Here is a 144179-nt window from a genome sequence, read left to right as displayed (position 1 = left end):
CTCCTGTGTGTCTACTGTCAGCCAAAGTGGCAGTCACACTGGACGACGATTTTTGTTCAGTCCTATTTTTGCTAGCATTCACTAACAACATCAGAATCACGTTTAAGTATTTCAGTGCATTTATCCTTCAACCAAATTTTGCCTGGGTTTAATGTAGATGTCTTTTCACCTGCGAATCATCAAATTTACTTGAGAGCGGAATCTGTATTTTTTAAAGGCTTATTATGTTCAGCTTTCAGTAGTTTAGTAGGTGTGGATAGTAGGAGTTAAGCTGCATTCCTACAGTTCTGTTATGACCTTCATCTAATCTCACTGTTTTCTGATCCACTGTGCTTTGTCCAGTTGTCAGAGCTGCAGTCTTTTGCTGTGTTAAGCTAAAAGATTTCCTCTGGCAAATGACCGAAAGGCTTTCATTGTGAAGTAGCTACTGGAAATATCGTCTTTGTCGCAGAGGTTATCCACCAACCAACTGCTACGTCCTTGATCTTTAATGATTGGTCTACATGTAAATTTGGTTTAACGTAAGATTTTTTATCTCCAAAAACAAACAAAGATGGTGGTGAGCTGCAATCCCAAACTCCAGACTTCAAAAACACACCTTCAGCTCATGGTCATTGTCATTTTTATTTTTTTGCCTTTCAGGTTTACGAGCAGGACGACCTTTCTGAGCAGATGGCCAGTCTAGAAGGGCTGATGAAGCAGCTCAACGCCATTACTGGCTCCGCCTTCTAACCTCTGACCCCAACCCAGCCCAGCCCTCAGCCATGGTCCAGTCTGGAAACCTTCTTTAAGCCTTGATATCACCTGCTGTCCATTCACTAAGGGCGGCAACAGGTCAATCTGGGTTTGAAGATGCCTCTGTGCAGACATCCACCTGTGCTGGGTTGAGTTTGTTTGGTTTCTACTGGTCTCGGTCAGTGTCTACTGTTTGGGACCAGGACTGGATCGAAGGAAATTAAACAAAGGATAAACACTACAGCAGCACAGCATCAGCTCCAAGAACAGGACAAGGGTGGAGGGGCTTCAAACTGAAACCCCTGCAGACTCTCCAACCTCAAACACAAAACTAGAAAAACACAATGCCTAGCGCCTTGACTTAATGATACAGGATGATGGGATTATCACAAAAAAGAAGACAAAGTTATAAGATCCCTCCTGTTTCTCTTCTTTGTGGTATTTATTAGCGTCCTCCTCCGCTGAGTTATCCGCAACTCAGTTACTGTGACTGTACCTCACTTATTTTTCATGATCGCTGTTGGAAGTATCGCGTTTATATTTTGGTTTTTGTTTGGGTATTCCAACTTTGTCAGTCACAGGATGTGTATATGATTTGAAAATACATCCAGTACCTAGAGTAAGAAATAGATAACACATCCTCAGCCACCAAAGTATTGTTTTTTTTTTTGACACATGGATCCTGGATATCTCTCTTTCTTCTCTTCTTTCTCCCTCTGGAACAAAACCGTCTGGTTTCACTGAACCGACCATCAGACGTGACCCATGCAGCCCTTCCACCTCTGGACCCTGAGGTTCATTAAAAAATAAAGGGATTACAAAGTAGATTTTGGCTGAATAGAAACATGTGTGAGAACCTACTATACCAGTCTGAATCATCTGGATCTGGATCTGGCTGACTCTACTCTTACAGGACTGTATAGAAACCTCTATAGACTCCCACAGTCTGTTGCTGCTCTTTACCAAGCCTTTACTCTCTCTGACCCAGACAAACTCCAATCTTTAGCTACAAGGACTCATGTTGTTGCCAAATTCTCATCTTGGAAAGCTTATTGTAACCTTTTTTTGTTTTTGCTCCTTGTTCAAGTCTGTCTCAGTCCCAAACAAGGACTGGAAGTCATTGGAAAGCAGTAAGATGACGGAACAAATCTGACAAGAAATCTGGTTTTAGAGTGGTAGGACCTATCCCATCCTGGACAAATGAAGGTTGGCTTTGAATGGTACATGATCATTGGTGTTTTTTAGTAACGTGTTAAAATTCGATCTTAACACCTTGTTCACAGTGCGTCAGGTTGTACTGTGTAGATGTCACCTTCAGTGCATCGCGTTTTCCCCTGCTGGTTGGCACCTATTCATGTGTTCACAAAAGAGGCACAAAAAGGCACAGTCACCAAAGCAAGGTTACAGTAAATTAATTAGAAACACTGGCAAAACACAATTTAGCATCTTGGGAAAGAGGTAACAATGCCATAATCACAAGACAGCGGTTTATTAAATTATTACTTAATAAATGATTAAACTCTTATCTCTGGACCAAGGTTATCTTCAAGGACTCTATCTTGTTTATTTCAAGATAACAAACTGTTTAAGTTTGTTATCTTGAAATAACAAGATCATGAAATCGGGAGCTCAATAATAATCCGTCTAACACACATTGTATGTAACTAGCAACAAAGGCTTTAATCTATTTACATAAAATAGAACAACAACAAAATATCAAAAAGTCAGAATGAATGGAAATTTGGTGTTACTGTGGTGGAAGAGTAGATTGTGAAGTAGGTGTTACGGCAACAAGATCGAGGATCAAGTTAATATTTTTTATTGAGATTAGAGATGGTAGTGGGCCAGCCGATGATGTTGATGAGAATGAGAATAATCACTTCCATTGTTTTGTTGCACTTTGTGCAGTCTCAGTATGTGTTTGACTGAAGGTGAGTGTGTTGCTTTTAAAAAATCCATATACTGTTTGGGACACACATGTACCTCTGTCGACCTTGATTGCCCACATGGGAAAATTGCAAAACCGCCAGCTTCACTTTAAGTTTGCTTCAGGGTGTTTTTATACAAAAATAATACAAAGAAGTAACAGAAACAGAAATATGCATATTCCACAAAGTATATTTTTACATTCGCTGTCCTGTCAGAACTGTTTAATCAGGTTTCTTTTTACACATTTCCAGAGAGCTACTTTAAAGGTCATGAGCCCCCTTGAAAATTGATAATCTACCGCCTTTGAATGCGTCACAAATTGTAATAAAAATTCATTTATCAACTGGTATTTACTTACTTTAAAAATGTGGAATGAGGAAACAATTTGCAGTGAGGGAGCAAAACCTGCAGTGTTGTGGTTTCAGGATGACCTCTGTAACATGAGGTCAGTCAGGACCACAGTGCAGAGACCAGTTCTACTACATTTGTATTGACGGCAGGGGGGGAAAAATCTGATTTGGAGAATTAGTGTGAGAATTAATGGGTTGTTAAGGATGATGGGGTTCTTTTTGTTAGTCTTTGTGGAGGCATTTGCTGAGAGAAAATAAATTTGTGAAACCCCAGTAAAGCAGAGTGAGCAAGGTATGCACTGTAAAAAAAGAAAAAAAAGAAAAAAAAAAGAAGTCCTAAGAAGTTAATCTGTTCCTGAGTAATAAAATTGTAATTTTTAGACAATTTAAGTGTTCTGCCAGTTGGGTGAGGAACTCTTTTTTTCTTCTACTGCAGCAATCCATTTTTCAAAACACCAACCCTCATTTTTACAAATTTCCTCAATCAAGAGAGATGGGAATAAGTTGAATTACCTCCCCCGTTTAAAGCAAAAAATCAGATTTGGAGTCAGAATACGCCAGTGTGCAGAATGGCAGGAACTTAAAATGATAAATGATTCATTAATCAGCTGAGGGGGAAAAACAGGTCATCAGTATGCTCCATATTTGACTGTGTCACCCCAGTCACCATATTGTAATTTTCAGACCTTTATCTTTCTGCGATGAAAGGAAAAAGCCTGAGGGAGACAGAGAGCGGAGGCAGAGGAGGTGAATTGATATTCAGAGGTGGTTTGTATGTGCGAGCTAGGGCACGGAGGAATGAGGCCGGGAATTCATTATAACGCCGTTTCAAATATTATGATTCAAGCTCACGCTCACTGGGCCGTTACAGATGTGAGGAAAAGTCCTGGGGACGGAGGGGATGGAAAGGTAACGTCTCTGTAGAATGAGTTGGGGGATGAAAGGTGAAGGAACGCATGCAAGCAGGCGGCGTGGGGATCAAACTCATCACTGTGTTCGGGCAGATACACCCAGTCTGAGCCGAGTGCTTTCATTCTTGTCCAAGTAGCACTTCTTCTCCTCCTTCAGCAAGCACAGCAGAGCTGCAGACAGACAGGATCCAACGCCGTAGGGCAAGTCTGAAATTTGATTTATAGAAAGAAAATCTGATTTGAGCAGTAAATACTAAATTAAATAGCCTGTTGACACAAGATTTCATCTTTTCAGTTTCAAAAGGGAAGAAAGATGAAAGCAGAGGAAATTGTCAGGGTAAATGGTCATACTGGTGGTTTTACACATTTTAGCTTATTGATTATAAACTATATTTTTAAAAGACTTCTACTGATCAGTTTCTAAATCATCCATCAGTTCTTAGACTGATTCCTTCCCTCAGTTATAGACATCAAACTTCCAGACCTTTGAATCCGCGCCCACATTTCAGATTCAAATAGGTTTCGTTCTGTGCTCAGTGGAGCAAATCATAACCTTACAGATGGGATCAAGAATAGTGACCTCATCAGAGCCAGAAAAATAGCAACGTAAAAAACGTCACTATACAGGTTATTGTAAGTGGACTTACAGAAGACAACAACTCTTAAATCGACAATTCTTCCCGGCACAAAAAGATAACTGCTCCAAGGAACCGTTACAGGGATGGGACACTGCTGACTGGTTAGGCCAAACAACATAGAAAATGGCCAACTATTTTAAACTAAATACTGAAATGGAATTGAAATGACAATTGTGGCTCAATGTCAGGCTAGTTGACACTCCCTGCAGATATATAATCCTACACTGTCAACATTTAGGGAACTTCATTTTAATCAACGTTATGGGATCATGTTCTGCAACTGACAGCAGGAAAGCTTTCCCTGTTGGTGACTCAGAGATTCGCCTGCTTCTGTGCAGGAAATGGCCAAACATCCTTATCATCATGGCATCCATGTTTGCTTCTTTTAAGCTTTAAGAGCAAAGAGGAAAGTGTAACCCTAGACATGGTCTGAAGCAAATGGCTAAAAAAGGAAATGACTGTGAAACCTGATGGAGGATTTAGAAAAGATCAGCAGTAGGGAAAGTTCTAGTCTTATATTTAGTGAGTTAAAACATAGAATGGCACCAGTTTGGTTCAGTGTACAACGGACATTTGACGACCTCTATATTGACAAATCAGTCAGTCTGTGTAATTATTATTATTAGCATGTCTGTGTCAACACATTTTAAAGCAATTCTTTAAGGTGATTAAATCAGTTATTGGGTGCCATTTCCCTGCAGCTGTCAAAACTTACTTTGAACGATTGTGGTCATCTTAATTCCACATAATTTGAGGATGTCTGATTAAAATACAAAAGTTATTTCTGTTCTGGGTTGTCATAAACACCTACCACTCTAACAGTCTCTGGACACCACACTGTGTTAAACATTTTATTTACTATGATTCATCTGCCCTTGTTGTTGTTGCCGTCGACATAAAAAAGATATCCTACGTGCCTTTACTTTTCACTGAAGCGTTATTTTTCTTCCCCTGTATTTAGTCACTTTATTTGAAGTCTTTGTGAAATGTTAAAATGTGCTCTCTGTTATGTTAATTTGTTCCTCTTGCACAGCCGACACACAGGGAAAGAAAAAGAAAAAAATGGGCCGTGTCCCGTTTAAACAGAGACCTAAAAGAAAACTGGGTCTTTTCTTTCAGTGGCATTTCAGCAGCTGTCTGAAAGCAGACACATCAGATGTGCTTAATTTACTGGTGACAAGGATCGCCCTGTACCTGAACTATCGCAGATGCGATCCAAACAACTGCCAGTGTGTCCATCAAAATGTCTTTGGGCAAGATTCCCAACCAGCTTTCTCAGTGACTCTGCAAAAAAAAAAAAAAACAACCTCTTCATAAGTCACTTAGTCTGATCTTCTGTCAGCTGAGTGAGATTGCTTTACTCACTCTCAGTTCATTTTGCCTTGTTTCAGCATTTTATAGAAGTTTGTTTGACATGAGCACGAATAAGGCAGATCAGCAAACTGAAAATAGTTAATTAATGAAACAAGTTGTCTTGCTTGTTCAAAGAAAATGTGATTTTTATCAATAACCAAATATTAAAACTGTGATTTCTTGCAGGGGCAGGGTTAATAACATTAACATTAGGAATTAGTTTAACTTGCTCTGTGAAAGCTGGCAGAAACAACACAGCTGTGCCACTGATCAGACTTCAGAGCAGATCTTAAAGGGAACTCTTTTACATTTTTTTTCCCCAGACAGTTGCAGGGAAATGACATCTGTGTAATCTCTGTTTGTATTTAAACCAGTAAACACAAGTCAATCCTCTGGCACCAAAGAGCAGCCAATTGCAGAGGGCCAGTTCTTCACCTGCTTGTCAGACTCATTTACTCATTTGCAGATTGTATAAGGGACTTTACATATTTTAGTCCATTCATTCCACTCACATCTAAAGTGAAAATCAACTTTTCGAGACTTGTTTGTAGTCGATCAAAAGAAAATGAATCCGCTCTAATTGTGATGATCGATTAATCAAGCAACAATGGCCAACACTTGCTGCCTTTCTGCACAACTGTGGGTTTTGAAGTGTTGAAGTTGTCAGAAGAAGCAAGCAAAATAAAGACATCACCGGGCATTAGAAAACTGTGATGGTTTTTACAGACCAAACGATTACTCATAAGATAATCGACAAATGAAATAATGAAAATAATCTTACAAAGTTATGGTACTGCAGTAAAGATTCATTTGGAACTTACTACTGTACACAACAGTTACATAAAGTAATGGACTGAAACATAAAAAATAAGATAAAAAATCCCCCCAAAACATAACGTTAATAAACCGTCAACTACATCAGTCAGTGTAGGTAAAATACAGAATATCCACTTTCATTTTCTCAGCTGTAAGGGAAACTAAAAGGGAACTCACATGCCATGGGATTTGTTGTTAAAGTTTACAAACTGAATCTCAAACCAAACTTCTTGTCTCCGTCTCGAAGGCTTCCCCTCAACAGTCTGACCCCAGCCTCTAACAGCCAGATGTTGGGGGGGGGGGGGGGGGGGGGGGGGTTGTTTTTTCTTGTTGGTTCTACATGTGTATTTTACTGTGGAGAAAAGCGTCGCTGCAGCAGAACTACATTACAGAACGCTGCTTTTTTACAGTGTACAGTTCCACTAGAGTAGTAGTAACTTTTTATAATCAAATTTAATATATTATTATTATTATTGGTATTGGTATTATTATCACTTTATTTCGAGTGCTCTTTAAAACTATTATTTATAACCATGTGATATTTCTGCAAATGTAAATTTAGTTTAGCAAAGAACAAAATGAAAAGAGGACCGAAGCGTTTTTTTTTTTTCCTTTATTGCCTTAAAAGGTTTCTGTATTTTTTAAATAATATTGTAGAAAGGTTATTTACATTTCTTAAGGACACATTGAAATGGTTCGTCACTCTGAGGACACACAGTCACCACCACCTGTTTCTGTTTATTTTCAGTCTAGAATCTGTAGATTGATCGCATCTATGCAGTTATCCTTTATAACTATAACGTATATAATGTCCAACATATCCCTACGGTCTGTGTTGTTGGAACACCTCAACAACGGAGGGCAAAGAGGACAGAGCCTGGGTGGAGCTAAGGTGTAGTTGCTTTTTGTAGACTCTTGTTCGAGATAGAAATTCCATCACAGTCAATTTCTAGTCAGTATCGTTCGTCAGTGGTAATGCAGTTGAGAGCAGTGACTGTTTTGAAAACTCCTTTGGTGCATTCGAAGACGCGCTGACATCAGAGATTTGACAGGGAGGTCTGCTGGTAGAGGAACTTTTAAGAATTCCCATTGTCATTTGTCTTTGTTTCATTATTTGTCTTCTGTGTTTGATTATTAGTCTGTACTATTGATGACATAGTTTGTCAGATAAATGCTTTTGGCTACTAAAAAAACCCTGCAGACCGATGGGATATAGGTGTGATAATCTAAAATTGGTCAGGCTCAAACGTGGTTTGCAGACATGCACAAAAAATCATGAAAGAATCCACTTTCATAATTTTTTCCTTTTTAATAAGGAGCAGATGATGATGAGTTCTCCACTGGAGAGCACCACCATGGAGAGTTTTTAAAACAGTCCCTGCTCACAGATGCATTACCACAATATATTTTTGACCAAAAAACTGGCAGCCTGGAAGGTAGGAAATTAACGTAAAGAGTGATGCTCTGCAGGAAAGGACTATAACATGCAGAGACACACCAGGATGGTCCTTCACAAACACCTTGTCTTCTGTAAAGACTCACCCTGTGGTGACTGTGTGAAACTCAGAAACACCAACCTGATAAGGTGGAAACTGGGGGGGCTCTGCTCCCGCATTTCAAAGGGAAACTCAACTTCATTAACTTCTTTCTTTGGGCGCTTCACTCCTGTGTGGGAACCACTGAGGATCAAAAAAGGGACAAATTACACAGTCAAAAAAGACGAAGTGAGGTTGGTCAGGGATGCTCTGACTTTGAAAGTGGCCTGATGTCGGTGTGAAATCGACTCTGTCAGCTCCAGCACAGACAGTTTCAGGCCGACGGCTCACAAAAAGAAAATAATGGGGTAGAAAAAACTAAAATATGATTTGGACCTCATCTCATCGGGGTGAAAGGGGCCAAATTAAAACAGCCCTTATCTCCTCTCACACAGACAATTACTTCATTTCCAGAACATCATTGTTCAACAGAGGAGCCGACAGTCGGACGGCTCTGAGTAAATACAGATTGACTCTGTCCTTTAAATAAAATGTCCAATCCTGGAGTCATTATAACCAAATTAGCTTAGTGACTGCAATATTTAAGAGTGTACATTTTGTTCATTTGAGTGAAGGAGAGAAAAGAAGATGATGATGATAATGAAGAAGATTAAGACGATGACGATGATGTTGATGTATCTCAGATGAAGTAAAGCGAAGTTTCTATCCACAATGTTGTATACAATTGCTGGTTTTGTAATGCACTGTAGAACAGTCCCATGGTCCTTTTTTATAGAAATGTTATTTCAATGGTGCATTCTTTTTGTTTGATAAATAAAGTTTTGATACAAAAGCAAATACATTATTAGTATTTATTCATCAATTTCTTCATCAGATGTATGTGTTTGGTAAATAATGCGTGTGCAAGTGAAATGGTGAGGGAGGGAGACTTGAATAAACAGTGGAAAGCAGAGGAAAGTCCTGCTAGCATCCCCTACAGGGTGCAATGGTCATAACAGCTGCATTATGAAAGCGTTGGACAGACCAAACAATTTTGAGACCTCTTTGAGGCCAGTAAAAATGTAAACGTTTTGTCCTGAGGGAGATGTTGAGGAAAGGACATTAAAATCTATATTGTTGAAGAGAAGGAATATAGACAATTTAATGACACTACGGCGTAGTGTAGTCTAGTTTTTTCTAGTGAGTATACTATGATTTTTCCCTCCCAGCCTCATACTCCCCCGTCCCAGCGTGACGTCCCATAAGCGCCACTACACTCACTACTACATACAGTATGCATGTACATGTAATAGGGAGCATTCTGAAGGACTGCTTAGGCTATGTGTTATCAACAACGCAAAGACTTTAACAGCCAATGACAGTTACAGGTGGGAAAGGGCGTCACTTTGTGTTCAAATGTGGTGGGGACATTTTAGGGCTCAGGTTAGAGTTGTGACAAAACACTTAGCATATGAGATGTGACAATCCAGAATATTGGGGTCACGAGATCAAGACTACAAGATATTTTAATAGTATTTAAAGAAATATTCATTGATGAGTGGGGGGTGTGGGGGTTCTCCCCCAGAAGATTTTGAGCATTAAACATTTAATTTCCTGCATTCTGGAGACATTCTGCACCAATTTATAGTGGAAATGTCTAATGTTTAGTGTTAATCAGCATCTAACTCAGCCAGTTAAGAGCTACATTTAGCCTTAGATGTTATATGAATCTGCTTTTATCATCTGGCAATTTCCAATGCACATTTCACAGTGCAAGTTGCAACTATTATTAACAATAATGGAAAGCTGAGGCTTTTCAGTAGCAGTAATAACAATGAACATAGGCTTATGTGCAGTTCTATCACCAAAACTCATTCATTACAGAATATTAGCACTAAAAAATGGTCCACATCCTCTCAAGATAAAAAAAAAACATTGTCGATCGTAGGTTATGTATTGTATCAGCTTAAATGCATGAGCAAGCATCCAGGAACTGCTACTACTGTACACACACACACACACACACACACACACAGCATCCCACATTCATTGATCCACCACATTAACGTTAGTTAACTACTTCTAGATTCAATTCAATAGACCAACAATGCTGTTACAGTTCTGTTACTGATAGCGTAACTGTTTTTCTGCACATGCATTTATAAGAGCATTATTCAGTCTTTTTACAAAACATCAAACGTAGTAATCCTTTACACTACTAGTTACTGGGAAAAGTAATAACATTACAGTAACATCCAGGACTGCTCCTCTAGTTGACTTAAAATTGATCAGAGGTCGCACCTCTGGAGCAGCTAGGGGTTAAGTGTCTTGCTCAGGAACACATTTGTAAATTTGCTGCAGTGGGAATTGAACCCAGAGGCATGTGTCTTATCCACTGTCCACCTTACACTCACACAGATGCGACGGCAGAATAGCAGCAGAATGCTTTGCAAAATATTAGCTTAAGCTACAGCGGGAGATTCAGAACAGGTCGTATTGGCACCAAACGATAACAGCAAAGGTGAGAATTAGTGGTGGAGGAACTGCAGCGACAGGATAAGGTTGAGATAAGTCAAAGCAGTGTGTCAGTCATAACAGGGATAGTGGACTAATGGAAACATTCAGAAGAGGAAAATCAACTGGAAAGAGCTTTGGGAAAAGGAATAGGCATCCAAACCGTTCAGGGGTTAAAAAGGTAAGAAGGATACGCAAGCAGAGAAACACACAGAGACAGAGTAAGATGGGTCTGTTTTAAAGCTTACATGTTGTATAGATAGCGTGCATTTGTCAGCAACAAGAGAAAGATACTGACACGCAAGGATTTGTGTTGAAAAGTAGTCGGGACATAAGGGCTCAGATTAGGGGTGCGACGATACACTTAGCTCACGAGATGCAGCGATGCAACATAATGCTGTCATGAGTACGAGATGTGACAACAATTTAACAGTATTTAATAGAAATCATCAAGTGGCAAAATGAGTTGGGAGGGAGGTCTCAGGGTCCTCCCCCAGAAAATTTTGAGCATCAAACACTTAATTTCCTGCATTCTGGTGACATTTTCTGTTCTGCCTTTCCTACATCAATTTACGATGGAAATGTTTTTATGTATGTTAAAGGAAACACAAAATTCAGGTGGCAGGTGACAATTCAAAATCTATAAGTATTACAGATTCTAATGCAGTGCAGCTCTCTGGCTTTCTGTGTTACTTTCAGAAACGTTTCTCCTGTAGTTCAACTTTTCTCATGTAATATCATCCCTGCTGAGTCAGCACACATGCAGGCATGATTTAGTCTTCCCTCCTCTTTTGTCACGTTCACAGAGAGAGAGTTTGCATGCCTGCAGGAAGCAAAATTAGAGCCTTCCTTGTAAGAGCCATGACGTGCTCCCAACTCCCTAAAACCTGAACCAGCGGTTTGGTAAATCTCAAGCACAAACCTGCAAAACAAGCCTAAGTCAGCGAGGATACACATGAAAGCACAACCAAGTCCTGAGACGTTTGGTGTTCACTGTGGAGAAGGAAAAGCTAAAACACAACTCTCTTCCTCTCTCAGCTGGAAGAACTGTCCTTTCCTATGTACAGGACAGCAACACCTAACAACCTCAGCAACACGGTTGAGTTTCAGCCATAGACTGTATATAAAAAGGTTTCAGCTCAAGACTTGAAGATGGCCGTTGACCTTAACAACAAGTCTAATGTTTCCACCAGACACAGCCACCATGACTCTTAGATCAGATTCAGTCTTATACTCCAGCAGTCTGAAGAGCGCAATCATCGCTGAACTCACCGCCTGGGAAAATGTGGTCTGCAAAAATATACTCAGCTGGCCACAGATGCCAAACAACTTAGGTGGAAAGTGCAGGTATGGCCACTGGAGATGGCTGCCGATAAGTCATGCTATTGTCTTGCTACTCAGGTCCTTTTTTCCCTGTAGATTCTATTATTTTGGTGACTTGTACTTGAGAAGTTGTTTTTGCAGTTTTAGAGTCAGCATACCTCCGGTAATGGGTGTGGGGTTCTTTTTATATTGTGGAGATGTTGAAAATGTTTTGTCTCTTTGTGGGCGTACTGAACTTTAGGACAGCAGAGAGAGAGATGACTCTTTGAGGAATTCTACAGCAATCTGTTTGGTTCCACTGTCTCCTCTGTATGGAGACTGACGAGCTGCCAGCTGCTGCCTGCAGCCTGACGAGGCGGATGAATGAGGCCTGTGGTGAGCTGGTTGTTAGTGGAGGACAAGGCTGCAGGATAAACTATCTGACAGCTCGTCTCCTTCCTCCATACTGAGATGTCAGCCTCCATCTGCTGCCTGCCAGCCTGACGGACGCCACCAACCAGACAGTGATTAGATCATAAAAAAGGAAGTAAGAAAACACAAATTTGCAAAGTCTGGTTGAGGGCAGGAGGAAACAGTGACTAAACATTTTAGACCAAATGAAACTAACTGTTTAGTGGAAGTACCGGGAGGCTGAAATATCTAGTTCAAGAAAGTTTGGGTTTACTCTAACTATTCATTCTAAAAAATCATTTTATTCAAAATTTTCATTCTATTCTAACTTCAAAGTCAGAATTCTCAAAGTTCTGACAGTTTAGATTTTGAAAGGTTGAGAAGTTTTGTTTACATTTAGTAATACATTTAATTATTCAGTCTTTAATCTCTTAATAAATAGATTTAGGTTTAGTAATGTTTAGGAAAGTACCACTTGAGAATCTGACTCTGCAGACGTCACTCTATAACGTCAACACTACTCACAACGGACAGCTATGAGAAGCCGCCCAGGCCAAAATTGAATGCTTCGCTTACACATACTGTGGGGAGAAGTATTTGATACACTGCTGATTTTGCAGGTTTTCCTACTTCCAAACCATGTAGAGGTCTGTAATTTTTATCACAGGTACACTTCAACTGTGAGAGACGGAATCTAAAACAAAAATCCAGAAAATCACATTGTATGATTTTTAAATCATTCATTTGCATTTTATTGCATGACATAAGTATTTGATACATCAGAAAAGCAGAATTTAATATTTGGTCCAGAAACCTGTGTTTGCAATCACAGAGGTAAAACGTTTCCTGTAGTTCTTGACCAGGTCTGCACACACTGCAGCAGGGATTTTGGCCCACTCCTCCATACAGATCTTCTCCAGATCCTTCAGGTTTCGGGGCTGTCGCTGGGCAATACGGACTTTCAGCTCTCTCCAAAGACTTTCTATTGGGTTCAGGTCTGGAGACTGGCTAGGCCACTCCAGAAGAAGCATACTTGAGATGCTTCTTACGGAGCCACTTCTTAGTTGCCCTGGCTGCGTGTTTCGGGTCGTTGTCATGCTGGAAGACCCAGCCACGACCCCTCTTCAATTCTCTTACTGAGGGAAGAAGGTTGTTGGCCAAGATCTCGCGATACATGGCCCCAAGAGTGTGTAACATTGTCACTGTTTCTGCACCACAGCATTATAAACCACATAATAGATGAAACGCCCACCAGCAATAATATCTGGCCTGCGGTCAGATTATGGTGCTTTGAAAGCACCATACAGCAATTTGGCAGGCACTTTTATTCCCCCGCCAAAAATGTAAAGTAACTTGTCATGACTGGGATTTGAACTGGGATTGAATTTTATTAAACACAAGGTTGTGTAACGAAATAAAGGTTTGTAGTCACTTCATGCTACACATACAGAGAATGTAATAGAAGTCGCTTATAGAGAAAGACCCACAGCGAATTATCAACAATTCTGTTCAGTCAAAAATTCTGTTTAACTGCCTAGTGGCACCTGCTGTTACTGTACATATAACAGTATGCTTTAAACAAGCTTCACTGAACTCAGACAATGTAAACACACTACTGCAAACTTTATCTTGATGTATGGAAATGAACATCTATGTTTCAGATTAAATCATCTAAATCCAGATGCTGAACTTGTACATTAATCTGCTGTTAAAATAGTCCACAAAAAAGGCAAATATGCTTGTGGATTTACATCTTTAGCAGAAACAACATTAACAACATTAGTCTGGGACTCAATGAGTGCCACAGACATGATGAGAAAGTCAGAAAGTATTCAGAGACTAAAGGCCACATCATGACCTCAGTACAGAGATGGGGACACGAGTTTGAGACTCGGACTCGAGTCACACGTAATTCGCACACACAGAGACTTCAGACTTGACTCGGACTCGAGGGGCGGGACTCGTGAACAATGTTTATGTTTAGTAAAACGTCTGATGAGCTTGCTGTTATTCCCCTCCCTGTGTTACTTATAATCAGCCTACGTAACACGCACTACGTATCTGCTGCACTTGAGAGACGACAACAAACATGTTGAACGCACCTGCAGCTGCTGTGCTTTTCATCCTAAACTTTGTCTTCGAGTTTTGAGTTTATTCACAATACCACTTCAAACATTACAAAAATACAATTAAGGGTACAGAATCAATTTGTTATAGTGAATGGGTCTCCCAAAGAAGCTAAAGAAAGCTTATAGATGGGGGCCCATGATTTATAAAAAAGTAGTATACACAGTTATCACTTGATAAATGCACACAGAGCACACCAGAACATACATAACAAAACATACACATACAATCATACACATACACATACATCCCAGTAATCCATTAGAAAACATTACATTAGATGTAGGTTGATATGAGGTGATTTTTTAGTTGTCTTTTGAAGTTGGAGATAGAGGGCAACACCTTGAGGCCATCATCAAGGTGTTGTAACCTGAGTAAACAAGTTTAGCTAAGCATTGGCCATCTTACGTTAGCTTGCTTCTTGCTTTAGCTATGACCTACGAGAGGTTAACTCCAACTGTTGTTATGAAAAGATGAATGAGCGTTTGTTTGCTTGACAAACTTGTGGACTTGAATTCTAGCCCAGAGACTTGAGTCTTGACTTGGACTCCATCTCAAAGACTTGACCTGTGACTTGGATTCTGGCTCAGAAACTTGAGACTTGACGTGGACTCTAGCTCTGAGACTTGAGACTTGACTTGGAACTAGCTCAAAGACTTGAGAAGACTTGAACGTTGGGACTGTTGAACTAGCAACTCACTGGCAACAAAACAGTCACATTACAAACTCAACATCCTGCAGTTGTTTTGCAGCTCATGGCACGCACCGTTGTCCAATCCAGATTTGTAGTTACGTGACGAGTGGCTGTCAAATGTTATTTCTCTAATCTTAATCAAGCGGCAACCTCTGTCTGAAAGTGAAACCATGCAGACGGAATTTAAACCTGCATTCTCTCTAACAGACGGCAGGGGGCGAGTCCACTGGTTAAAAAAAGAAGTCCGGTTCCATTAATTAATTAATTAATAATAAAATTAATAATGGTAAAATAACCCTACTTCACATCTGAAATATTACCTTAGTACACACTTTGATAATGACTTTACGCTCTCAGTCGCTAGTTTGAAGTCTTCTTCAACACAACCTGATGTTCATTTAGTAAATTATGGTCCCATTTAGGAAGGAATAGTGTGCCTAGTATAACATCTTGCCAATGGACTACAGTTGAAAATTAGCCTGCTGGCTAACACTGGCACATTTACAGAAATGTTTATTAATGTGCACTGTCCTTAAATAAATAAATGAAATGAAATGAAATAAACCAGAAAGCAGCATATGCTTTAGGGCGGAACTACTTTGTGATTGACATGTCGCTACCATGGCAACTTGTCAATCAGGATAGAGGCGACTTGCATCTGCTGCTCTGTGTAAATTGTTTTATTGAATGGCTGTCAGCAGGAGAGAGAGCACGTCATGTTTGAGTGTGTTAGTATGTTTTGTTTTAAAGAGGTGGTATTCTGCTTTTTGGCTTTTCCCCTCTCCTTTATTGAGTTTTATATCTTTTTTGTGCATGTAACAGGTTTGCAAAGTGAAAAAGCCCAAAGTCCACCCGAAAAGGGAGTTCCCATCTCCCACAGAAAGCTCTGCTCTGACCTGCCTGAAAAAGAGCTCGTTTGTAGTCCAGCCTTTATTTCCCTTTCTTGTGACATCACAATGAAAATACGTGTCGTAATGCTCGCTGAGCGACTACTCCAACACGCCCCCAAAAACACCGGTGGAAAAACAGTGAGCTGCAGCACACCTCTCCTCTCCCTGCCAAACACTAGCTACCCTCCAGGCAGTCAGTGGACATAAAGTTGTTCCTGTGATGTAGAGACAGAGCTCAGTTAAAACTTTATGGATGAAAGATTCTTTTGTTACAGATTAATAACTCACCGCTCTGAAACTTGATGCAACATGTAGCCTACAGCTGAATAGAAGCTGTTTACCGCTTCTGATTGGCTATTACCTGCCTTTTGCTGACCTGCCGTTCTCTGCTTCTGATTGGCTAGTAGTCCTTAACTAGGAACTGCGCATGTGCAACTCCCAACAAAGATCATTTAGAGACAAGATGTATCACTCCATAGCTAAAATGAAGCCTTCAACACAGGATGAAAAGAGGAGCTGCAGCAATGTGCAGTATGACAAAAATACAACCCCTAAATAGGATTTTAAACCTGAAAATGAGCATAATACCACCTTTTTAAAAGTAAAACAAGTTATTATTAATTAAGTTATTATTAATTTTAATTACATTTTAGTTTAGTTTTTTTATATCCAGGATGTATTTAATAAACAATTAAATATGTTAACAGAGTAACATAACGTATAAGTCTTTGGTTTTGTTGTAACACTGATAAATAACTTTTGGAGTGAGATCTAAAATTGTTCACCTGCTCCACCTCAGCTTTACCGATGTAGACAGTTGTGTGTCTTTATCTCCTTTTCCCTAAAATCAATAATCAACCCTGCGCACCACTCTGTAAGTTGTGGATTTCCTCCCTATATGAAGTCTCAACACATTCTCATCCCATATGGACTCTTGGGCAAGACTTCTTGGCGGTGTTTTTTAATGTGCTTTGGCGTCGTTTTTGCTGGTGTAGGGCTCTGCTGTCAAGTTAGCAAGAATACACAACATCCGGTCAAGTTCAAAATAAAACTAGTGGTTAACATTGTGAAGGGTCACAATTTGGTTAGGTTTAGGTACCAAAACTACTTGGTTAGGTTTAGGAAAAGGTCACGGTTTGGGTTACAATAACTACTTTACTTATGTGGCTTAACTTAAGTGAATTAATCAGAATCAGAATCAGTTTCTGCTGTCAGCGTCTTGCCCGGTTGTGCAGAGTTCTGCATACCTGCGAGAATTTCCTGCACCTCGCGGCTGGTAACGCTTGTTTGTGCTGAGAAAAGAGGTGGATCCAAATCAGGACAGGTAGCCTTCATCATCTGTTCTGCCGAATTATGCATTCACCTCTTAAAGGTCCTTTTCAGATCCTTTGCTCTGCACACTGATCAAACGGGGTTATCACCACATATTTATGCTGAATCACAATGAATGCTGCTTCTACTGAGTGTAATAAAATATTAAAGACTCTAAACATTCTTAAAATATACACTTCGAATCATGTATCACCACTGATGAACCCCACAAAGGATATTATAGCTTTTTAAAGCATTATCTGGAGGTGCATGCAATTCTCGGTAGGCATACAAAACTCGGCATAACACCAGATATTCCCATAACGTGTGGAGACATGGCTGGTAGCAATTTGCCCGCTTGAAACACATTCCTGCTGACCTCTCTCCATTTTTCTAAGATCCATGGTCCTCAGGTCCATGTGACTGGTTTTGCTTCTGGTTTGAAAGCCATACGTCTTCTTTATTACAGCCAAATGTAACGTCTTAGCCTGGTTTATTCGCTCCAAACCAGATGATGGAAACGTACCTAATTCACATTTACTTTTTTTTTTTTTTTGCAACATTTCAAAAGTCTGGTAAAAATTTGCACTTCACAACAATTGATTGGAAACTGCAGCTGATCGAACTGATCGGATACATCGCAATATCTCTGGAGTTTCATAACAGAGTGAAAACAAATAAACTCAAGTGTATCACTCCCAAGTTTTATATTTTATTTTTTTTCTGATCCACCATCTAGTTAAAAATCTGTTAAGTTAAAATCTGCGTTCATTGTAGGTCAGAAAAACAAAACAACCACAAACTTTGCTCCCTTGAGAGATGGGTTAAATGCAGAGAATGAATTTTGCAACATGTTTGTGTATGTGACAATAAAGTATCTTCTTCTTCTCTTCTTAATTTATTAGAATGATTTTTCTTTTCATGATCTGTTTTGTCACCCATCAACTTTATTTATGGATCCAAGTAAAGTTAGTTAGTGTCAGAAAGTCTGTCTGTCAGCAAGAAATCTTTTTTACATCATTTCATTCGGGTTTAATATGAGTTACATCATTTTAATTTCCCCTGAAACATTTAGCCTTATAAATCATTTCCCATGCTCAAAAGACACCGTGATTATATTCTGGGTTATTCAATAATGATTCACAATCAGAATATTGATAAATACAGATGCAGATAATGAATACATAATAATTAGGCATTCTGCCAATAGAAGTGATGCTGTGCCTCTGAGCAGGACACAATACACAGTATAAATAGAGACTGCAGATTGTTATTATGTGCAGGTGTTAAAAAGGTAACTGTTGCAGAGAGAAAACATGCTCCTTTGCAGTAATAACTGTGTGCCTTTGTTAGAATTAGCACAGTGCAGACATAAACTCTATCAAAATTCTCCACAGCTGTTAGAGCTGACTGACAGCTGATCCAGCTATGATCAGCTGCCGCTGTCATCACAAACGGACACACTTGACAGGAAGAGATAAAGAATATGACAAGAAGAACGAATAAATTCAGGATGAGTTTGTATATCAAAAAACAAAAATCAATGAACTCCTCACACATATACAGAGTGACTGTTTACATGAGTCACAGTCTCCAGGCAACCAATGAGACCAGCTGCTGTTAACGAGCTGCAGGAAGCAGCTGCATGCAGCGAAGAGCCTCTTCAGAGCGACACAGAGTGTGTGTCAGTGGAGGGTGTGTAGGTGTTGGTGAATGTTTGGGGTGGAGGAGGAATTGAAAACATGCATGAGAATGTGTGTATTTCTACAGTTTTTTAAATCTTGAGTGAGGATATTTTTGAAAAGGGTGGAAATATTTGAGCCCTGCGATGGACTGGCGACCTGTCCAGGGTTTACCCCGCCTTTCGCCCGATGTCAGCTGGGATTGGCTCCAGCACCCCGCGACCCTGTACACAGGATAAGCAGTTGACAATGTATGAATGGATGGATGGGAAATATTTGAAATTTCTTAGAATATTATGTTTCTTGGAATATAACTGTATTATGCACAGTATGTCTGTGCAGCGTCTCCACTGGTTGCTTGGCAACCTTATTGTGGCAACACTTCTCTGTAAGTACAGCTAAGGACAGGGCAGGAAGTCACTTATAGAGGAACAGTTCCCGCACAAAACTCACCCTGAGGCTACAAACTGTAGTTTTTATATTTCTATTTGTGTGTTATTTGTTGATAAGGGTATTTTTAAGCTCTGGACAACAAACTGTTCCCCACTGCTTCCAGTCTACGCTAGTCTAAGCTAACCATGTGCTGAAGTTTTGTACATAATGAGATTTATATTGATCTTATTATCTCGCTCTCTGACAGACAGGAAATATTCCCCAAAATATTGAATTAGTCAACAACTGACGGTTTTCTGTCATCTGCATGAGTTGGTTACAAACATTCTACAATACTAAATGTACTATATTATCACACATTTATATGTGATGTCTAGATACACCTAATAGTGGAATATGAGTCTGCCTGCTGACTGGTGGAGACCAGAGGACTGTTTCTGTTGTTTCTCTTCTCTGTGCTTAAGAGGAGAGCTGAGGTGCATGCAACATGTCCTTTGACTTGATCTGAAGATAAGAAAGAAAACCTAAAAGCCTGAGTGTATGTGAGAGAAAGAGATTTGTTATTTGAAGTGTGTGCATGCGTGTCTGGGTCTGATGACACACACACACACACACACACACACAACCCTTTCCCATAATGCCCTGCAGGGTGCCTTCTGTGAACAGAAAATGAGCAGGCGGTCAGAGCAGTGGGCAGCAGACAGGAAGCACTCTGAGCTGAAAGTCGATACAGTTGCTTTTCGCCACCATGGACTGTATAAAAAAGGTTTAAATGGGAGAAATGTAACAGTTTAACCCTTTAATGAGATGAGCGCTTGAAGCCTACATTATTTAAATGCAACATTAAAAAATTAACCCTTTAGTTTTGCCAAATAGGTTTTGGATTAAGTGTAATTACATTTATTGTTAATTTTTTGTTCCTCTATTGAAATTAGATAGCCATTCATTTAATTGTAGTTGTGCTTGGGCGCAGAGTAGTATCATAGTCAGTATAGTACAGTGGACTGTACCACGAAGTGCAGTGGAATGGTAAGCTGGTCACTCCCAGTGGCAGGATAGCTAGGGCAATAGGTTTGTACCATTGTGGTAGTCTAGCATGATGGATCACACCTATCACAAGCCAAGAACATTGCATGATTCTGCAAAACCCTGCATTACATCCACTGCCAGCATTCTTCTACAATATCTCTGCATGGCAACTGGGTATAGTTAAAGCGGCTATAATCAATATTTTTTATAATAACAATGTATCAATTGATAACGTGAAAACAATGTCAACTTGTGAACATAGCAGAGTATTTAGCAACTAGATTTAAAAGAGAGTGAATATTAATAATGTTGCTCTCTAACTGCTGGATGTGTACATAAGCTACTAGTTGCAAACTAATTCACCATATCAACTTAAACGGTAGACTGCTCACCCCTCCCATTGCGAGCGCCCAGGAGAAGCTACAGCGGCCGACACACTCTGTCGGCTCTTGTGCTAAATAATACATGTGCTTCTCCATTTGTCAAATTCCCTTTTCTTCTCACTTTTAACAAACCTTCCTTCTTCTTCTTACGTATTCAACATTGTGACAAAACGTGCTCAATAATTTCTCCGTTTGAGCTACTGTAGAATCATGGTGGCGCAACATCACCTTACACCCGCGGTGTATGTAGATAGAAATGGCTCATTCTAAGTTAATAAAAACATGATGGTTCGTTACTTAAGGTCTTTATACACCACTGAAAACATGGTTATGGATCTTATATTCTTACATTTCTGTTAATAGATCCTCCTAAATATTACACACTGGACCTTGAAGGTTATGGTTAATGAAATATATAAAGTTAATTGTAGGTCTGTGACAGTACATAAACTCACACCTGCAAGTCGAACTTGCTACAAGCCCATCCACGACCTCCTCAACACCCCACACCTGTATGTATTGAGCAGAATGTAAAGGACGCACTAGTTGCTGCATTGGCACTGAATGTTGGCACTGTACATAAATCATGAGGAGCAGAAGATCTGAGTAATTTCTAGTGATACTGGGCTGGATGGTACAGTGTCACTAGGAATCAGAGATGCTCTCAAGTCTTTGAGCTAGAGTCCAAGTCGAGTCTTAAGTCACTCGTGGTTATTATGAATGTTGTATCACCTGCTGCGTTCAACCCAGGCTGCTTAGAACACTGCATAGGCATAAGGGATTCTGTAACTGTAACCTGGTTTTCACTTACAGAGCAGAACCATGTAATGTGCAATGCAACTAATGACAACTACTGTTGCAACTACTGTAAGTCAACACACACCCCAGCAAACACAGTGTAACTAAATAAAACTGTAACATTACATGATTAACAATAAACCTATAACCTGTTTTCAGCCAACGTCAATAATTAACATGATGGCAGCCAGCGGGACTACGATTGATGTCCTGTGCAAACCAGTGGTTTAACTAAAAAAAGCACTGTGGTTAAGCTTCAGGAAAGATGGTTAAATATTAAAAAGGTAAAACACAAGTTTGAGGTGCTGAAAAAGAACCATGAAAACACAAATTATACTTGAAAATAGATAATATTCATTGCCGGGTCATTACCTTGAAATACCTTGATGGTCAGTCAGCAGTCAACTCAAAACATCTCCCTTTTGACCTGATCAAATAGCGCAGCAGTTTGCCTTTCATGTTGAAATTCATTTTGAACCTTGACAGAAAAAGATACAAGCATCAAATCGGCGCAGCACTCACACACAAACACTCCTTGACCATGAATAATAATCTCAGATTAAAGTTGAAATGCTTTTCACACAAATTATTCCTGTTAAATGTGATGGGTGTAAACTGATCCACAGTTAAAGCCAATAAAGCTGTGAGCATCATACATGTTTCATGTGTAACTGTGCGGCTTTGATGCCATGAGCCAGGCCTGTAATGTAAAATTCTGATTACTGTTCTGTGTGTTTTATGAATGAGCAGCTCACAGCTCAACTGAGCAAAACTATAACATCCAGCCGGCAGATTTGTCCTGATTTGGGAAACATGATCCAACAGTTAATGATACTGGATTAAATGTAACATTTAAGGGAGAATGCAGCATAAAAAGTCACCACCTACCATCATGGCAAAACAATGCTATATATATACAGTATACATATCAGTATATATATATACATATATATAAAGTACTATTACAGGTACATTTGCATTTATATCAGGTGAAGAAGTGGAAAATGGTTGCAGGTTAAATGATTAAGGGGGGGTCCAGTATTGCAGTCATGTTCATTTTTACCGGTGTAATATTATCAATCCTTACAGTCACAAGAGAAAGGCTGCTATCTTACCACTTACCATCTTTAAATTTGGGTATTTGCTAAAAAACCCCAATGACTAATATTTTCATATTAACAATGGATCAAATCTCCACGTTTACTGCAAAAGATGTCACTCATAGTGCTGGGCCAGTGATAATTCTCAGTCGCTTTACAGAGCTTTTCAGACTCTTTTAGCTCATTTTTTTGGTTTTACTGCACAGTTACTGTTTGGTTCAGTCTCAGCACTCTCATTAACTCAGTGAAAAAGCCACAGTACACTAACTGCTCAGCAGCAAACAGCAGACACAGTTAGTGACTCGCTGGCAAACATAGTGGAGCATTAGGCAGTTAAAGAGCTATTATAGATAGATATTTCCGCCAGGAGCTAGTGGAGACCAAAAACAGAGCGAAGAGCCTGTGTCCACCAAAGAGTTTTTTACCAGCTGAAAACGCCAGCTGCTGTTCTGAAAATGCCTAGCGGGGAGTCCTAGGGTGCTATTTGGAGGCACAGTGTTTTTTGACGCTGTGGTTGCTATGATACATAATTTCCGTGGAGGTGATGTGCTGCATGTCCATCCATCCATCCATCCATCCATCCATCCATCCATCCATCCATCCATCGTCAACCGCTTATCCTGTGTACAGGGTCGCGGGGGTTGGAGCCAATCCCAGCTGACAATCCCAGCTTTGTTTTTCCCAAAGCTGAACATTTTTCTACTCTCGGCGACGGGAAAAAGCGCCCAGTGCCTTGTCACACTGCTGGCTTTTCTACCATGTTGTAAAAACACGGTGCTCCCATTGCAATCAATTGAAAAAAGATGCTGGCCTCATGAAAAACACTTTGGTGGCCAGGCCCCAAAAAGAGAGTGAATGTTGGACTTATATCAGGGGACACAAACATGACTACAAATTGATGATAATGTTGCTCTGTGTCTGCTAATAATATCAACTTTAAAAGGTGTCAGTGATGTGTCTATAGCTTGTTGCACAATGCACTATATACTTTCATTCATACATTCATTTAGCAGCCTGTTTTGCCTGGAACATGTTAGTTTTTAGCCTTTACTCTTTTCATCATAATTACATGTTGCTAACTTAGCATGGGGTCACGTAGCCACCTAATGTTTTTTTTATGAACCTTTTGCAGGTTTCTCAGTTTTTATTTGTTTCCACCAAAAACATTAGGGCCACACTGCCTGTGCTGCTGCTGATGGCAGCCCAGTCCTTCTACACTTTAGATAAATACATTAAAATGAAAAACCATGTTAACATACAACAGAACAAGTAGAGGGCTTTTAATCTGAAATGGATACAGGATTTGTTGATATTTTTATATTTTTTTCATTTCTGCAACATATTCTACAGATACAGACACTGAAATTAAAGTAATAATGTTACTGCTGCTATGATGTCCAACAAATAATTGTCACTGTTAATTTCTCTTCTTACTACTTCTGCTTGTTTTTTGTACGTATTCAACATAGTGATGAAACGCGTTATGTAGAGCAGTGTGTCCATTTGGGCTTCTGTAGATACATGGCGGCACAACATGGCAATGTCCATATGAGAGGATGTAGATAGTAAGTATGTAGGATGTATATAGATAGACTTGGCTTATTCTACAGTAATAAAAACAGAACGGTTTGTTGTTTGTAAGGTCTTTATACACCACTGAAAACATAGTTATGGATCTTATATTGCATTTCTGTCAACAGATTCTCCTAAATATTACACACTGAACCTTTACCATGCAAAGTCAAAAGCAAGATGTTCCATGACACACACGCTGCTCAGTTGGGCAGGGTGTTACACTCAGGACCTCTGGATCACTGCCTCTGCTGCTTCAGTATTAACCATTTTTTATTTAATGTTTCTCTACCCAACTGTATGGAAATGTTATAGGTTACCACTGGTGTACTTTTCAAATCAAAGCATTTTAAGGAGTAACTTAAACTACTACACTACTTTCAGCCGTAAACAAATCTACCAATCCTTTTATCACTACTGTTCTATGTACGTTTCTATACATGTCTTTGTGTGTGTGCAATTATGTGTCTCAAATGGAATCGATTCGTTACTTTCAGTGTCAGACTGACGGCTGCAGGCTGCAGTACCCTGATCAATAATCTATTTTTTACATCCCATATAGCTGAGTGTCAGTGTATGTGTGTGTGCGTGTGTGTGTTAAATCTCACGAGTATTTTTTCTCACACCGCTGGTCATGAAAGTGTATCTCAGGTCAGACAATGTAAGGTTACAAAAACTTTTTTAAAGTTTAAGAAAAACAAGAATCAAATATTGAAGGCCATATAAGTTTGTTTCTCAGGTTTTTCCTCCAGAGTGTGTGACACATCATTGCTTTCTGATCCTTAGTCCAACCTCCAAAGATTCCTTCCTTCCATCCATCTACAACCGCTTATCCTGTGTCCTAGGTCGCGGGGGGGCTGGAGCTAATCCCAGCTGACATTAGCTGAAAGGCGGGGTACACCCTGGACAGGTCGCCAGTCCCCCAGGAGAGATTATAGTGGGGAAACATTCTGAAATGCTGATAGTATTTCCTTGAGGCTGTGGTGTTCATTACAGCCACAGTATGAACATGTTGGACAGAACAAACAACATACTGATGATGTAGCCATTCTTATAGTATTACCAGCAGTGGGAGTGATACAAAAATCAAAAACTCACTGATAGGGATAGGATGATCAGTCCTTCCAACTGCGGGCTGCTACCCCTGCAGCCTCCATTGTTTTCAGTGTAAACCTATAGCAGCCTTACCTGCACCATTACTTGCCACCACTACTGGAGTGATAGATTGGTTTACGTTTTTAGCTGGCGAATGGGGTACCATGGCAACCACCGAACCAAACTGAGATGTTGCAGGAGCTTAGTTCTATGAATAAAGCTCCTCTTCACCAGCAGTAAATGATGGTTAAGGGGCAATCAGTCAAAGTTTGATTATCCAGTCTGGACCAATAAACAATGTTTATGATGTTAAGTAGCTATACTATCCATAATGATTCCATATTGCCAGCCATTCTGTGTCCTTACAGTCATCTGTCAGTGACACAGCAGGCCCCTAAACTGATCTCGGCTGTCATACACAAACATTGACAAACGTGAGAGAAATCTTTTGTCGTCAATCAAAAACAAGTGTTCCAGGCAACTCAGAACTAGAAACTAGAAAAATTCCAATGGAACGCCACTCAAAGAGTTCCTGCTTGTGAAATCCATCTACCCCAACTTCATGAACAGGCAGCTGTCTGACGTCACACAACAATGGCAGCACGCATAGAAGCGCATATTGTAAATGTTCATCGACTGAAAAACATAAATAAATATATTTGTCTGTATTTAATTAAAATACATACTAACATATTAAAACCTGTTCTGTATCTAAATTAATGTATGTCATCACCAATGTTATGTCAGGAAGCTGGTTACGGTAAACAGTCTCATGAAAGTTAAAATGCCAAAAATGTGAAAACATTACGAAATATAAAACATTTACTGAATTTTGCAGATCACCCACCGATGTGGCAAGAAGGGAACACAGTTAACGTATATTTATGTCACTCGTTTTCATTAAAACTGCTCTTTTTAATTAACACCTAGGGCACTGCTGAAAGTTCAATTGTGTGTACACAAAGAAACATTAGTTTGTCACGGTCAGCCATTTTTTTTGTTTACGTTTGGCATCATGCAACTGGAACGCTTTGAGCTTGGTAGTCGGAAATTTCCACTGGGAAATTCCATCCCCCAACTGTGACTGGAACTCTGCATTAGACTGCACCATGAAACACATAAAGTCATCTACAGTCAATTTTAGTACTTCAGTGACCAAAAACAGTGTGCGTCACAATCTGACAGGGACGCATATTTCAGACCCAAGTCTAACATTGTGACTGCTGCTATGAGCTATGTACACAAACCAACCAATTGATGAAAAGATGACGAAGAATACACTCTCAAGCTAGCATAATGCTACTGCTGAACTCGTCCGACTTCACAGCATCACCTTTACTGTCAAATTCAAATTTAAATTCAAATCAGCTTTATTGGCATGAACAACAATATTACCAAAGCTACATATAAATTACATAAGAACAAATAATTTGATACATTTCATTAAATAAGTAAATAAAACAGTAAAAGCTGTGTTTGTGTGTGTTAATAAAAAATAAAATAATAATAATAAATATAAAATTCCGTAAAAATAAATATTAGAAATTAAAGTAAATAACTGAAGTCTGTGCCAGGGCTAAGGCCAACTTGTACATTTTATTTTTCTACAATTTCAAAATATGACTGCCTCAAATGAATGACTCAAGCTATTAAGTTTTTTTATTTTCTATTTGCACCATGGCGCTACCATTATACCATTGTATATCCCATCACACCATCTGATGGGATATACAATGTATACAAGATTGCAATCAAGGATGTATTTTTCAATTCAAATTTATTTAAATAGCGCCAATTCACAACAACAGTTGACTCATTGCACTTAGAGCTATTAGATTCCACTCGCAGCGTGTGACATGAATGACAATAATGAATTTCATTATAGTTGTTGTTATTGCATAATTTAAAGGCGGCTTTGGGTGTGACAATACAAAAGTATTGGCATTCAAACACGACAGCCTACCTGAGTCTTGTTGCTGACCATGTCCATCCCTTTATGGACATGGTCATACCACAGTGTATCATCTTCTGATTGCTACTTCCAGCAGGATAATGCACCATGTGACAAACCTCAGATCATCTCAACGTGGTTTCTTGAACATGACAATGAGTTCACTGCACTCCAGCGGCCTCCACAGTCACCAGATCTCATTCCAATAGAGCCCTTTGGGATGTGGTGGGACGGGAGATTCTCATCATGGATGTGCAGCTGACAAATTTGCAGCAACTGCGTGATGCTATCATGTCAATATGGCCCAAAGTCTCAGGAATGTTTCCAAAACCTTGTTGTATTATTTGGTTGGAGGTGTGATGTACATGTAATCCAGGAAAATTCCTTTTTCCTTTCCTTTTCTGTGTCTGAACGGGCCACAGTGCAAAGACCATCAACTCCATCCATCCATCCATCGTCAACCGCTTATCCTGCGTACAGGGTCGCAGGGGGGCTGGAGCCAATCCCAGCTGACATCGGGCGAAAGGCGGGGTACACCCTGGACAGGTCGCCAGTAAGACCATCAACTCATTAAACCTAAATAGTTCATCCTCTAGGGGACAGGAATAGAGTCAGTAAATGTCATGACCATCTGACATGTAGTTGCTGAGATATGCTGTTTTAGTCCAAAGTACTAACCAGCAGATAAACACACCAACATCACCTTCACTGGGACATTTCATCATGTTTAAACTGAAAAATAAACCTTTTGTCTCTTTTCACTCAGGCTTGGACTCACAAAATGTTTTGTGTTCTCTCTGAACAACCATGGCTAAGATTAAGCTTTATGTCCCGAAACACAGAATTGCAACAGGAAGAACATTCACATTACTTTTTAGTCATTGAGCTGACACAGGCTGTTTGATGATTCATTCAGTTCATTATTCATGACAAATCCATTTTTATATTTGTCAGTGGAGATTCTTTCACAGCTGAAGAATGAGAGAGCCCCACTGTTTCCTTCTGACTCCTCACTGATGGAAGGTTTTTATATGGAAAATGTCTTTTGGGGATAAACAGTGATCGATGATTGATTCTGTGTGGCTGCAGGACTTTTATGCAGAAACACACAGGTGAATACAGTTAATACAGAGACGCAGTCAGCATGCTTATGTGTGTATTTAAGTATTTGGGGATAGCATTGCTAACAACTATGCAAGATACTACTATATATATATATATATATATATATATATATATATATATATATATATATATCACTCAGTCTTGGCCCTGTATTTGGTGGCACTCTCCCTACCAAATTTGTAATATTAGTTGTCTAGTTTCCTGCCTTCCTCCTGTCTGCCTTTTCTTCTTCTTCTAGTTTTTTTATTATTAAACCCTGCAAGGTTTCTTTGTGCCACCCACAATGTGTCATATGTTTTGTTTTCTTCTCTCTAACTTTTAGTTTCCTGTCTTATTTCTTCTTGTGTAAATAAAGTAACTATGACTTTCCACCACCAGGGAGCCAGTGCAGCATTTAAAAACTTTTATTGGGATTATAATGATATCTTACATGTTTGAATGTTATGTTATTTTAAATGTAAGTCACTTTAGCTTTATTCATGTTCACAATTCTCTATTTCTTCATGTTCTTCTTCTTAGGTTTACCAACACATTTACCAAGCAATGAAATAAACAATAATTCAAATAAATTTTTTTCTGGGTCTGAGCAGAAAATTATTATATTACTGTTGGAGGTCACAGGTATATAATGAGGCATGAAACCAGTTAGAATTCATTTTCATGGGGCGTTAGTGACGGCCACCATGGTAATGGATTGTGACTGGTCCTACAGATGCTCCCAGGCTAACGTGTGAAAGTCAAACTGTAACTGAGTGTTTAAAGAGACTGACAGGGAGGGAGACCACCATGGTATACACAGAAAACACCAGTGGAATTTAATAAATCAGACATTCAACTGACATGTCAGCCTGGGGCCAGTGCAGCTATGGAAGTATACAGTGCTCATAGTGGGCCAATACTCAATTCTGTCCTCTCCATATCAAGTACTCTGGGTGATTCTTAATGGCCCTAAATAAACTGCCTTACCCAGGAGGCACTACGTGAACCTCAAATGTTCCCATTCTGGCCTGCATGCTTTTCCCTTTTTTGGGCAGTGTAGGGCCCTGCAAATTATGCAAGGGTCCTGACTCCAGCTTGGGTGGTAGATCATCAGACTGATGCAGGAGACTGGGGTTTGTGTCCCATTGCAGACCTGTAGTTTACCTTTTGATTAACCCTGACCACAATCTTCCTTTAACCTTAACCAAGTGTTTATTTGCCATAACCTTAATCATATGGTAATTGCAGTAAAAAAAAAAAAAAAACATTGTAGAAAGCAATAAAAAAATGTTGCTATTAAATGTAAAAGACATTAGCATTGAACATCTAACATCAGTGTTCTTTTCTGAGGTTGGATAGACCAGGCAGCAGATTTTACCTCAGTCTTGAACCGTAGGGGGGATTACAGGACATGACAACTAGGACTAGACTAAACCACAGGTGCAATTTAAGCCCTGACTTACCGGTACAGTGGACGTAGATAGATTTTCGGGCAAAATGCAAACAAGAAATCCATGTCTGATCTTAGTATTTTCACCCTATGCATGCCACACACCTCCGTGAAGCTAGGAACCTCATCTAGAATCTCAAACCAACCATTTTTATCCACATCAAACACCAAGTATCTAAATGAGCTTATATCACAACATAAATTGCTCTGTAATCACTGTACGTAGCTGCAGTTATTGCCATCCAGACATCTCTCATCTCATCCTGCACTGTCGTCCGACCACTCTAAAGAAAGCTCAGCTCCAACTCTGATCAGCTGTGGAACTCATATCACTCACTAAACTCAGAGTTATTAGCCAGATAATAATAACAACAAACACACCAATATGCAGTTACAACTGCTGACTTACTTTAGCTGGTTTTGCTGACAAAAATAATTCCGGCCGCCGAGTCCCTCTAAGCCCTGAGTTTTGGCTCACCTAAAACTGCAGGAGAGGAAAGGTTTTGCTTTGGAACAGCCGGTCTTTATCGTCGTCTGCTGGTCGACTCATTGTAGTTACACAGATGTCCAACACACCAAACGATTCGTTTGCTCAAGATGAAGAGATAGAGTCCTGTGGGATGTTCTCAAGTTATGGGCCTGTATATTTTCCTTTATTGCATCTCCATTTACTTTTTAATAGCAAAATAAATATGTTCATTTACATTTAATTCATCATGCTTTGCTTCTAAAGGAGACCAGAATTATGCATCTAGGCCTTATGGTTGAGGAGTTCATTTTGGGTATTATTTTAAGTGTTTTTTCTGAAAATAGCTGGTAGTTACCAACAGGTTAAACTGTTTATAAAGACGCAGAAATAGCATCAAAAGGCCACGTCATTTTGTTCCAGACGACACAGGTTTAAACCTGTTGAACCTTAAGTTGAACCTTACAGAGCAACAGCTCCATAAATAGTTGTTTTTGTTGTTGTCTGTGTCACCAAAATGTGCAGCTGTTATTTTCAGTCGACTCCGGAGATCTATCTGCTTAGCTGAGTGTTTATACAGTCTATGAGTGTAACACACACACACGAACGCACACATACACAGAGTTTATGTCGCATTGTTTTGCTGATATAATTGTGTTGCTGTTGTGTTACATTTTCAATTTAAAACACAAACAAAAACAGGCAAGCTCAATGAATAATTCATTTACCATCTGTGTGTGTGTGCATGTGTGTGTGTGTGTGTGTTAATCCCTTCAGTTTTGCTGCTAATTTCCTTCGTCAAGCGTGAGAGAGTAATTAATCAGATCTGAAATGAGATTCTGGAATTAAAACCAGTGTGTGTGTGTGTGCGTGTGTGTGCGTGTGTGTGCGTGTGTGTGCGTGTGTGTGTGTGTGTCGCCAGTTTAGCCCTAATTAATTCTGACAGGCAAATTATATCAGCTTCCTCCTCATCATCATTTCTCTGCTGCATCTCCTGCCTGTCTTTCCTTCCAGCTCTATTCTGTTTCTTTCTTTCTTTTCATCTCATATCTCTTTCTTTCTCTCTCATTATTTTTCTCAGCTGACAAACAGATTGAATGAAGGTTTATAAACCGAAAACATTCAAATGATCTGGTTTGATTGCTGCTGATGTTAAGCTCAGGCTTTTTTTTGATGGCTACAGGAGGAGGAATTCATCTTCGCTGTGACTTGTTTTTTGTGGACCCTGTAATATTTTGCACTTTTCTGTGAAATACAGACAAACTGTACTTACATGTACTATGACAGAGAGTGATTATACTGTACACATTACATTGAAGATGTGTTGAACCCCAGATCTCATAACAGATCCCTTCAGTTTAAGGCATGTTCAGCTCAGACTTGCTGTTTACAGGAGACATTTCCGGAGGCATTTCCAGCAACACTGTGTGTATCTCTGTTATGAGCTGTATGAGATGAATGCACACAAAAACATTCTATGCATACCAGCAGCCTGGGTTTCATGTCATCCCCCGTCTCTCTCTGCAACCTTTCCTGTTCCTCTTCAGCTGTCCCTATCTAATAAAGGCAAAAAGCCTGCAAAAAAAATCTTAAAAAGAAACCACTCCGTTGCCTCAGTTAGATCAGTGTACTGAGCTGTGAAATGACTTTTTATTAGAGGACATTCATTTATCACACCAACATGCAAATAGCAGCTTCTTCACTGAAACAAAGATGAAATAAACAAACTTCTCTCCCACCTTACTACACCTCCATGGTTGGTTGATGCGTGGAAGAACTGAAATACAGTGTTTTAGTCACCCTGACTGACAGTACTGCCGGGCTTACACTGCATCATATTTGGGCTAAATTGCTCCTCCAGAGAATCATGGGAAAGTGCTGTTCAAGGTCCTTGCTCAGTCCTGCAGGGACTTGTTGGCCTTCAATATGTACTTGATTCAAACTTGTTGGTCTTGACTGGAGACTTGGGACTTGAATTGAGAATTGTCTGTCTTTACTTGGGACTTCACTTGCCAAGATAAATCTGTCTTAAGTCTTAATCATTAATCAGTTACTCCAACTGGATTGCCTGGATCAGCTTTCAATGTCTCACTGGTACCTGAAGCAATCTGTGCATTGTTTTAGGGCCCCTTGAGCCAGCCATAATCAACACTTGCCAGCCCAATAGAAATGTAGACTAACCTTGGTTCAGTGGCAGCTCCATTATCTTTTATCTTTTAGGTCAAAGGATTTAACTTGTGCAGAATTAGGCCTTTCGGGTTTCATCATCTGTTCAGGCTTTCCAGCACGGAGATCTGAGCTAGACGATTATCTCTCTATTGTGCTGGACATGACCTTACGTTTCGGCATGTTACAGGCATGTGAAATGTGCCTTTAAGCCACTAAGATGCTGTGTTGCCTAGATACGAGAGAAACGTCATCATACAGCTCTCAGTCTGTCTCAAATAAGTTGAGTGATAGCGCCTGCTTCTGTTTTTGTTGGCCTTCTCGACTCATTGATTAACATTTGGAAGACGTGTAGCCTCTGTTTTACTAATGTATGACAACACAGTAGCCGTACAGCCGGGCTTGATAAGAATGATGTGTTAGTAATAAACGACAAGCATTGTGGAAATCCCATCATCAGCGTGGTTGTGAGTTCTGTTATTCCGCTCTCTGCAAGCTAACATTAGCTCAACCGAGAAACACGGACCCAAACTATTACAGGCGTGATGGATTTTTATAGCTACCATGTTCATACCATTCATACCATGATACAGCAATTTAACCATGGGACATACTGGGGCTCTCTCAGACCGATGCATCAGACACCAGCTACTAGCCTTCCATGGCAATTTCAATTATGCCATTTGTACAATTCCACAAGCAAAATCCCTCCTGTCCAACCTTTTAACTAAAGCTGCAGCCGTCCCCGCTCTCCACAATAGTCGGTCTGGACGAGGCATGCAAAATGGAAATGCATCTATGAAACATTTCCTGTCTTCTTGGAATGGCATTTCCTCCTTCTATGCCAATTAATAAACCTGAGGATATTCAACTGTACACAACTTCCTTAGGTTTCAGTGACTGCTAGGGAGGGATGGTTCACTTCTGCTTGGCCCTCAGAGACTCTGAGTCCCCATCTCTTTCGTCAGCACCTCACAAACTGGACCCCATCATCATAGCTGCCATTCTCTGGGGGCATGAAGGGTTTGGGAAGTCCATACTCATCCACATTGATACCCATGACCACAATATTATTACTGATTCATTGTTTCTCATTTCAGAAATTCAGACAATTGGTATCTGAATTGGAATCAGAATTGGATTTTTATCCAATACCAGTCTGATCATTGTCAACCACAACAGTCAACAAGCTCCACAACTGAGAAACGTCACTAACGCTTCACAAGAAGCCATCCTTAACAGCTTCACCCCAAGCACTCTCTCAGCCCACCTACTAGCTGAAATTGTTTCAAGGCGTATCATGCCACATACCAGCTGCCATGTCTTTTTGCGATTATACTGCCCACCCTAATCACACAAATCTGGTCCTCCACCATCCTGACCTACTTAGAATGAATGAGCTTCTTCATCAACGTAGTCCCTCCATTGTCCTTTGACCTCCCATCCCATATTACAACGTTAATCAAAGACTTACGACAGCAGGAATCTGTTCTCACAGATAAACACTAGCCACTCACTTCAGACCTTCTCAGCCTTTGCATCAGTTTTCTAATCTCAGGTTACAAATTACATATTCCCTATGGCAGACTTAACTCTAGAATCCATGTTCTTTCTGTCTTTGTTGTGGCTTGCTGAGGTGCTCTGAATTTCATACTTCAGACTTCATCTGCCTATAATCCTTCTAGGGCTTTCCCCGACTAAGGATTTACATTGCCAAATCAGAATCATCAAGTCCTGCCAATAGTCGACTGATAGTCGAATCTCTCTCTCTCTCTTTCTCTCTCTTGCCTGCCATTCACCGGTCTTATGCAATATTTAGGGTGCATGCCGTGCTGCCGACAACTGCATGCACGTCGCAGTTTGTCGCGGGTTTATTTTAAGTAGCCGGCTGTTTAAAAACGATAAAATATTCTTTGTGTCATTCGTCAAAGGTGATAAATTATCCGAAAGTCCCGCAAGGTGTGGACAACTCGGCACAACACCAGTGAAGCTGGGGCTCCGTCTCTTCAGCAAGTGTTCCTCTTCTGCCACTGCACACACATACACACTGTGCTTACACATGCGCACTGACGACCCAGGGTTAGGGTTACAATTTTGGATTTATTTACGCACTTTAAAAACATTTATTGGAAGTTTTATTCTTTTTACATGTTTCTTTACAGCATTAAACGTTGAAATGTATATTGTAATAGGCTGTATATTAACTTAAAACTGGTAGTTCTATGTAAAATCAGACGTTGAGCACCCCCATATCGACAAAATGGCATGACTCTTGTTTCGCTGCAAAGCTTTGACTGTGAGATTGACAGTCGAATCAGGCTCCGCCCATCGAAGCATCGAATATTCGACTATTCGGGGTCAGCCCTAAATCTTTCTCATCATCCTAGTCTATCTCACATCACCTATCCAGACTCTCTCAAATTCACATTCTGAAGGAGTAACCATCTACATTTTTCACCTTAAATCCTATCTCATCCCATGCAATGCTGACCAAACCCGCTCCACCAAGGAATCACCTAAATACCCACCTTTTCAGGAAAAGAGGAAAATGGCCACTCGATTCTGGTTCCAGAAAGATTTACACAAAAACCTCTGCATTTCAGGCATATCCCCAGAACACTATTCAAGTCATTCCTTCTGCATCTCAGATCAAACATCCAGGTCCTTGTCATCTCAGGCATATCGCTCCTACATCCGCAACAATCTTTCCGTCAAGCCCACACTCAACTCTTCTGAGTGTAATCTGACTCTTTTGGGGGTCCGTAATCAGCTTGATTGAAAACACATCTGAGATGGATAACCCACTATCTTCCACCATCACCTCTCTCCTTTACATCCATCCAACCTTCTCAACATCCATACCCTCTAAATATCCATTTGTCCAATGTCCAACATTTACATTTTTTCATTTAGCTGACGGTTTTATCCAAAGCAACTTACAATTGTTATATATGACAGAGGTCTCGCGCCTCTGGAGCACACCTCTGGGTCTCTCACACAAAGGAAGTAATATGTCACGATGTCAGACGGCCCACAGGTGCAAAATAACCACATCACCCTCCATGCTACGCTCTTGAAAACTACATTTTGTTCACGTTAAGAAAGCTGAAACTCTCTCTCACACATAAACTCTAATTACAAATCTACTTCTTGTTGGAGTACAATCAAAATGAAACAGAGCTTTTCTAAGTAGTGGGACAGAGAAACATGTCGTGTCGATTCACAATCCAAGAATAGCGTATGTTTAATTTCCATGAGGAAACTGGGCTAATTGGCTGTCAGTTAGAGAACAGGGAGCTGTCAGATGCACTCCCTGCTCATTTTACAGAGATTAGCAAACAGCATGCTCATACTGCAGCAGGGCTGGAACAACATTCTCCTATCCAGAATGACCTGCAGTGATTTAGGGAAATGCTAAATAAAATTTTGTTTTAAAATTATTATAGGAACTTAAAATAGTTGAGAGACTTCATACCTGCCAGTTACGGGTCTCAGTGCAGAGAGATTTAAAGGGCCATACCTGAGGTTTTAATAAATGGTGATAGGGGGTGACACAGGAGTGTATTTTCTCTCCTGATTCAAAATATCAGAAAATAGTGTTTATTCATATTAGAACTGCATATTTATATACAAAAACTGATCTGGGATTCTTGTCCTGCAAATATGCAGCTGCTGCCTTTTCCTCCTGAAAAAATGTCAGTCTCTATATGGTAATACAAGGTCCTACGTTTGTTTTCAGAAGTAAGGAGGACATAATGAAGAATTAGACAATATAAAGCTATGTAAATGTTATTTTCTACATTTATATAAATTTACTGGATATAAATATAGTAAATAACATTAAGTGGATATCATGATGCTCCAACCAATAAAATAAAGTTTACATCTATCATTATCTACAAACACTTTGCAGTGTTATCATGGGTGAAACCTTCTCTGAGTGAGTCAGTGTGTGAGTGGGACAGGGTTGTGTCCTCACATCTGTCCTCCTCCTACCCACTATTGATTGGATCATGTCCCAAACCACAGCCGATAAATCCAGAGGCATTCAGTGGACCTTTATCAGGCAGCTCGGTGATTTGTAGTTTGTCAAAGACCACTAACTGCCATAACATACAAGAAAAGACAAAATAGACACATTTGCCAAAGAAGTCTCAACAACAACTCCTCCAAAACCCATGTCCATCAATATACCACCTCTAGAATCAGTTTAATAAATGGAAAATCGTGTGAGTTTGTTATCTTATCTAGCTTATTTTGGCAAAAATGTAAAGGTCCAACTAAATAACAGCAGTTCTATTATACTTTCTCAGTGTTGATGGGATATCAAAGCTGCTCAATAGAGAGAGAACCTTATTAATCACCAGAGGCGAAACTAGTTTGCAACTTACACAATGACAAATAACAAGAGATTCACAAGTTAGGGGCTCACAGCAGACAGCGAAAGTCAAACTTCCACAACAATACTAACACTAAAACACATTCCAAGAGAACATTAGTGGAGCTAATTCAGGCAGATCGCATCCTAAAGATTGTGATGGACTCCTCCAGCTAAAAGAAAACCTAAAATCATGATCACTGTTTCTGTGGCAGTTAAGGAATCTCCAATAAGTTCAAAAGCTATTGATTCAGTGTGATGACTCCAACAAGTCCTTCAAGCCTTCCAAAATAGTTCACGACTGATATGTGATTACTGATGTGGCATAGCTATGCTTTAAGGTTTGGTTAAGTTTAGGCAAAAAAACTACTTGGTTAGACATCATGGTTTGGGTTAAAGTCACTATTTCACTAAGGTTAGGGAGCTTTGTCATCATGATTACAATTATCTAGGTTATGGAACAATCGTGACCCTGAGTTAAACAACAACAACACTGACTGTTGGCTGGAAACAGGAAACAAACAGCAGTCTTCCATGTTACAGTCTGATGTTTTGTTGACCCATCCATCCACCTCAACCTCCTCTCTACGCAGACTTTATAACAACATCTCTGTCACAACTTCACCTGACTTCCTTTTTTGCTTCTGTCATAATTCAGTTTTCCCAGACATAGGCTTTACTTGGGCGGGCTGCCCAGGTAAATTAACAATTAACCGCCCAAGTATATTTGGCGGCCCATTTTAACATCGTTATTGATTGCAGCGCTGTGCAGCGCCTATTCTCTCTCTCTCTCGCAAACACGGACAACAGACCCGTCTGTGAATTGAATGGTTGGTATCATAAACACCGCTGCAACGCTGTCAGTGTCAGTGACCCATCTTCAAAACAGTTATTAGCAAGCATGTACGGAGCATAGCTAATAACGATAGATATGTTAACTTTGGAAAACAGCTGTCGAAGTTAGCACGCTGTATAACTGGTAGTCTACAGGTGCGTTCAAGATAACTGGCTGACTTTCGCTGACTTGATAGATAGGGGAATAAAAACAGCACCGTCAAGTCAGACACAATCTGCGTGAGCTTACTGTGAGTTTAGTCTAGTGACATTTTGCAGCGCAGGTGTTGTGCCGAATTCTGCATGCCTGCCGTGAATTACATGCCGTGAATTACATGCCCCTCGCAGGAGGTAACAGTCTTTTATACTGAAAAAAGAGGTGGATGCAAATTTCTGTTTTGCCGATTTATGCATTTTATTTAAAAGCAGAACTTAAGTGCATTGTCATGCACTGTTATTCCGCTCTCTGCAAGCTAACATTAGCTCAACCTAGAAACACAGACCCAAACTATTACAGGCAGGATGGGTTTTTATAGCTACCATGTTCATACCATTCATACCATGATACAGCAATTTAACCATGGGACATACTGGGGCTCTCTCAGACCGATGCATCAGACACCAGCTACTAGCCTTCCATGGCAATTTCAATTATGCCATTTGTACAATTCCACAAGCAAAATCCCTCCTGTCCAACCTTTTAACTAAAGCTGCAGCCGCCCCCCCCCCCTCCCGCCACAATTACGCTGTCAATCTGTGGGAAACACTGGCCGCTAGAGAGTTTTGTCACTGAAACAGATGGTGTTTTGGGGCACTTGCTGAAACGACTGATGCTGGTGTTCCTAGGATAACAGTCTTGATGACTCAGTATAGCCAGGTAACCTTGAAGCTCTACAGAACCTTTCTGAAGACAGATTTCTAAAATCAGCACATTAACCAACACAGCCTCATACCTAAATGACAGAATAGGTCGATTGTCAATTGTCCCAAAACAACATATACAGCTGTTGGAAAGTAGCACTCCAGCGACTGGCACCAGGGAACTTATATACCTTACATAAGTCAAGTATCCATCCACCTAAACCACCGACTTACACAGACTTTGTGTCTCTTTAAACGAGGTCATGGCCTAACAATAAACTTAATGCATATGAGTTGTTATAAGCTGCTGCACAATCAATATGGCCATTTTTCTGGTGAGGACCAGCTGTATTGACAGAAGACAGCATGAGAACATAATAATATGCAGTAAAAACAATATACAACATAGACTATGTCGAAATACTTTGAGTCTATGACAAATGTTTGTATGACCACAAACATTCACACTCAGTCCCCAGTCCCCAGTCCTGTCAGCTGTGAAAAAGGAAGTAAGCTTGGATTTTGAAAGTTAATTTGAAAGTTTGTTCATGACTTTTTTGAGTGTGTGAACAGAAAGTGAACAGCTGCCGTGTTTTGTTTCATTGCTCAGTGTTCATTAAAAGTGGGCCGAATGAAATCCACCAATGAAGTGTGTCAGTGATGATTTGATATCTGGACTGAACGTCATATTAATTTCCTGCTTGATAAAAGGAACATGCTAATTAGCTGCCAGACAGACAGCAGAGTCATCTCTGTTTATCACACAGCTGCAGAATATTAAAGAATGCCTTCAAATCATGTTTTTAATTTGTGAGGATTTCTGGAGTTGTCATGCCTCAGGTCTTTAAAGTCCAAAGGTGGATCTGTGAATGCTGCACATACGTTTAGGGACAGTCCTTTAATGTAGATAATGTCCATTGTTTTAGTCGGGCAGGTAACATGATGTGGTATCAGCCCTCAGTCAGACAGCAGGTGATGAAGGCAGGATCCTCTGACTGAAACAGGTCCAGCATACACTGCTAACAGATAACTCTGTTGTCAGGAGTTGAATGGATGAGTTTCCATTTGTGCCAGAAACTGGCCAACTGTCCATCTATCAGGTTCTACTGTCGTTATCTGTTCAGCCTGACAAACCGCGTGTTTCTGTGTGTTTGCTTTGTCACTGTCTTCTTGATCTGTGTCTGTGTCTTTCTGTTAATGTAACATGGCAACAGAAAATCATGGTTTCTGATTTGCTGGCACAACAGCTTGCATCAATGCCTTTCTTAACAGAACTGAATGACCCCACCTTCAAGTCTGGTCGTTCAGAACAGGTAGAAACACTTTTGACTATACATGTGGTTGGACAACATGGCTCACTTACTTGTTCGGGTTAGGGCTACCAAAGATGTCAATTTGATGAAAGTGAGAATTTCCTGTCATTGCAAAATTGTCCAATTGTCCATATTTGGTTAAGAAATAATCTAGAATGTCGTGATGGAAAGAAAGACAGGCGCTGGTATCACACTAAAGGTGTGTAAAAGATTTCACTTTCAGTGTTAACAACAACAACAGTGTTACTTTGCAGACTAACTCAGGTCTTTGTTATTCAATAAATAAGCAGTCCTCATTCTGGGCCGTGGAATGACTAGCAGAACCTTGGCTGAGGACCTCAGTTTATGACCAAGCATATGTGGTGTCAGAAGATCTGACATGTACTCGAGTCCAGAGCAGGTTCTCACCTCTAGCTGTGAAAACAGGACAACTTGTTAAAAACAAAGACACGTAAAAAAAAATCTATTTTTTCAGCTATTTTGTTTATATACAGTGCTGTAAAGTAATAGACAAGTAAAAATGTTATATTTATCAATTAACAAAATACAAAGTGAGTGAACAGAAGAGAAATTTAAATCAAATAAATTTAAATCAGTCCTTTTGTGGATTTGAGCAGCCTCAGCTGTTTCTCTCTCTTCATGTAATCCCAGACAGACTCAATGATGTCGAGATCAGGGCTCTGTGGGGGCCATACCATCACTTCCTTGTTCTTCTTGGGCTGAAGATAGTTCTTAATGACTTCCACTGTATGTTTGGGGTTGTTGTCAAGCTTCAGAATCCATTTGGGGTCAATCAGACGCCTCCCTGGTACTGCATGATGAATAAGTGTCTGCCTGTGCTTCTCAGCATTGAGTAGACCATTCATTCTTACCATGTCCCTAATGCCGTGTGCAGAAATCCAGCGCAATGCAAGGAACCTAAACCATGCTTCTCTGTTGCCTGCAGAAACTCATTCTTGTACTGCTCTCTAGCCCTTATGCAAAAGTTTGCTCCAGCCAAATATTTGAAATTTTGACTCATCAGTCCAGAGCACCTGCTGTAATTTTTCTATGCATAGTTGAGGTATGGCTTTTGGCCACAAGTCTTCCATGAAGGCCACTTCTGATCAGACTCCTCCGGACAGCAGATAGTTGTACCAGGGTCCAACTTTTTTCTGCCAGTGCTGAGCTGACTGCTGGACATCTTCCAAATAAGTAGTAGCCAGTGCAGACGGATCAGATGTAGCCGGAAAACCAGGGAGGCTGGGTGACTAAGAGGTTCTCCCCACTCTGTGACACACCCACTGCCAATTCTGATCATTGGCAGCTCCATTTTGAGAAAAGTGAAGTTAGCGACACCAGCACCTATATTAAAATGCATTCCTGGGGCCAAGGCAAGTGACTCGTGACTTGAGACTCGAGATGTTGGACTCGTGAACAATGTTTATTTTTAGGAAACGTCTGATGAGCGTGCTGTTATTCCCCTCCATGCTTTACCTATAACCTGCCTATGTAACACATACTACATATCTGCTGCGTGCGGTGAGAGAGGACAACAAACAGCGGCAGCTGCTGTGCCATTCATCATAAGCTTTGGCTTTAAAACTTCATACAACAACCTGAGGTTAGTAAACATGTTTTGATCAGCCATCTAATATTAGCTTGTTTCTTGCTTTAGCCACAACCTACCGGAGGTTATCTCCGACTGTCATTCTGAAAAGATGAATGAGCGTTTGTTTGATTGTGGTGGTGAATTAACGTAATCATTTACGTCCCGCTGGCTGCCATCAGGTTAGTTATTATTGTTGGCTGCAAACAGGTTACAGGTTTATATAGTTTTTATAGTTTTATTTAGTTAACGTTACACTGGGTTTGAGAGTCTGTGTTGATTTACAGTAGTTTATAAGCTGTCATTAGTTGTAGACGCATTGCACTTTAGCCTATATGGTTGTGCTCTGTAAGTGAAAAACAGGTTACAGTTACAGAATTCCTTATATATATGCAGTGTTCTAAGCTGCTTAGATGGAACACGGCAGGTAATGCAACACTATAACCACTAGAGACTTGAGACTTGAGACTTGACTCTAGCTCAGAGACTTGTGAGTATCTCTGTTATAGACTCCTGCAAACACCTTAGACACAAACAAAATGGCACATATCCACCAGCAGGTGGCCCTATACTACACAATACATGTCTATAAATTCCTTCCACAAAATCGTAAAACACGAAACCTACTTTTTTGCACTCCTCCTAGGCAGTGAGTCTGATCTGCACGGAACTTTTCATGTTGAATCTATGGAAACTCAAAATCAAAAGTTATTAAAAGAATTTATCCAAAAGTTGCACAAGTTATAAAGGAACAACTTTCTGTATATTTCAGACAAACAGGAAGTGATGTCATATCTACATATAGGTCTTATTACTATATCACTGTTAATTTGGTTCACACATGGTAACAAATTACACATGTACACCAGCAGGTGGATCTATAATCAAGTGTGTTTGGGCCAGTAACTCCCACATAGTGCATCTCACATTCAATCACCTTACATGCCCGCATTCCCTGGATTGAGCTGCATCTCTAGCCTTTCTTTCTACAATTTTTCTTAGCAAAATTGTGAAAATTGACCAGCTTTAACTTTATGAACCTGCCTAATATTGTGTAGGTCCACCTTTTGCTGCCAAAACAGCCCTGACCTGTCAAGGCATGGACTCCACTAGACCTCTGAAAGTGTGTTGTGGTGTCTGGCACCAAGATGTTGGCAGCTGTAGGTTGGTAGATCCTTGAAGTCCTGTAAGTTGCGAGGTGGGGCCTCCATGGTTCCATGGATCCATGGTTTGTTCAGCACATCCCACAGATGCTTGACTGGATTGAGATCTTTGGAGGCCAAGTCAACACCTTGAACTTGTTGTTGTGTTCCTCAAACCATTCCTGAACAATTTTCGTATACTGTTTCCATGAAACGGTGTCCATGGTCTGCAACAATGCTTAGATAAGTTGGTAAACCCATATGGATGGTAGAACCCAAGGTAGGCAGAACATTGCCCAAAACATCACATTGCCTCCACTGACTTGCCTTCTTCCCATTGTATGAGAACCAGCATTACCTTTTTCAGCAACTTGACCTTCAGTAGCTCATCTGTTGGAATCGGATTGCTAATCAGACTGTAAGCCGTGACCAGAAGAGGAAGTCTGGGCCTAGATGTCTGTTGTCTGGGAGGAATCGGAATCCCTGAAACACTGGTTGTTAACAATGGGTTCTGTAACAGGACATATAATCAGGGAGCTGATAACATAGAAGCTAAATTCCATATCATCCTGTTTGGTTCTGTCAAAGTTTTTGATGTTACATTTTTGTCTTTGTTTTTCTCTGTCTCTGTTGTTGTCTTTGTATTTGCTGTTGTTTTTGTCTTTGTATCTGTTGTCTTTCATCTGTGGCATTGTTCTCGCTGCTGCTGTTGTCATTGTATTGATTTTGTACAGAATAAAGATCCCAGAAACTGTCTGACTGTCGATGCTTTGTAGCTCAGTTGTGAACTGTGTTGAGTTTCTAAGTACCACCAGTGTGCTGGAGGGAAAATTTGGGGGATTTAGGGTCACTGCTGAGCACTTTAACCAAATGAGCTTTACTCTCTGAGAGCTTTAGTGTGTGAACAGGCTCCATAATGAGCTGCTGGGAGCTTCAGTCCCGAAAATCACAAAGCAAACAGAGCCATCATGGAGGGGAGTCTGCCTGTTAAACTCAGCACTAATACAAATTCTAGAAGATTATGTGGAAGAAGCAGCCGCTCATGTCTCAGTTGTTCTCTGAGTCTGAATACAGACAGCTCAGCCGGACAGAAGACTCACCGCTGCCCTCTGCTGACTCACTCTGTTGTTGCCACTGGTCCTCATGATGAGCAACTATGGGAGTAAATTCACTGTTGTCTTTCTATACTTCCAGACATAACTTTCAGGATGTAACTTGGAAGGAGTGAGGGAGGTTCATACTCAAGTCCTAGTGTGTTCACAAACACTGAAACAAGCTACTGAAAAACTCAAATTGTTTTTATGTAAATACATTTTTATCACTTTCTGTGCAATGGGAGAATTAGCAAAACATTAGTAAAGCAGGTAAATGCATCTCTCACTGAGCTATGACTGTGGGCCACAATGGAGAAGAGGATGTAGGAACAGAAAATAGCCTATTCTTTGTTGTTATGACCCCCACTAACCCCCAAATCCTTGAAGCTGGCTGGCAGATATGATCTCAGTCAACAACAGAAAATAGTCCAAGGGCTAATTAGTTTGCAGTGGTATTTTTCATATACTGTATGTTCATATAGTGAGTTTGGTCATTTATAAGATGTTTATTAAAGTTAGTAGCCTGGTATTTTGTGCTTCAAAAATTAAAGATAAGCACGCAACGAAACGTAAAGAGTAGTCGCTCAAGGTAGGTGTAATTGACTTTCTCCTGATGCTGGTGCTACTTCTACAGTTATATCAGTCGTACATGAGGTAGCTAACAGTTACAGAGGTATCAATGAGACATTAATATGATGGCTTACTGTTTTTTTGTTTGATTAGCTCAGAGCCTAACCCAAGTCAGATCTTTTTCTGGGTTAATGAAATAAAATCTACTAAAATGACAAATGTTTTTCAAGCTGCTGTAGCTACTGTCTAGTTGAAATTATTCTGTTACTGTGACTGCTGCCTATCTGCCTAATGGTAAATTTGGCCCCTGACTAGTACTGCTAGGACTAGTAGACTTATAAAGGTATGTTAACTAAGGTTGAGGATAATCCTGCTGTTGACAGAAAGAGCCAGGGCCAAGAAGTCAATGCCCCTTTAAATAATGGAAGGGAAAATGGGTTTTTTATCTACAATCCACATTTGACCACTTGGACTGCTTCTTCTTTTCCAATGTATTTATTTTTCTCTTTCAGGTGAGGTGATTACTTTACTCGAAGTGTTTCTAGTTTTGAAATTCTATTTTAATGACTCATTTTGTGATGTACTGTACTTGCATATAATTCTCAAGAATGCAGTAATGAAGGTCTCTAAAGACGCAGAGAATGTGCTGACCAGTGGCAAATTCCCGGGCCATTTTCGTGCCTCAGTCCGCCCCTGGCACTGGGTGTGAAGAACTGGAGGTGAATGGACCTCTTCTCCCTCCCTCCCTGTCTCTTTCTACTATTACTATCAAATCAAACAATGCAATGCTTTAAAATAAAAATAATCTTAAAATAAACATAGTCTGCATATGCACACATTAACATTTCTATATACATAAAACCACGTACGGAAGCATGACAACACACAAAAAAACACAACTAACAAACAAGGATTACTTTTTTCATTCACCACACACGTGCATAACTCAGAGGTAACATACTCAGAGTTGATTGAACCAAATCTAATCAGCCAACTCAGAGTTCATTGTTCGCTTCAGAGTTTTTTTTAACTTGTTTTCTGGAACATGCCCTGGGCCTCGCTGCCAGCAGGACAAAAACGTCATCACCACCGTCCCCAGTGTCATCACCATTATTTCTAACCACAGAACACGCCGCTCTGTGTGTTTTCAGCAGCAGCAGCTGTGACTCAGGTTGTTCTCTGCCTCCGTGTCGAGGTCAGTGTTTATATTTAGCATGTCATGTCCAGTCCCATGTATTCACCAAGTTCTTTAAAACCTGCAGGTTTCTCACAATGACATTCCCTGCCAGTGACACCGCACACAATGTTGTTTCCTCAGCAGCATGACGGACACAGAAAGCATCAGCTGATTCACTGAGGATTCTCTACGGAAACTCCAGGTTTTTCATTATCAGGAAATAGAATCATGTGAAAAATCCAACAACTAAAGTGTTGATTTCGTGTCTATAATTTAGTCATCTATTCAGTTAGATATGTGACTTTTATCTAATTGACTGGATCTTAAACACTGCACTGACGAATAGCAGAGTTAATGTGTGTCAGTAACAATTCTATTCAATTCGGTATCAAAACACTTAAAGGGTATTTACTGATAAAGAAAAATCACAATTTCTAAAAATGAACACTGCATTGCCAAACGTATGCGGACACCTGAACATATGTTATAACTGAACATATCATTCCAGGACCATGGCCATTAATCTGCTGCTAACCGCCTCCATTCTTCTGATTACAGGGTTTCCACCAGATGTTGAAACCTGGCTGCAGGGATTAACTCACATTCAGACAGCTTCCAACGTCTAGTGGAAAGCCTGAAAGCTTTAGCGTAACACCGATGTTGGGTGACAAGGCCTGGCTCACAGTCAGCGTTCCGGGTCATCCCAAAGGTATTGGATAGGGTTGCAGTCAGGGCTCTGTGCAGGCCACAATTCTTTAATGAGCTGTCATGCTTTCATGTTGAAACAGGAAAGGGTCTTGATCACACTATTGTCATATTGTCACTAAGTATCATTGTATGCTGTAGCAAGCAAGAAAAACTGTCTCAGACCAGTACCAGTACTGTAAAGTATGCAGAAAGGGCTGGCCACATGCTTTTGGCCATGTAACAATATTAAGAGGAATATTTCTCATGTCTCCTGTTGCAGGGCGGATGTTTCACTGCATGTTGCTGCATCCTGGTGGTCAAAAGAAGAACTGCAGCATCTGTTTTTCTAACTACACACACTCAGTTTAGCAAAATTTGCATCAGAGCCCATTTTTAGTTCATCACATTCATGCAACCCCCCTTGCAGTGGCACTGTGCCTCCCCCCCAGTTAGAGAACCACTGCTGTGGAGCAAGGGCAGATATTTCATGTCACTGTTGGTGGGAACAAGAAAAACATCTCCCAACTGGATCAAACCACTGTGAGGCATAGGAGAGGGAGGACATAACTTTTTTTAAATGTGTTGGACCGTTTGTGTACCAAATACATTGACTAGACGTGGACAACAGTGGTTCTATGTAATAGTTTGGATCAAAATTGTTGCTAGGGACAATTCTACTTAATTCTACACCCTATGTTGTGACAAAGACCACATAGGGAAGAGGCCAGGGTGGATGGACAAATGAACAACAAATGAATTCATTTTTATGTATTTTCCTAAATCATGTTTTTTTTGTGTACTCAAAGGAATATAAATGAAATTGATGTTAGTTTGTTCATTTAAAGAATGGCATTTTAACTGTTACAAATGGTGTTTTATTCTTACAACATGAAATCACAGTGGATTTAATTAGGCTTTTTTTTTTTATCTAGATCAACAGAAAAATCCAGTTTTACTTGATATTAAACTGTGCAGCCACTTGCTATTAAAAGTCACATAAATGGTTAAATGGGGACCACCTGAATGTCCACAAGGGTTTTCAACTTATTATAGAATAAATACACCATTATCTGGAAGGTCCAAGTGTTTTGGCAAAATCTACACCGTGAAACCTCAAGAACAGGAAATAGGGATTTCAAAGCCCAAGTCAGGGATGGATATATATTTCCAAGTTCCTATATCTCCCCTGGAGTACAGTGAAATCAAGAAATGGAAAATGTTTGGTACAATCTGCCTAGAGCATCCCCGCCACAGAAAGTGAGTCACAGTGCAAGAGCTAGTGAGAAGGCTTCAAGACCAATTACTACTGTGAGGGAGTTACAAGCTTCCACAGATGTATGGGAGAGAGGCAAGGAGAACAGCTTTTACTCTTGAAACAGCTATGAGAGTGGTGAGAGTGAACCAGAACAGTAAAGTTGTGTATCGGACAGATAAACAGTGAGCTTTTGAGTTCATGGACACAGTCAAGATGTCGGTCTTGGTTTAGGTTTTTAATAACTTTATAACTATGGACTTGTAGCTGTTTTTGGCAGAGTCGCTGTTTGGAGGAAGCTTGGATCCAGCAGATTTTGTTTGTGTATTTGGAGGAACATTGTGTGCTGCAGGGGTGTGACGGTCTGTTCCTTATAAGAACTGCCCACACACCAAAAAATCTGCTTGATGCAATCCAAAACTGGAAACACATCCTAGCAGCCAGCCAAGCTGTCACAAACAGTGACATTTTCAAACAAGCCTTTCAAATGTATTAAAGTGCATTACAAATGAAATGTGTTATTATTATTATTATTATTAGGTCTGAAGCAGGTACTGATTTACCTCTGAGACAGTCTACAGTGGATTTATTACATATCAGTCACACCAACTCAAAGAGTCACTGTCGGGAAGCTAGTCAGGTGTTGGATTGATGTTGCTTGTATTAATTAAAATTAATATTAGAATTAAAATTAAAATTAATTTCAATTCAATGGGGATTCATTGGCAGGGGAAACTAATGAATTGTGCTATTAAATATACAGTATATACATACTCACTTCCTTGTTTACAAGTCAAAGCAGACTTGTGTGATGCCAACATCTCACATTTGCCTACAAAAATAACAGCACAAGGATCCAGATCTTCTTTACCAAAGCGGGGGTAGACTGTTTTGCAAAACGTGCAGTATCATGGTCGAACATAAAGGAAATCTAGTGACAAACACTTTGCCGCCGCAAAACATACGTGGAGAATGGCAGTAATGTATGGAGGGCATAAGACAAGACACAAGCAAGCTCTGAAAGAATCCAGGTAAGCTGGTATAAATATGCTGGGTTAGGGTTAGGCCCACGAAATCCTGGAGGGACTGTTTAATGATTCAACTAGAATTCTAAAGTTAAACTTTTTCACTTAAAAACGAACATTGCAACTTTCATTGCAATTTTTTAGAAAAGCTGCTGCAAAATCAGGCATTTTAGCCCAGGAAGTCCTGGAGGGACTGGTTACTACTCTCGGGCAGGTTGGTGTAGGCATGCATCATAAGCATGTGTCGACAGTGTTTGTGAAGTTACTCTCAATGCCTCAAGGGGGTAAAGTTTCACACTGCAGCTTTAAGTAACTGCTGAAAAGATGAAATGTCCATGTTGTGTACGACTGTGATCTGCTACTGGTGATACTAGTGAACTAGTGATGGACGGACAAAGCGTTGTGAAGCTTTTGAGGCTTCTTCCTGAATGGGCTGAAATCTTTTTTTTTAGTTTTGAAGCATGGAAGACATGTAACAGTGACATCAAGTGGTCTGCAGAAATTATAGCGGCCCTGAACCTGTAACTGTGGAGAAACAATGGGCCTTTTGCTGCGTTCCATTTACCTCGGAAGTCGGAGGTCGGAGCTGGGAATGACGTCACACCCGAGTTGACGGCGTTCCCGTTAACAAGTCGGAAAAACTCGCTCGGCCAGCTGTTTACAACTAGCCAGGTTAGCTATTGATACGCCGGTTGATAAAAAAACGCATTGTGCGGTATTTACTCACACTCAACACTGTAGCAACACGTCCACAGACAGCTGCTGGACAGCACTTTGTGTACGAACATTTATATGAGTCACAAGTACACAGATGTGCTAATAAACAGTATAAACTACAGCTTTCACTACTTGTTGATACCTCGACAGCCATCTTGGATCACGAAGTCGGGGTAGTGCGGGTCTCCTGACTTCCCAAGTCGGGATTCTGACTTAAGGGGGCGTTCCCTTTGAAATTTTGACCATTGAACTAAAAAATTCCGACTTCCCATGTCAACTGGAACGCACCATTTCTCATTTCCCAAATTTCTGTCTCCTCGACTCCTCGATCCTCGAGCATGTGACCCGGAAATCGATCTCAGCACGCCATCTTGAAGGACATCTCTATTCTTAAAATGCACATCGAGGATCAAGGATTGAGGAGGTTTGCTGGAGGAGCTATAAGCAAGGATACATCGGTGTATCCTTTGTGGAAGTCTTTTCAGCCGCTCCGATGTTTACAAGAGGCGTGACAAGCAGCTGGGTCAATCCATAGCCAGAGCAGGATGCTGCAGTGTTCATGTTGTATTCATAAGTTTTATCAGTCAAGCCTATTAAAAATAATCAAATGCGCGATCAAACTTTCTGCCCTACATCGTTTGTGTAGCGCCTCATAAAGCGCTGTTCTAACCGCATTCCTTAATGTCATTTCACTTTGATATCACTGATGTTGTTGTTGTTGAATGTGATGTGTTGATGGGCAGCAGGATTGTAAAAATGAACATTAAATGGCGGCTGTGTCCCCAGTGACACTGTGTGCATTTACGCACGAGCCACAGCAACATAAATTAATAATAAAAAAATCTCCCGACATGCCGACAGGATCGGACAGGATCTGGTGTTAATTCATGTTCCAGTTTCATATAAAAGTAAAAGTGTTTGGAGTAAAACAACCATCCTGATCAGTCCTGAGCTCCATCAGAGTCTAAACATGGATTATAGAAACTGAAAGTTTAATTCTGTTTCCTCTCTCTGTCCTGTCAAGTTTATTACAGCAGGTTTTTTCTGTTTTGACCCACAATATTTGAATGACTGACAGCAGCCTCTCTAATCATCAAAGTTAATCGTTAAAGAAAACACTCATACATCAATATAACACACAAGAAAGAAATCACCTGGAAAGCTACAGGGACCGGTGGAGGTGGGGGTAAAACGTCCATGCAGATGCTGGTCTCTAAATCTGATAAAATAATTAGTTGGTGGGGGGCAGGTGGATGATTTATGCGTATAGGCCTATATAAGTTCCGTTAATGTCCGAGCCGATCCGCGCGTCACACCAATTCAGCTGCAATAATCGTGACAAAACAGCTGCTGAAGTCTAATTATTAGGCTGTATCAAGCAGAGCATTCAGCACGGATCTGTTTCATGTTTTAATAGCCTAATAGTGCCCATGTAGTCTGCACGTTATTCCCACAGAGTCCTGTGATGACAGCTGTAATTGGGGCTATATGAGATAAATGTTAGGCTACTGTGTCATTTTGTAAAGGGACTGATGATGAAACGCTCATCTCATCAAGCTGAGGGCTGTAATGATCTCCTGTTTACAGACAAAAGGAGCACCGCAAAAAAAGTGGTAGGCCTAGTCTGCAGTGTAGCCTAGTGAATGATCAGGCTGCTGTAATATGACTGTTTTCAACAGATGCTATAATTTTTATTGGAACCTCCAGATGTTTCTACGTGTTATAATGTTAACAGACATGTTTCTGGATTGTGAAGAAATGATCTGTAGCCTTTAGTGCCAAAAGCTGCTCTGCTGCTCTGACAGAGATCACAGCTCTAACAGTGGACAGATGATGCAGCTGTGCAACACGTCATATTTAACTGACGTCGCTTTAAAATGACGGCTCCCAGGAGGACATCTCATTTCGTTAAATGCCCATTTCCTCGACTCCTCTCTCCTTGCGTCTCGAGCTCGCATCTCGGGTGGGCGGGACTAAAATGTGCCTCGAGGAGTCGAAGAGGTGGAAATTTGGGAAATGAGAAAGGCCCAATGCATCAAACGGCTAATTTATTTCAGTTTCAATGGTTTTTTACAGGTCTAAATGCTGGGTTCAAGATGGCCGACTGTGATGGCCATGTCCTAAATGCCTATGCCTCCTTGAATATGATAAACTCATATTCAAGGAGGTCAGTCAAGATAACAAAAAATAGTAGTATGTACAGCAAAGTATTGTTAACAGGTTTATGTTTTATAAAGTAAAATGTCGTTTTTATGCAGCAAAAACCAACTGTCCACACACGTGGACGTCATGCAACCGTGGAGTCAGATTGCATCAAGTTTGATTTCTGTAACCTGCTAATTTATTTTTATTTAATTCTATTCAATTAAATTTTATTTATATAGAGCCAAATCACAACAACAGTTATCTCACAGGGCTTTTCATAAAAGAGCAGGTCTAGACCGTACTCTGTGATGCTATTTACAGAAGCCCAACAGTTCCCAAGCACTAGGCAAGGAAAAACTTCCTTTTAAGAGGCAGAAACCTCGAGCAGAACCATGGCTCAGGGTGGGCGGCCATCTGCCTCGACCGGTTGGGGTGAAGGAGAGAGAGAGAGAGAGAGAGAGAGAGAGAGAGAGAGAGAGAGGGAGGCAGCCTACACAATATACACACACAGAGGTACAGACAGTAAAGGTGATGTTGCTATAGCCTGAATGAAAAATGGTACAGATATATACAGTAATGTTAATGATTATAATAACAATAATAACAATAGGACTAGTAACAATAATTGTTGTAGCAGAGGGTGTCGAGCAGGAACACGGGGGCAGCAGGTGACCCGCAGCCACAGATCCAGACTCACCAGCTCCAGAGCCAGAAAACCTGCAGGAAGTGATAGGAGGAGAGAGGAGAGGGACGAGAAAGCACAAGACTACCAGAAAGGGGAGAAGTTGTGTTAGTAACATGCATTAATGGGATGAGGTTGCATACAGAGGGAGAGAAAGTAGAGGAGAGAGGAGCTCAGTGCATCATAGGAAATCCCCCGGCAGTCTAGGCCTATAGCAGCATAACTAAGGGACGGTTCAGGACTCGCCTGAGCCAGCCCTAACTATAAGCTTTATCAAAGAGGAAAGTCTTAAGCCTACTCTTAAATGTGGAGATGGTGTCTGCCTCCTGAACCCAAACTGGAACCTGGTTCCACAGGAGAGGAGCTTGATAGCTGAACGCTCTGGCTCCCATTCTACTTTTGGAGACTCTAGGAACCACAAGTAACCCTGTATTCTGGGAGCGCAGTGCTCTGGTGGGGTAGTAAGGTACTATGAGCTCTTTAAGATAAGATGGTGCCTGACCATTAAGAGCTTCGTAGGTAAGAAGAATGATTTTAAATTCTATTCTGGATTTTACTGGAAGCAAATGCAAAGAAGCTAAGACAGGAGAAATATGATCTCTTTTCCTGGTTCCTGTCAGAACACGTGCTGCAGCATTCTGGATCAGCTGAAGAGTCTTAATGGACTTTTTCGAGCAGCCTGATCATAAGGAATTGCAGTAATCCAGCCTAGAAGTAACAAATACATGGACTAGTTTTTCTGCATCATTTTTAGACGGGATGTTCCTGATTTTTGCAATATTACGTAGGTGAAAAAAGGCGGTCCTTGAAATTTGCTTAATGTGAGACTTAAACGACATGTCCTGATCAAAGATAACTCCAAGATTTCTCACAGTGGTGCTGGAGGCCAGGGCTATGCCATCAAGGGAAACTATATCTTTAGATAATGCGTCACGGAGGTGCTTAGGCCCCAGAACAATAACTTCAGTTTTATCTGAGTTTAACATTAGAAATTTACAGGTCATCCAGGTTTTAACATCCTGAAGGCACATTTGAAGTTTAGCTAACTGATGAGTTTCATCTGGTTTGATCGATAGATATAACTGAGTATCATCTGCATAACAATGAAAGCTTATGGAATATTTCCTGATAATATTGCCTAAAGGAAGCATATATAAAGTGAAGAGGATTGGTCCGAGGACCAATTAGTGATTTCCAACTTGGGTGTGAAAGACCAAGAACAAGGCTTTCAAATGAGTTATAATTTAGCTTAGGTTTAGAGCTGATTAGTAGGGTAGAGTCGAAGATAGCTGCAACTCCACCTCCTCGGCCTGTGCCTCGAGGAATGTGAGTATTAATATGACTGGGAGGGGTGGATTCATTTAGGCTAACATATTCTCCATCACCCAGCCAGGTTTCAGTAAGACAAAATAAATCAATATCATAATCTGATATTAGTTCATTTACTAGTACACCTTTAGAAGAGAGAGATCTGATGTTTAAGAGTCCACATTTAACTCTCCTATTCGTTTACACTATTGTAGTTTTTATTGTGGTTTTAATTTTTATGAGGTTTTTATGCACAGCTCCTCTTCTGTTTACCTTTTTAAATAATTTCAATGGTCGGGGGGCAGACACCGTCACTATAGGATTTTCACTAAGTAACTCCTGAAATGGAGGAGCCTCCTGGTCTCAACTCTGGGTTGTCATGGATTTGGTCCACTAATAAACTTGGCCAGATTTCTAGAAATGAGAGCTGCTCCTTCCCAAGTGGGATGGATGACGTCTCTCTGGATCAGACCAGGTCTTCCCCAGAAAGTCTGCCAATGATCTACAAAGCCCACATCATTTGCTGGACACCACCTCAACAACCAGCGGCGGAATGACGACATGCGGCTATACATGTCATCACTGGTCAGATTTGGCAGGGGTCCAGAGAAAACTACGGTATCCGACATTGTTTTTGCATATGTACACACCGACTCAACATTAATCTTAGTGACCTCCGATTGGCGTAACCGGGAGTCATTACCGCCGACGTGAATAACAATCTTACTGTATTTACGTTTATCCTTAGCCAGCAGTTTCAAATAAGACTCAATGTTGCCCACTCTGGCCCCAAGGATGCACTTAACTGTGGCCGCTGGCTTCGCTAACTTCACGTTTCTCAAAATGGAGCTGCCAATGATCAGAGTTGGTTTCTCAGCGGGTGTGTCGCTGAGTGGGGAAAATCTGTTAGAAACGTGAACAGGTTGATGGTGCCCCGTGGACTTCCTCCTTTGGACAGTCACCCAGCCCCCCCCCCCCCCCCCCCCCCCCCCCCCCCTTTCCTGGCTGCTCAGGAAATCCCGGGGGACAGCTACCAGAGGCTAACTCAGGCAGTTCTGCACCGACTACCGGGGACTGGCTAGCTACAGTAGCTAAAGACTGATCTACCAAGGTGCGGAGCCAGACTTCTAAATCACTGAGCCTCGCCTCCATGTCTAAAAATAAACTACACTTATTACACGTACCATTACCACTAAAAGAGGCAGAGGAGTAACTGAACATCTGACACACCGAGCAGGAGAAAGTAGGAGAGAGAGAGGGAGAAGGAGAAGCCATCGCTAGCTGCTAAGCTGAAGTCGCTAACGGCTAAGCTAAAGTACTGTAGCGTCAGCTACCAAAAGTAGCACAGTGTGAGTGCTCAGGCAAAATTACTGTAAAGAATAATTGTTTAGTGGACAGTTGGCTGCTGTAATCTAACAAATGTAACTGTTATTTAGCGAGAGCAGCACAACACGGTACCAACACACAAGCACCGGAAATGGAAATGAGTCGATCAGCCACCACAGTATGTCAGTCAGGTACACCAGTAGAACTCACGATAGTGGGACGGATAATTTATCTATTCTAATTTTTCACAGATGTGATAAATTGTATTATATTATAATAAAACAGACATGTAACAAATATATGCAGCCTTTACACAAAATAAGATACTCACATATTGCAGAGAACTACAACTATGTAATCTGTTACATGTTGGATGTTGATATGTTAAAAGTGAGATGATTCAACATGAAGTTAGATAAGGATATTAACATGCTGCTGGGTTTCCGCATACATGTAACTACAGTTATAAATACCCATGGGAGTGGGTTTTTTCTTCCTAAAATATGTGTTTTATTGTTAATTTTCAACTATTGAGCTTAAATACATAGCATAACATGACATAAAAACTTAATATTCCATATTGTCAGGTGTGGTATTTTACTCCTTGTCCACACGTTAAATAATTTAAAATCAAAACAGAATTTTGAATAAAATGTAAATAGATTTGTACATTAGCCAAATTTTGAGTGAAAAAAAGAATCTTTAAAAAAATTTAGATATTGTTTTTAATAATTCATGCATGAGAGTAAATGGAAGAAAAAATGTTCACCATTTGGTAAATATCCAAAAAACTCTGCTACTGTCTACAGCTGCTGTGTTTGACTGACCAAGCTGGTTGGCTGGGCTCCAGCAGTGGATCAACAGACCGTAACATTAGCTTACAAGCTATGGGTAGACACAGTGTTTCCTATTAATTAATGAGACTATGGCGGCCTTCTATGGCGGCCCGCCAGTCTAATTTGCCTGCCATAGTCTCAAAATGAACCGAAAATTGTTTTACACATCTCATAATAACGTTTCAGACCTCTAACATTGTGTTTTGTGGGCGCTGCTGTAAGCTTGCACGCTCTGGCATCCGACTCGAGACAACCACTTTTCTTTTGAGGTAATGTTAACGGCCTGTTTCTGTCACTCGTTTGTGAGACAGCGATTAAGATAGCTGCGCCTAAATTTGGAGTGCACACGTATTCAGTCGGTCCAGAGCAACGTTGAGATTGTCCGTACGTCACCGACAGCTTCAGAGCATTGTGTGGAGAGGGCCAGGCAGAGTGGGTGACTGAAAATCTGCAGGCCGTCGGAGAGCTGCTAAACTTGGGATAGAGGAGCAGGGAGCAGGGCTCCAGCTTTCGGACACCCGTGGTCGGACTGGACATTGCTCGCAACTACGCCGTTTTATCAAGGGAGGAGCTTGGAGTAAACTGCTTTTATTAAACTGGCTTTTTACTTTAGTTTTTAGGATTACAAAGTTGATTTATCTTCACTCGAGCTTCTCAGCAGCTAGGTTCCGTGCACATCCGGTTTCAGTGTTGTTAGCGTTGTTTGGCACTACTTCTTATTTATATAAAAACTGGACAAAACTGGACATTACTTGGAGAAAAGAAAGCGAGGAGGTTGAACTACTTGGTGAGTTCAGAAAACCTGTATGTAACTTTATTCCAGTTATCATTGTACATGCCTGATCGATCCCAACTCCATTCAGAAAACAAACATTTTAGAAGTTATTGTCCTGCTGTCTTGCTGACAGACCTGACAAAGCATGAATCCATATGTTTAACAAAACTGCATCATATTGTAGTTATTTCGGCATCCGTTTGATCTGTTTATTGCTATTTAATCACAGCAAAATGTTTACTTTGGGTACATACAGCTGTAGTAATGGCGAATTGTCTTTATTCACGTTATCGCGTTAAAATCGCTTTCACGCGTTGTGTATGAACCCTTGCAGTGAATGTACTCACGCGAGAAAAGCATCGCGAGGAGAAAATACACGTTTGGTCTGAATGCGGCATTAGAGTCCTACCTGAAGAGAGGCTGCGAAGTCTTCATGTTAAGCGATATGAGAACCACATTCAACATTATTCATCAAATTGGGTCGGACTTGATGACTTTAGTGCGAGGACACACGTGACAACGCTTGGTTTTCAAAATAAGGTGTCTATGCAGTATGGAAATAAGATTAATTGGATCATATTCACAGAAAGTATAAAACATATTACCCGTGTCCATTAAAAGTAAAACAACAACAATTTTTGGAAAAACATAATAAAATAAAAATAAATTTGTTGACTTGTTTGTTGCTGTTTCATCACTATTTATAGCTAAACAATGGGTTTATGGTTAAATAATTTATTAGAGCACAACATTGTTTACAAGTGTACATTTAATTTTGCACCAAATTAATGCACTTAACAATTAAAATTTTAAAAAGAAATTCTTCCGAGGGGGCATGCCCCCGGCCCCCCAACATTGTCCGAGGCCCACCCGCCATGTGTCTTAATATCCTGTGGGAAACATTGGGTGGACAGCTATGTTTCCATCTAAATGTAGCAAACATTTTAACCCCATTTCAATAAAATTTGCAAATGAATTAGTAGCATTAACAAATGAGAGACTAACTGCCACTGTAGACAGTTTTTCTTGCACAAAGATTTAATGAATGAAAACAGCCCACAAAAATGAAACTGCTGTTTTTACCATCTGAAATCAAAATTACACTGGTGGAAAGCTATACACTAAATATATACTAATCTAAAATTATAATGAATATGCTAACATTAGCAGTAATCAAACCGTAACCACAGTGGTGTAAAATCAGAAAATGGTTTTATTTGTGAATCGGTTCAATTGTTGAATTTCAACTAATAAGCTTTTTAAAAGTCACAAATACTATATAAACTATCTATAGGCAGACTATCCAAATAAAGTGTAACCTACAAATATATTTATAGTATACTAACATTATACTTTTGATTTAATGTTATAATATTTTACGAATACACTAATACACAAATATATACTAGTTACTCCTCCATGTCGAGTGTAAATGAGAGTGAAGTCCAGGGACCTTTTTTCTTCCACTTCAAGCACTGTACATCACTGACATGTCAAGTACAGTGCAACATGATTGCACGATTTGATGCCATAGCACACAGCAGACTTGTTATAAAAGTAGTTACAGCAGCTGAGATGTGTCGATCCAGGGAGGGAATGGGATATATTTGTGAGCGTTGATCTATGTCAGTGTGACACTGGTGCCTGATCTGCATCGAGACATTCTGTCATATTTCCATTATTGGTTAGAGCTTTACTGACATTTCTTTGTATTTTACAGCATATTGAAAACATATTGGCACCTTATTTATGATTGATGTCATAACAGATTGTTGCTGTAGTAGAATTATTACACAGAATGGACAGGAGTGTGCATTTGGTCCTCCATCTCTCACAGTGTAGTCGCGTTAAAAAGGAATCCCTTACACAGCCAGTGTGGACAGAAGGAGGAATGACTATAGCCACCAATAACTTAATAAACATATGTGATGTGAGCAGGGTATTAATAATAATTATAAAAGATGTAATAATCAATCAATTTTAAAAAATACATTATTTTCGAATGTAAAAGGGGAGAAATGTGATTTCAGTTCAGTTTTCAGACTGTCTCCACCGACAGAGACGGGAACAGGTCAGTGTCAAATAATGCTCAGAGAACCTGATATGGAGAGGGCAGAAAAGAGTTCCAGTGAGTAAGCAAGACAATTTCCCGGTATTCCAAAGAGTACCGCTGAGTACCAGCCCACCTCAAAGCACTGCTGTTGTATCTTTGAAATGTCATATTCAAAAAACTTTTGGATGAAAGCCCTTTTTTGACTTTTTGGGGGTTCTTTTAATGTTTTCATTTCATCTTTACAATCATAAAAATCACTAAAACTGAAGATACAAATTTGTCAGACGGTGAAGGAGTTTTTCTTTTTTTAGGACCAGCAATTCAATGGTATTGAGTAACAGAAACATAAAGAGTTTTTCCATTATGGCGGGGTAGTCACGCTGAGCCATGTCATGAAGAGCCACAAGCAGGCGAGTTGCCCTGGCACAACTGTGTGGTGGGGTTTATAGCTGCTGACATAATTGAAGCACATTTCTCCTTGGTGCTGGTGTAAACAACAGCATTGGAGATCTTGGTACTTTCATTTTATTGCTGCATTGATGCTGTGACTCTTTAAATGCAGCACTGTCTCATCATTGTATATGAAAATACATTTTTGAGACAATCCAGTGGCTGTGAAAAGATGGTTCTGTTGAGGGGGGAACGCTATTGCGCATGACTACAGCAGCACAGCTACCCTCTGCTGTGAGGCTGTAGTGGAAGTTCATGTGTTCACGGCTTGGCTTGGCACAGCATGGCTAAAGCGGAACGACCCAAGCCCATGGAAAAAACCCACAGTCTGATCAGCTGGTTTCAAGATGAATCAATCTTCCTGAGGCTCTGCTGAGCTTTCTGAGCTCGTCTGATTCTGTCCTCAAAAAAACTCTGCTGGTGCTGGTTCCTCTGATCCAACCTGACCAACCACTGCTCCCTCAGCCTGGAGAGAGAGAGAGAAACAGAGGGAGTGAGGGCAAAGGCGGAGAAAAAGGAATAAGCAGGTGTTCAAACTGAAAACAAAAAATTAGCATTGATGTGGGTGCATTCATTCAGGTACAAGTGAGATGATGTAATACTATCTGGAAACTCCAGTTTGAGTACTAGATTGATGAGTTTGAAGGTTTATCAGGAACCAAAACATTGCACAATGGTTTATCATACTATGAGACAAGGTCTTACAACAGACAATCACCAGCAAAATAGTGACTTATGTTGTTACCAAGTAATCTAGTAATCTACGGAAAATGATAGCACTTGCTGTCAATAGCAGAAAAGTGAGAAAATTTAATTTGCTTACAGTTTTTCTCAACTGGTTACACACATTTTCTGAAAGCATGGCTCAATGTGGCGCTTATGTTTAAAGTGAAATGATATGGAAGTCGTTCTACATTTGTACAATATACCACCTGATATTGATAGACCACACCTGTGAGTTAGTGACCAAAGCAAAAATATGTCACTGTCTACAACATCCATCCATCCATCCATCATCAACCGCTTGTCCTGCGTACAGGGTCGCGGGGGGGCTGGAGCCAATCCCAGCTGGCATCGGGCAAAAGGCGGGGTACACCCTGGACAGGTCACCAGTCCATCGCAGGGCCACACATAGACAAACAACCACTCACCCTCACACTCACACCTAAGGACAATTTAGGGTCACCAATCAACCTAGCCTGCATGTCTTTGGACGGTGGGAGGAAGCCAGAGCACCCGGAGAGAACCCACGCAGACACAGGGAGAACATGCAAACTCCACACAGAAAGGCCGGGGCAACCGGGGTTTGAACCCACCTTCTTGCTGTGAGGCGACAGTGCTAACCACTGCACCACCGTGCCGCCCACACTGTCTACAACATAATCTTTAAAAATCAGGTTTTTCTGATTTAATCTACAAGGAATGTGCGCTTGTATGTATTTGACTAATCAACACAGTGAACCGTTGCATGACGTCACATTGTTTTGCAGCCTGGTTTAACGTTTTTTGCAGCTGCAGGTGTGAAGAGGTTTCGGCGACTGATGAAGACTTAACATAGCATGGTTTATTGACAGTGGCGGTTCTAGACCAATTTTATTGAGGGGGCCAGGATGGGGCCAGTTGTTTTGTCAGAGGGGCACATTCAAACCAGAACAAAAGAGACAAAGGCAATGTTCGAGCTTCGATATATTATTTTAACGATGCAAAGAATTTGCGTCGATGCATTTTATTAATCGATTTAATCTAAGAATCATTTCAGCCCTAAGCTCGAGTGTACTAGACATTCTCTGGATCCCAGTTTGTTTTTGTATCTCACTATAACTTTTGCTAGGAAACAACAAACGTCTCCATATTCACCCCTGTTATTTGTGAAATATACCCAAAACAAAATACTTGATAGTAGGCCATCATCTTTACATTATAAGGGGGGGGATACATTGTAAAGCAGGTTGAAAACCATCACATACAGTCTGAAATAATATATATCCCACTTTTGCTATAGAAACTTCTCCATGTCCACCCCTGTTATTAGTCCTGATGTGAAGTATACACAAATTAAACACTTGATAGTATATCATCTGTGCATAATGGAGGGGATACATATTTTGGCAGACTGCATGTCGAGCCTGGTACTACTGTTATCGCTATTTGTGTATGAAAAGTGCTGTTTAAATGCAATGCACTATTAAATTGTTATGATAATAATTTGGAGGGGGACTGAGAACAATTTCCAGCAATATCCAAAGGCTATCCATGCAATGAAAATATTGTCTACAATGCTGCATTCAGTTTAATGTACATTTCGTCACAAGGAAGATATTTTACTATGATTACTGTAGACCAAGGCTATTCATTTACAGATTCAATTGGGCCGGATTTTAAAACCAGGATACAGAGATGGGCCGGACATTTTCTCACGAGTTGGGATCATTAGGATTTTATTCACACACTTGTAATCCTTATTGGTTCAGTTCTTTATTGATGCTCTTATCAGTTCTATGTATGTATGTATTACTAAATAATTGCATATATTATTTTAAAAAATAATTTAGCATCTAAATGCTGTTTCTAGAGCAGCAACAGGACCTACAACAGCAAAGTCACTAAACAAATCTAACATGTCAGTAAATAAATCATATTCCTGACATCAACATACTGAGTGAAGTTTAGAAAGAATGAACAGCTCAGTCCTTCCTGTCCTCCCTCTGCTGCTGCTGGTGAGAGGATGGCTGGTCTGTCTCAGCCACCAGCTCAGTTTATAATGTGCCATATTTTAATGTACTGGCAAACTAAGCTGAACAGTTAGGCCTACTAAAGACAGACAGCTTTCACTTAAGCTTGTTTGTGACAATAAGCTATTAACCGAACTAGCGCTGTGCTTGTGTAAAACCAAAACACAGCTGTGGTGGATTTATGCTTATTAAACAGGTGTGTTGGTAAAGTATCGGCTTTTTACTAAGTTTTTAGTGCGCTACTTACACTAAGGAACGTAGTTGTCGCCAGTGTGGGTAATGTCCGCTGACCAGCTGGCTGACTTTGCTCTGTGTGTGCGTTTGTGCGCTCCCACGCGTGTGTGGAGTGGAAGTGCTGTGCAGAGACACAGAGGAGCGAGAGGGGCTGCAGGTCAGACAGTTATGTAGAGCCTTGATTTGCGGTGATCGATACAGCACATGTGAAACTCAACAAAGATGAGAAGGAAACCATATAGCTCACTCTTTAGCTACTTTCATATAGTTTACTTTTGTTGATAGATTATGTGCTCGGCCACATGGAGATTGCTTCGGCCAGATGTGGCCTGCGGGCCCCCAATTCAATAGGGCTGTTGTAGACTTTTCGTTCAGAGGGGGGGCCAGCATACAACATGTGATCACATCGAACACCAACACCAAATCTAAAGGATAACATCTTTTGGTCCCCTTTATGTTTCTCTCTTCTCCCTAGTGCCTATTTCCCTATTAGGTCATCGTTAGCTGGCCTTATAACCTAGAACAACAAATCTATCTGATGTGGAGACTCCAATGCTATGTCATATTGGAATTTATTACAATACCTGAGTTGTATTCTAATCTGAGGAGCCAGCTCAGGCTTTGAGCTAAATGCTAATGTCAGAATGCTAACATACTTATGATGATGTTCAGCAGGCTAACATTTGATAATTAACACAAAAGACAAAAATACAGCTGAGGCTGATCTCACACAGGCTCCGCCCTCTGCTGGACTCTATGGGTACTACCTCCTCCAATCACATGCACGCACTTGCCCACTAAAATTTTATCGTGCACCTAGCCGACCAATAGGACGTCCCTACTGCCTCAGCATCCTTTTTTCTTCAGCAAACGGCGAACTGCTCACTGAATTCACCACCTCCACGGATGGAGTCGCCACTTCTAGAAAATTATCTTTGCACCCGGGCGAGGTGACCCATGTCCTGGCCGGACAAGTCCAGGCCCCCCCGCCAGCTGACCTGCGGCTGGGGAAAAAGGAAGCGACTGGCCAAGTGACCGTTATGGGGGGAGAGAGGCCTGCTGACGCTGCCACAATCCCCCGTCTGGTGTTCAAGACACCATTGTTTTACATGTGCTGCTTGTGTAAAACTATGGTAAGGCTTTTGAGAATGTGGAAACAGTTTTGAGTAAAACATGTTAATTAAATAAACTGGGCAATGCAGCAGTCTAACTGTAGCGCTGCATTCCCTGCGTGCCCACGAGGACTCGTACGGGCGCATTGCTAGCTCACAGGCGGTGAAAGCCTGTTACATAAACAGACACGCTGCCCTGCCGACATCTCTTTCGCCGAGCGGTCACAGCACAGCTAGGCTAGTCCGCTATAGCTGGAGAGAGACAGACAAAGTCAGGTCTCTCTCGATAGAGCGGGACGAAAGAGATGGCTCGCTGCTTCGGTTAGTTTTGTTTCCTGCATGAGCGGCTCGTAGCGCCTGTTGCAGCAGGCGAGGCTGTCTACCTGCCACTGCTTCACAGGGAAGCTGTGAGCTTGAGGCTGACGTCAACACTGGGTGATGTGTCAACCACAGTCACACCGGCTGTGGTGCATTCAAGGCCCGGTCGGCAGTGTCTTAGAACGCACCTTGAACGCGACCTTTCGAAAACGGCCCATGGTGCGTTCAAGGGCACCACGGCCTTTTTCGATTGCAGCCCTTAGAAAAAGTCTAAGCTTTATTATTTATTAAACAAAAATAAATAAATAAATAAAAAGAAGAAGGGTGACAGAGGGACAGAGGCTGATGCACACCACCAGACCTCCTCCCTCCGTTATGTGTCCAGCATGCATTTATTTGTGTTTCATGTGCTGCTGTGTACACACTGAAAATGCTGTGAATGTTCAACTGATTAAATACAGTACATTCCTAAAGAGCATTCTCCTACCCACCGAACCCCCTCCATCCTCGGCTCGGTGCGTAACACGCTTCAGTCTCCACAAAACTGCACTTTCACCGATGCTAAGCTAATTATCCGACCTACGACCCACACTGCTCTCCTTGCTAAGCTCGAGAGAGACAGTGGGAGGGCCCAGGTCTTTGATGCGCTATGCAAACCACTGGGACAAAAGTCCATGTCCCACGTCGCTCTCCTGGTGGCATCCGTGCGAGACGGTAGCAGGACCTGGGCTTTCTCCTTGCAAGCCGGCTGTCCGGCCCACGCAACGGGTCGCCTACATCACCTGGCAGCCGAATGAAGGGCTGCTGCCATGGCGGTGACACAATGCAGCAATGCGAGCTAACTCTGCGTTCCCCGTGCAGTACCCACGGGAACACTGCTAGCTCACTGATAGTGTGTGCGTGTTCCTAAACACACAACCACATTGTCGACATATGCTCAACCAAACCAGCGCAGCGTTTAGCTGACTAGCTGCGACGGCATAAGTCGAGTTAACACCAATCTAGGTCAGAGCAGCGAGCTGTGGTGCGTTCAAAGACACCATCTTCACGTGTACACATTGTCATGCAGAATGGCGACGCCACAGCATGCTGACAAGCTGGGTGGATAGCATTCTGAGACGAGGCTACTCTCTTCAGTTCTGCTGCATAATGGAGGCCATTCTATCCTCTCAAGAGGAAGTGGACTTTCCTGGCAGCATATCTGTACGGGAAAGCGGAGGTGGATCTGTTTGCCAACACTCACTGCCCGCTGTGGTTCTCAATTCAGCCACAGGACAGCCCACCCTTGGGGATGGACGCGTTACACACGCGCCATTGCCAGAAGGGCTGCTGTTTGCGTTTCCCCCCCTACCCCATCTCATCCCTCCAGTTAGGTGAGGCAGGAACAGTCGTTCGTCATACTGGTAGAAGTGACGCAGTCCACAGTGACAGAGCCCTGGCCTGTACCTATGGTCTCGGGGGCTCTGTGTCAAGGCTGTGTCTCAAGGGTGCTTCATATGCGCAAGGCTGGTGTTGGACCAGCCTCTCTAGGTTTTTCTCCTAAAATTGTGGAGAGGCAGACTCAAGCTGGTCTAGCCGCTGAGGTCGCACAGACCATCCAAGCGGTGAGCAGTCTCCACCACGTCTTGCTGTAAGTAGTTGGGCTTTCAGCGTTGATGCATTGAGAGGGAGACGGATCTGCCTACCTGTTCGGTGGAATCCGTTTTCTCTTTCCTGCAAGGTCTGATGGAGAACGGGCTGTCGCGCTGCAGCTATCTCTCCTGTCACAGGGGGTTTGGTGACAGAACAGTCTTCACCCACTCCCTCGTGATGCGACTTCTGCAGGGTATGAGAAGTCAGCGACCACTGTCGTGTCTCTCAGTGCCTCAGTAGGACTTACTGCTTGTGTTGGTGGCTCTAATAGCTGCACCTTATGAGCCCCTGGAGCAGTCCTGCTATCTCTTGAACAGCCCTGCGCCTTGCTCTCACCTCTGCTAAGACGGTGAGTGAGCCGTGTGCCTGTCGGTTCACCCCAGCTGCATGCTGGTTCTTGGTGTCCACAGTGCAGCCGGATTGAGGCAACAATCCGGTTCTTAAGAACATAAGGAGCATGTTCAGGTCCAGGATGCTTTATACCACCCTACCCCACTTAGGGTGCAGGGAGGTGAGAGTGCATCTGTTGTCCATGTGTACTAGGCTAATGTCCTATGTAGAGCACACAGCCCCCATTCGATGCACTGGTCAGCTGTTCGTCTGTTTCGTCTGTCCAAGAAGAGCCTGGCCAGCTGGCTTTGTGAATGAATCTCCCAAGCCTAGACATGGGCGGGAACAGACCCACCCTTAGCGGTGCGTGCACATTCCACTCGGAAGTGTGGAAGTGTCTACGACCCTTTTTCAGCGGGGTGTGTGTCGAAGAGATCTGCACAATGGCATCTTGGCCCTTACTGTGCCCGTTTGTGCGTTTCTATCTCTTGGATATGTCGGGCTCCTTCTCGGGATCCAGCTCGCAAGTGCGACCTAGGATCTGAAAAGTGAGGATCTGGTGACTACTGAGTGTAGAGGGGGAACATACACTGGCAGTGCCTGACGTTCCAGTGAGAATTCAGGGCAGTCCAGGTGTTAATGGTTAGGCCAAGCCCCTATTGGTCCAGCGAAGGGCATTTAAATCCTGTTAAAAGAATGCTTAGCCTATATGTAACCTAAACGATTTTTCAGTTTTACAAATCTAAATGAGTTTTAATTAATCATGGTGTATATTTAAGTCTTTTAACCCACAAATCACCAATTCAGTGTTTACTGAGACTCGCACAGCAGACTGTCCTCACCCAGAAAAAGACAACATAGAGGCGCTTTTTGACCAAAAGTACCAGGGACTTTTAAGTCCCCAGGTCTATTTTAAACGAACTAAAAGGTCCCTTCAGCCCACTGTTGTGTGCGTTTCCACCTCGGTCTAAAGACCTGCGAAGATTAGGCAAATTAACCAGCTGACATAGGCTGTAGGCCTGGCTGTACACAGCGATGCACAGGCATCATTATTTGTAACCACTATCCATGAGCAACATTTATAAATGAACATCAGATTTGACTGGACTATAATGGAAAACTATAGGCTTGCTTACCATTCAAAGCAGCTTTTTTGTGTGGAAGTATAACGAGGAGACACACAATAAAGTCCCTGGATAAAGCCATAAAGTTCTTAAAATAACTCCAGCACAGTAAAAGCAACACAAAAATAAAATAGCAAAAGTTTGGAAGGTTATTAAAATATTTTCAGCGACAAGAGCTGCAGGACTCACGTCTGTGTTGACTGAGTGTTGGAGGAACTTGATGTTTAACAAGCTTAATTACCTGCTGTAATCAGCTGTTCCGCTTGTTTTTGAGAGGAGGAGACCAACTTCGGCTCTGTGTAAAAACCTCCTGACTGATCAATTCCCCATTCAGAATTTCACTGCAAGCCCCACCCCCCCAAAGTAACTGGTACTTTCGGAAAGTACTATCCCCCAAGCAGGGACTTTTTAGGGGATAAAATGAAGACCCCAGAACTACATTTAGACCCTGGTCCCTCCGGTGGAAAAACAGTGAGTTCATCCAAAGGTTCCTAGTTCTGGGGTATAGTTCCTTTGGTTGAAACGCAGCTTAGGTCGATAATTGAAGGGCTTAAAACAATCTATTTTATGTTCGTAAGAGCGACCTCTTGCGACCGTGTGATGAAGTGCAAGTGAAAAAACACCAGGTGTAGGATATAAATAACCACAAATCTTATTTTGGAGGTAATGGGTGGGGTAAGATGACCAGATTTCTGAAATGAAAACCTCGGACATTTTTGGTTTGGTGGTCAGTATGTCATTAACAAAGATAATATATTATTTATATAGTTATTATAAATGAAATGAAACAGGGGACACTTTCGGTTTCATAATCTGTCAAACATAACTCTTCTGAAACTCATTTTGAGGCAGAAACTAGCTTTCAGTCAATATGTAAAGGTTGCAGTCACTTTCTGGCAAGTAGAATAATGCATTTTATGGTTTATGCCATAAAATGCAAACACTTGTTTGGTCATAATTGTGATTATTCTGTTAAAAGAACCGTTAAAGTACCACAAAGACAAACCTTTGTGACTTAACGTTGTTTATTTGCGCGTTATGTCTGTTTGATCCACATAAAAGCAGCTGCAAAACGTAAAGAAACTAGCGATACCGTTACATGTTGCGCGTGCTCCCGCGGACGACAATCAGTTTCTGGCCATGTAAAATCTGATTTCAGGTCTGTTAACACCTTATACAGTCTATGATTAACACACAGTTAAAACAGGACAGGCCACCAAAACCGGGGACTGTCCCCGGAAAACGGGGATATCTGGTCACCCTAGGGTAGGGTGGATGCTTAGTTATTTAGGTGATCTTCACCCAGGAGACCAGAGAGTGGTTTCCCGGTGAAACAAAAAGCCATCTTCAGTATTTGTTTTTTTTTTTTGTATTATTAGAGTTAGCTAGCTAGTGTTAGCAAAATGTGTTTTTTGTGCTTTGTAGCGTTTTTTGCATTTTGTAGTGTTTAATGTAGCCATACCTAGCTAGCATTAGCGGGTTGTTTGTAGCATTAGCTACTGTTAGCACTAACGCTAGCTAACTATGTTACTGTTAAAGGCACAGATAGCTACCGAAGCCCCTTACCCTAACCATCACAGATGTGTGTGTTAAACCGTGACTGTATGCATGTCGACCAGTTAACCTCCCTGTGTTGCAATGGAGAATAGAATGCTCATATGTCATTTTGGGAGTCATTAAAAACACTCGTATAGCTCATTTTGGAGATCTCAACTATCGATCTATTCTGTCATTTCTATATGAGTACGTGTTGCACACAGCACCTCGCAAAGCTTCTTACACTCTGACCGGTGTAGGTGTTTTTTACTGAAATTAGTTTTAAGAAGACTAAAGTCATTTATATTTTGCTTTGTGTAGACTGAATTCAGAGATTGGGAGGCAGAGATAACGGAGGTTTTGTCAGAACATCAGAGGCCAATATTTACCCTGATACCATAACTCCTGAGCTTTAACTAATCGTGCAGACATCCAGTGAAACTGGATCTGCAGTCATCACTGTCAGGGCTAATTGTGTTCAGGAAAAAGAAAGAGAGACAGTGTGTGTGTGTGTGTGTGTGTGTGTGTGTGTGTGTGTGTGAGAGAGATATTGTTGATATTGTTATGTCTGTGTTAGCGAGCATTCATCTGTCAGCACACTCCGTCATGTGTCGGTTAATCTGCAGTCTGTCCTCAGACATTCAAACTGATCTCCAGGATTCAAACATATAGTCGAGCTGCCTCTAATCAACATTCTCAGGCTACTATGTGATGACAGACAGATGAGCTGTAAACATAACCAAGGCATTTCCAAACTAATCAACTTGTGACTGAGAGATGGGGACAATGGCTAAGGACAGTAATAAAGTTTATTTTTAATGCTGGAGCCTGCTGTTCACCCACTTTAATAAACTCATGTTGTCTTTGTTCAAACCCACAGAACTCTGAACTTTTAAAACAAAGTTTTGAATATTAAATCTAAGAAGTTTTGAATCTTAGTCACAGATCCTAAAGTTTCCAAAGATACCAAGTATGTCAGGCTGAATTTGGCGGAAATGTTTTTAAATGATGCACAAGACATGAAGAATACTTCCTTTTGATGAAACATTGCATTCATAAAACATGAAGGTTTGGTTTTGAATAATTCACTCCATGTTAACATCGTACAGCTTCAGTGAAGAGCTGGAACAACATGATTCTCCTAACTTTACAGCTGTTAGAAAACTCTACTGCTGTAATTTCGTTAATTGTTAAAAACAAGAAAATCATCATTGTGTTGTTGATTTAAATGCGCACACGGCTGCGGGTGGCAATTCTGTGCTCCAGAGCACAGTCTATTGTGCACACCCCTTACCACTCTGCATCCTATGTGTGTTCTGTGTTATACTGAACCTCCAACATGTCCAACACAAATTATTCATAAACACAAAAACAAGGATGAATCGCATTTTTGAACTATGATCATCTTCTCTGGTTCACACAGATCATTCGCTGTTTGAAATGATGAGGGACAGCTCTGTGCACATTCTGTATAACATATATGTTGAAATGGTGTGGCTTTTTCCTGTCGCTTCAATGAAACAGGGTGGATCACTGCTTGTTTCAGTGTCATTACAGGGGGTAGACTCTGCAGAGGCTTCCACCTCGTGAGGAGCAAAGGTTACGTAGCGTAGACAGATGGATGCATTTACACATTTCCAACATCTGGCTAGCATACATCTCAAACACCTGGAATTTCAGTTTGTCTTCAATGCTTCTCAGATGCATTGTGACTAAACATTTCTGATCTGATAGCTCTCCAAATCCACTCAAGAGGCATAACATGCCGAAACAAACACAGTGCTACATGTCTAAAAACTGCATTTTCAACCTAAATTTAGCCGGGATTGTAACCAGCGAGACTTAAAGCTGACCACTTGTAACAGCCGCCTTTCAGGACTACAGATTTGTGCATTTAAAATGACACATTTGAATGTATTTATTCATAGCAGAAGTTATCTCATTGCACTTTTCATGTAGAGCAGGTTTAGACCATAATCTTTGCAAAAACATTTGAGGTGGCGTATGACCTCCTTTGAATAACTTTGCTGCTGACCGTGTGAGAGAGCTGCTCCTCCTGCGGTTCTCCTCCTGCTCCATCTGTTGGCTGTGCCGAACAATCCTCTGCTCCCAGAAGGACTTCAGCTTCTGTTTGTCATGTATCCGAGCTGTGTTCATCACCTGACAACAGGAAAACAAACTACGCTCACACAGGGACGGAAACCCACGCTGCATGATTGAAGAATATGATGTTCTCCATCCTTAAAAAAAGGTCAGAGGTCATTACAAATTGTCCCATAAACACTGATGTGCTGAATCTGATGGTAGCTTACTGCTGTTTTCTGGCTTGTGTGGGACTCCTTTACTCTTCCCCTTGTTTTTTCTCTTGTCCTCTCTTTCCTCTCTTCTTCTCTTAGTCTCCTATTTCACTTGTCAGCAATTCCTCATTATTCCTCGTCTTCTCTTCTCCTCTCTCCCTCTTTCTTTCTTTTTTACATCTCTTGATGCCCTGTCTCCTCCTGTCATCTTCTCTCTCTTTTCCTTTCTCTTTTATCTCCTCTTTTAACTCCTCCCCTCCACCATCCTGTTTTATCGTCTCGCCTCCTTTCTTCTGTTCTTGTAGTTATTCATCATCTTTCCTCCAATTTGCTCTTCTTTTTAATGCCAATTATCGTCTCTTCTCATTTAATGTTATATTTCCTCTCTGTCCACTTTTCCTCTTTCCTCTCCTCCTCTCTTCTCTTCTTTTGTTCTGTTCGTTTGTATGTGTATGTCCTTGTCTGACACACAAGTATTACTTTACCCATACATAGGGCTAAAGGTCAGGATATCTCGCCTTCTGTTTCATAGATTTTGACCATTCTTTCACAGTTCACCTCCAATTTAAGGAGGGACATACTAAATGACTGGAGTACCCCTTTAAATGTAGCTGGAGAGAACACTTACAATACTTTTATAGTGCAGCTCCCCCAGTAATAAGGCTACAAGTTTTTTCAGTGTTTCTTCTTCTCCTGTATGACCCTAATCTTCATCTAGTTTCCAATGGGTAACTTCAGAACGAAGCCCTCACTCTTTGATTCAGAGAGTCACACCAATACCTGATGTTTACTGATGAAGTTTTAGATTCATTCAACATGTTCTAAGAAAGAATTCTCCATTATGGTTGCTGGAAAGCTGATGGATACCTAACATCCCAACTTTACCGCAGTTTGTTTTATAAATCAGCCCAAGCAGGATGTTTCTGTCTAAACATACATGTTATCAGGTCACAGACATTTAAATTTTTCTGCTTCTGTTAATTTGTCCACAGTGACCATAGATACACATAAACACACACACAGACCTGTACATAAAGACACAGATGTCGCTTGGCTTATCCCATCGGCACCAGGATCTTAACCACAGCTTAGTTGTCTTTACATTTCCAGTGTATCCGAGTGTGTGTGTGTGTGTGTGTGAGCTTAATTACAGTATGCTTAATGGAAAATCTGAAATGAACATTTGAATCTGTTTGTCAATGAAAGTATTGAAAATGAAAGGGAATGACATTTTGTATATATAAATGTTATGAGGAGAAACGTAGGATGGCACATCTGTACGGGCCGCAGCAAGAAGGTTTGCTGTATCTCCCAGCACAGTCTCATGAGCATGGAGGAGATGCCAGGAGACGGGCCGTTGCACAAGCAGAGCTGGACAGTGCTGTAGAAGCCCAGTAGCCCAGGAGCAGGAGCAGTATCTGCTTCAGGAGGAACAGGAGGAGCACTAACCAAGCCCTTCAAAATGACCTCCAGCGGGCTACTGGTGTGCATGTTTCTGACCAAACCGTCAGAAACAGACCCCATGAGGTGGTCATGAGGGCCTGATCTAGTGGGATCTGTGCTCAAAGCCCAGCAACATGCAGCTTGAGTGGCATTCCCCAGAGAACACCAGTTTGCCGTTCTCTTCCCACATGAAAGCAGGTTCACACTAAGCACATGTGACAAGCGTGAAAGAGTCTTGAGACGTCGTGGTGAAAGTTACGCTGCCTGCAACATCATCCAGCATGACCTGTCCGAGTGGATCAGTGATGGTCTGGGGAGGTATATCCTTGGAGGGTTGCACAGACCTCTACGTGCTAGCCAACGGAACCCTGACTGCTGTTAGGGGATGAAATCCTCAAAGCCACTAGTCAGACTTTACCCTGGTGCGGTGGACCCTGGGTTCCTCTTGGTGCAGGACAATGTCCGACCTCATGCGGACAGGAGTATGCACGCCTTGTCTAGATGATGAAGGCCCTGATGCCATTGACTGGCCCGCATGTTCCCCAGACCTGAATCCAACTGAAAACCTCTGGGACATTATGTATCCAATGCCGCCAAGTCGCACCACAGACACAGATCAATTTTGCCCTGATCCATGTCTGGGAGGTGATCCGATTTTGCGATCCGATTTTGTTCTCAACAAATTATACAATGTACAGTAAAAGTACAACTAGTAACTAAGTAATTATTTTAACATTATTATTAACATTAGCTTTTTTATTTACAATATCCACAATCTTTCCTTAACCTTAACCATTCTGTAGTTGCTATGTGCAGATATTGTTGTGAAAGAGAGAATCTGAAAAACGTTGGTTTGGACTGGCGTTCTTGTCTGGCAATAGGGTTGGTATATATAGTGTACAAGGGCTTGATGCCTGATGAAAGTCACTGGACCAAAACCAATTAATAGGTTTTGGTCCTATTAATAGGTGTTGGCAGAGTATGGGAACCAACCCTGTTGTCTAGAAATTACATATATATGCTACTAATTTGCAACAGCTAAGGGACGCAATGCCACCCAAATTAGCTTTACAATGTAATTAATTTGTTCTCCCTACAATATCCTCTCTTGCACTATATTATCTGCAACTACAGCATGATTACTGTTTTTGATGTGTCTGTTTAGGCGCTCACAGCTCTTTGTTAAGGTTTGGGAAAGATGGTGGTCTTAAATAATGAAAACATCAGAAGTGCCTCGAAGCATAAGATAGGACATGTACACTTTAGTATGAGTAGTGAGGAATGGCTGGGCAATCCTGGGTGATCGTGAGTTGTCTTTTTTTTTTATCAAGTTGGGGGCACAGGGGGCTGCCTATAAGTAACTATGCTTTAACTAATTTAACTGAAACCACAATTTTATTTTTCCCAGATCTCATCCAAAGTGCTTTTAATGCCTAAACCTGACCACGTGTGGGACTAATGTTGTGAAGTGTGCTGGTTTGTGGCGTGAAGGTCCTGCACTTTGTTTGGCCACCATCCACCTCTTCAACTAAGAAATAACATACCTTCATTAGAATAAACGTTGCCACAGGAAATCATGCAGGCAGCAATGACATTTCGCTTATCTGGCAAATGAAATTAGTAGTGTATAAACATAATTTCTTGGAGATGGGGTTTTGTTACTTCTATTCACACATCCCTCTCTTGCTCTCTCTCATTAAACCCACAGCTGCTGGAGTTAAGCCGGAGGTTAATGTCACAGCAGGGGACACCGATTGTGTGTTGCCAGAGATACTACTGCGTGTGTGTGCGTGCGTGTGTGTTCATTTTCACCCTGCTATGGATGCCCATTCCCACAAGGAGAATGAAATTAGTGGATGACAAAAATAATTAGAACATACTTATGCTCAGTGAAAATGATCATTTTGTAACTTACCTTAAGAACTGATCATTTAGACGTCCCCGCAGGTCAAGATTAATGTTTTTTGAAAACACATTTAATGTTACTGTTTAGACACAAACGTTAAAATTACACTCAAAACTTGTGAAGACCAACAAAAACATCATTTGAATGGTCATACATTTCAAATTAGATGATGATACCTCACTACATCACAAAATTACAGTGACACACTGATTTCACACTTCACACCAAGAGACGACACGTGATGAAATGAGACATGGTGACAATTTAAACAATTTGAACAAAACACCACAGTTGGGTCCTTTACTTATGTACTGGTTTTTGTAATGGTTTATGTCTGTCCTCTCATGGGCCCTCCCCTGGTTAAAAAACAAAAACATATTTGTATTAATTCATTATGTAGTCTGTGTGTGTGTGTGTGTGTGTGTGTGTGTGTGTGTGTGTGTGTGTGTGTGCGTGCGCGTGTGTGTGCGTGCGTGTGTGTGTGTGTATGTGTGCATGTGAATTACGTTTTGATGTGCCTCGTTTTGCGGTTGCTGACAAAATCCCATGACAGGCGAGTCAGATGGAAGGCATTACAAAACTCTGATATCATGTCACACACAGACAGACACACACACACACCAACGACTTTTATTCAGATCCATCAAACAGCTGATCAGCACGACAGAACAAACTTCCCTGCTGGGATTAAAACAGCTGACAGTAGCATGTCTGTGCGTGTGGGTTAATAAAACAGGATGCTATTAAAGGACCTTTCCACTGGTGTGCCTGTAAAAAAGAGCTTTTGATTTCCTGCTTCATCAACAACAGACTTCATGTCAGTTACAAATCTATGTAGCATGTTTTTATGCCAGCAGAAATAGTATGTGGTCACGTTCCTACAAATTTGTTATCCGTTATGATCCCAAAGTTTTTAGCACCTTACGAATTTGTAATAATCCAAGAGTTTGACATAACTTTCCTTAATCCAGAAGATTTGTCATGGCATGTCCTAAACTGCTTGTAATCTGTTCATTTGTTGCAGTTCCGCCAAATGGCTCTCGGCAAATTTATTTTTTATTTTCTCCAAATGTGTTTAAATTGGACCCAAATCTCAAATTCCTGAAGTATCCCTAAATGCACTTCTTAAATCCAAATCAAAGTTTAATCTTACAGTTCATGTAATTTACTCATCCAATCACCTGCATGCGTCCTTCAGTAAATAAATGAATAAACCATTAGAAATAATAATAAAATACTAGTCTAATCAAAACTCCTGGTGTTGAATTTAGAATTTGGAAACATCAGCCTTTGGTGACTCCTAGTGGTGAAATCAAAATAGGCACTGAGGCAGCCAAGAATTTGTCATTTTTCTATAAACAAAAACTATTTCAAAGATGACATAATCACACATAAATTCCAGCAGATGGTAGTTTTTTAGCAGTGTGATTCCTAAGTCCTGACTGCACTGTGTTGTAAAATAAGGTCTATCATGTCTACTCAAAAATGCACTCCAAGCACGGAGTCAGCCAATAGCAGGACAGCAGAGGTGACATGGCAGAGCTGCATCACGTCAGCTTTGTGTGACTGCCACCATGCCTGTTGTATCCAAACTCATGCCAGATGAAAGCTTATAGAAGATGGTTTTCCTTAGGATTATTATATTTAGGATGTTATTCATACAAAACGTTATAGAAGGATATATGAACCATTTGAAGTGATAATACGTTACTATATTTAAAATATCTGTCATTGTTGCTCTCTCATACTCTCCAGGATTACTGTATTAACATAAATGTAAGAATTCCACAAAATGCAATAAAAGAAAATAGATGGTTAAAGTGACAATTAAGAATAATCACACTAATGAATGAAAATGTAATTGTTTTGCAACATCTTCTCATTTCCAACTCATTAAATACGGCAGCTTGATCAGTGGCCCTACGCTTCAAGCTATGACACTGCAGGGAACCCTCTAGCGTCAGTGAGAACTGACTGAATTTGATTAATTTTCATAAACGCCATGGGAGCAGTGTTTCTAATTACTGTACACAACTTCACAGATTTTTTTATGGCACATATTTGATGGAGTTCCCCTCTGATCCTCCTGCTGCTTTAGCAACAAGTAGACAGAGAGTTGATGCACGAGCATACATTTTGCCAGTTGTTGTTGCTTTTTCTTCTTCTTCTTTCGCACTTTCAGTTGACGCTGTTGGTTCATGAGTTTGTACAGTATCAGGTGAGTAGGCGGTCTACCGGCATGGCCAAGGATACATTCATGTACACACTGCTAGAAGAATGTAAATGCTATTTGTATAGCGCCTTTCTAGTCTTTTCAGCCACTCAAAGTGCTTTTACACTACATCTGCATTCACTCACATTCATTCACTGGCGGAACAGCTGCCAGGGGTTCAGTATCTTGCCCAAGGACACTTTGGCATGAAGCCTGGAGGAGCCAGGGATTGAACAGCCACCCTTCCGCGCACGCTTTTGTATTTTATTTCCTTTGTGAGGACCAGTTTGAGTTTGAGAGGACACTTTTGGACAGTGGGGACATTTAAGGGTGAAGACTTGGTTTTAGGTTTGAGGTTAAAGTTAGCTTCAGATTAGGGTAAGGGCACACGGTGTCCTCACAAGTACAAAAATACAATTGCGTGTGGGGGTTAATGGTAGATCTCTACAGTGTGTTTTCTCTGATTGCTGCTATCAGCAAGTGAAGTGGAGAGATAAGAAACACACACTCACACACTCCCCCCTCATTACATTTACTTCTTCACTCTCTCTTCCAGTTTGTTTGCTTTGCTCCACACTTCTCTGATCTGCAGCAGATGGTGTTGGACCTGGTGTACAGTCTGACATTTTGGGCTTTTGACGTATTTGTTCTCTCTCTCTGGGTTCATTAGTGGTGAAGATAGTTAAGCACTGAAGCACGTGAACATGAGGATGTCGCTAAAGTCACAAGAGGATGTGGAAACGTGCGCTAAAACCATTTAACGTGTCTCCTTTTATTCAATCCCCTTTAATCCCATTAAATCTGCTCCAATCTCCTGCTGCTCCTCTTCTGTTCAGACTTCAGAAGCTCCTTCGTCTCTTCCAGTGGCTCCTTAAATCTGCTTAGATCCCTTTAAACTCCTCTCGACAAAAGGAACATTCAGGAAGCAGCAGACACTATGCAGGTTTAAATCATTTCTTCTAAAGCACAACTGGAGAAATGAGAAAGCTCCAGAGGAGATCAGCTGTGTGGACCACAGAGGGCCAAGCAGCTCTGACAGGATATAAGAGGTTAAATCACATTTTCCAGTTATTCGCTATGGAAGTTATCTGTCCAATCAGAACACTCACTTTAAGCTGTTCAATTGTTATATGGGATTGGCTGGATAACAAAAGAGAGATTACAGCCTGATTACTGTGGGATTATACTGAGATACTCACCAGTCTTTCTTGGAAAAAAAACCCAGATATGCTTCCAGTGTTCTTGCTCTTCTTCTCCTCTTCCTCTCATTCCTTGTATTTCACCCGTACATGAACTTGAGGCTAACCAGTGGTGTGTGGGTGGGCTGCACAAAGTCGACAAACACATGTTGTCGACAAACATATGTTGTATGAATGTTTCGTTTGACTTGCTCTCTGGTAAGATCACTCAACATTTAGGGGCAGCTGTGGCTCAGGAGGTAGAGCAGGTAGCTTGTTAATGGAAAAATCAGTGGTTCAATCCCTGTCTCCTCCAGGCTGCATGTTGAAGTGTCCTTAGGCAAGACACTGAACTCTGAATTGCCCCTGGTGGCTGTTCCACCAGTGTATGAATGGTGAATATGATTGTGTAAAAAGTTATATATATATTGTTTCTATCCTTAAGCTTCTCTTATTATACTCATTATATTACTCCATCCACATATGTAGGGTTTAGGTCAGAGCTTATCCGTTAGCTCTGGCCCAGATGCCCGAGGCTGCAGGTCTCTGGAGCAGATGATTTTGTACTACTTCTATGTTATTCTCTTTTATTAATAATTTCTTCAATCCCTCACCAGTAATATAAATTTCCAGATTCCTTGGTGGTAAAATGCCATTTACTGGAGCAGGAGGGAGGAAAGAGGCTGCAGCTCGCTCTGGTGCTCAAGCTCTCATTACTTTCTTGTTCTTTGTGCCTCAGCTTAATTTAGTTTTGTTGAATTTCCTGAGTTCCTTTTTTTTTTGCTGTTGTTGTTGCTGTCATCTTTTTGTTAATAAATGCCACTTGTTTGCACCTGCTTTTTCCACATCCCTTTTCAAGTTTTCTGGTGCCAAGTGACAGTTTGAATCCCAGGTCAAATGATGGGTCAAAAAATGTGTTTTCCAACCTCGTTTATCCATCTCATTACCCCTCAGATTTATCTGGTTATGTGTCATGAGATGATCTGGGAACAAGAGGAAAAAAATTACCTAACTGTATGTAAAGTTAAAGTAAAAATCCAGATGTTTATGTTTTTTACACTGAGATTAAGCCGTCTGATCATCTGTCTGCTCGTGTTTGTCAGATTTTGTTTTGACTTTAAGTTCCACATTATTGTCATTCTGCCAGTTAATTTTAGAGCTGTAGCAGCTGACAGACTGCAAACAACAGCTGATGTGTTTGTTTAAGATAAGAGAGCAGCTGATAATCAATAACAACCTCATCAATAAACTCAGGAGATAAGAGACAGGGAACGCTCCCACTCGAAATACAACAGATGAGAGAGAGAGAGAGAGATTTTAGATTTTAGAAGATTGTTAGAAAACAAAAAATACTTTGAACAATTATTTGTTCATGTAAGCATATTCTTTATATCCAAAAGTTTACTTTCATAGTAATTCCAGTGTCATATTTGTTTTAATGATGTAAATACCGTAAGTGTGTTTCCACAGACAGTCAATTCTGTTTCTCACAACACAAAAAAAGAACTATTTCATAAACACATAATCAATACATGTTTGTAAGTACAAAATGTCACTCCAGCTCAGTTTGTGCAAACAGACAGAAGACAAAAGTTAAAAACAAGAAACCCTGCATCTTCTTTTACAAAGGAAAAAAAAAATCACATTAAACATCCTAAAATTACAAAAACAAAACAAAAAAAACATACTTTCATAAAAATCTTATGTACAGCTTCCTTCACATATTTTGTTCTTCAAGACATCACAGACACACAGAAGACCTTCCACTGGAAGGAAACGTTTTAAGATGAGTTTGGACGAGACAAACTTCAGTTGCTGCTGCGCTCACTGTCAACCGCTGATTCACTTTCAAGGTCTTCAAAGAAATTGAGCATGAAATTATGTGTAAAGCTGGCCAGTTCTAAAATGGGAGAACTACATAAATACAACGTTGTAATCATTGCTATATTTTTTATTATAATTACATTCTTGGAAGAGGTGGAAATAGATTGGGGAAAAGTGGAATTAATTCAGAAGCACTAGCTGAATTGTTTTCCTTGCTTGAAGAAACTGATTGGTCAACTTGACTTACTAATTCTTGAAAATGTTAAAGTTGGTTCAGTGGTATGGTAAGCCCATTAAAAATTAAGTCTTCAAAAAGATCTCCACCCATTTCATTGGCACGTCCTTCAAAAAAGGAGCCTGAAATAGGATGCACCTCCTGTACACAACAACACTTATCAAGGAACAACTCCTGATTTCCCGTTTTCAAACAACATTTTACTCCTCCATTACTGTGCTACCACTGTGTACTTCAGCTGTGGACAAAATATAATAAATATTTTCTAAAAGTTTATGGAGCTCTGAGTGAGTTTGGAAACTGATCTTTAGTTCTGAAGCAGCAGCCCACAGCTCAAAAGTCCTGGTGCTGGTGTCCAACATATTGTTTTAAAACCATCAGAGGAGGAGAAGCAGGAGGAGAAGCAGCGTCAGATGATGCAGGAAGCAGCCTGTCTGAACTGTCCTGACAGCTGACGAACTATACCAACGCACCTCTTCAGAGTCATCTGGGAAGTAGAGAAAGACAGAAAACTAATGAGGAACTGGATTCATCATTCAGAGCAAAACTCAGGGTTTAATTATTTATTGCAACATCCTCATTTCATCACCTTTTGGTGTACAGGTGATACATGGTTTTCAATATCCAGAAAATGGCATACATATGCCCATGAACTGGGGGACACAATGAAATCACAGATTCTTCAACGCACAAACAAACCCCTTAAACTATGAAACCATACCAATCTAATAATACATGTGAAAAATGTAACATCTCTAACATCTCTGTTTTACTAATGCACTGACCTTACTTAAAATAAAGACATAATTACTGATATATGCGGGTCCTATATGATGATGTATTTGTTGTATTTTCCCATGAAAAGCATTTTGTAACTTTTGAAAAGTGCTATATAAATAAGTTTTATTATTACTCTTATCAGCGTTCCTTAAACTCTCCTTCACTAACTTATCCACAAAGAATTAAGCGTGATTTAAACTCCTGCGTGTGTAGCCTCCGGCGTAGTTTGGCCGCTAGTAAAACTGACTTCAAAGCACGGGGGACTTCTTGTCAGCTCTGAGGCATTGCTAGGCTACCCAGCCGACCAATCACAGATCTTACGTTCCGTGTCACCCCGACGTGTAGTTACATTTTTGAAGAGGTGCACGCCAGGCAACGCCGTAGGGTACGGAGCTAGGCAGAGGCTACGCCGTCGATTCGACACAGAAGTATAAATCACACTTTAGCTGTGGCTCGTAAAGCTTATTGCTGTAAGCATGCGGCTATAATCCAAGGCAAGCAGCTACGCCAACCGTTCCATCAACTCCACTCTTCTCCCATCTCAGGGATTTTGACAGCGGGAGAGTCGGTTATTTTAGAAAGCAAATGAGGCCCTGCGTGGAGTTGAAGAGCGACGTCTCTGTCTAGTTCTCTTATTTCAATTTTTGTCTAAACTATTTCTGTCACTTTTCTTGCGAACAACCAAGTGCAATGCTATGACTGTTTCCCAGGACTGTTTGAAAATGAAGTTCCGTTATCCTGTTCACATTGTCATATAAAGCACCTCTTTTCAGGTAGAACCCTTACCCACTCTGGACACTGTGGGAGTACTGTGGGGTGTTTGTGTATGAGCTGATGGCTGTGGGAATGTTTTGCATTTTGGAATAAAAGCCTTGAACTGTAAATGAGTAGGCGGGGCTTGTGGTCTTTCAGAAGTGCGTTTACACTCAGTGGGAGTTTACTTTGGTGGATGAAAAAGTGTGAACGACGGACTGTCTGACTGTCGGGCGTTGCCCACTCGTCTACACCTTTGCTGTTCATTCAACTGAATCACACCACAGCTGGTGAACGGACAGCATGGAAAACTACCGACGCACATGGACATACTCAGGTGTCACAGGAATGAATGAATACAAGATTCCTAAAAAGGCAGAATCTGCTCTTAGCGCCATCACCATGTACTGACAACAAAAAAGGTGCTACCCCTAAACACTGACTGAAGTCCCTGCTGTTTGATTCTCAAAGAAACACACCGAAAAGTGGACGCGTGTCTGGTGTGTGCATCTTACCACAATCTTTATGGAAGACGTGGGGGAAGCAATGCAGCATGCCGTAACCACAGCGACAGTAAGAGCATCCTTTCTGAACCCACTCACCATGAGGAATCAAACCACAGCTCCTACAGAAAGACAGAAAAAGTAGGAGTGTGAGACACAAACCGTGAGAACAATAACTGACACACCTAAACACTGACAGTTTGTAGGAGTGGTTAATGAATGTGAGGATTTGTAGAAAATGTGCAGTTAAGACAATTTCAGCATCGTTGGAAAGTGTAACTGCAGAGCAGTGAGCAGTGGTGTTGCTGTTACCTGATGCGTTGGTCGTACTCGCAGCTCCGCCCTGTGAAGAAGGGAGGGCAGGCGCAGAAGCTGCCCAGGATGCAGGTTCCTCCGTTCTTACAGCAGCTACGACTCTGCTCGGCACCTACGAGAAAAAAAGACATCAGAGTCGCAACCAACAAAACCTCTAACGCGGGATCTCAATCAGTTTCCTTCAAGCAGACCACTTAACTGTACTTAAAGAAAAACAGCCGTTACTTTCACACGGTTTAAAGACGTTCCTGTGAGACTGATTGTTGGCGGTCACTTAATTCCAGACCACAGTGTCAGACTCGTTGCACATCAATAGATTCCTATAATAGAATACAATCAACCAATATCACTGATCTCAAAAGTTATGTGTTTTATTTTGCGAATTAAATATTAATATAAGCTATGGGGGATTTAATTTGTTGACCAGGGGCTCTGTTTCTTTTCAGCGCAGGTTTTGGGACACTGTGTGACGAGCTGAAGGCCGCTGCAAGGCCCTCAGACCTCCAGCTGAGCGTCTCTCTGCCTGTATCTGTGAGATAAACCAGAGTCTACATCTGGCAGCACATTCCTGCCCTCCTCTGCTTCCCATCAGCAGACAAACGCTGAGAGTCAGAACAAACATCTGAAAATAACAGAACCACACTAAAACCAACTGACGACTGCCTGGAACATCCAAAGACTCTTCGTCTGTCTGTCACCACTTTTCATTGTCGTTTCATTGAGTTTTTTGTTTTAGAGACCGGAAACACGTTTAATTTGAAACTTTTGAAGCCGAAAACGACTTACAATTTACAAAGGCTTTGAATCAAATTTAATTACATTTAATTTTCAAAAACTTTTTTTAAATAATGAAAAGACAAATATTTGTAGTGTTACGGTGAATGTGGATTTCATCCTCTTGATTTCTCTTTTTAACGAGTTTAATATGAATCACATGTTGCAGTTTTTCGAGCAAATACCAAAGGTTGGTTTAATTTTTTGAATACTCTCCTATACAATGTGTTCTTAGTTTCTTTGAAAACAAATATTGTAATATTGTATTTATATAAAAACATAATATTTGTTTATTTAAAAAGTGGATTTCCACTTATTTAGACCTTAAAATCTTGTTTCTTTATAAGGGGGCAAAGCCGCCAGTGCAGTGGAAGTATTCAGACTTTTATCTAAAACTCATCAACTTATTATATGGTATTTTTCTAAATTCTAGTTTCATTTTTATTCATTCTCATGTAACACTTTGATCATGAGTTCGAATACCCCACACATCCCAGAAAATTGTGAAAACTGTATATTCATTAGCATGTTTTCCCATTCATGTTCTCTTCTTTTGTGAAGTCCCTTATTCATTTTAAAACTGCTGTACAGCATAGTTTCTCTCCTCGGCCAGCAATAAATTCAGATGGGAAATTTTGTTTAAAAATATTGTATTTACATATTTATGCATTTCTTTTTTTTCCCTTGGTCAACCACTTGTCAAATGTTTAGAAACTAATTTTCAGCATAATGCATGTTGTTAGGGCTCAGTTAAAGAAAACCAGTGATAAGTGTACAAACCATCTGTGTCTGTCTGTTTTGGGTAAAGTGGTAAATTCTTTTCTTGGTTGCTTTTGGGGCCTTACCGCCTCCGTCTGTGCTTACAGTAGGTTAGTGTCAACTTACTGCCTGTGAGGCCGATGAAGGGCAGGACGGCGCTGGCGTCGCGGTGTTTATGGTCCCTGCTGTTTGGTGAGCTCACTTGGGTAAACTGCCCCAGGAAGTCCTTGGAGGGTTGCTGGGATTTCCCAACCAAAGAGGAGGATGAGGATGAAGATATGGCCTGGCTTCTGTTGCACTCTGCTCCCTCACAGCCTGAGAAATAAAAGGCAACAAGAGTCAGATTTTATCCAGAAAGCCATCGTGTGATGACACATCTCCCGCAAAGTGACTGTAAAGAAGACCTGCAGGTTGTACCACTAACATCTACATGAAGTCAGTGGACTGTAGAAAACAGGAGCAAGTGAGACCAATGAAAACAACTGTGCTGGCTGGCAGACTGACTCCATTCTCAATTTTTCTCTTCTCTTGGCCAGTTTTAATGCTGTTGTGTTTGATCATTTTATGCATTTCCATTGCTGTGCAGCATGTAAATCAATGAGTAGACATTTGTTTGGATTGTGTAATCCCTCAGAGTGAGCTTCAGGTTTATTTGCTGTCAAAGTTACATTATTATTGTGAGATAAAGCAGTGCAAATCAATCTGCACCGCCAAGCAAAAAAATCTAGCGTTGATGGCCACTTTAATGGCTCACACAACAACTCAAGTTTCAGCAGTGTTAGCTGCTTTCCATCTTGTATAGAAATAAATAAAATCAATGGCTGCCTGAATTGAGATTAAAAGAATGTCTACAAATCTGTAGCTATAGCCCTGATTGAAAAAAAGAGTCAGCAAGGAATATTAAGTACGTGATCTGGTATAACCCTTTAAACTCATATTTAGGGTTAGGGTTAGTGAATATTATTACTCCTCTTGCATTTTATACAGTCAAGATGTGACAGAGGCAGCGTAGACTGTATTCAAATTCCCTCCAACATGTTTTATAGTTCATCATTTTCAAATCAAATATGGGCCCACATTAAGGTAGGCTATTTCGTTTTGTTCAGTTCAGAAGCTCTGCCACAGACACTGTGTTTCTGATTCTGCAGACTTCACATTGTTTCTCGTACATGAAATAAAGCAGCAGAGAAGTGTGTTAACAGACCTGTGGCAGGCAGGGCAGCCCCGTGGTGAAGACAGACCGCGGCACAGAACACAAGGCTGAAAACAAATAAAACAGGGATTAGGTTGTAAACTCCACATTTTAAAAAAAAACAACAACATCCCTTCTAAAATATTCAGTGCAGAGACACAGCTTCATCATCCCGTCTCCAGACTCACCTGAGCACCAGCGTCCGACTCATTTTAGAGATTCAGTCTTTTTCTTCACGGTCTAAACTCGCAGGAAAATATTTAGATAGCTCAAATAAAAAGGTTCGTCAGTTTTTCCTGTTTCCAAAAGTCAGGAGAAGGTAAAAGGGTCCAGGAATAAAGCGAGTTGACTTTGCTGCTTCTTTAACCGCCACCGACTCGAAAACACGCCAACACTTCTTCAAGGTTAGAAACACGCGACTGGCCTGCTCTGCAGAGACTCCGGGTCCTCCACGGGCTCTCTCTGGCTCCAGGTGACTCTCATGCAGGGGAGGGGGACTTCGGAAGCCCCGCCCCTCTTTCTGTCCGTCTGTCGGAGGTGTTCCGTTGGAATCAACAATAATAATGGAAACCACTTTAGCCGTTGAAGCCTATAAACACTTAATGTAATGAAGGCTATCCACCAATCCAATCTACAAAGCTTATCATGAGATAAGATGGTGAGAGTTCATTTTTCAGACAATGGTTTGTTTTGCCTCGGAAGTAAGATAATTCTCTCAACCATAAAGGAAATCCTAATGCTTGGTTTATCTAATTTGGAGATCGTTTTCATTATAGGCCTACTTGTAGAACTCCCAGTTCTCAGTATTTCCAAACACTGAAAGACTGAAGGTGAAGTGGCCCTTACAAAAAGAAAGCAGGGGCTTAATAAAGTCCAGCCCAAATGAACAATTACTGAAAAACTCAAATAAAATGTCTTTTCCATTAGTTTCCATATATCTGGGATGTGACTTTTCTCTCTCTCACACCTTCCACCCCCTCCCCCTATCTCTCTTCACACACATGTATGTGAAGCTCGCCCATCCAGCCCTGCCTTCACATGTTAATGACTCTGCTGCTACAGGGAAACCCACCTTTAAGGAAGGAGTCCCCTCCTCCTCCACTGCAGACAACAGGAACCTTTAGGTTTTAGTATTCCTTTCTACATACATGCCATCTTCCATCACGTATATTTTAAAGTATGTAATATCATAATGCCACTTACCTCTCTCTCCTGTCACAAACCATGCAGTTATGTTGTACATGTTGGGAGTACTTTAAAGGCTGGTTTCAGTATTTTAGGCTCAGAATATTTGAATTGAACTACTTTAGTGCCAACTAGATAAATTTCATAAAAACAAAATAAATTTATCAGTGAAGGATCTATAACTTCTCCACCAGAATTGTCCTCCTTGAAAGGGATTTGAAACAGCAAATCAATTGTTGGGAATTAAATGTATGTAATGTATTAAATGTTTTATTTCTAGATCTTTAATTTACCAATCCTTTCTTGGAATGAAACCTGGTATTGATAACAACAAATGCAGTTATTTTAGTGTAGCCAGTGCATTGACTGTAACTTTGCTTGTCTTAACAAAAGATAAGAAACTGTATTATTAACATGTCCGTTTAAAAAGAGCACCGTACAGAACACAATAAATAAAAGGTATTTTAATCAATCATTTGGAAACCATGGCACATACACATGCTTTGCTCATTAAATGTCTATATCTTTCTTCATTTATTGAGGGGCTGGGATCATTACCAGGTTTTGTTTCTTGGAGAATGATGATGGGTTACTGCTGGCAGGGTTAAGGTGTGGTTTGGAATTCTTGAATTGTATGCACTTTTTATGCGTGTACAGCTTTTTCTCCTGTCTAATTCTTCCTTACTTACAATTGATTTCACTTTCACTTTTCCTTTTTATTTTTTTTTAATGTAATAATCCGCTAATCACCGAAACAAGCCAGTAAATGGCCAGGAAGTATGTTCGTGTGGAGCTGAGTGAGCAGCAGGGTCAGGTTAAGGATGGATCGGTGAGCAAAAGTGAACATTTCCCAGCCAATTATTTATCATTTATTTCCTCTTTTTGTTTGCTGTTTATCTGTATCCTTCAACTTTGGGTTTTGGAGTAAAACCAGAAGGAAAACCCTCCCCCCTGCTTTGACCACAGAGGAACAATCAGGTGGAAATGGGTATTTTGTAATCTGTGCAGCATCACAATGCAGTCTGATCTCATGCTAATACACAGCAGGAGAGTCAGCAGCAGGAGGGAAAACCTGATCTGAACACAACCGGAAATCTGCATGTGAAAGCTCTCAGACAGCTGCAGGTCAGAGGGGAACAGGAAGACACAGATATATGAAAGAAAGCTTAACTTCATTTATCATTATGATGATGCAAAGAGACACAGGGAAAGTCTTGCCCTGACTGGTGGAGGCAGTGGCCACTGAAGCACACACCTTCAGTCAGTCTTTTTATTGGGCGATTCTTACCCAGCACTAGGGACCCTGTTTTAGATCATTTACCCCAAAACTGCCCGTAAGCAAACATCTTCTAACACCCACGGGTTGATATCTCTAGTATTGGGGGATGAATAATCATTTGTAGTTGTGTGGTGTTGTAAGTTTTATATGTCTTTTACATTTAGTGTTTAACTTAATAAAATGAGACTAGAAACTAGCTCTCTCTCACAAATTCAAATTCAAATTCAAATCAGCTATGTATAACAACAGTATTGCCAAAGCTACATATAAATTACATAAGAACATTTCATTTCATACATTTCATTAAATAATACAGTGAAAGTTGTGTCTGTGTGTGTTGCTAAAAAAAATAAAAATAATAATAAATATATAAATATAAAGTGTGAAGTGTGTGTTAGAAAATGAAAATAATATATTAAAATAAATAAATAAAAAAGTAAGTGTGTGTGTGTATTCATAGACAAAGAAATTATTTATTAATTTAAAAACTCTGTATCAAATGTGAAATTAAAAAACAAAACAATTAATAAAATATCAAACAATCAATAATAATAATTTGAAAATTATTTACAATTCTCTCTCTCTCTTTAAATGTCAGTGTGAGTAACTAATTTCCACTATAGTAATTGATGGTTATGTCACTCTCATGTACGTCACATTACAACCAACCAGGTTTCTGGATGGCAGTCCCATGTTGACAGACTCTTGATGCAGGATTGACCTCTTCATTATGTTGGTCTGGGTGTGAGTGACTTGACTGGTCTACAGTGCTGCACCCTGCAGAGAAAACTAAAGAAGACAGGATTTGTCTGTCACCCCAGAATGAACTCAGCCTGGACACAATGGTTTGGCTCTGCTGCCTCTGACATCACAGGGACCATGTAAAACCACCTGAAACTTGTCAAGATTTTAAGCACACCAGGATTCACATGAAATATAGGCTTTAGAGTTTACACACACACATATATCCAAATGCTGTTTAACTTCAACAGGCCCTGACGGTTTCCGCCACTGGGTGCTCAAAGCCTGTGCCCCCCAGCTATGTGGAGTCCTTCACCATGTCTTCCACCTGAGCCTGTCTCCAAATGTCCCTGTGCTGTGGAAGACATCTTGCATCGTTCCTGCACTGACCTCCCACATAATGAAGACTCTGGAGAGACTAGTGCTGGAACAGCACTAGCAGCAACCCATGGTCAGACTGTTCCTGGACCTCCTCCAGTTCGCCTACCAGCACCGACTGGGAGTTAAGGACGTGGGCGTACATGCGATTCAGCAGGAAATCATTTTCCTGCTGAATCGCATGTACGCCCACCTGGACAAGCCGGCGAGCACTGTGAGGGTCATGTTCTTTGACTTCTCCAGCCTGCCCTGCTGGGTGAGAAGCAGACAGCGATGCAGGTGGACGCCCCCCTTCAACTACCACGCAGAGTCCTGCCATCTTCAGAAGGTTTCTGATGACTCTGCTGTGGTTGGATGTATCAGCAGGCTGACGAGGCTGAGTACAGGGCTGTGGTGGGGGACTTTGTCACATGGTGTGAGCCGAACCATCTGCAGCTCAACGTGACAAAGGAGCTGGTTGTGGATCTGAGAAGATCCAAGGCACCAGTGACCCCTGTTTCATTACATTACATTTATTCATTTAGCTGACGCTTTTATCCAAAGCGACTTACAATTGCTGTACATGTCAGAGGTCGCACGCCTCTGGAGCAACTAGGGGTTAAGTCCTCCATCACAAGAGTGATAGTCCATGTGGGAACAAATGACACAGCTCTTCAGCAGTCAGATTTTAACCATCTTTGTAACTTTTTAAAGCAGTGTGGAAAGTCCGTTTTTATCTCTGGTCTCATTCCCACAGTTGGTCGCGGTGCTGGCCGCTTCAGTAGACTCCTTGGCCTCCACGACTGCAGGGCTCATCGTGTGTGTTATGTGGATCATTTTAATATTTTCTGGCAAAGAATGTCTCTTTTTAAGACAGACGGACTTCACCCAAACAAACAGGGCTCAGAAATGTTAGCTGCGCACATACAGCATGTGGTGCGGTCCACACATGACTTACGTGAATGACTAATCATTCATGCAGCACACCTGGACACACCACCGCTCACTGAACAGATCTCTGGCTCACTGCCACAAACAACTGTCTCCACCTGCTGGCATGTAAAGCCGTCTGCTCCCAGCGCTGTTCCAAAGACTTCTATTCCTGTCATCATCACGCATAGACCAGTAAACCGAAATGTGCACATCCCACACAGAAATATTAGTAATCTCTTAAGGATTAGGACAACTGCACCAACTCCAGCACCCAAAACAAACTCATTTAAAATGGCTCTCTTCAATGTGAGATCACTTTCAAGTAAGACTTTTACCTTAAATGATTTTTATCTAGTCTGCAAATCTAGATTTTATGTTTTTAACAGAATCCTGGTTGCAGATGAATGACTATAGCCAGCTAGCTGAACTGTGTCCGCCTCAATATGATTGTTTTAGTCAACCGAGGGTCAGTGGTCGTGGTGGTGGGCTAGTGAGCGTGTATAGGAAAAATTTAAAATCAAGTACGCTGTGATGAATTTAACTCCTTTGAAGTTCTCACTCTTAAAGTTGGAGGGCTGCAACCTATCATATTTGTTATAATTTATCGCCCCCCAAAACTGCCTGGAGGATTTTTATCAGAACTTCCTGAATTTTTATCTACTCTGGTTTTAAATTATGACAGAATTGTTCTTTGTGGCGATTTTAATATTCATGTTGATGACCCCAACAATGTTAATGCAACTGACTTTTTAAATACGGCCCCTTCTTTTAACTTCAAACAACATGTCAAAGGGCAAACACATAACCGCGGTCATACACTGGACTTGGTTTTTACCCTGGGTGTCAGCATTTCCTCTGTGGAATTAGTGGACATGACCATATCTGACCACAGATGTATTGTTTTTAGCTGCGATTCGCCTGTTACTCATGCCGCCTCTCCAAGCTCCGTGTGTTCTCGCATCTTCAATGAACAAAGTGTTTCAAAGTTTTGCACATTCTTTCAGAGCCAAAGCCAACACCTGTCTGATTCCAACACCAACAATCTGGTCGATCACTTCAATCATATCTGCTTGTCGTCACTAAATATTACTGCTCCTCTAAAGGTTAGGCCTACGTCTAAAGCTAGTAAGCAACCCTGCATAAATGACAGCATTCGCAGCCTAAAAAGGGAATGCAGGAAAGCAGAGCGCAGATGGAAAAAATCCAGTCTCCAAGTCCATTACCCCAGTCTGAAGGATTTATTAATTAACTACAATAACATGGTTAAGGATGCGAGAACACACTATTTTTCTGAACTCATTACTACACATAAACACAATCCCAGGTTTCTGTTTAAGACTGTGGATGAGCTGGTAAACCCAACCCCTCCTTGTGCCTCAGCTGGAAGTAATGATGACTGTGAATTGTTTTTATCTTATTTTACCAATAAGGTGGTGTCAATCAGAGCCTCTATTACCCCCGCCGCCTCAGAGGTTCCTCACCAGCAACAAGAGAGTTTTAACCAGTTTCATCCCATCGACTTGTCTGAGCTTTTAAAAACAGTATCACAAATGAGAGTGTCATCCAGCCCACTTGATGTAATAAAAAACAGCCTTTTCACCTGTTTAACCCAAAAATCTATTGATCGACTCCAGACTGTCCAGAACTCAGCTGCCAGGCTTTTAACCAGAACAAAGAAATATGACCACATTACTCCTGTTTTAGCTTCATTACACTGGCTCCCAGTATGTTTTAGAATTGACTTTAAAATTTATTGATCACTTTTAAAGCTCTTCATGGCCTCTCGCCTTGTTATATTTCTGACCTTTTAGTCCCATACGCACCAGCACGTACCTTGAGATCCTCAGGCAGAGGTCTGTTCCAGAGTCTCGACTGAAAACTAAAGGGGACAGAGCGTTTGCTGTCAGGGCCCCGAGGCTCTGGAACAGCCTGCCCGAGGAAATCAGGTCGGCTGAGTCAGTGAACTCTTTTAAGTCCCTTCTTAAAACATACTTTTATAGGAGAGCCTTTCCCGATCTTATTTGACTTTATTTTATCCCTTTTATTTTATTCTATTTTACTAATTTTATATTTATCTTAAACGTGTATTTAGTGTTTTCAATGTTTTCATGCTTTTATCTCTTGTTGTTTTTGTATTATTATCTTTTGTGTTTTATTGTCTTTACACTTGTTAAAGCACTTTGTAAATTGTTTTTGAAAAGTGCTCTACAAATAAAGATTATTATTATTAAGTTTCTTACTCAGGGACACACTGGTGGATGGGTCACAGTGGGGGATTGAACCCGGGTCTCACCAAAGGCATGTGTCTTATCCATTGCGCCATCACCACCCCTGCGCCATCAAAGGTGTTTCCACACCTGTTTCTATCCAGGGGGTCAGTGAGGACACTGTGGAGGATTACAAATAGCCTACCTGGGAGTGCACGTGGACAATAAACTGGACTGGGCCAAGAACACTCTCTACAGTCTCTATTTTCTGAGGAGGCTGAGGTCCTTTAACATCTGCCTGCATGCTGGGGCAGCAGGTTGAGGGTAGCAGACACCAACAGACTAAACAAACTGATCCGCAAGGCCAGTGACTTTGTGGAAGTGGAGCTGGACTCTCTGTCGGTGGTGTCAGAGAAGAGGATGCTGTCCAAGCTGCATGTCATCTTGGACAATGTCTCCTACCCACTCCATGACTTGCTGCTCAAACACAGGAGCACTTTCAGTGCAAGACTCATCCCCCAAAATGCACCACAGAGAGCCACAGGAAGTCATTCCTGCCTGTGGCCATCAAACTTTAACTCCTTCCTCTAAGTGGCTGACACATGGGCCCCAAGTTAGTTATTTTAATGGATCTTATAGTGCATTCTCTGTTTTAATAATCAATGTGTAATAGTCTCTTCTTCAGTTCTGCTTCTATTTATTCACAATATTCATCATTCCAATTGTTATAATGAAAATATAATACATATCCATAGTTGTTGTTTTTTTCTTATTTTTATGTTTTTTCTTTGCATTTTATATGTATATTTTATATTTATATATTTCTTTACTTAACAAATTTCCATTCTTATTCCTATTCCCTTTTGCCTTGATGTGCAATGTGTATTATTTTTGCAACAGTGACACAAGAGTTTCCCCTCGGGGATCAATAAAGTATTTCTGATTTTGTAAATAAATAATTTGTTGGAATCTGATATAGAAATGCTGTAACATCTTACCTTACAGCTATGTACATATTTATCAAGAAAATGTGGCCAGTTTTTAGAAAACTAGAAAATCTTATGACTTACAAACAAACTATTTTTTTTTTACATAAATTGGTTAATTTAATTTGACTGTATTTAGGTGGTTTTGTCCTTATGGCTATACATGAATGAGACTTTATTTTCATCCATCTATCATTTTTTATTATTGTGACATTTCTATTACCTTTACTTTTTACAGTTTGAAGCAAACGTCCACATTTTCTTGTTAGAGCGTTGGATAATTTTGGGAGAAATTAGGGGTCCTGTGGGTGTTCATCACAGCCACAAAATGTAGTGTCTTGTTTGTTAAATCCATACATAAACAGAAATGTAAAAAGAACTTGTTTTAAGGGGAGTTACATGCTGGAACTTTTTCTTGACAAACAACAGTGTATCCCTCCTCTCTCTACTTCTGTGCAGCATCTCCAGCTACAACGCAGGTTGCCAGATGCAGTTGGTGAGCACAGGATTTGGCTTTGGTCTCTGTACAGGCAGGATGGAGCCAAAACTGAAAAATTTGTTTTTCAGTGAGTAATATGTGGTGAGTAACTGATTACATTTTTCAAGTAACCTACCCAACACTTTTTGGTTTTGTGTCACAAACCCTCGATCACACAAAACATCGATCTCACAATGTTCTCAGGGTTTTTTGGGACATTTTCTTGAATTTAATTTCAATTCAATTCAATTTTATTTATATAGCGCAAATTCATAACAGCAGTTACTTCATTGCACTTCATATAGACCAGCACCATAGTCTTTGTAATATTATTTACCAACACCCAATATGTGCCACCATGAGCAAGCATTTGGCCACAGTGGCGAGAAAATAAAACTCCTTTTAACAAAACCTCCAGCAGAACCTGGACTCAGGGTTGGCTGGCATCCTCCTCAACCAGTTGGGGGCAGGCCAAATCAGCTTCACTTGAACACTATTACATTGGACCATTCTCATCCAACCATGTCAACCCAGGTAATCATTGTATTCAGACAGTGAAGATATGTTTAATACTGGCGAACATGTGTTTCTTTGCTAAAAACATTAGTTTTCTCTTAATGGAGGATAGTCAGCTAGCGTTAGCCTTTTGTGACTGTCAGGGGAATCAGCTACAATGGTAAAAGAGACAGAATGGTCTACTCCACAGAGACAACATGTTATGAATTCTACCAAAGGAGTGTACTTTTGTGGTTCACTTTGGGGAAAAAGCAAAAGTTCTTTACTCCTTCAGAATAAAAGCACAGAATTTTTAATGTTTTTAAATATGTTAAGTTTAGAACATATGCAGCCTGAGCATCCAATTAGATAACATTTTCATAGACTGTTAAAACTGCAACTTCCTTTACTTCCAAAATTATATCTTAAATTGACAAATGTGCTAAAAATAGTTGACTGCTGTACATATATTTTCTGAAAAAAGGTTCCATGGTGTTCCACCGAAAGGGGAGGCACCTCGACTCTCTTTATGCCTGCAAATGGTCCACATTCAATCAGAACCTAAAATCCTTACAAAAGAGAGAATCAGGTAGCCTATTGTTCCAACAAGAAGTCATACATAGTGATACGTAGCAGCAAGCTACGGTACAGCAGTAAGGAAAATGAAAACTACAACAAAGGACTACGGTTGTCTTGTCTCCCTGGGTATCTTTTAGTGCTTGCTGATATGTACAGAGGCCGACAGTTGTTCCCACAAATGACACAAATGTGCACACATGAACAGAACAGAACATTAAACCATATTCAACGTGTTGTGGAAACACAACGCTAACAGGCAGAATCTAAAAAAAGGATATCTTCAAATCTTTATCCAGAAGAAAAACAAAATTGTATTACATCCAGCAACTCATTTAGGTTACATTGCATATAACTTTTGTACTTCAAGTGTACACATTTGTATTAGTATCAATATTTCTTATAACTGTAAAGTACTGTGTGGCTTTCTTTCACAATGTGTTAATTGCACATACATTATTATTGTTTCTGATATTGTTACTATAATAACAATAGTTTAAAAATCTAATGAATTCTCTTTTTACAAATATCCGCATATATGATCAAATGAAAAACATAATAAATTGTCTTTTTTATTACAACTGCACAATATTAATTTTCATTGTATTCTTCAGTGGTAAGGCAGAAGAGCTGAAAGAATGTTTTTCACCAGACGAAACACAAAAATGATTTCATATTTAATAAGAAACAACAGCGCTGAAGATTTTCATGGTGTATTTATATAATTTGAAGACACTCCTAGACCTAAAAGCAATGCATTGTGAGTTATGTTAAGCATACAAGTGACAAAATATGCAAGTAGTTATTTTCTATTTAGCACTAATAACCTGTGGAACAGATGACTATGTATATTTTACATCTTTTAAATCATGTTTGTTAAAATATAAATGTTTTTCTATATAACAGTGATAAATGCTTGTAATTAGAAAGAACTACCAAATAAATACTAATTATCTTAACATAAATATACAGAAGTATGGCCACCATTACTACAGCAATGGTTCATTCTTACTCATATGCTGACTGTTAATTCTACATACATACATTTTAAGAAACTATGGTTTATGACAGAGCCAAATAATAGTTATTTTGATTTACTTTTCATAAATTTGTTTATTCTAGAAGTGGTGACAGTCTTTGGCAGATTTTCATAAACTATGTTCATGTTAGCAGACACTGTCAAAACTTTTTAAAATCACACATACATTAAGACTGCACACGTGAACACAAGCTGGGGTCGTCGAAAAAAGGTAAGGGCATACTTTGGAAATTGTAACATTTTGAATTCCAAAGATATGACAGAACAAATTAAAGCAGTTAACAATCATGTATATATTTAGCAATTTCTTTAATCCCCAAACTGCATTACTCAGGAACACATGGATGTCTTCATGAAGGACAAATTGAGGCTTATTCAGTCTTCCATTTAATACACACTTTGTAGATATTCTTGCACTTAAAGATGCAATCAGTAATCGATCATACAATTGATGGAGGGCACAAGTAATTGGAGTGTTCTCTTCAAGAAATAGAGAACTGCTGGTCTACATGCTAGCAGTTATGTATTTGGTGGCACCACGTTAACTGTCAATTTGTACTCAGTGAAGATGAGGAATCCTGCCAGCATAGAAAGAAATTAAACTACTTTCAAAAAGATCCTTTCAATACTTTTTTTTTTGCAATATTACACCAGTGCAGAACCGCAGCAGCATAGAAGTGGTGAAATTGAAACATGTAGTTCAAATCCCAATATAGAATTTACTCAAACAAATCTACAAGGTTATGTTAAGCTTATATAAACGACAGCATTAGTAACACTAAAGAGCCAGACTTTACTGATTGCACCTTTATCTAACACTTAATATTCGTTCACCAGCAGGATACCGGATTAGACGATGATAAATAAAAACATTATGAAGTCTAACATCTTCTCCACCTCTCATCAAATGCAGGTAATGAGCCGTTTAATCATTTACTCATAAAGATCAGTCCAGGCATTGAAGTTCTGTTTTGTGTTTCAGAAGAAAATCTCAGTGAGACAGCCCAAAATCCATACAAAGGACATCAGATAATCAACCGGTGAGGTCAAATGGCTGGAGGGGAAACCACATAAGCTGCTCATTATTCCATCACAGCATTTATGGACGTAGCATGCACCTTGAACACATAAATTAAATATCATCGTGTCAATGGGCACTTCCAACTGCAGGACTTTAAAAGCAGCCAGCAAGTTATTTTTGATAGTTAACTGGAAGATTAAGATGGTGAATATATGGCCCAGTATGCAATGTTGCAGTTCCCTTAAGCATACCAAACAGAAAGGCACCATTGATATTTTTTCTGCACTGAAATTTACTGTGAACCGTTGCTACATACTAGTGTATGGCACTTTACCTACAAGACATGATCACATTTGTACACTTCTTATAAAACTCTTTATTTACTACATCACTAAAATAAAAGTTTTATTTTTCATTTACACAGCAAATAATTTATAGAAAATAAAGGTTTAAGAGTGATAATTCCTTTTTTCCCCTCAACATAAAGGATTCTCTGCAATCTCTTTTTACTTCACACAGCGACTGGATCTTGTTTGGTGGTGGAACAGGATGACTTGACTTGCAAGTCATCATTTGGTGATGCTGGGTTAGTCCTGCAGCTGTCCATGGCCCTGAGCAACAGGACTGTAGTGCTCACTGTAGTGAGGAAGGGGGTGTGTTCCCCCTGAGGCTCCTCAGTTTCGCTCATGAGCATGCTCTCATCGCCAGACTCCACATTACGCGGCAAATGGCCATCGGTGACTCCTGCTCTTTTGGTACTGCAGTTGTCGATGTTGTTGTTTTTATTAAGTAGGCTGGCAGCTGTGGTGTCATGGTCACCTATGATTTGGTAGTTACCGTTCTCCATAGTAAACAGTGGGCTAGGTGGTAAGCTACTTGCCACATGGCCATGGTTGTAGTGGGCTGAGTTCCTCTTCTGTTCTCGGCTCGAGGACTTATGTGACTGACCTGTCTTCGACAATAGCAGGGGGCGCTCCTCCTCACCAGAGGGGCTTAAAGCCACTGAGGGGACAGAGATGGCCAGGCTGGACAGGGGGGCTGACATCTCTGATGGAGGAGACCCTGGAGTTGCAAGAGAGGTCCGGGATACTGGAGACAGCTGAGTCGGGGTTGTCATGTCAGATACCAACCTATAAAAGAAACACTTTTTACATATTTGTTTGAAAGATGTTCACATGCAATGTTTAAGAACCACATTTGAAATAAAAAGTACACATCATTGCATTAATAAACAATACAGTCTAATACACAACTAACTACAAGTTCAAATGAGTTCACCTGCAATGTTTATTACTGTTTTCCTCAAATAAAAGCCGATTTAATCATGTTTCAACCCTTTGATTGTCTAAATGACTTTGTACAAGACAAAAGAGCAGCAATGCAATCTTTCAGTCGACTTCACCTTTCTAACTTTTTTGGGCTCACAGCAGCTCCAGTCCAGTGTAACATGATTTAGTCAATAGCCAGTAATTCTTATTACGAAGGCTATATAGATATATTTTTTAATCTGTTTACAAATATAGTCAAAAAGGTTTTACCAAAGATCTCAGGCAAATGTTTAATAACCCATTCAATCACTGATGCTTTTGTTAAGCTAGCAACAATTATTTCCTCGCACATGGCTTTCCTCTTGTAGGATGAATACACACTTTCAGCTCCAAAAGTGTCTTCTCTTATTTAGCAACATGATAACTTTGACTGGGCTCATTTACAGCTGTAGGAAATATCCTACTAAAATTAAAAAAACAGGATATTCTTGTCAGTCTGGCACAATTAAGAAAATATGAGTGGTAGGCTGAAAGGCAGTGTTTTGCTGCCCTCTCTGGTTGAAAGTTTCAAGCCTGTTTCACCTATGACCATACCCAGCATCACTGTTAGGTGTGGTTGGGTGCGGTCAGAAGTGTGCTCTTTTGGACCTGTAATCACCAAGGGGGTAAGCCAGAGATCAGTGAAGTCAACCAAAGCATGCATGGAGGGTTCCATGTAGGCCCAGAAATTACGTCAAATCCCTGTGACACCACATCGCACATGACGGATGTAACCGTATTGGATTAGATTATAATCTCTCGGCAAGTCTAAAAAACCAAAACTGGCTTCACTGCTCTCCATTCAAACCAGCGGGATGGCTTCGTGCAGTGATATACTGTCTATGGTAACCACACCTAACAGTGACGTCAGCATAAACAAGACGTTCCTCTTGAAAAGTGATCAGTTTTTATAACAAAAACTTTATAGAACAAAAGAATAATGAAAGCAGTTAAAGTTGTTACATCATAGCCTCACATTTCACCCATCCATAAAAATGCAATACTGAGGGAGTCGGCCAGCAGATGCTGCCATTTTGACTGTATCAGATGATTCCAAACAATGAATAATTTTCAACCCAAATTGCTTCATAATGATTCAGTGCTTCACAGTATCCCCATTACTAACGCACTGTATGGCTATGCCAGAGGGTTGGCAAAGGACACTAAGTGGGAATGACTGTGCTTCTTCTCTGTTGTGAGTCACCATTATCTCTGTGGGCTGAACAGTATGTGTAAAGGATTGTGGGCAGACCCATATCATCTCAGATGAATGAATGTTACTTTTTGCCAGACTGTAAAGGTGGGTATGGGTAGCATTGGGTGCGTTCTGAGCCTTTAGCAGGAAATAGTATCACTGACACTAAAGTGGCATCATGGCACCTCTAAAATGTGCTTCACTTTCATTCTGAACGGGGTTTGCTTTAGGGTATGGCTACATTGTGATTGACAAGTCTACCATGGCAACGTGTCAGTCAGGATAGAGGTCAATCATGTCCACTGCACAGTGTACTTTTAACTAGCGTTGAACTTGTTTTTGGGTGCTGTCTGTGTTTTTGTCTAAGAACTTTGATCCTTCAACAGTGTTTTCAGTTCACAATTTTGTCAACTAAAAATGTCTTGTCAACTTCTACATTTTTGGGGGGTAAATACAGTTTCTTTGTCTGGGTTAAATACTTAGATCCAGCATATTATGCTCCCTGTATTTTATTCTAACACAAAGCACATGCCAGTTGTTCCCTTTATCACCATTGTTGTTTGTTATAGCAAGTGAACCAGGGCATAATATGTTACGTGGACAACCTTTAATCATATGCCATTGACCCTCTGAGATCTTCCCCTATAATTGAATCATCCATCCATCCATCCATCGTCAACCGCTTATCCTGCGTACAGGGTCACGGGGATAACTGAATCAATCCTAAGGAAATTCGGATCCTTCTATGGCTATAAATTAAATTTCAAAATGTTTTCAGGATAAGGATTTTGCTCGGAAAAATCAATCAGGCATCCATGCCCTTTAAATTAGCTAGCTTGGATTCAAATATCTTGGTGTTGGTGTTTCTTGGAGTCCTGCTTCTCGTCATACAGAATCTCTATCCCCTCTGGGCCGTATTGGCAAAAACAACTTGTTCTCTCCTTCTGTATAAGACCTTCACACAGTGGAGGAGGAAAGGTCTAAGGTGCTTTGGTGAGTGGTGATTAATTTTCAATTTTTACACCCTGTGTAAGAAATATAATTTGTATAGTATTCGTATATACTCAAATCTATTTATACTTTCAAATCTGCCACTTTATACAGAAGCAGTTTGCCTGGTTCCCTGAATGCTCTCCTGAGACAATTAAGGGAAACAATTTTATACAACCAACTCAGAAGGATCTGTTATTGCTGACATTTACTACCTAATTATGATGGTCAATGATGGCACCTCCTAAATGGGCGGCAAACTGGGGCTGGACTTGACTGAAGACTGGTGGGAGGGAGCCCTGGAGAGGGTGAATTCTTCATGTGCTAGACTTAATCTTATTCAGTTCAAGGTTGACCATACACCACTAAAATTAGGCCAGCTGAGCTATATCCTGATCTTGATCCAGAATGCATCTGCTGTGGTGATATACAATCACACCTAGCACACATGTTTTGGGCCCAAGCTTGGTGTTTTTGATGCTCTTTTTAAAGTTCTCAGTGTTAGAGTGCAACCATCAGTGGCGTTTTTATATGTAAAAACTGACTCTGCACCGATCACTTCAATAGATAGGCTATATACCAGGAAAACTACCGTACTCATACATACATACAGGTCCAGGCATGGCTCCACAAAACACTTTTATCAACAGAGTCGCTTGCTTCAAGCAGTTCATGTACACATACACAGAGAAAGAGAGAGAGAGGGTGGTGTGGGTGCATGTGTGAGTGAGAGAGGGAAGGAGTAATTACATTACCACTGTCACAAGCCTAAATTAAGAATGCAATATTCCATCGTGGTAAGCCGACACATCCAAGCACAGAACAAATGTGTTTACAGGGCCATAAGTGAACATCAGAGCTTAACACGACAGGAGGCCACAACGAAGCACACACTTTTTAGGGATGCAGATCCATTCTGTGACAACAGCCTTAATAGAACAGCATGGACACACTGACACTCGTCACCATCTATATCAATCAATCCAGCACAACAATTTGGCCAATGCACAGGCCAGCACCACAAAGGCAGGATAATAAAATAAGCTTTCACTAACCAAAGCTGAAAGCTCACTCGGTCAGACTTTGGGAACGAAGTCATGTAGCTACTGAATCAGCTGACATTTGATGGACAGCATGGTCAATGTGTTCAGTTGCGGCTGTCCCATTGTACTGCAGATAATAGTTTTTAAAAGTTCCTCTCTGACTGAGATGTCATCATAGGAGTTGTAACAGTCACTTTCAGCAGTGATGGTCTCAGCAAAAGCCTCCTGTAAGTTGTTCCCATGTATGGATGTTAAGAGAGACAGGGCAGTCTTTCCGGTGTGAAGCTCACCAGGCTGTACAGAGTGGTCAGCTCAGACTTCAACTTTTCCTACAGGCCATAGTTTCCCAGCTGGTTCCAGCTCTCAGTGAGTGGACACGGCAGCTGGACCAGGACCAAGCAAAGCAAAATGTCATCAAGAATACCTACAAAACAACGTTTTTGTCATTGATGGGCCAGATATTGCCATAGTGGTGACATCATATAAAAACATTTAAACATGGATGTTGGGAACGGGAGATTTTGTTATTCTATATTTCAATCGTTTATGTATTTTATTTTTATGTATCTTATCTATCTAAGTGTCTTTGAGTGTCCTGAAAAGAACTACAGGAATAAAATGTATTATTATTATTATTGGATGTAGGGAATGACCGGACAAATTGTGGGAAGAGCAAGGTGTCAACCAGCTGTGCAGCGATCAGCTAGTCACTGTAAAAACCTCTGTTCCAACTGAGAGATGACTGTGTCCCATGCCTCCTTCATCACCGGCGCTGAGTTGGTTACCCATCGGTCTGGCGTGGTTGCTGAATATGTTGTATAAAACATCCGCTGACTTCTGGCATAAACAAGGAAAATCATTCCAGCAACTGCAGAAAGGCTCTGTCCCCGAGTTTCTTTGACATTCCATATGCTTCACTTATGGTGGCCTCATCCCATTGTATGCACATGTCCACAATACACTGGAGCAGTGCACAGTTCTCCCAAACTGCATTGGCAGTACCACTACTACTACTTTTAAAATTCATCACACAGTGGGTGACCTTGAACTGCATCTCTCTGTTGTCTCTGCAAAAGACATTTTGGAGCACAAGAGAAAAGGGTGGCAAAAGCAGTTTAATCTGCAAAAAACACCTTCATGATGCTCATCCTTGTTAAACAAAGGTGCCGCAAGGTCAGATTCAGCCGGTGGGCATAGCAGTCTCTTTCATTAGCACCTATACTCCACAGACGTTCCCTCTCATTACAGGCGCGCCATCATATGTCTGAGTGATCAGCTCGTCTCCCAGCCTCAGTTGTTCTAGCTCACCCTTGATGCTATTAGAGAGGCTGAGTGCAGTTTTATCTTTGACTTCACTAAACTCCAAAAACCTCTCTGTCACTGTATTGTTAGTCAACATGTATTGCAGCACTATCACCATTTGTGATTTACAAGAAACCATAATACAGATCAGACTATCAGTTGTCTCCTCCATATGGTTCATTTTACCTGCAGACAAAATCTCCTGCTACACCATCCTTTTCAATCTAGCAAAAGGGTCTATTTCTTGAATCTTGAGAAAATTCACACACTTCACACTTTGAGCTTCTAACGACTGCTTCACCTTCAAATGGCAACATTTTATTATATTTTTCAAAAATCTGTCTGAACTGCCATCTGAATGAAAGATGTAATTCTTTGTCTGCTGACTGGTCCCTCTTATTCTCTTTTTTTCCCTTTATTGAGCACAAGAAATGTATATAAAGCACGACCGGCAATAAAAACATCTTATTTACAAAAAACACAAAAAGAGAAACAATCAGATAAACAGACAAAGGGCAGAAAAGAGCACTGGTAAGAGACATAAAAAGCTAGAGATATAGATGTAGGCAATGCAAGGTTTTAGCTTTTCTAGAATTTATTCCATATGTTTCAATGACTTAAAGTAGTTGACAAAATTACATATGAACACAGTGAAAGAGGAAGTACTGCCTATTTAGGGTCAAATATCATAGACATCCAAGGTGTCCATCTCCCTGGTTCTCTGTCGTGCTACTTTTATTTTCTTCTTTTTGGAATATAAGAATGCATCAACTTACTACTCACGATCAAATGGAAAGGCTAACTGGATTGAAAGGCTAATTGGATGCTGTTGTTAACTGTAATTGAAATACCTCTCTGTCATGAGGTATAAACAGCTGAGCAATTGAGTCTGAATTGAGGGGAGTGTAGTTTATGGAGATCAGGTTCTGCTAAATTTATTTCCTGAAGCGTATTCCTGTACTTTTAATTTGCTGTACAGACACTATCTATCTAATTATTTATTCATTCTAATGATTTATTCATTTTAGTGCAGCATTTTGGGTGGACAGTGTATAGTGAGTCAGACAACAGTGGCATCATATATTGTTTAATATTTAACTCACATCTAACTGTTAAGGTAGGCTGTTAAGGGGGATAATAGCAATTGTGTGTTTTAGGCTACTTTAATTCTAATTGCTGAATGCGAGTCTTCTGAAAGTCTTGTTGTCAGTTTCATGTGCTTGCTTTTCTGTTTGTGACGCCAAGTTAACATTAATCAATCAATTACCTTGTACTTTAAAGCAAGTCCCTGTCGGAGCTGGGTGTGTCTCGGCACTTCTTTGCATGAGCACTTAAGTCTTTGGTGCCACCAGTGGCATTCAGACGACCCCGGCCGCCCTGTGTGGCACGTTGGCTATTCTCCGCCAATGACATCACCGAGACAGACTCAGTGTCAGACAGAACACTGTTGCTCCAGTCATTACTCCAGCTGCAGAGACAGGGAGGGGGTCGTTTATATGGAGACAGGTTGCAGACAGGCCTCTAGACCATTACAAAAATATTGTGGGTCAAATGTGTGTACCTGAGCCTTTCACTGTATTTAATGCCAGTTTGCTCACAGTCTGCATGTATTAGAAGTGGAATTTATTGATGCAGCGGTAAATTATATAATCAGCAACTGGAACCGCTTTCAAATTTGCGAGCATACAGCCAGTCAGGGTTGAGCCTGCCAAAATGTAAGCAAGTGGGCCCAATAAAACTGTTTGATCCCATTCTGTTTCACTTGTCTCCATTGGTGGATGAGACAGCATTGTAATCATGTTAAATTCTTCAGTTAGGGATGACTTGTTGCACAGGAGGCACATCAGTCTGTTTCTAGCAAATGCCTCATTGGAGTTTTGCTGTGACAGAACTAAGATCCAAAACTTGCCCATCCAGAGGCTGAAAATGTGGCTCAATGTCATTTCTTCAGTTAAGGCAAAATTCCTGTTTCACCTTGTCGTCCGCTGATGAAAGCAATGCAGTGTTGTGGCTGGTTGACCTTCCCCATATTTCTGCTATTATTAACATTGATTTCCACGTGCAAATAAGTGGCAAAATAGACATTTCTTGCAGATATCAACAATGTCTTTCCACCGTTTATGCCCTAGATGTACATCTGTTACAAAGTTTCAAAATAAAGATTTCCAAACCTTCCAACATCTGCGCAACATTTTGAAACTAGAAAATATTTATCTTTGACCCAGATGGCCATTACATTATTATCAATAGACAACCAACAGCAAACCTGACTCGCACATTCGTAGCATTATCATTTCAGACCATGGCCATCTCCATCACTTGGCTTCCACCCCCTATATCCACTAGATGGCGTTTTAATACATCGCTGCTCAAGGATAAAATTAGTTATGTTGAGAATCAGACTCTGTCAGCGTAGTTTTGATTTGGAGTGTATTAACTCTAATGTAAAAGAATTAATCAAATAAGGAGACCAGTTATGAAACTCATAATTAGAGAATGCAAAATTGTGAGGTTTGCACTTTCTGGTATATTGGTATAGGCCATTTGCCATCTGCATGGCAACAGTTGTGCATGTAGATGCAGCGGCCAGCAGCACCCTACATTTTTATTTTAACTGTTTCACCATTAGTACTGAAACACGCATGAATACCCATGACTGAAATACACTTATCAGCATTGGAATAAGAAGTGGAGAGATTGGAATGAGTGCAGCTGAGTTTTTCCTGTCCGGACAACCAGACCGCTTGGAGCAAACGTCACTGCAAGCAGTGAGATCAAACCAGGAAGAGAGGACAGTGAGCAGCGATAAGAGCTCAGCTAACTCAGGTCAGACCTAAGGCTATTCCACTTCCCAGTCTGCTCCTGGATAATGTCCGGAGCAGGAAAATAAAATGGATGAAATTAGACTCAGGCTATGTGCAGTGCCCTGATCTTTACTGGGACCTGGCAGCACCACAACATCCCAGATCAAGCTATTGCCTTCGAAGGGCGGGGAGTATTCTGCGCCAAACTGAACAAAGGCGGGATTCTAGGTGCTCAAAAGCAGTCAAAGTGGATGGGCAATGTTTACCAGATGGCAAGTTTTTAATGTAAAGGCGGTGACCATACTTTCTGCTCAGAGTTGCTGCTGTTTATATTCCTCCAGATGCAAACTTAAAAAAGAATATATATATTTTTTTTTTTTATTGTAGCTGAACAGATCTCAGAACAGTTTCACCTAAATTCCACCAGCATGTCCACATCCCCACCAGAGGAACAAATACACTGGTACCATAGAATATTCCTGGCAGCTACAAATTAGTGATCACTAAGACAATAAAATCCCTCTCCAACCAGGAAGCCTGGATGAATGGAAAGGAGAGGGCTCTATGCAGAGCCAAAACAGCTGCTTTTCGGTCAGGTGATAAGGAAACATATAGCACTGCCAGAGCGAGACAGAGCTGGCATCAAGGTACAAAGTAGATTTATTTGTCACATTACAAATAGTTGTAAAGTGAAATTGAGTTTGTAACTCCCTTCTGCTACGTAGCGGACAATATACATTAACTATATTCAGTGGAGCAGTGCTGAGGATGAATTTGAGTTTAAAGTCTGATAGCTTGGGGGAAAAGCTGCTCTGCAGTCGGCAGCAGAAACTTATCTCTTCCCAGAAGACAGCGGGGTCCTGGAGGCAAAGCAGAGACATCAGCAGAGACTGGAGAGAGACCTCGACACCAGTGGCGGCTGGCCAATAGGCTAGGGCGATGCCCTTCCTGGTGGTGGAAACTTTTTATATATAGTCTGTGGGTGGAAAGTGCTTTGATTTTTCTCTTTAAAATAAACATTTTTGAATAAACAGTAATTACCTTTTTTAGTATATGTGTGTGTAAAATGCACAGTAACGTGTAATATATAAAATATAGGCTAAATAATTCTGTTTTGGTGTGAAATTAGCTTAATTCAATGATCTCTTCTTGGGCGCTAGAGCATTGACAGTATATTACTGGACGAAGCCACCCCGCTGATTTAAATGGAGAGCAGTGAAGCCAGTTTTGGACCAATAAAATACTACTACAGGGCTACTTCCTGTTGGCACCAGCGTCTACTGCGCAGCATAACCGCAGCAGGGGTTGTAGCCAATTATGTGGTCTGGTCTCTGCCACACCGACCACTGGTCGCTGCCTACGGTGGTCGCTGCCACACTGGCCGGTGTGGTTGCTCATTTAAGTCTGTTTATCTTTTTAATGCAAATAATAAACAGATTTGTTCAAGTTCATTCTTAAGCCTGATACAGTAGAAAATTCCTCAACACAATTGCTTTGATCCATTCCTCTCTATTAGACAAAAAAAAAATTGTATCATCTGCCAGTTGAGATAATTTAAATGATCTAAGGTCACTTTAGGTCTACTTTGGAACCATAGACTCTATAAAAACTTGAAACTGACCTTTTTTAATGTGTACAGCCACAGTTTGTGTGACAAGGACCAGAAAGGAGCCTTAGAGACTGTGGCAGCGACCAGTGGTCGGTGTGGCAGCCTGGCAGCAAGGCAGAGACCAGTGGTCTGTGTGGCAGAGACCAGTATCTTTAGCGCCCCTAGTGGTAGTGACCAGTGGTCTGTGTCGCAGCGACCAGACCACAGAATTGGCTACAACCCCCTCTCACCGTGGTTTAATGACGTAGAACAACGGCAGAAACACTATAATTCTGGTAGCTGCAGAGCTGCGCCAACAAAAAGTCTCATGGCTCAGTGTGTTTGTCAGATCGTCACTGATTAATCAGCCCACCTATGAGGCTCACCTATGAAACACCAATGCAGTGTCACTGATCGCGGAATATTTTTTTTAGATTGCCGAGAGTTTATAATCTAAGCAATACGGTTACATCTCTCATGTGCGACGGGGTGTCACAGGGTTTTGACGTCATTTTTGGGCCAACATGGATCCCTCCACGCAGGCTTTGGTCGGATTCACTGTCCAATCTCTGGCTTACCCCCTTGCGCTAGAGAGCTCACCTAGGCAGCATAGCAGCGAAGCCAATAGCTGACACAAGATATGCCAATAGCAACAGAAATTGAGCCAATCAGCGTCCTCAAATCTGATGCCTGAAAGGCGCTCCAGGATCTGCCCCAAGCATAGTCAGTCGTTGGTAGAGGGACACGTGACGTTGTTGACAAAATTAATGAGGAACTCAACTGAGCGACTGGCTGTCAGCCACGGCTAGCTGGATGCAATGATTTAAATGCCTTATTTTGCTTCCCATGCTTGCTTTTTAAAATGCCAGGGACGGACACAACATCGACTGTTACAGGAATAAAGGACACGCTACATTTATCTGAGGAGATTAAGAAACACAAGTGTACAAGGGCCCATATGGACAACACGATGAAGCTAGCCATGCTAGGCAGAGTTAACATCGACCTTGCACAGCCACAGTGAGACCGCATCTTTTGAAAACCCTGGCGTTTTCAGTAGATCTTGTTGCCTCGCTGGACAGCATGTTGGAAGAGCACCTTAAGACAGCTACCGCTTTCAAAGGCACCTCAAAGACTGTGAAAAATGAACTTTTGGACTGCATGCTGTCAGTTCTTGAAGATTACATTCTGGAGGAAGTAAAAAATGCAGATTAACTTGCTGTTCAGGCAGATGAGACAGCTGACATTTCCACCCACTGCCAAGTTGGTGCTTGTGCTACAGTACATCAACAAGGAGAACAACAGCTGTTGGCTACAGAAATAAGCTGTATAGGCAGCTCTGAAGTGTTAAGATGTGGTGGACAGTAACTTAAGTAGGCCTACTGTAATGAATTACAAATTAGAGGAAGCCTATTTGTACTTTACTTAAGTATTTTCTTTTCATGCCACTTTATATGTTTATGTTCACTGTTTATGGTTTTGTATATTAATATAATGTATTATATGTATTAATATAATTTTGGCATTAAATAATTTCTGACCATTTCACAAAGCACTGGTATCCTGCATTTTGTGTTAAATTGTATTGGGATGATTACTGAAACTGACTGGATATGGCACAGCCCCACCAGCCGCCACTGCTCAACACCAACAACACCAAAGATACGGTATGTAGCAGGCGATCAAATACATCACAGGCTACAAAAGCAGGAGCCCCTCCATCATGTGTGAGGTCACATAACCAGATAAACTCATCACCTTTTATGCTCGCTTCGATCTCCTCAACAAGGAGTCAGCTTTAAAGTCTACTCCACCCCCAGAGGACTGAGAGTCCTGATAAAAGTGAATATGAGTAAAGCTGCGGGGCCTGATAACATGCTTGGCTGTGTACTAAAAACCTGTGCCAGCTAGTTGATGTGATATCTACGAGGTGAGGTGCCTGCGCTGCCCAAAGGATACTAAAGGACAGTACACACCCAGCCTCAGCCTGTCCACTTCGGTATTGCACCATGTAAAAAGTTTTCTATTTCTATGACTTGTTATTTATCCTCCCATCTACTGCATATAATATTTGTATATAATGTTTGCTTTTGTGAGTAGCATGAAGTCAAAAACTTAATCCTGTGTTGTAATATGATGAATAAATCTACCATGTACCACGTACCTTTCTGAGCTGTTTCTCACCTCTGTACTGATCAGTGTTCTCAGGCAACTGGAAACATTATACAGTACAATACTGAAACTGCACAAGGAACAAGTGGAATTGCTTTATTTTAGTGTTGTAGCTCAGTAGACAGAGTGTCTGGGCTGCTGTGTATGGCTCATTCCTGGTGTCCCCCTCAGGACAGCCAGTGAATTACTGGTCACTAATTTAATGTCTGCCATGCTATCCATTGTACCACTACATCACTTCTCCTGAGCTAGACCAAGTTCTAAGTGATAAAAACCAAACCAAATTTACCAGATAGAAAAAATATACTTCTCACCTTTGGCTGGAAATGTTGGTGAATGTGGTGGGTTCATGCGCAGATAAGGCATATTTGCTTGTGGAGAAGGTTGTTTCCGTCTCCTTCTCAGCTGCATGCTGCATAGATGTCCCATTACATTGCTATAACAAGAGGAGTAGAAAACAGATTGACATGAGTGTACAGATTCAACAGGTTTTGATACCTTTTATTTGATACCAACGAGTAACAGCATACATTGTTAAGCTGCAAATCTTGAAGAGGCAAGTTAGAAATCTGACGTCCTCTGGCTGAGGTTGCCAGGTTGGGGCCACTACCAGTATTGGTATTATTGTTCCTTTTATTCCTCAGGCTCTGCCTCAGGCGGTCATGGAGCCTCTTCCTCTGCTTCCTGTTTGTGAAGAAACAAACTAGACTGTGAAGCAGCCCAGGTCACAACTGGACAACATATCTGAGGGGAAAGATCCGAATATACCAAAAGGGATGCATTAACCCCAATTTCATCTAATGTATTATGGCTTGTTGTAATGGTAATTAATATTTTTTACATACTGAGGTCAGTACAAAATACTCCACAAATAGTGTCCAGTAGCACCACAAAATCCCCAGACTTCTCTCACCTCATTTGGTTTGTATCTCTGATCATTGCTATGCCGATGACATCTAGCTTTATGTATTTGTGAAACTCTGTAAACTTTCCAATCTGGTTACTTTACATAACTGTCTAAAGGAGATCAATGTCTAGATGTCTCACAGTCTTCTGTAGCTAAATCACAACCTATGCCCCAATTAAACATATGCAATGTTGCATCAGGCCACTTGGCTACTAACTCAAAGTTGGTTTCCAGAAACTCTAGGTAATTTTTTTAATGCTGAACTAATGTGTTTTGTTGAAAAACACCTCAGTTCAGTTATTGAATCCTGTAATTTCCTTTTACAGACATTGCCAAACTGAGGCCCTTCTTATTTTTCCATTAGTTACTCCTGTTTTGACTATTGTTGTAATGTTGTAATGTTTAAAACAAAGCGTTATTATGCACAGTTATGATTTGTTCAAATTCTGCTACACAATTACTAATTAAGTCTTCCCATCCCGACTTCTCAACAGTCAGATGATCAGAATAAAGTCTCCTAGGTGTTTCAAAATTCACGACTTGCAGGGCTGAGCTTTTCCCTTCCTGGCTCCCGACTCCCAGATTATGGCACTTATCCTAACATCTATTTGTTTCTTAAATACATTTAATTGATGCTTCCTTGCCGTGATTTGTTATTTGATCAAAATATTTATTCAAACGCTTTTTTGTTGTTTCTTTAGCATGTACTTCTTGTTTAATTTTGAACTGTGACACACGTACTGTAAGTTTTACTTACTGCACAGTTCACAGTTGAGGAGATTTTGAGACTTGGAGGCACTACTGGGGACTATAATAAAGTAGGGTTACAAATCAAATAAAAAATAAAAATGTGACAAGAATTACTTTGTTTTGCAGTAGCCAACCACACACATGATTCCAACGACTAGGAGAGCAATGCAGATTCCTGATATTGTTAAAATACGTTTCTGATACAGCTCCTCCGCTTCTGAAAAAGAAGACAGTCCATTCTTAAAATGTCATGTCTACAATACACAGCACAGACAGACACATACTCATAAATAAAGAACATTGCAGCCATGAACACAAAAAATGAAAAAAAGGCACTGTGGGAGAGGGGGTTTACATTTACAGCAACCAACAGTCCAAATGCATCCTTGTACTAAAGGTCATTTGCTACTAGTGATATGATTGAAATCCGACCCTCATTCATTAAGCTTAATTATGACTGACTGTGGCCACTTAGGCTTGCTCTTTACTTCTAAACGAAGTCAGTCTGACTGACCAAAGCATTTACATGAGTGCTTAAAATGGTACTCCAGTGATTTAGTATTGCATTGTCAACATCTAAGCAGCAGAGGCCGAGATATCTGGATTTTCAGTCCGTTGTATGGGTGAAGCTCCAAAAACACTGGATCTTACACCTTCTATAATGCATCTCAGAAGTCCCTTGATCTGAGCAGGGCTATTTTCCCACACTTGACATTTCTTGATGATCAGATAAGATATTCTGTTTACATGCTCTGACTGAGAGCCCAATCAATACATCGCCCCATTTTAGCATATTTACTAGTGTATATGTCTGGATGTCTTCTGTATCTATTGGTCAAAATTCTTTAACAAACAAATTTAAGGGGTTCCTGACATCAGATATTTTAACTCCTAAATATCGATCCTTGTATTGGCCTCAGCTTTTCCTGTATCAACCGGGCTCTAGTCAGCAATCAGAGATAAATGGCTTTAACATGCAACACCCTAAATCCAGTTCTCCACCTGCTTCTTTTTATCATCCTCAAAACCTTGAACAACATCTATTCACGGATGACACACCACTCAAATAAGTACTCATATCTTGCAATAGAGCAAACATTGTCTTAGGGGAACAAGTGAGAATATAAATATGCCTGCCTGGAAAACATTTATACTAAAAGCAGTTTCATGTTAAACACTTTGATATCACATGTTCTCTCCCAGCTGAGCTCATATCCATTGGATCCCTTCCCTTTACTTTTTTCTAGACTTGTCCTCTGTTGTTCATCAGTGTTGTCTGAGGAGCACTGAGCTTGAAACATTTACCTGCATGTGTCAGTGACACACACACACACACAGTGCGTAAAAAAATGCTTGTAGGCCAGTTCTTATGGTGAAGTCTTATATATTGTAATGAACTGAATTTATTAGGACCCAAATGTACCACACCAACATAAATCATTTGTTAAGTGGGAGAAGTGTGGGTTCTTCTTTTGTTCCACAGCTGCATGTGATTTACCAAAGTGCAGTCAAATAAAGAACTGCTCATTTATATAATTAAATCAAATAGTTTCAGAAAGCAGCTGCAGAGAAGGTTTAATGTTTTTCCCTAGTTGTTCTTATGCTTAAGACGGTTTGGTGAATGAGCCGGTAATTGGTCTTGTCAGCCATTATGGAAAATCTGGAATCAAGCAGGCTCCATACAGTGCATTTTCATTAATCAACTGTCCTAGTACCTGTGTTGTTAATGTTAATTAAATTGTCTCACTAAAAGGAAAAAAAATATTTACATTAATTAATATGAATCAGATGAAAATGTGCCAGATTTAGCCAAAAGGAAAATCTTTATCGGCTTTTCCGATTGAAAGTACACATTTTAGCAGATGAAAAATGACCCTGCCCACAGTGTGATCAGAAGAGGCAGAAACTACAGAGCTGCTATAAAGAAGAGTGGATATAAGGAACAGTTGGAAACACACATCTGATAGAATAGAAACAGGAAGGCAGATAGCAGGAGATCAATGGATTTAAGAGGATAGTAATGCTACACTATTGTTTCATGCTACACTGGTTGCAACAGAAAATGCAGGGAGGGAGAGCTGAAGGGAGGTGAACATACAGCATCAGAAATGTACAGCCTCTTTGGCTTTCATAGTGGTCTCAAGTAAATCAGCAATGTTTGGACTGTTTACCTGAATCAAAAAGTCAAAATAATAGCTTGCAGATGCATCACAGTGCTTTGTCATAAATAATGTTGATGTGTTGGTGTTATTTTTTGATTGCAAAAATCTGTGTAGAATGTGATATCTTCTTTGTGCTGATGGTCAAGGCTGTATGATCCCTTCATCTGGCAAGAGAAAACTAGCTTTAGTAGAGTGTTTTAGCTTACAGTCTTACATCTGCAAACTAGGAGGAAGGAACAATCCATACCCATAAATTCAATCCCAAGATGTTCTGTCAGTTCAGAAAGGTGACAAAAAAAGAAAATAGGACTTTTCAGATGAGGTAATATTTCTTTTTCTCACATGTTCACACATGTGTCTTAAGGAGTAAGAGACGTAGTCATATTGTGCTTGATATATTAAGGGTAACACATTATCATAAGTCATTATACACAAACTTATACACTGTAGATCTTCAATAAAAACTTGTATAAACATTATCTCAAATCTATCCTAAAGGTACAGGAAACATATTGGATGAACAACAAAGCCATGAGGCGTAAGTTGCTATGGTAATCCACAAACATAGCATACATTGTATAGGTCATTGGTCCTCAAAGTGGGGTCCGGGAAACCCCAGGGGTCCTTGAGATGTCACGATCCTGTCCTGAATTTCTCTGAGTTATTGTTTTGTCGGTACAGTATCTTTTATTTTGTCTGTTTTGGTTCTATGTCTTTGTTCCTAGTCCTGTGCCATAGTTCATGTCGTAGTATTTGCTTCTAGTTCTTTCTCTGCATCATTTTGGTTTAGTCTGCTCGGTACTATGTGTTCTAGTTCTGTGTTCTCATGTCTGTCACCTGTGTTGCTCCCGCCCTGCTCGTTAGTCCCTGTGTGTGTGTGTGTGTGTGTGTGCATATATAACTGGTGTTTCTGTTTAGTCTTTGTTGGATCATTACAGTGTGTTGTAGTGTTGTCTGCTCTGTCTCGTCGTGCTCATCTTGCTTGTTCCCTGTCAGTTGTTTGGATTTTGGATTTTCTGAACTCAGCCGCTCTTGTAAGTGTGCTCGCTTTTTGTTTATATTCAAATATCACTGAACTGTAACTCTCAGCCTACGTGTCCTGCATTTGGGTCCACCAACTAGCTCTACCCTACACCCACCGTGACATGAGAGGGTTTCAGGGTGTCCCCAGCAAAAAGGTGAATAGTTGATTTTCACTATAATTCCTTCCGTAAGCAGGGTTGGGAGGATTACTTTAAAAATGTTATTAATTAATGTTACTTGTTGAAAAATTTATGTAATCCAAGTACCACAAAATAAAAGTAATGTAATCTGATTACTTTTAGTTACTTTTGGATTACATCAATGCCAAAAAGGCAAATGAAGATGTGTTATCTGCTCGCTCAGTGTATTTTTAGAGAAATATAGAATAACAAAATCTCCCGTTCCCAACATCCATGTTTAAATGTTTTTATGATATGCTTTGCACTATGTCACCACTATGGCAGTATCTGGGCAATCAATGACAAAACGTTGTTTTGTCGGTATTCTTGATGACATTTAAGAGGTTGTCATTTGGAAAATCATTGTTGATGACTCATTCTGCACTTGTCGTATTCATTTAATGTCCAATGCAAAGATTGCTGCTGAAGGACAGTGTTTCTGTGACCGGGCCCCACTGATTAGTGTAAAAATAACTTTTGGTGAAACTGGATCATATTTGATAGAGAAATATTAGAAATATGGAGATTTTTTTCTCTAGTTTTCTCTCTGATGTCCCCCAGCTGCTCTGCCCCAACTCTGTGATTCAGTGTCCTGCTGGACAGATAGCTTTACTTGTTCCTTGAAGTTAGTTAACAGCCTGCTGCTGTTATTAGCTCAGTTAGCTGTGCAACTCCTGGTCAGATTAGCTCACTCTGCCCTTACTGGAAGCTCAGAGCACCAGCGGAGTGTTTGTGTTTACTATAGACCCTTACTCAAGCACTGGAGGTTTTCAGGCCAGTTGCAGGGGGCCCAGCAGGGTGTGATGGCGGGGTGCAGCGCCTGAACTGGAACGGCACCGGGCGAGCAGGCAATTCACTCAGCAGCCTCCCATTGAACACGGCATTAAACCGAATACAGCCTCAAAGACCAACAGGGATTCCAGTGCAGAGATGATTTGCAGAGAGCTTCTTGTTGGATATAGATAGCTTTAATTTTTGCCAAACCGCTAACTGTAGCCTATCTGCCTGTATCTGTGGCTGGTTAGCTCAGTCGGTTTCCCTTGGGGTGCCAAGAGCCAAATCCGGCAAGAAAACCACCTCGGTAACATAACTGAATTCCCAGTGGTCAAACTGGAGTTTGTCGGTCTGGGAGGCTTCGCTCGGTCCCTGTCCAGCTACCGTGAACTCTCAGTGAGTGGGTGGGCTTTAAGTTAACACACATTCGGCGCTACTAGCGATTGTAAACACCAATCAATGTCTGCGACACGTCCCTCCCCAGCTTTGTGTTTTTACAGAAACACGCATATACTATCTACTATTAAGAATATTTCTTAGGTGTCTTAGTTGATGTAACAGGGAAAGGTCTAGCTTAGAGTAGTTTAGCTGACCCCTAAGTGTTTATCTGACATTTATGGCTTTAGGTAATTCTCACATGTACTTGTCCTGTCAAGATGACAACAATAGACTTGATTTCTGGGGCCTAAGCACCTCCGTGACGCATTATCTAAAGATATAGTTTCCCTTGATGGCATCGTCCTGGCCTCCAGCACCACTGTGAGGAATCTTGGAGTTATCTTTGATCAGGACATGTCGTTTTTAAATCTCACATTAAGCAAATTTCAAGGACCACCTTTTTTCACCTACGTAATATTGCAAAAATCAGGAATATTCTGTCTAAAATGATGCAGAAAAACTAGTCCATGCATTTGTTACTTCTAGGCTGGATTACTGCAATTCCTTATTATCAGGCTGCTCGAAAAAGTCCGTTAAGACTCTTCAGCTGATCCAGAATGCTGCAGCACGTGTTCTGCCAGGAACCAGGAAAAGAGATCATATTTCTCCTGTCTTAGCTTCTCTGCATTGGCTTCCAGTAAAATCCAGAATAGAATTTAAAATCATTCTTCTTACCTACAAAGCTCTTAATGGTCAGGCACCATCTTATCTTAAAGAGCTCATAGTACCTTACTACCCCACCAGAGCACTGCGCTCCCAGAATGCAGGGTTACTTGTGGTTCCTAGAGTCTCCAAAAGTAGAATGGGAGCCAGAGCGATCCTCTCTTGTGGAACCAGGTTCCAGTTTGGGTTCACATTTAAGAGTAGGCTTAAGACTTTCCTCTTTGATAAAGCTTATAGTTAGGGCTGGCTCAGGTGAGTCCTGAACCATCCCTTAGTTATGCTGCTATAGGCCTAGACTGCTGGGGGATTTCCCATGATGCACTGAGGTCCTCTCTCCTCTACTTTCTCTCCCTCTGTATGCAACCTCATCCCATTAATTTATGTTACTAACACGACTTCTCCCCTTTCTGGTAGTGTTGTGCTTTCTCGTCCGTCTCCTCTCTCCTCCTATCACTTCCTGCAGGTGTTCTGGCTCTGGAGCTGTGGAGTCTGGATCTGTGGTTGCGGGTCTGCTGCCCCCGTGTTCCTGCTCGACACCCTCTCCTACAACAACTGTTGTTACTAGTCCTATTGTTATTATTATTATTATAATCATTAACATTACTGTATATATCTGTACCATTTTTCATTTAGTCTATAGCAACATCACCTTTACTGTCAGTACCTCTGTGTGTATATTGTGTAGGCTTCCTCCCTCCCCTCTCTTTCCATCTCTCTCTTTTTTTTCTCCCCCCCCCACGAAGGTATCTGCCTTGCACTGCCTTTTCTGTTTCATGGAAACTTTCTGCTTAAAGTAATCCCTATGAGTAATCCCCGATTTTTCAAAATGTACCTGTAATCTCATTACGTAAATTTTTGTACTGTAGAGGAATAGTTACTTTTTTTGTATCCTGATTACGTAACGCTGTTACATGTAATCCGTTACTCACCAACCTGTCCTTGATGTGAAAAAGTTTGGGAACCACTGGTATAGGTAACATAGTAATCTCACAACCATAATATGCAAGTTTGAGTCTATGTTGCCTTAATCGCATGATGGTGGATAGACTTTTATTTTGTGCTTTTCATGCTTAATTTACATTTATTCATATAGCTGACGCTTTTATTAAAAGTGATTTTCAATTGCTATATATGTCAGAGGTCGCACGCCTCTGGAGCAACTAGGGGTTACGTGTCTTGCTCAGAGACACATGGGTGGGTCAGAGTTGGGGATTGAACCCGGGTCTCTCATGCCAAAGGCATAGCGCCATCGCCACGCCACAATGAGTTCCAAGTTTGCAATTAGCATTTGAGGAAGCCGGCTGAATCTGTCTGCATGCTTTTCTATATACATTCTAATCCACACTGTACACACCACAGACCATTAGTAAATAATTTCATAGTTATCAGTTACTGATAACTATAGTAGTTATCAGTTAATGTTAAGAATGTATTACATTGGAAAAAACACATGTTGCCAACTAAATGGTGATTCATTGCGGTCATCATTTTACAGGCAAGATTTTAGCTAATTGGACAGCTGCAGCTCTTACGTTGTAAGATTGGAAGAAGTTCACGCATATCTGCATTGTCAACTAGCTCATTCTCACATACATGACAAAGCACGTGCTGCATTTGCAGACCAAGAAGCTAAAGCTGAAACAGAGGGAGCTGCTAAGAGGAATAAGCTACAGGAAGAAAAGACAGAGAAACTGAACATCAGAAAGTAAAATCTGATTGAGAGGCTGAATATCAGAAAGAGAAAGCAGCTAAAGAATTGCAGCTGGAAAGTGTAAAAAGGGATGCTTAGCAAGAAGTGCTTGCTGTCCGCTGAGGCAGCGGCTGCTGAAACAGAAGCGGCTGAGGGGGAAGTTGCAAATGCAATGGAAAATTGTGTTGGTCTGAAAGAGACAGGCCCATCAGAAGAAGACAAAATGGAGCATGAATAGTGAATACATCCATTCTCATTTTGACCAACACTCATGTAAAAGCCATGCACCTACTGACTCTCCAGCACAAGCAGCTTATTAATAGTAGCCCCTCAACATGTCCCTTCCAAATGACACCTTTCAAGTAAGCCCTAACGATTCTTTCATTTCAAGACAGTGTCCCTCTATTTCTCCAAATGAGCCAACACATGCTAGTAACACAAGCCCCCTGCTGAGGGGCTTTGACCATGTTGCTACCAGCTATCTCAGGCTCCACATGGAGATGGTGAAAAATTAGAAAATCAAAAATGTGTCTCACAGACTTAAACAAGTCTCTGCAGTCCTTCGATCCCTGGTAAATGCCAACAGCTAACCACGGTGGACCCGCAACTGAACACCTGGCACAGTATCTTGCTTGGCACAACCCGGTGAGTTAAAGTTTATATCGATTTGACCTGAAAACTAACATGCGTGGCAGTGATCATACAGCAATGCTACTCAAGGGCTAGGCCTCACTGCTACTAACATGACTAAATGGCTTGGTAGAGAATCCAGCAACCGTGTCAAATGTCTGCGGTTGGTGCATGTAACAAATCCTGTTATCTCACTCAAAAAGACCTGGGAACTTTCCAGCAATATAGTGCGGCACCTGAAATGCAGCTCTTTTTTTCCCAAGAGTTTCAGGAAAAGAACACTTAAAGCTATGGGAATTTACAGACTTGCTAAGGAAATTACAGTTTGCCAAAGAAGGTGGTTACCCCCCAGCCCTGTCTTACCTGGATACTGCACATGGCATTGAACCCATAGTTGCCCTATGGGTATGGGCTTCAAGGAAAAAGGATCTCTGTTGGCTTGAAGAACAAAGAAGAAAATGGAAATTCCACAATTTGAAATCTTCACTAGATTTGCTCACCTATCAAGCCTTAAAACCCCTTCTTTAAAAGGCACAAGGAACCTCATTTCAGTTCACAAGACTGATGTTTTCTCAATAAGCTCAAGTGTCAGAGACCCAAACAAAAGCTCTACTATACGTGAAAAGCCACACCACCTCACGTGAAGCAAAGCCTTCAGTGTCAAGTGTTGTGGCTCAAACACTCACTTAGCGAAGGACTGTGCAAACCTGTAATTGAGAGTACGGAGTGGGATAGCACCTACCACAACTCTGCTATGAATCCAGACCTTGCACCTCAGGTCATGGCTTCCTCAACTTCACCACAACAGCGAGGAGGCAGAAGAAAGCAACAACATCAAAGTTGTTGTCAAATCAAACAGCACGGAAGTTTGTGGTGCAGGACAAGTTACCAGTTATGTTCTAAGATTTGTCTTTTGAAAGTATAGTGTATTACAAATGTCAACCAGACAAAGCTATCAAGGCCCACATCATCTTGGACCACCAAAGTAATCAGTCACTAGCAAGGTGTAGTTTATTCGAGCATCAAGTGTTAACCATATTCGTACTGAGAAAAAGTTCCGCGTAATGCAAACATCCAGTCGAGGGGCCAAAGATTTTGTGGTTGAGTCAATTAATGGAATCTCAGATAGGATCTCAGAGACAAGTAAGGACGAAGAGATGTTGGGACAATTGTATTCAGTCATGGCAAATGGGACAACAAGCTGGCATCTTCAATTGAAGATGAGATCTTGGTGGACAAATAAGTTTACAGGAATGAGTTATATTGTTGGGTAGCCCCTATTCCTTTCAGACAACCAAGACAATGCTTGTCTAACAACCAAGAACAAGCAGTCAAACGTTTTCCATACTGCAGCAAAGCCTAAATAGGAGGCCAAAGACTTGACTTGCTGAGTCAAACCTCCAGCTTCACAAGTTTGCCTCAAACAATCAAGTAGTCTTGAAAGCTTTCCTAACTGAAGACTGTGCAGAAGCCTCCAAAAGCCTAGTTCACATTACACAATTTTAAGCATGATTTGCCAGTCGGCGAGCTTGCCGACCATCAGGCTGTAATCAGGTGTAAATCAGCATGCCAAATATCTAGAGGAGTTGGCTGACTTGACGTCCACCTCTAGCATGGGGTTCCACAGGGTTCAGTCCTTAGTCCACTGCTGTTTTCATTATACTTTGCGCCATTGGGTCAGATCATTTTTTCATCATCTTACAAAAATATATGCCAGAAATACATCTGATTCAGTTGAGTTATTGACTTGCTTGGCTGCTGTGAGGAGCTGGTTATCAGCAAACTCCCCGCTTCTCAACTCAGCTAAAACTGAGATGATATACTGGACCAGCTAGATTAGTTCATTTGTATGACAATTTTACTCTATCCATTGATGATTCCATCATTCATTGCAAGGATAGACTAAAGAATCTTGGGGTCATGTTTGATCGATCACTTTCGTTTGATTTGCATATTAAAGAGTTGACAAAAGTAGCCTTGTAGCCTTTAAAGATTGGATCGATATTGGCACTTAAAGATGCTGAGGCCCTTATTCATTCCTTTGTTATATCTAGGCGGGACTATTGTAATGTACTGTTCTCTGGGCCGCCTAAAGCCGCTTTTCCATTACCAGTACCAGCTCAACTTGCCTCGCCTCGACTCAGTTTGGCCGTGCTCAGTTTTCCATTACAGACCCAGAGATATAGTACCCTCAATGTAGCTGGTCGTCATAGCGACGCCACAAATAAAAAAATAAAACTTTCTGTTGCTGGCCTCTGTGTGGCGCGCGCAATGATGACGCAGTGAATAGTAAATGTAAATCCATATTTGTGTAGCGCCTTTCTAGTCTTTCGACCACTCAAGGTGCTTTTACACTACATCTGCATTCACCATTCACACACATTCATACGCTGGCAGAACAGCCACCAGAGGTAATTTGGGGTTCAGCATCTTACTGAAGGACACTTCGACATGCAGCCTGGAGGAGCCAGGGATTGAACCACCAACCTTGCAATTAACGGGTAACCCGCTCTACCTCCTGAGCCACAGCCACCCCATAGTGATGATTCTCTCTGACCAATCAGCAGTCTGCTGTGTTTTCACGTCACATAAAGAAATGTTTGCGAGGTCTACAGATGGTCCAGAATGCTGAAGCATTATTCATATTCTGACTGGATAATCTAAATGCATGCATAGAACTCCTGTGCTGGCCTCACTGGCTCCCTGTTCAGGTCAGAGCAGATTTTAAGATTTTGTTTTCATCGTACAAAATAGTGAATGGCCTTGCACCATTGTGAATTCTTATGTGCCTACATGGTTGCTGCGCTCCCACCGTACAGGACTTCTGACTGTACCAAAGGTTAGGAAGAAAACGGCTGGTGAGCGAGCTTTTTCGTTTTGCGCTCCAACATTATGGAACAGTCTTCCAGCAGATATTAGACTGGCATCTTCAAATGAGGTTTTTAAATCAAAGCTTAAGACCTACTTATTCACTGCTGCGTATGAGTCCTAAATGTTCATTTATCTTTGATGTCTTTGTATAAGTGGTATTTACTTTTTATGTTTAAATAAAAAAAAAATATTGGACTGTTTGTATTTTAATTTTATTGAAAATGTTCTACAAATTTATTATTATTATTATTTTTATTATAAAAATACCCGTGTCAGTGGACTAAGCGAGAGAGGTGGGCATGGTAATTCTCACAGCACAAAGGAGACATCCAGGTGAGGGCAGTGTTCCCTATTTGGGCCTTTTTTGTGTGTCCCAGTGTCTAAACCACTAAATAAAAATAATAAAACCCAAGTAAAAACATAGAAATGTGACAAAAACTCATGACATTTCTTAGCGCTTTATGGTTAATTAGTTTCCTGTACCTTTAAAATACCGGTGAAAGTATGTATTGCGATCATAACACCAGTTACATTTTTTTAAACAAATGTTGTGCTTTTAAAGACTTAAATGATTTGAATACAATATTATGTATGTATCCAACTTTAAGACACTACGACTGCAATGATGTGGCTTGATGCATTCACTTACATTAGTGTGTTTTCATTTCTAGACTGCAATGCCAGTTAGGAGGATAGGGACACTCACCAGTCAACACTCTGAATTTAGCATGCTATGAGGATCATGCACAATACCCAACACATACTCAGGGCTCATTATATTCCTAAAAATAAATAACAATTTACAATGTGAATTACAAAGTGTTTATTTTAATTGTTTAAAACACCTAATGTAATAATGGGATTAAAAGGCATTTGCTGAGAAACACGCTCATTTTTTACATGTCTATGTGGAACATGCATTGTGCTACTGTGGCTATGTGGGAATTGTTTGATAAATAATATCATATTAATATTATTAGTAAGTATGGAAAGTGCAATGAGATAACTTCTGTTATGATTTGGCGCTATATAAATACAATTTTATTGAATTTACCGCAGTCACATAGATCAGAAAATGTTCCTACTGTATAGGTTGTTTGACAGGCATGTCGTTTAGTTTAGAGGACTGGTTGCATAAATGGAAAACAATGGAAAAAAGAGTGGGGGAAATATTTGGCTTAAGTTGGTTAGCATGCACAGACAGACACATACATGATCAGACCGAGTTCAGCTTCTCCTGATTTCAGTCGCAGTTCGCTCACACCCAGATCTTGCTGGACTGAGTTATGAATGCGGCATGGTGTCAAATATGAACATGTGTATGTACACATACTTGACCAATAAAGCTGATTCTGATTCTGATACTGGAATACAAATAGACATCATATCACAGTACTGTTAGGGAAATGTTAACAATGTAACACCCTTTATCTCCTTACATCTATGGCATTATAAGTAATCTGTAAAATATATAATCTTACAGAAGTAATCACAATACAACAATGATTTGTGTGCATGTGGGTGTGTTTGACTTACAGCTGACTGAACTAGACTAGTGGTAGTGGTAAATTGCAGCAGTTTTATTACATTTCTGAAAATGACACACATTAGTCATTGTCTATTTGCAGTTCTAAACTGCTGCCGCTTATATATTTCTCGCTGATAACAGCATATCCAGAAACACCAGTCTGAAACAGCTGGCGCTGCTGTTCTACAAGCAAATAATATTGGCAAGGCCTGGTGCTTTGTCAATGACACCGTTTGTCCCTGTTTGATTCATCACATGTGGATATGTATGTGTTTATCCATCCATCCATCATCAACCGCTTATTCTGCGTACAGGGTCACAGGGGGCTGGAGCCAATCCCAGCTGACATCAGGCGAAAGGCGTGGTACACCCTGGACAGGTCGCCAGTCCATCGCAGGTATGTATGTGTTTATTTATGTAAAAAATGAATTCACTATGAAATAAACAAGGTCCAATTAATAAATCTTTTTTTGTAGTTTACACCCAAATGTTAATTGATCAGTGATGTTAAACAGTTACTCAAATACTGTATGCCGTTGGATTAATGTTCAGCCTACTTGCACTGTTTATCAGAATACATCTGAACTACTGATTCTTATTCACAACTAATTTGATAGCGTTACATTTATAAATAAATAAATACAGAGTAAATGTGCAATCACATTTTTGGTCATGGAAATGGAAATAAAATGTGTATAACTTCTACGATGCCACATGCAGCTTTAGCATACAAAATAATACAGAGAAATAAACTTAAGCATGCAAAATGCATAAATCATAGATCTAAGGAGAAAAATAACGTAACAGGTACACAGCACAAGAACTGTTAATTGAGCATGCTCCAATCCAAATACAGATAGAAGAGGAAATAGACATACTGTAAAAGCTGGCCATCACATAGTTTTGGCAGCGATCACCAGTAAATTCATTTGGACACCTGAGTATGAAACATAAGAAACAAACAAGAAAACAGAAGAAGGAGTTAGTTTATACAAGAGCTGTGCAAAACCCACAACAGTCATCACTGGTGTTGGCAGGAAGGGCCCACTAGAAGCTAGACCAGTATGTCTAGCTATAGTCTGTGAGCCTGAGTTCTATTTATCACTTCAGACCTTCACACACATGTACACTGAATTATGATGATCTCCAATTTAGGGAAATTGTATGGGAAACAGCTCTATTTTGTACATGCCCCATCAAACTCTATAGGTTTAAATACTGTCTCAGCAGCAGACTGAAGTTTGCATGTACGTACGTACGTAGGACAAGCTTAGCCTTTAAAGGGCTCCCAGTAATGGCCCTGTTAGTCCTGACGTGGCAACAGCCCAACCAGTGAGCCCCGGGGCCTCCTGTATCAAACACATGTTTTGGACTTGAAACATCAAAATCATTACACTGCTCAGTGGTCAGTCAAACACTGGACCATTGAGGAACAGTTCTGATGCAGGGAGTACCTGTTACGAGTGTTCTCCTGTGTTTTGGTTTCTGAGGGGATGAGGGTGAGACTGCATGGGAAGAACAGTAGAGGTAGGATGTCTTACAGACAAGAAACACCACACCAACCTGAGATGGAGGCAGCTAACTGCTCTGAACAGCATGGATGACGTGTGATGAGATGTGAAGTACATGCAAATTTCAGTGCACTACTCTAAAGAGGAGAGAGTGCTTAAACCTTTAGACCCATTTAGAGGGCTCTGCTTGAGCTCATAGAAATATACTTTATCACCAGATTTGTATCACTGCGTATAAGGGAACATGGATGTTTCCACCATTTCTTGGTGAAAACATGACGGGGTGAAACACCAGCAATGACATGTGGGGTTGAATACAGTTGAGTTCACATACGTTTTGGATCTGAGACTGTCTTAAGCACAGCTTGTTCACATCGGTGCCCAGTGAATCCCGCCAAACACCTGGTTGATGGGTAGAAAGGAAGAGACACACACAGCACTGACTTGTTACACACACGACATGGGTACACATGGACAAACACAAAGACATCAAGTGTTCAGGCACAAAACCCGGCGGGATCCAGGATACGTCCCTACTGCCAAACAACAACGCTGATACTTTTCTGTTGCACTTTAAGGTTAATGTTGGGGAAATGGTGTGGCTACAGATAGTAAAATGGCAAACATTAATTGCAGGCAACAAACACATTACTTCATGCAATGGTATAAGAGTTAAATCAGCCAATATAAATGTAACTCCTAGGGATATTGGGCTGCATTATTGCAGGTAATAATGCCATTTCTTTTAAATATACAAACGAGGCTTTGAATAAGTCTCCAAGTAAGTATGTAAGTCTCCAAATCCACATGTGGATTTAAATTGTTCTGACTGCACTTGTGCTACAGAGCTAATCAGCTAGCACACTTTTGCACTGCTGCATTATAAAAATAAAAATCATTTGCATTTTAAACAGTAAAAGTCTTTTGCTGACCACCTATTAAAGAATTTGAGGAAGAGTTCTGTGGTGTTCTCTGGTTCAGGTTCAGCAGGACAGAGGTGGATCTTCTTAGGCCACCCTGTGGCACACATGCAGGAGAAGAACATCTGTGGCTACGGAGTGCACAAGTACCTCATGGTTTCTGACAATGCTGCTGTCACTGTTGAGCCAGCCCTGACCATTCAAGTGATGCCAAAATCCACTATCCAGAGCTCAGTTCTCCATTTTTCAGTAAATGGCTAGTTTCTTTTTACTCATCTTCCTGCAGCTCTTTAGAGTGACAGCAGCTTGTGGTGTGCACTTTGCCTCCACTGTAGGATTTGTCCCTGGTTTTGAGAGCTCAGGTAACCCTCAAACTGCTGCCCTTATAAACAGCACTTCTGATAGCACTGACCTTGGCTTAACTAGAAAGTGACTCTATCTTGCCACCTCATGACTGAGGACAACAGCAGTTCTGTCATTTTGTGGCTGAACACTAAAATCATAACCAGTTTGTTTAGATCCAGAGAGAAACTGTAATGGCAAAAACCTGCATGGTGTCATGGTGAAATTACCCATGAACCTTTTTTGCCTGCATGATGTTCCTGTGACTTATTTGACTCACTTAAGTCAATGGGCCTCATGCTAGATGCACTCCTACTCAAACAGATTTGTTTTTATGTGGCATGTACAAGTGATTTAAGAGGATTGTGGCATTCACCAATTTTTTCATACTTGGAATTCATGAGTGGTTCAGGCATGTCTGTTAGTCTGCATTTCTCCACAGGGGAACAACTGTTTTGTCCAGCACCGCCCTCTGCTGCTCCTGACAGGGTAACATCACCTGCTGCATGTTTTAGTAATCTCTTTTTTTTTAATGTTATCTTCATGTTAAATCTTTTTTTTTTATTATTTCTAACACCGCTGAACTTGTCTGTAACTTTCTGAAAACGTGCAGGTGAAAGACTTCTTTTTGCTCTTTGGTTAAATTTTTTTTGTCCATTCACAGAATGGAAAAGGAAGCAATATATGGCAGTTTTAGGGGGGCTGATAATGCGAATAATCAAATCTTATCTGAACAAGCCTCACAAAAAGAGTAAGAGAGTTAGGATAAGAGTATGAGGATGTTCTTGCTTGAGGCCCAATGTATTTAATGAGTGGTGATCAGCTATGGGACCTTTACACACAATCACTCACCACTATGGAGAGCCTGGTTAAGCATACCACTTACAGGGTTGATAAAATACCAGATTTGCTACACTTCTCATTTATTTTTAGCGGACCCTCTCTGTGTGTCTGCACCCAGTGGTGAGTTTCTGCTGGTGGAACAATCAGCTGATCACTTCCCATCACTTTCAGGTGTTGGAATCTTAAATTAAACGTTTGTTAAACATGATCATCTCAATTACTTAAGCGTATCAGCTTAAAAGTGTATCTGAATGAGGACCTTCAGTATCTGGAGAAAGTAGATCTTGAAAAATAACTGTCAGATACATATTTAATGACAGTCACTGGATAGAGGATATCATAAATCACAGTGATGGCATTATAACATATTCAGTCAGATGAACACACTTGAGTTAGTCAGTATTATAATCTATGGTACATGTCATACCTGCAGAGAAACTTTGTGCTGCCTGGCATGATTTCAAGGGTGAAGCACTCCCCTCCATTAACACAGTAGTTCCTCTGGCTGTCACTGCAGCGCATCACATGACTGGAGGTCTTGGCTGTAGTGGTGGTGCTGGTGGCAGCTGCAGAAGACACCAAGTAATTAGCAAGGCAAGAAAACGACACAGTCACATAGGTGACACTGAACTCAGTGTAAAGCAAAAGCAAATTCTGAGGGTTCATGTTTGTTAAGTGTGGAGGAAACATCCCATGATTCAATCCTACTAAGGTAAAAGGAATACACCACTAAAAACCTAGATTCAAGTCAATGGATTTTAAAGGGGACCAATTTTGACTACAAATACAAAAATTGTCAAAATCTCAAAAGAAAAGCCATGAGTCACTACTACACTGTCCATTCACATGTTCAGTATGTTCAAAACACTCTATCAAATGTTTTCTTTCATTTTTCGGTCAAGAACATTGTATTTTGGTTACACAACTTTTACAGGAGGACATAAATCTGGTATCTGGTATAAAGATGAAGATGTCTTCAGGAGACATTCAGTTCAGTTAAAATGTGTTACTCTTCAAAGAATGTGTTACAAAAGAGGCCCTGGCAGAGAGACAGGGTGTGTCATATTCAGTTTCAAACACGTCCAAGGAAAACAAAGTGATGAGTAAGTCATGATGACCGACGTCAGCAATGACATAGGGAAGTATAGGAGTATTTTCCCTGTGTGACTCATCTGAGATCAGCATCGCTGAATGAAAACACTTTTTTACTATACAATATCGTGGTATGATTTCATAATATAAAAACAAAAATAGTAAATTATACAAACATGTTACCATATGCATTGACAAGCTGTAGGTTTGGAAATATATAATATGAGATCTACACGTTAAGCTCATTGCTCTGAGCGTACAGTTATGTATATATTAAAGGCAACTCAGATCAGTGTATCAACATTTTCATCAGCTCAGAACTTTCATCTGGACAACAGCATTTGGAGAGACATTAGTAATAAAATCAATCTTAAACTATTAGAGACATGGGAATTTTGTCATGCCCTCCCATGGAAAGTATGCCCTTGGGACATGCTTGTTTCACAGTGTAGCTACTAGGTTTCTCATTAAACTAGGCCAGTATGCATTAGGGCGAGATGCAGGTTACGCAAATAAGAGTCTCCAGTCCTCTTAGGCTGCATGTCTTTGGACAACAGAACACTGATGAATAGACAGTCAACTCACAATGGTGATCTAGCACTTATTCATGTCATGTCAATGGTGAGTAACAGATTTTTATTTGATTAACTATTTCCTGATCAATTATTTTCATAGTTAAAGGGGCTATATGACGTTTTTTTTTTATTGTCTGTTTGTGAGTGGGTTGTAACCTCATATAAAAATTAACCATTCATTGCCAATGTCTGTAGGCTGCTTCCTATGTGTATATCAGGTAGGATTAAATGCCAAATCCATTGGTTTACGTAGCAAAATGGAGTCCACTAACACCAAAAGACACAACACAAACTCCACATAAGGTTAAAAAAACAACAAAAGCTTTATATATACCGGCTTTTTAATCTGTTGCATGAAACAGAAAGAAAGTGCTGTTAATCTGGCAAACATTGAGCCAAAGCTTTCACAGACTTGTGAAATGACAAAGGGTGTCATGGCAGACACTACTCATGGTGCTCAGGTCTTCAGCCGGTCTCCAGTAAAACCGGAGATTTATAAGACAGTTGACGGAAAAATCATTGTGGAAGATGAGTTACTTAATTTTCTTGCTGTAAAAATTAAGACATTGAGCCAGGACGAGATTGTCCTCCTGGCTACAAACACTCTTGACTCCCGAGTGGATAGCGTCCTCCAAGAAAGTGTTGTTTGAACTATGCTCTACTACACAGAGGAACGTCTCGCATAAAGGGACACAGAAAGATGTCAACAACATAAAGATCTGCCTGATTACAATGGAAATTAATCGCTGTGTGGGTGTATAGGAGTGTTCTATTAACCTGGCCCCCTGCCACACCACCCAGGCCGCACCGGTGGGAACCTTGGTGTTGGCAGCTGCAACGGGGGCCACTGCTTCAAGCCTGGAGGGTGCTACAGCAACGGATGGTCCCAGTGGATCAACATCATTGACAGGCTCTCCAAAATGGAGTCATGTTGCCAAAAAGGGTTGACATCACTGGCAGAGAAAGAAAACCGGTAACACTAAACCTATTATTGGAACTGGAACTATCGGCAATATCAGAGTGGACTAAGACTAAGTTGGGGAGTGTTTTTGCTTCCAAGTTTTCACCAGATCTAGACGCTGAAACCTTTTTTGGCTATCTCAAGGAAAAACTGGGACGGGAGTTGCCTGCCAAAATACTGACACAGTGCACAGTAGATGCGGTTCATTCAAAGTTACTGCTGAATGTGATGAGGTTAACGAAATGTACGATCAGGTGTCGTGCCCAGTACGGTGATATCATGAGCCGCGTAGGGCTGCAGTTATCGGGTCAAACACTGCATCAGCTGCGGGGAGATTGATCGAGCATACTGGTGCCATGGGCACTCATTAAGTCCCAGTAAATGGATATTCGGATTGTGTCGTACAACTGTCGTGGCCTACGTTTGGGGCAGAACGCAGGAGATCAGGCGCGCAGCCAAGTTGTTGACAACCTTCTGGAGAACTGTGATATAGGCCTACTCTGTATGCAAGAGACATTGACTTGGAATGTTTAAACTCTCTCAGTGATGACTTTCATGGGGCTGGGGAGTCTACAATTGACCTTAGCATGGGAATAGTCAGGGGTAGGATATCAGGGGGTGTGGCTGTCCTATGCAATAAGAAGTTAGACTCATTAATAAATGTGGTTAGGCTTGATGCAGATTGGTGTGCATTTTGTCTGCAATAACAAGGAGTTTTTTTTTATCTTAAATGTGTACACAACATATGAATGCTGTCAGAATAAGGATGAATATTTAAATAGGCTTGCCTTCATCAGTTCCCTTATTCAAAACAGTAACACCTATACAGATAAGTCATTTGGTAATATCCAACTACCTCTAGATGCAATCTTGTGTAGGGATATTAACTGTGAGGACGAGAAGCATAGGAGAGATATATGCTCCATGTATGCTGACATAGTTCATGCTCTGTATGAATGCACTAAGCCCTATTTTAAACATAAAAATAAGAACCATAACAACAAGCCTGGCTGGAAGGAGTATGTAGCTGGATATCATACGGAGGCATGGGAGGCCACTAAATCATGGGCTATTGCTGGTAGACCTCAACAAGGTCCTGTGTTTGATCATAAGAAGCTCACTAATGCAAGATATAAGTATGCCATTCACTTTATATGTAAAAATGAACAGGCCATGAGGGCTGATTCCATGGCAAAGAAGCTCATAGGTAACAATGTTAATGATTTTTGGAAAGACGTGAGAGTTCTGCAAGATATCTCTACCATGCACTGCTGAAGGAATCTCCGGACCAGACAAAGAGAGTCATGGCGACAGCACTTTAGTACCTTATTCAACTGTATTCACACTGATTTGTATAAGGTAGAACACACTGAGAGTAATACTTCGATGGAATCAATGGTCATTATGTCACATGAGGTACACCAAGCCATACATAAGCTTTCTGTCACATTCTGCCTGTTAGCCGTGTCTTGTTTACCCTGTGTTTTGAGTTAGGTTTCTCAGGGTTTTGGTTTCATGTCTTAGTGTTACTCCTGTGGCCCGTACTATGAAGGGAGTTCAACCTACTCGGAGTTAACTCGGGGTTATCAGGTAAACTCAGGGTTGACAAACTCTGACCGCTACACTGGAGTTAAACGGTGGATAAGATGTTTGTTAGTTGAGTCCGTGTTAACCCCGTGTTAACTTAATTGGAGTTGGTGCGCGTTCGCTTAAAAGGGGCGTGTCCCGACATGCAGGCAGAGTTTTTTCGCAACGGCGCATGCTCCATATTTCTCCAGAGGAATGCATGTTGGTAGTGTCAGGAAATTATGAATGTAAAGACATGTTAACGACTAAATCTAATATCTGGCGGACGACAAAGCCAGGGAGGCTTGTTGGCATCGCATTGAGTAAATTTGTAGCCTAATTATCTTCACAGTGTTCTTATTGTAGTTTAAATCTCTATTATGTATTTTATGGGCTCTTCTTTTATGTGTAATATGATTAAGATGTAAAGGTACAACTGCACATAAGGGCCATTGTAAAAGGAGCCAGCGGAGAGGGGGAATAATCCGAGACAGAATTCATCTACAAGTAAAAAACTTGAATATTCTCTGACATTATAGTCACACATTTAACCACGAACAAAACTTGCTCGGAGCAGTTTAGAGATGTAGCGTAAATTGCCATGGCAACAGACCTCGGGTAACACCTATGCACCTTTCGTAGTACGGGTTAACCGGGAAGTTACACCCAACGTTACTTCTTAAGTTACCTGGATAAGCCAGGTACCCCGCTTCGTAGTACAGGCCACTGGTCTGTGTACTTCTGTGTAGGTTGTTGTTTTACCCATGTCTGCTCTGAGTTCTGTCTGTGTTCCTTGTTGGTGTTAGTTTATTTGTGATCTGTTTGCTTGTGTCTGTTCCCCCAGTAATTCCTCTGCTTGCTTGTCCACTAAATACTTTTTCCCCCTGCTGTCTCTCTACCTGCCTCGTTAGCCCTGGTTCCTGCCACCTGTGTTGCTCCCGCCCTGCTCGTTAGTCCCTGGTGTATTTATGTTTGGTGTTTCTCTTTAGCCGGGGTCTGGTCATTGTAGTGTGTTTCTCTCAGTCATGTGTGTTGGGAAGAGTGTTCTGTCTGCTTGTTTGGACTTTCCAGTCAACTGCGTGTAAGCCTGTTACCTGTTCTCAGCTGGATTAAATACCCTGAACTGAGTCTGCTCTCCGTGTCTTGCATTTGGGCTCTCACCTCCTCTGCGCTCACCCTTGAATCCTGACACTTTCTGATAACAAGGCTAGTGGATTGGATTGGATTTCTGCTGAACATCTTAAAAATGCCAGTAAAAGAATAGCTCCTTTGCTCGGCATTTGTTTTACTGTTTTTATGATACATGGTGTATTTGCCTTAAATTGAGGGGTGCCCAAGTATATTGTGAGAATTTTGGTTTACTGGTATGCCCAAGTGAAATGGGGCAATAGTATCTTAGCTTTATTTGGGGTTAGCAATCAAGTCAGACAAGGGGGTATTTTGTCACCTGCTCTTTTTAATCTCTATATGGATGATCTGTCCATGCAGTTGAGAGCCTGTAATACTGGGTGCATGATTGGTAATTCAATAGTGAACCATATTATGTATGCAGATGACCTTGTGGTTTTTAGCCCAAGTAGTGCTGGATTACAGCAGCTTCTTACAATCTGTTCAGTATATGCTGTGGAACATGATATCAGATATAACGCCAATAAGAGTGTTGTCATGATCTGCAGAACTAAAGATGATAAATGTTTGAACCATCCTGATTTTAAACTGGCTAGCAATAAGCTTAGTGTCTGTAATAGGGTGAAATACCTTGGTCATTTTATCCCTGATAAAATGACAGATGATGAAGGTATTTATAGGCCGTGTCGCATGATGTATGCACAAGCCAATATTCTCTTACGTAAATTTAGAGCATGCACAGTTGGTGTAAAGATATTTTTGTTTAAAGCATATTGCACACCATTCTATACTGTGCACTTGTGGTCAAATTATAGAAAGGCAAGTCTTTTTAAACTCAAAGTAGCATATAATGACGCAATGAGAATATTACTCACAAGACCAAGATGGTGTAGTGCAAGTGAGATATTTGTGGCTGCAAGAGTAAGGACCTTCCATGCTGTTTTAAGAAACCTAATGTTTAAATTCATGTGCCGGCTTAATGGGTCACAAAATGAAATAATAATGGGCTTAACTAACATACAGCTAAGCACTACACGCTACCAATCCCGCATGTGGAAACACTGGTATAATTGTGTCCTGGTAGAACAATGATTATCTTTTTAAATACTTTTACACTTTTCATTTTTCTAACCATGATTTACTATGGGTTTTGTTATGTGTAATTGTGTGTGTGTGTGTGTGTGTTTGTGTATGTGTGCGCGGGCAAAAACACATCAGGACGGACTCCATTTCAGAGACCTCCTTTTTGTTTTGGATATAAAAACGTACCCAGACTTGGCTTTCATCCTATTGGACAGGTAAACTAATTACTGCAAAGCTGTGAAATATATTGTGATTTTGTGTTTTAGTCGGCTCCAGTTAAATAACATTGGCTTTCCGTCTAATGCCAACCAGTTGCTAAAGTTATCCGGTGCAATATACTATAGTTCTAACTGGAGCCCAACCCATTTATCATTGTGTAGATATTATTGGCCAATATGAGCTAATTATAGAAAAATCGGTATTTATAACCGCTGATTTATGACTATTAAAGAATAAACAAGGAGTCGGATCCTTCACTCATGTCATGAGTGGTGCATAGTTTGCCCTCCAGAGGGCGCTCTGAAACTCCCCTGTTGACAACACTGATGCACCGCAACAATCAGCTGACCTGAGTCTACCAGAGCAGGCAGAGGGCTGTGTTCCCGGTGAGTTGGTCATTCATCAGGTTAAATACATGACTTAAATAAACTTAAAATAGCCCCCATCACCTTACCGCTCCTGAAAACATTCATGACTCACTAACCCTCCGTTTGTGATATAGCCCTCTCCCGCAAGGTGAGAGTTGGAGGCTACGCTCCTGACAGACGTGATTGTAGATTTATTTCTGAAACAGTGTGGCAGTTCTAATAATCAGTCCCCTCATTTCTCCATTGTTCATCACTTCTAAATATTTTCTAACATCACTTACAGCAGTGAACTCCACATTGTTAAATTACATTTGCCACAAAGCTAATGGTTATCAGTGGAAGAGCGCTAACATTAATGAGAAGTTAAACTACAGCGTTTAACACATTCTTCTAAATATTTCTGTGAGCCACTTGTCTGTAGTTAAAGTCGGTGCACCGGAAATGATTAAGGGGACATGTTAAATAAACATGAGCTAAACAACACGGCTTCCTGATAAAGTTATCTAGCTCCTCTTTCAAATGTGAAATGCTAGTGTGAAATCTCAAAGTTGCAGGTCCGCATTGTAGACAGTCAAGTAGTATTAGATTCAACAGCAGCGTGTCCTCTGGGTCACTGTATCATAGATGGTGGTAGAAAAATTCTCATTACATTGCAACAATATGTTACAATGTTATATGAAAATAGTCATTGTTGCAGATGTTTTTCCTGTTTTTAGTCTGTCATGGTTTGGGGTTTTGTGTTTCTTCTGTGCAGCCTTGTTTTGTTCTTATGTTTAGTTGCATGTTTAGTCTTTACCTGTTCTGTCTCTTTCCTTTTCTCATGTTAGTTCTTAGTTTATATCTTAGTGCTTAGTCTTGGTTCTGTGTCTTAGTTCTTAGATCTGGTTTGGAGTTCATTGTTTCCCATTTAGATATTACATGTGTTCTGTTTATTCTTCCTGGTCCCTTGTCATTTGTTCTGGTTTGTGTCCATTTGTCAGTCTGTCTTGTCCATGTCATCTGGTTCTGTATTTTGTCAGTGGTTTGTTCTTGCATCAAGTTACAGTTTGTTTTTGTGCCCTGTCCATTCTCTCCTTGTGTCTGTGTCTTACTTTGCTTCCTGTTTATTCCAAAGTAGTCCGTGTCTTAGTCCTTAGTCCTATGTCTCCATGTTTAGTATAGTCCTGTTTCCTGTTCGGTCTTGTCTCTGTTCCCTGCCCTGGTTTTGTTCTCTTATGCAGTCGTTCCAGGTTTCCTGTTTTACTTTGGTAATGCTGTCCTTGTGTGTTCCCATGAGCTTTCTTCCTGTGGTATTTGGTAGTGATCAGTTCTCATGTGTCTACTGTAGTTTTGTTTCCTGTTGTTTGATTACCTGATGTGTTTCATGTGTGCATTCTTCTCTTCTCGTTTGCGTGTGTATTTAAGCCCTCTGTTCTGTCTTTGTTGCCTCCTCGTCATATGTGAGTGTTCTGCCCGTGCTCTGGATTATATCCGCTTTTTAGATTTTCCACTGTTTGGACTTTGCCTAGTGCTCCAACGTAAGCCTGTTTTGTTGATTTAATAAATCCCTTTTTTGAAAACTGCATCCACCTCACAAGTGTCTGCATTTGGGTCCACACGTCAGTTTCCTGCCGCTTCACTCAGCCATCCATGCTGAATATTGCACATATCAGCAACTTCTCTACCCCTCTTTTCATTCATCATTTAATGATTCTTCATGAATGCAGACATACCACACAGTGACAGGAAGTAAGCCTCAAGACGGTGGATGAGGACAGTGAGTACAATCGACTTCTTGCCTACACATTATCTCAGTATAACACAGCACATTTCAGCACTGCAACAAGCATGGGTGTAACCCCCCGGCAACAAGCAGCTACCTCAGATAACTGTGCCTGATAAAAGAAAGAATGATGAGGGTGCAAGATATGTAACACTAAGAAAGCTGAATCAGAACCTGCATTCCATTCATGTCTTTCTCAAACATGAACTCTTAATGAAAGTGTTTCAATCGATGCTGGGACTGTAATAAATAAATATGGCATTTGATGTGCAAGCTCAGCTTCAAGAGAAATTTGATTGCATTTACTTTGATTATTTTTGTGAACTTCAAAACATACAACGCCATTACTGTTGACTGTAGAAATATTAATCCGTAATCAGTGATGCATTAGAAACAAGCCTGTCTGCTCAGTGCAGTGGGGTTTCTCAAAGGTGTCACAGTTACCACGGCTGAGGGGTTTCAGCTACACTGCTCAAAGCACAGCCGCCATTTTCATCCTCATCGTGCCTGATGGAGTGCAGAGAGGAATGCAGGGTTCCCTGCTTAGTTTTTGCTGGTAGATCAGAAACATTAAACCAGTGAGCAGTGACACAGTACTGGAGTTTAGCCAACAGGCCGCTTCACTTCTCTGCTGTTCAGCCTCTTTGGGCAAAGCTGGGGTTGTATTTGCGGTCTACTGCAGTGGATGGTGTTTCTGTCAAGTGTTGTCAAGGACAAACCATGATGCACTGCACCAGCAGAAATCTCCCCGCATGATTAACTGGAATCACTGCAGTCACATCTGTGAAGGTGAAAATTTGGACGAAACGTGAATGTAACACATTTTGTGAACACCAACAAAATTCAACCTAAATCTGTAAAAAAATCAATGTGTAAATGTATAAAAACATCACCAGTCTACATCCAACACAATGACTACACATAGGCTGTTTGCCTAAATAAATTGAAATAAACTGTTGGATTTTCATTTCTAAAAATATTTTGGCATCTGGCTATCTGTGCTCTGTTGCCAGTTCCATTAAAGTTTAAAGAAACCTTGAAAAAAAGCTTTGATTTATTTATGAGAATGTACTCTTAGCAACCAAAAACATAGAAACTATGCCACTGCAGAAATACACATGGCAACAACTGCTACGTGAGCATCTATAGAGATGCCGGGCATTACAAAGTTGGTCATTTCAAATAAATTTTCCAGAACACAAGACACGTTTGCGAAGCTAAACATTTGCTAGATCTCTGATACAAAAAAAGTGTCTACCAACTTATCACTTCCTGCACATGTTCCATGATCAACACATTTTAATGGGAAGGCAGTCACGAGCTTTTACTGTGAAATGACCACAAGAAGTATTGACAATGCTATTAAGGTTTAGGGCTGTCCCTGACAAAGGATTTACATAGTCTAATCAGAATTGTCAAGTCTTGCCAATAGTCGAATCATGTACTGTGTTTGTTGCGGGGGGGGGGGGGCTCGCCTGCCATTCACCAGTCTTGTACTACTTGTACAACTTGGCACAACAACGGTGAAGTTAAGGCTCCTTCTCTACAGCAAGTTCCTGATGTTGAGCAGCCCTATATCGCCTAAATGGCATGATCCTCGTTTCGCTGCGAAGATTCAATTGTGAAAATGACAGTCGAATCAGGCTCCGCTCATCGGAGCATTTAATGTCATTCCCACACACAAATTCAACCAATCCCCGACTGAATTCAGCACAATTTTGACTGACCACCGCAACTGCAAGTTTGACCTTTCATCGTTTTTTCACGTAAAACATTGTCTCGTACGTCAGTAAACTCCCTTCCTTGTTTTGTTTAGAAGACGCAGCAGACATGTGTGACACCAACAGCGGGCCGAGATCCAGATCTTCTTTACGAAAGCAGGGGTAAATTGTTTTGCCAAGTGTGCAGAATTTTGGTAACACTTGTCTTTGTAAAGAGAGAAACTAACAATGAAGTCACTAACCTGCCTGTCAGCTCGCTCTGGGCCGTTTCACTTACCATAAAGGCTTGAATATGTGTGCACTCCAAAAGTAGTTGCGGCTAGCTTAATTGCCTTCTCAGAAATGAGTGACAGAAACACTCAAAGCGGGTCAGACCGTTTGTTGCCTTTTCTAAAAAGTCAGCCACAGATAGGGATGATGTGCTAGGAGACAATTCAGCAGAACAGTGTCTGCAAACGGTGTCTTTCTCGGACACTTTAAAATGCTTCCACACTGTCGACATGTCAACGTAATTGTTCGGTAAAATTTATTCGGTCTTTTGACTTATTAGGCCGAACACCAAAAGTGCTTTTTTGCTATTTTTGGCCGATTAATTTCAGTGGCCGAACATCTCTACTGAAACAGTCAGTAAATGTATATTTCTTAATGTTTTCACAGTATTTCACAGCATTTTTTATGTTTTCCTGAATAACGTATGTGCAGAAATGATGAGTTTCAGAGATTTACCATAACAAACTACCTAATAAGATCGGTGACATATTTCAACATTAATTTACATACAGAACAGGTTTTGTAGGTATTATTTAAATCAAATACAGGCAAATATACTTTACGTTGCCTTTTAGTTGATGGTTTACCATATCTGCAATTCCATGGGACCTGCCGGTGACATCAGAGATCTGCTTCTTGAAGAAGTCGGGTTAGATGGATTTGCCCCAAGTTCACCAGTAAGAACTCGGAGATTAAGTCGGGGGTCAGAAATTTTGGAGTTCTGTGTTGTCTGGAAGGCAGCATATGGCATGGAAAACTTCTTTCAGGTCTGGGGGAAGTGAGAATGGTTGAAGGAAAGCTGAAGGGGGACAAGGACACTAGTTGTTTGGTCATGACACAAACTCTGCTGTTTCCGAGGCCAATAGGAAGTGTTTCACTGACCTTTTCTGGTTGAAAGTTTAAAGTGTGTTTCACCTCTGACCACACCCAACATACTAACATGCGTACACTTCTGCATCACTGCAGCAAGGTGAGGAGTTACACCACTGAAGGTTTAGGTAAGATTTTGTGTTTCTCTTAATGAATTTGCATGCCAAGTCTGTATGCATTTTGTAAAATCTGTCTTTAAAAAAAGAATTGATCACAGAAACCATGCACACTGAGACCAACAAGGTGTTTTTGTGTGTTTCTAGCACAAGTTTTCATTAGGACACAAACTTCTCACTTCCAAGGAAAAAAGAAAGCGTTACAAGTATGAGAATTTCACACGCTTACTCTGAAACTGGAGCTGCAGATTCACTTCATCTCCTGCACAGTGCACTAGGATGCCCTAAAGTACTGTGTTTATATTATAAGTATATTACATTTTAAATTATAAAAATAGAATTTCCACAACTCAGCTGATCCTGTTGGTTTGACACTATGATGCACACACGCGACTCATGTCTGTCCTAAGAATGAAGTTCATTCATAAATACAGTTCATGTCTTCACTTTTCCACTTCTTTGGTATGACAACTTGGTGTTGATGTAGGACCAAAATGAAAAGACATAAAGCACTTACAGATGTAGCCACCTTTGTATAGATGCATTCAATTCCCACGGACAGGAGTCATAATTTCCATGGCTACCAGGGCTTTCTACAACATAAACTTAAAACCTTTAGGGGCATTTGGTTTTCGTTCTCTCTTTAGCAGCTAAATGCTCCACTAAGTTCACCAGCGAGTTTCTAACTGTCTGTCTGCTGTTTGCTGCTGAGCAGGTCATGTACTGTGGCTTTATCAGAGCTGAAAACATGTGCCTGCTGCCAGGTTGATGAGAGCGCAGAGATTGAACCCTACAGTAGAGCTAAGGATTGTAAAAGAAAATAAAGCTGTGAGGTAAAAAGCTGCAGAAGTGGTCATTCTCTGTGGGGTCATCACTGCTTAGCAACACCTTTCACATTCCACAGTCATTTGAACCAATGTTAATATAAAAATATTACAGTAGAACTAACTCCTCCTCTACCAGGTACATTAAATGATGTTTACATGTTAATTAATCCATAATAAAAAACAATGTCTAGGATTTGAAAACTGTCTTTGGCACCATTTGTTTGTAGTGGCAGACAGCAATGCACATCACTTTTTAGGATTTTCTAATAACTTAGCTCAAAATCTCCTTCCTAGTTGAATAATCAGGCTACCAAACTGGTCTTAGTAACCCTATGTAACCCTGTCATTTATAGAATTAGGCTACAAAAGGCCGGCCCTGAAAATGTTTGCGCCCTAGACGAGATATTAAATTGGGGCGTCAGTTATAAACTCCTGGACTTTAACAGCTCCTGTGTTTCAGGAGGTTATCTGCTCATGTTCAAAACTTTCAGAACATGCAGAATTTCTCCCACGCATGTGTTCTTTGACAAAAAAAATGTCATAACATTACCAGACTAAAGTCATCATTTAATGAATTCATAATATTTTTTTGAAGCTACCTGCCCTATACTCTGCTGTGCGTTACGTTATTGCTCCGCTGGTATTTTCCCCTTCATGGTAATTTACGTTTGACCAACACAGAACACAACACAGAAACCGAAAGTAACCAAAACCACTTGGGATGCAGCAGAAATCTCTCTTTAGTATTTGTCCGAGTATTACTGTCCAATCACGTTTGAATGGGCTTTGGTTGCATGCAGGTAAACAGTCCATGTGGAGAACAAAAGAGGCGGAACGCATTGGCCGAAATGCAATCTTGGAACCCATCGGCTATGATGATGATAGCTTTCTATCAATCTCAGAGCCCTAAAAATGAGACTTTTATTTATCTGCATTGAAATTGTCGTCAGATGATAGCTGATTGGTTCTGTTGATGGGATTGCTAATCGGATTGTAAACAATGGCCGACACATGAACAAAGAAGTCTTGGTTCAGATATCCATTATCCCCGATATCTGCTGGCTACACCAGAGGCCCTGAAACATTGGCCGTTGCTCCCACAGGCTAAATTGGCAATTGGCAGATGACAGCCGATGGGTGTGAGGAAATGTTGTGATTTGGGATATTGGGCTATATAAATAAGATTGACTTGACCAACTGTCAATCAGCAGAATAATGTGAAACCAAAAGCAGGATGTAAATTACACCAACCACGTCATCACACAAGCATATTACAAACAACATGGCGACCCTCTCATGAAAACATAGCTCCATATTACTACTAGTGGTGAAACAACTCCACAGGGTAAAACCAAGTGTTTAGGTGCCTAACCCAGTTTATTAACCATTTCCACAAGATTTCCCGAACACTAATCATTCCCATTGTTGTCAAATTGGCTGGCATTGGATGTTAAGACATGATGACGTTAAACATCATCTGAAGTTTTGCAGCATCATCTCATATCACAATCTGTCTAGCGTCAGACTTGGCTGGCCTGGTTGTAGGCAGCCATGTGCTTCCTCCCTGACACATGGTGTCACTAAACACTGCTTTACACCTTCCAGCAGGAGCTTCTCAACTGGGTAACATGCGAGAGGTTCACGGCGCTAGCGTGCTTCAAAGAAAGTGCTTTTCAGACCATCCACCATGTCAGCATCCCCCTTTCCAATAGCAGAATTGGGCGTCCAACGGTTTCAGAACTTTCCGAAAGAAACAATCCAACAGTCATGCCCACTTTACGCAGTGACTGGCATGTGTGGATGTGTGACAGTAGGTGAGGTTTGAACTTTTCTCTCAAGCTCTCTTTTTTTACTCTTCACACAGCTACTTGTGTCACTTGCCTTTGAGGAGAGGCTGTCTGAAATTGTGTGCCATTATGCCCATTTGTACGATTCATCGGGCAAAATAGATCTGAGGGAGAGATTGGGAATGTACATCAGAACTAGGGCATTTAAAGCATACTAAAGCCTTCAAATTATTCCCACAAGTACCTGACCAACTAGCAGGAGTTGCTCCTGCAGCAACAAGACAACGGGCTACGTGAAAGAACCACTTATACGAACTGATTTGTCCCAATGTACCATCACTATGTCATGTACATTTAGTCTGCCTTCTACACAGAAAATAAACACAAGTTTGATTTAAAATCATTCTTCCTTTAATCTGACTGAATTGAGTTTGAGTTCAAACATGATACTGCAATCAACTAAAATAAAGTATAGAATTAAAACAGATCGTCGGCCTAATGGCTTGCCCATTTACTGAGGCTTGTTTCAGCACAGTAACTTCTACAATTCAGTAGTTAGAGAGATTGGCTCAGGGTCATTATGCAGGTTTCTGTCCAGCATCGTCCTCTGCTTCTCCTGGCAGTGTAACATCACCTGATGCAGGCTTTAGTAATCTCTTGTCTAATATCTCTGCGACAGTCACATGACCTCCTCTCAGATTAATCAAGGACCACTTTGCTTTTAGCAGCTTGTCACTTCACTTGTTATGCTCTCCTTGACAGTTTTATCATTATTAATTTCTATTGTTTCAGGTCGTCATATATGACTCCTGATAAATATGACTGCTACATCTGTTATCTTTTTGTCTGCTGATGTCTAACAGCAGGACTTGAAGCTCCACAGTGTGAAATTCGTTTTTTTATCTTTGGTAACATTTTTGTGAATGAAACCTCACACGGAGAGGAAAAGGAAGACTTATATGGCAATTTTAGGGATGTCGATTTTGCTGTTATTATTTATAAATGAGCAATTTATAAATACAATTTACAATTTTGTCCGGCTTAAAGTGTTTGCTGAATCAGACTTGTAACACTTGTACAAACAAACCTCAGAAAAAAGGAAGGGAGGACAAGAATAGAAAGATGTTCTTGCATGAGACCCATTTATCCCTCACTGGCTTCCCCAAGCAAACAACTAAGTACAGCTGCTGAAAATTTGAACATTGACTCTGCACCACCAGTATGTGAAATGTTTCAGTACGTTTGTTAGCAGGTAACTGGCACTAAGCATTCGCCCACTGTGCAGTTACAGCTGTTAGTTACAGTCAGTTAACTAAAGAGAGTATTGATTATCTATCCGTGCGGTTGATTATGAAAGCAGAATATACCCCCACCCACCACCATCACCTTAGATCGGCCCAGATACGGTGTCATAAATCACAGTGATGTGACTACAACAGGAACGTCATGGTGGCGAGCCACTGGCAGACAGACAGAATTAGTGGGTTGTTTTTCCCTGCGGTGGAGGGGGCATCAATTAGCCTCCAGCAGGCTCTGACCTTGAAATGGAGCACGGGCAGAAAACAGGAAGTCTCACTGTACCACAGCCTGGAGTTTCAGTCTGTGTCATCATTTATTGATTTTCACTTTTTCATTTGACTGGAAATGTGCATCCACACATTTTAGGGATCTTCCATATTGTATACTGCCTACCAGCTAAGACATCCAAAATGAAACCATAAAAACATCCATTTATTGTAGTGTGCCTGAATCATTGTGGTATAATCTAAGGGATCATTAATACTTAAAAGAGGAAGGAGTGAATGTTAGAAATGATATTCACTTACTACAGTGGTAAAGTAGGTTTGAATAGAACTGTTGTTTCCTGCACACCTATCTGTGTAGCAATATTTCAGAGGCTTAGTCATGGGCCCTGATGCTACACTCTGCAAGTCACAACCTGTCTGCTTTCAGGCGAAGACCTGAACACACTTCCTAGCACAGTTGACAGAACACAGCATTTATGTAATCAATGATAAAACAGAAAAAAAAACATTTCAATCCTTTTTATACAATGATAAAAATCAGAGTGCAGGGTTAAGCAGGACGCCAGCTTGTATCTCATATCCACATCCTATATTGTGATGTTAAAGGCCGGTTTGGGAACAAAGGACATCCTGTCTGAAAAGAAAACCCAATCCCAGTGCTTTCACTAAACAAGTGTTTGGTACTTACAGGTTGTTGGGATGATGATGTCGTTTAACTCCTGTGTTGTATGAGGGTGGGGAGTCTGCTTTGGGACGGTGGAACGCTCAGCGTTGTATTTCAGTGTAACGGAGGGATCAGACTGAGTCACTCGTGGGGACTGAGGCACGTACGGCCCTCGTGTAGATTTCTCTTCCACTAACACGTCAGGATGTCCTGGGGTAATGGCGATGGTGGTGGTCAAGGAGACAGGAGACGGAGATGAATGAGGAATCGACACAGTTAGCCCCAGCGTGGGGTCAACTGATATAACAATTGGGTCCTGTCCAATGCGTTTAGGATCTAAGTGTGTGGGTGGTTCGTACTCAAAGATCTTATCCACAAAGACCCATTTAAGGCCAGCTGTGCAGAGGGCTAAGCTAAGCAGACAGGCCAGGATAGGCAGAATGCAGATTTTCTCAGAGTGCAGGCAATTGTTAATCTGTTCCATCTCTATGCACACACAGCAGGTCCCTGGCAAGGCCACAGTTCCCAGAGCCCCCAAATGCTCCCCATCACCGCCACCGCCTCCCTCTGCAGTTCCCTCTGCACCCTCCTCCCCACTCTCACCAGCTGCCTCTGTCTCCTCTGGTTTCTCCTCTGGGACTTGTTCAGGATCAACAGTAGAACTGGTGGGGGAGGCTGATCCAGGAGGGGGAGCTGGCCCAGCAGAGAAGTCCTCCATTCCCTCAGTCATCCTTACCAACTGCTGGATGAAGGGTCTCTGAACACCTCAACTATTAACTCAGAGCATCACACTGTGGCTGTTTGTCACCAGTCTCCTCGAGTATGTTTTCCATCATGAGGTTGCAAAGTCAGAGTTGGAATTCCAGAGGGAGGCAAAAATGCTCTTCAGAGTGAGTCGAACCTTGTTAACAGTCTGGGAGGTATGTAGACAACCTTCTGCGCATGAGGGAATGGAGTTCCTTACTCATGCTTTCTCACAGGAAACGCAACCATGAGTCTATAAATAGAATTGTCAAATTTGCTGCGGGCAAAAACAAAAAGATTGCCAGAGAATTAGAATCTTAAATGTTCTGCATGGTCTACTGGGGAGCAGTGGCGGAATATGAGCGCTCACTCACCTGAGCACTTGGGCAGAAGAGGCGGTATTGACGTGATGAGCCGGCTGCAGCTGCAGTAGCTGTAGTGCAGAGGACAGGACAGCCAGGCACTGCAGTGGCAGGAGGGACATGCTGTCTTGTCTGTGGAGCTCCAAGTAGCTGAAAGGCTGAATCATCAGGGAGAGGCAGGTGCCCTTCCTCTCAGCGCAGCCACAGAAACAGATGAGTAAGGGGAAAGAGAGAGAAAGAGAATCATAGAGAGAGGGAGGGGCAAGGGGGGCTGCAGTAGCACAGAAGGGCAGAGAAGATTGGATACTCCCCCTTTTTTCTTCTTTCACCCCTCCTCTCCCAATCTTTCCTTTCCAAGTGGTGAGCAGGGCAGCCTTTGGCCTCCTCCCTCTCTGCCTCTCTTCCTGTCTGGTGCGGTGTCCGTGCTCTCTTTGCAGGCTGCTCCCAATCCCAGCCCAAGCATCCAGCTAAGCAAGTTCCTACTTGATCCAATTAGAGCGCATGTCAGCGAATCACAAGCAGGCAGCTGCAGTAGCCTCGCCCAGCACCACTCCCCATTGATTATGGTGTGTTTTTTGTCAAGGGGAAGGAGCCAGGGAGGCAGACATATGATCCACCCCAAGAGGATGCAGCCATTGTGTTCTACTCTTCAAGTATCTGCATTCATAATTGTAATAACATAATAACACAGATGATAATAATATTGAATAAGTCAATTGTACTTGACAGGTTACACAGACTTGGGAGTATACTGTCCATCTATATCTATGCACACACACACACACAATAATCATAGGCCTTTTTCACAGAAAACATTTTGACATATCACATTTCTTTTGATCTTAAGTGGTAGTTTTTTTACTTAATGTGTAAAAATAAAGGCAAAAATAATGCTAACGCCCAACAGTGGAATTTCACTTCTAGGCTGGGAGGAAATTTTGGGAACGGAAAAACCAAAATCAGTCGAGTGCCAATTGCTAATTGTGCTTATTGTTAAATTGCCTTATTTTACATATATCCTATTCCAAGAAATTAAATATACACGCACAAAAATATCCCAGAATCTTCCGTGATACTTCCAACATTTATTTTGGTATCCAATTTGTTATTTGATAAAATACATGGTAAACTGGAAATATTGATTACAAAACTCACACTTCCGCTGATCGCTCGTGAGTGTTACAGAAAGCCCCCAGACTGCCAATAAATCTGTTAACTCCCCAACCCCCAACCTCACAGGCTAATAGGCTAGCGGGACAATCCAAAGTCTTCTTGAGGAGTCGGGGCTTAAAGAAGATGAAGACAGTCAGAAAGGTCAGGTCACAGCTTGACTGAACATTGACACTGCTGTGACCCTTTCCAATCCTCAGACAGAATTAATTCCAGTAATGGTATCTGTGGGATAGGACTTCCTGTCAGGCCCCGGAATTAGGGACCTCCCTATTGATCCATATTGAATTTCTCAGCATTTTCACCCTCTGTGGGGGCCAATAAGTGAAAATAAATAAATGAGAATGATCGAAATTGACATACATACACTTTGCCAAAAATAAATACAGAAA

General features: G+C 40.9%; 3 protein-coding genes and 1 long non-coding RNA gene across 9 annotated transcripts in view; 2 read left to right on the top strand and 2 right to left on the bottom strand.

Annotated features, from left to right (window-relative positions):
• The window catches only part of dcc (DCC netrin 1 receptor), a 318930-nt gene extending 313450 nt beyond the window's left edge, over positions 1 to 5480 (top strand). For all 3 annotated transcript variants that reach the window (XM_038733764.1, XM_038733762.1, XM_038733763.1), the window contains exon 30: positions 643 to 5480. In XM_038733764.1, the coding sequence (XP_038589692.1) occupies positions 643 to 732 (90 nt within the window). In that variant the 3' untranslated portion in view covers positions 733 to 5480. The remainder of the gene's footprint in view (positions 1 to 642) is intronic.
• A 40233-nt stretch (positions 5481 to 45713) lies between these two features.
• On the top strand, positions 45714 to 47857 carry LOC119915123. Its single transcript, XR_005446895.1, has 3 exons — positions 45714 to 45804; positions 46161 to 46311; positions 46570 to 47857. It is a non-coding gene; the product is annotated as an uncharacterized LOC119915123 (long non-coding RNA).
• A 30424-nt stretch (positions 47858 to 78281) lies between these two features.
• tdgf1 (teratocarcinoma-derived growth factor 1) lies at positions 78282 to 84480 on the bottom strand. The gene is made up of 6 exons (XM_038734547.1): positions 84236 to 84480; positions 84060 to 84115; positions 82982 to 83170; positions 81320 to 81434; positions 81020 to 81129; positions 78282 to 79458 (listed from the first exon to the last, which is right to left on the bottom strand). The coding sequence occupies exons 1-6, from the start codon at positions 84256 to 84258 to the stop codon at positions 79349 to 79351; spliced, it is 603 nt and encodes a 200-aa protein (XP_038590475.1). The 5' UTR covers positions 84259 to 84480; the 3' UTR covers positions 78282 to 79348.
• Positions 84481 to 93983: 9503 nt separating this feature from the next.
• On the bottom strand, positions 93984 to 143338 carry nrg1 (neuregulin 1). 4 transcript variants are annotated; one of them, XM_038733299.1, is made up of 9 exons: positions 142630 to 143338; positions 141536 to 142532; positions 125404 to 125542; positions 122239 to 122297; positions 109517 to 109619; positions 108276 to 108429; positions 108060 to 108181; positions 102449 to 102649; positions 96343 to 96474 (listed from the first exon to the last, which is right to left on the bottom strand). In XM_038733299.1, exons 2-8 carry the CDS (start codon positions 142239 to 142241, stop codon positions 102457 to 102459), a joined length of 1476 nt encoding a protein of 491 aa, XP_038589227.1. In that variant the 5' UTR covers positions 142242 to 142532; positions 142630 to 143338; the 3' UTR covers positions 96343 to 96474; positions 102449 to 102456. The 4 variants fall into 4 exon arrangements, with proteins under 4 accessions (XP_038589224.1, XP_038589223.1, XP_038589227.1 ...); XM_038733297.1 differs by lacking the exon at positions 122239 to 122297 and adding an exon at positions 123206 to 123273 and having other exon boundaries at positions 142630 to 143324; XM_038733296.1 differs by lacking the exon at positions 102449 to 102649 and having other exon boundaries at positions 93984 to 96474; positions 142630 to 143327.
• Positions 143339 to 144179: the final 841 nt, after the last annotated feature.

This window comes from Micropterus salmoides, unplaced genomic scaffold (genome assembly GCF_014851395.1).
Source record: "Micropterus salmoides isolate LMB-PRFRI ecotype aquatic unplaced genomic scaffold, ASM1485139v1 Ms_hic_scaffold_20, whole genome shotgun sequence".
Classification (NCBI taxonomy): domain Eukaryota; kingdom Metazoa; phylum Chordata; class Actinopteri; order Centrarchiformes; family Centrarchidae; genus Micropterus; species Micropterus salmoides.
The sequence above is the reverse complement of the archived record's forward strand: the minus strand, read 5'-3'. Positions and strand labels throughout refer to the sequence as shown.

What these genes read in the sequence shown, in the direction of transcription:
- nrg1 (XM_038733295.1), bottom strand. Translation starts at nt 142,241, where the DNA reads ATGACTGAGGGAATGGAGGACTTCTCTGCTGGGCCAGCTCCCCCTCCT. An exon ending in CATCATCATCCCAACAACCT is followed by an intron (nt 125,543 to 141,535) that starts GTAAGTACCAAA and finishes TGTCTTCTGCAG; the next exon opens with CTGCCACCAGCACCACCACT. An exon ending in GACAGTCTCAGATCCAAAAC is followed by an intron (nt 109,620 to 123,205) that starts GTATGTGAACTC and finishes CTTCTTTTTCAG; the next exon opens with AAGCGGAGGAGCTGTATCAG.
- tdgf1 (XM_038734547.1), bottom strand. Translation starts at nt 84,258, where the DNA reads ATGAGTCGGACGCTGGTGCTCAG. An exon ending in AGTCGGACGCTGGTGCTCAG is followed by an intron (nt 84,116 to 84,235) that starts GTGAGTCTGGAG and finishes ATTTGTTTTCAG; the next exon opens with CCTTGTGTTCTGTGCCGCGG. An exon ending in GAGTACGACCAACGCATCAG is followed by an intron (nt 81,130 to 81,319) that starts GTAACAGCAACA and finishes GTCTTTCTGTAG; the next exon opens with GAGCTGTGGTTTGATTCCTC.